Source organism: Syngnathus scovelli, chromosome 14 (assembly GCF_024217435.2).
Source record: "Syngnathus scovelli strain Florida chromosome 14, RoL_Ssco_1.2, whole genome shotgun sequence".
Classification (NCBI taxonomy): Eukaryota; Metazoa; Chordata; class Actinopteri; order Syngnathiformes; family Syngnathidae; genus Syngnathus; species Syngnathus scovelli.
Genome location: NC_090860.1, coordinates 9,732,445 through 9,872,561, shown reverse-complemented (window position 1 = coordinate 9,872,561; position 140,117 = coordinate 9,732,445). Strand labels below are relative to the sequence as shown.

Here is a 140,117-nt window from a genome sequence, read left to right as displayed (position 1 = left end):
AAAGGGGATCACGGACTGGCCCGGCCAGCGTGACCTTTCACTTTGAGGTTGGCTTGTGACAGTGACAGGTCGCTCTCGAGGCAAGTGCTTGTAGAGATACGTCAAACTGCTTTTCTGGTAAACAAACTCCTCGTTGTCTGCGCTTGATTAATAGAAAACACTATTGGACATGAATCTACTTCAGTGGCCTCGAGTCATTTCGTTTCAATGGCTTGAGTCCGCAGCTGTCAAATTGAAGCCAGAAGTGATTCATATTTATTTTTATATTGCGGGTAGCATTCATCAAATGAAAAGTTGAGACTCTAAAATTGAACAGTCTGTTCTGACAGTTGAATAGAAATTGTCCGTTCCAGGGTCAAACTATTTCCATCGTGAAAATATGTTTGACTATTCATCATTGATTTTTGTATTCTTACATTTTCTGGAGCATATTCGACCATAAAATGTAAAAACCTAGAATCACTTGACTTGACCAGAAGACTGCAGCATGAACATCACCAAATAGAAAAAAGTCTTATAATATATTAACCAATAAAAATATTTGAGTGACTACGAAAACATCTGTACGTAATGTGTGTTATTTGTGGTCGTATGCTTCATTGTGCACAGATGGCGGGAAGAAAAAAAAAACATAAACCAACAGCCTCATATTAGTAGAATCAGGCAAATAAATACACCAATACAGACTATTAGTAATTGGTCTATGTATGTTAAATTAGAAAATTGCAAGTGATCAGCCTCATGAATGCCTTGTGTTATGATGTTTTTATGACCCTTTGTCAGTATGATTCAAAACAGATTACTATTTTCATTCCCGGCATGCGAGGAAAATGAGTGTTTTGTTTTTCCCTTTCACGCAAGTCAGTTAACAAGCCTTTCTGGATAAATATTCAACAAAATGGCCTGATTGACTTCATTTATGATTTAAATCTTCTCAGCAGTGTTTGAAGTCTTGTTCTGGTTATTAATATTCACCAAAATATTGTTCCCATTTCAAACAGCAGGGGAGCCATTTTCTTTTTACACTTTGTATTGTTGTGGTTGAGAAGAATGAAAAAAGACATTTGACTCATATGCGGAAGATATAATAATGCAAATAATGACATTTACTGCACATTGACTACAGATTAAATAATCCTTACGACTGAATATGTACCCATGTGATGTAATGGGCCATATCTTCAATGCCCAAACTAATTGGTCTATTGAGTCTTTTTATTTTCCCCATCTAAAGTTCCCATTAAGTGTGCACCAAATCAACATGGCGATCGAATATATTTAAAAAGAGATGAGAAAGCTTGAGTGACATTGTAGTCTACTTTCCTCCTGCTGAGGCATGATCTGAGTGCTGACAGCAAAAGTTGTTTACTTCTCTCCATCATTTATTCTCAACAGTATTTTTCTTACCAGGCCTCTGGCTGTGTTGTCAAGGTCCTCATCTGAAACCAAACAAATTTCAGACAAAAACAGACTAGGACATGCAGTATGTCCTTCCATTTCTCTATGATTCATTATTGATATGTTGCTGGTAATAAAAAAAAAGACAAAACACAAGTTGTTCCAACACTCTTTTTAACATTCTCCACTGACCTCCATTTTTCATGCGCTTTGTGGTTCCCCTGTGACTCCTGCTCTATCGAATTCATCTGCTTCCAATACATCCTATGTGCAGAACCTATCAATCACCGGGGAGTGTGGCAAACTAATCATTTATTGATGAAACGGGGGTGGAGGGGGGTGGGGGGGGGGGGGGGGGGGCATCTATGAATTCCTAACTGCATTTGTCTTATTTTCCAAGGCAGATCAAACAATAAAAATCCAAACAAGCTTTAAGGAAGCAGACGGTGGTGTGTGTTTTCTGACTGATGTTCAGACAGCAGGGCACACATCTGAATTAAAGCTTCCCTGAAAAGGCAATTTTCTCCTCATCCTCTTTCTTGTAGGTAGAAAGGTGAGCTGCCTTGCAGAGAATGAGAAGCACACACGGACTTAATGTCTTTGCAGCCGCATCGCTCTTTACTGTCGTCCCCGTGCGGACTCGGGGGGAGGGGGGCATGGTGGGCTTGTGTGGTGTAGTGATCTCAAGCTTCCACCACACTGCACTTGTGGCAGTGAGTGTTTGCAAACTCACTAAAGCAGTCTTGGGGGGGAGGGGGGGGGAGCATTGTCACTACTCACTTGTTTGCTCTCTTTAATGTACAACGCTGTTGATATTCTTTTGAATTCCACGCAACCGCTGGTGGGCCGAGGAGCAGCGGGGGGGTGAAAACAAGGGAGTGAAGTTTGCTTGGCACGTTGACGAAAAGGATGGGTTGAAATAGAGTTCACGCTTGTATGCTCGGCTGTGTCCATAAGCAGGCGAGTTGAAAGACAAGAAGAGTAAGTGGCACTGTCACAGCGGTACAAAGTGATAATTCAATTTCATAACCTCAATTCATGAGTGGAATCAAAATCTGCCTTCACAAGCCCCCAAAAAAAAAAAAACGTTCTCCATGTTTACATTTTGCTTTGGGTCTGTTGCAACAACTACTTATGAAACTTATCTAGAACAACTACTGCTAGGTCTTCTCTTCATGGGACAGGATGAGATTACATTCCAAACGGCATCCATCAGGATGGAAACAGCAGCAACGGAGAAGTTGAGGTCATCCACATCTACTGTATGATATCCCGTGGGAGCATTGTGCATCAAGAGGCCCCAAGCATTAGGGAGAAAATGCAACACTGGAGATACTGGAGGGGTGGACTGAGTAGCAAGTAATCGCTCGTCCTTTCTAGCGTCACAGGAGAGGAGTCAACGAGCGGACACTGTGATATGATAGCCTAGAGGCCTGGAGCTGGTGTGTGTGGGTTGTCCAGACCGAGTGGGCCCAGCAGCCTCCAGCTAGCTTGCAAGCTGCGGTATCAGCACGAGCCACTCCTTGGCCTGGTGCTCCTTGGGGAGCAAATGCAATGGCAGCAGTGGGAGATGAAGTTTTCTGCAGGGCGCTACTCGTAATAGCATTGTTAAGTTAATGCTTTACCAGCTGTTGTTATACATATTCAGAAACGATTATTTTTATACATCTCGTAAGATTGTCCAACTGAATCCGATTCAATCACTCGATCATGTTTTTGATTTGCAGAATTTTAATTTGCTCATATGTTGCATTCACTTGCTGCACGGCAATAGTAAATAAAACATGTTGCCCGATTATGAAGAAATATTTGGCAAGCCACTCTTAATTCTTACAAATTATGATGCGCAATCATTCAACTTCCGCAGTAACTCGTTTTAATCAGCAAAGAGTCGCCGTTTCGCTAATGCCGCTCAGCACTTATCGCTGTTTATCAGGACCACATCATGAACTTCGCTCCTATTTCTAATTAACCTTAATGCTCAGTGACTGAATGGCAGTCCAATTCTCCACCAGACTGAAAGATGAGACTCATTTTTAACTTAAAACACACAGTGAAGTTTTTCCAGTGAGTTATGCATCTGCATTGTACGGCAATCCGTTAGATTAAGGATAAGAAATGAAGCCAAAGAGCTTTATCAAAAGATATACTTAATTTGTGCATTACAGGAAAGAACTAAGTCAGCATTGTACACTCAGCGGGAACATTGTGTGCTGGATGATGTCATCATTGCACCGAGCAGTCCCGTAACGGCTCTGCTGCAGATGTCCAATTGAGCAGCTCACATGCAGTCCCCCTCACACACGCTGCAGGCAAGGTTAAATTTTACACATCCTATGTGGGTACATTTTAAAGCATCTTTTTATAGGCATTTCCAAGCAGACTGCTTTTGCTTTGCGAGGTCAAACTGAAATTAATGATGAAGATGACCCCGTTAACGGACGATATAACAGGTGACAGATCAAAACGAGGAGGGCCGTGATCTTTTTTAGCCACCTCTGAGGGTCTTGTTAAGTGGTCACATCATGTTTACAGATATTCATAAGGGATCATTGAGGGGATTCACATGTGGCACCATCACGTCTGCTGGATGAGTTATGCTCAGGCTCGGGTTGGTGGTGGCTAACCGCAGCTATATCGTTGTCTTTGTCTTCACCTAGTGGTATTACAAGAAAGAGCAAGACTTTTATTTCTATTTGCACAAAACTAGGTAACCCTCTTTGAAATACTGTACTTAATTGCAGAATATTTTATGATATATAACATTGAGTGGTGAACTAGGCCCTCAATTATATATTGTTTCTATTTTATGTTTTGATTAATTGTATTTATTATTTCTCGGTATGACAGAAAATGATGATTGATCTAAGTCAGGGGAGTCAAACTCATTTTTATCACAGTGATACCAAAAAATGTTTAATTGTCTTGTATCAATGCATATACACAACAAATAGATGGATTACTAGTTTTGAAATCAGAGCTAATATTTTCTTCAATTATTGTTCAAATTATTCTAAAAAAGTGTAAAAACATTCTTTCAAAATCTCAACATTATTTATTGCACAGGCAAATCAAAAATGATGGTACAGATTTTAGCAAGAATCATGGGAGTTGACATGATTCGATCTCGCGGGCCATAGAGAATGATATGGTGGGCTGGATCTGGCCCCCAGGCCTTGGGTTTGACACCTATGGTCCAAGTGAAGACACTTGTATTAAGTGAAGACACCTATGTTAATTAAGTGGGCGTGTTTAATAAACAGCCCTCCTGCACGCAGTTGTAGTAGTTGCAGTGAATGGTGAGTTAACAGAGCTGATTTCTTTCTTTCTTTAATTTATTTTATTTTATTTTATTTTAAGTACCTGCTGGCTACTCTGCCAACAGTAGTTGTATATTTCTGTGTATTGGCTTGATAAAGGCATGTTTGTATGGGTTTAACCAAAATAATGAACTCAAGCAAAGCAGCCAAAATATTTTCATAATATGCATGAACTGTATTGCAAATCTGTGATTATAAAAGGTGTCAATTGATGCATGCCTCAATTTTCTCTGTTTGAGAAATTGGCATGTACCTCAGCATGGTCATCTTTCACGGTTACAAGTTAGAACCATCACACGTCAAGCGACACCCAGATCTGCTGAGTGTGCATGTTCTCGTCGCCATACAAACCTCATATGGATTCCAAATTGTCCACTGTGTACTTAATCATAATATGAATGCAATATTTAGTTTTTCACACTGAGGAGTTGTGCTATGGGTGAAATTGATCTGTGCACGAGTCCCGCCGCATTTGATCAAGTGGGCCAACGTGACTCTCGTGGGATTACCCATCAAAGTGGAACCTAACCGTAACTCAGTGCCTCCCGCAGACAGTGATGGATTGCAATTGCACTCGCCCATATGTACCACATGTGGGGAAATGTTAATCGAAATACTGGGTAGACACACTAGACACGCTTGTCACGTATCACACAAGCAAAAACGTCACGTCACGAGAAGCCAAATTATGCCTAAGTCGAGTTTGACACCCAATTCTCATGTGATAACATTCCCAACAACAAATATAACAAAATTGTCTGTTATGTCTTCTTCTTGGCATTTTTATTGTGGCGAATGATTTGGAATGTAAATCAAAACACAACTTTATGCTCTTCTTGTCCAGAAACAACGTGAACTTTAAAAGTAGTCATTGCTACTTTACCTTACGATCATGGCTCTTTTTTTTTTTGTCACAATTTATACGTTTTTAAACAGTACATATACTTATTATAAAAGTAACAGGAGATTGTACAAACAATGGCTTTTAATTAGTTTGTGTCAAACAGTTCTTGGTCAATTAAATGCATAATTCATCTTAGCATTAATTATTCATTTCTTAAGGGAGTGAAGCTGTGCTTTATTAGGACTGGATCATGCATATTCAAATTCATTTTTTTCTTAGAGGGGTCAGTAGGATACCTCAGCAGGGACATCCACGCTAAAAAAAACAGCAGCAGCGGAGATGCAAAGTAGTATGAATTATTATTAATGAGACAACTAAACAAAATATCTTTTAAAACAGGAAATTTCACACACACCAAAGCGTGTGACCTCTTGTTTTTGTCACTCTGCAATTAATACACAGTCAAATTGTTAGTATATTTAAATTCTTCATGTTGTTATTATTATTCAAAACCAAAAAGAATAAGGAAAAATAAATACTTCTTAAGCTTAAAAAGGTAAATGATATTTAGAAAACTTGGTACAATATTTTTCAATATGACTTTAATGATCACAGAGTGAATATATGTTTGTATGTTATGTAAAGGAGCAAACAATCTCATTTTATGTTTCAATATTAACAGCTAATCTTTTCTGATTTTGTCACAACATTTTGCCTTTAAATAAGAAGCAGATAATTTATTTTTACACTTGTATGAGCATGCATTTTCTGTACAGTATGTCAAGTTTTTATTATGGGGCAATTATTTCCTATGGGTAAAGAAGTATTATTAACAATGTCCTTGTGTTAACAAAATAGTTAACGACTTTATGAACCATGTTCCTCCCTTTAAGATGATAAAGGCTTTATAATGGTTTGACATTGGAATGGGTTATTTTTATTTCCTCATTTTTTTATAGGTAAAAATATCAACCATGTGTTAACCAACTACTAAATAATGAATTTATAATATCGTTCAAAGGTTTATCCGCATGAAGTGGTACCAAAAAAAAAGTTATATTTTTTGCATCATTTTAACAATGCAAGTCTTATCGTCCATTTTTTTCTAAAGGCAACTCAGATAACATCCTTGTCAAATTCACAAATAAAAAACATCGTCGGGTGGCACGCAACATCCGTCCACTCTCCAGAAGCCACCATCTCAACGCAATCCTCATCGTCATAAGCATTATTGGGTTCACCTTTTCTCCATTTACTGAAGGTGGACATGGGAGAGCGGTCCACGTAGGTGAACACTCCTTCCACGTCCAGGTCGTGAACGCCAATGTAGACTCTGCTTAGACCCGCTTCAGTGATGTAGCCCGCCAAGGCCGTGTTGGCGTTCTCATCCTTGGGCATGGCGAGATGCCCTCCCCTCATCTGGCAATAGCGTTCAGCATCCGAGTAACGTTTCTCCTCCTTCACCAGCAGATACACCTTACTGTCTGTCTCTTTTATGCCAGCGACAGCTGCGGGGGAGGGCAGTGCTGAAAAATGAGCACTTGTATTTCTATAAATTTCACATTTGACATGGCCTACATTTGTTGACTAGTGAAGTAATAAAGAAACCTTTTAGGATCAACGGTAAATACGGTGCACATACACAAAAGCACTTATACACACAAAAGTCGAGGTCAGGAAAACACAAAATCTTACCATTTTTGATGAACTTCAAGTCTGAAGATAGCTGAGCCACAACGATGTCCATTTCGCCAATCATCTTTCTTATTGGTGAGCATTCACATGGGATGCCTAATGAGCCCAATTATCATATATTATCAACATTTGGTTTTAAAATCCCAACCCTGTGGCAATTACTATTTGATACCTGGCTCTCCATCTGGGCCTTTCGGTCCTGGATCCCCCATGTCTCCCTTTATGCCTGTAAAAATATGTCAACATTATTAATTGTCTAAAGCAGTCCTTCTAAAATAATGGTGCAGGCATGGTACAATGCCAAGGGGGGGATACATGTGACCCCAGGGAATATTTTTTTTTTATGGAGGCCGCACAAGAATAAAGTGCAATTCCACATCTGCTACAGTAGCTGACAGTGGTGCTGTCATTGTCAAAGTACACACAGTGGGCTCAAGTAGAAATAGACTGTGAAGCATGAATTACTGACCTTTTACTCCACTAGGTCCCACTTTTCCGTAATGTCCCATAATACCTTTCTGTCCTTTAAGCCCGGGTTGACCTGAAATTGAGGGGTCATAGAAAAAAGTATTAGTTCATGACAAACATTTGCCCGATACACACTTCTATAGAACTAACTCATTCGGATCCCGAGTGGGCTCAAGCCTATCTCAGTACTCGGAGAAAACCTACACAGGCAAGATGTCCTAACCACTACAATATATCACATCTCTTTTTTTTTTTAGCTCTCATTCACCCCCAATGTCGATTTATACCTGGAATGGAAACAAACAAATTTTGTACGTCTGTAATGAGCTTGAGCATGGTCCACTTCTCATTAAAGCCTTCAGTAAACATGTCTACTGCTTTGGATTGTGTGGGTCATTTCTCATCCAAATGTAAACACTTGACCAGCTCTGATTAGCTTGACACACAACACATCAACAACCCGAGCAATGTGATCTTTAGCCTATTTTTGTGTGTTTGCACAAAATGACTAAGTATATATTTCCTAGAATGGCAAAATTATACCAATTTGTCCCGGTGGGCCCACTCTTCCTGGTCTCCCAGGGGCTCCCTTTGGTCCTTTCTCTCCCGGTTCTCCTGTTGAGAAAAACAACATAATAAGAAGCAAACTAAAATGTGTCGAGCCTTTTACATTTTACCTTTGAGGCCAGGGACGAGGATTTGAATAGTGCACGTCTCCTCTGGTAGCTGTTGTCCTTCTGATGTTTGTAACACCAATAAAGTCACTATATACATGGCAAGGAATGATTGTACGTGCTTCTGTCCTTTCATAATTGTACATGGACGATGTAGTTGGCTGTTAAGGTGGGAAGTATTAATTATTCAAACAAAAATGATTACATTTTTAATAGATGGAAAATAAGCTATAATGATGCACTTTAAGTCATAGAGATTGTGTACAATAAAATCTGTCTTCAAGAACATACATTATAATAATACAATGGAACATAACTATATGAATACCAGATTGTGCTGGTGTAGCTACTTTTGTGACCAGTGAACCCCAATTGTAGATCTCATCATTTTAAGATATTTTAAAAATATGCTAGAATATATCAAATATTAAAATTCTCACTACTACCATATATTATAATTGTTGAGAATTATAAAATGGCTCACCTCTAGATGTATTGTTTTCCAGTCCAAAGTAGAGCTTACAAGCAGCTTGGCAGCGTATTGGTCAGCTTAAAAAGATGTGAAGAAGTTCCTAACACTAGCGTAAAGGAATGTTGGGGTTTGGACATTCATAAACACAGATAACGTTGGGCTCTGCAGATAATTGGCTGGGAAAGTTGCCGAGTGATTGACAAGAAGAGTGTTGGGTGGGAGGTGACTATATGGTCACTGAACCTCAAAACTTAGTCAGTCCAAAAAAGTGGATTTCTCAGAATATCAAGGATTCAATAGTACTTTTAGCGATGTAACTCCCTCAGGGTCATGAGTCTGTCCACCTGATGGAGGTATTGTCCAAGTAAACATAAGTGGGTCCTGAAAAATTAAATATTGTCTTGAATTTTTCACATTATATGCTATTTAAGTAACAGTCATGTAAATTCTAATATTGCAATTTATGATTGTTTGACTTGATAAAAACATATATCAAATATAAAAAAATACCAATGTAGGAAAAAAATACATTTGAATTTGTGTGAATATTAATACTGTATTTGGAAATGCTGTTACAATACTTTTGTTCTTAAGATGTTTTACAACATTCAAAGTGGAATTTAAAACTGAAAATGGTCAAGCTAGTGCCTCCATGCTGTTGTCCAGTCACAGTAATGAGATACGGGCCAAACCTGGTGTATCACGTATCCGAATTAGATCCACAAACCCAGCGGTGGCTTTCAAAAGGTGGATTGAGTGTCTCCTTCAAAAATCCTCCTAAAGGTTTTAGGTGACATACCATTAAAGTATTTATGACTCTCAAGGCAACATTTGCCGTCTTTTCATTGCAATTGGGCTTCAATTTTGCTCCCAGTTCGTCTTTTACAGAAGAGATTATAAATTTGAAGTGTATAGGCTAAGTTACATGAGGCAAATGGGATAGTCAAGATAGTTCTATAAGAAAATGATTAAATCTTGGAATGAAAAAAATCTTATACGTAGACTAATAAAAACAATAAGGAAAATCTTATTGATATGTACATCCCTCAGTTAATATTTGAACCTCAGATAGTGAAAGCAACAACAACAAAAACCATCACACCCCCAAATAGTGACGTAAGTGAGTTTGGGCCTGAGGACTTAAGTGAAGCTAATCAACCTCTTAATAGCAATCGTATCATGTTGCAAAACAACAAATACAAATATTATATGTGTCATTAAATAAGAAAGAGGCATTTCACATGTTTGAAAATGAATATAATATTACCATACTGATGTATATTGTTTTCATTGTTTCATGTTCCTTGCACCAAGAAAAAAAAAAGTCTTTGAATCTAGAAAAAAAAAATTATGATCATTTTAAAGATAACAGATGTGGCAACAACAGTAAGGTTGCTATCAATGTCCCGGCGGAATATTTCAATTAGAGCAAAATAAAAAACACATACAGGCTCCATACAACCCAATTGAAAATATTCCGAGCTGCACTTAAACGCACCGCTATCTCTCCTCCTCTCTGCTCCACTGTCTGTTTGACATCCTTTGAGCCTTCAGGCCGGACTTGGCCAGTCCTGGAGGACCCGGCGAAAAACACTCTTTTGCAGGTGAATGAGTACATGCAACGACTTGCAATCATCAGCGCCCTGCAAACGTAATTTCCACTATTTATAGGATACCCATCGCACATTGACTCTTTGGAGCATAGTGACAGCAACAGGTAGGCTGCAGTTCTTCTAAACTCAGTCACTTTACAAATTTTCTTTATTGAAACTACCCGGATTGCATGCTTAAAAAACTAATTACCTCGATTAATTAATCTATGTTCTTAGTCTGGGATGTGACGCAAACTACTACTTTTGAACTAGGATGACGTCAGAACGACGCAGGGGTGCGGCTAAAGATTTGAGGGACTTATAAGGGGTGCCCTTAAATCTGTCACATTAAAAACAATGTTTTGAAACCCACAGATGTGCTCTAAAAGTGCCATACATTTATTTATAAAAAAAAAAATCAACAATACCTTTTTTTTAAAATATTCTGCCTTGCATGGACTCTTCTCTACTTTAAAAATGTGTACCTCACAAAAGTGCACGTCTCTTCATTCTGATTCATTTTCCATGTGTCCATGCCCAGCAAGGAACAGGAAGCAGGAGGCAGGAAACAAGAGTGTGTCTTCCTGTCATACACTATATCCAATCCCATATTTCCTACTCTTCATCACAGCACCAGACACCAATTTGCATTTACTCAAATAATCATTGGACATTTTATTTGTGAGGTTTAAAGCACCCCCTATCTCGCCTCCATTGTCTGGATTAGGGTCAGATACTAAGAGGATTTAAAGCGTGTGCGGAGTTCCGACGCATTTGGTTCAAGATGCCACTTTTAGGGATAAGGCCTTCCTTAAAGTCATAGAGTGTAGCACATTTGACGGCTTCCTTTTAATGTAGCATGTTACTATGCTTCATTTTTTCTACTTAAGAAAACCAAGTGGTGCCACTTGGTCGCTACTAGTTACACCCACATTTCACCCAAGTAATTGAGTTCAATTGCCGATGGTCACTCGACTTTATTTGCATGTTTCTTAGCATGAGCGCTGCATTATTGATTGCAACCAAGAAAAAAAATAAGTCACCGTTAGAAACTAATATGTGGTGTTATTTAAGTTATTTACACATTCCACTCCTATTTTAACATAAAAGTAACACAGCAGCATTTATTGTATAAATGAAGACAAAGGAACGACCTGCACCAAATAAACATTTTACTTTCTAATTGACTTTAGCATTTGAAGTAGAGAACTGTGGGAAATCTGAAAGACCAGCCTTGATCAAACTTGGGTTGAAAATAACATACTGGAGGGAAAAAATATGTTATCTTGTTCTGGTACATTGTTTTGTTTATGCCCTTGCTCATACTGCATGACTTTGCAGATAATGGTGTTCTGATAACACAAAGGTCATATTTATGATAAATTCCCTTCATCTAATGGTAGTCTCTGTTCCAGAGGAAATTTTGGAAGGGTCACTGACCTTCACTGTAGTTCTATTGATTCTGCTGGCATGTCACTTCTTAAGACAAATGTGAAGATCATCGAAATAATAATAATATGCATTCGGTTCGATAGTGTTATTTTGTCAATTTAAGTATTTGCATTCAACCTTTACTTTCTATCTGAATCTGCAGAAATCAGGTCTGGCTTGCAGCTACATTTTTATAAAACAAAGTTAAGCAATTAAAAATCAGTTCTGCATTTAAATTAGTTCAACTTGCAAAATATACGCCTATTAGGCATCTGATTGTTAATATAAGTTAAACAGACATAAAACTAATTGAGACAGAATTAGAAACAACTCTGGGGTGTATAGTCCATTTGTCCAGATCCAAAACCCCACAAAGGCAATCATTTTGTTTTACTGGAGAGAAGACTATTAATGGCTATAGGCAAAATGTCCAACAGAAAGGGCAAAATAAATGTGGATCGACTATAAATCAGATTGCAGTAGGTCTCCAAGAAGGAACAAAATGTTTAGGGGACATAGACTACTGCTGAATGCGCTGAGTAAGTTAAGTGACTCAATTAATTTCTGTTTGAAGGCTGTGTCAGCACTTTCTAACAGCGATCGCCTTTGACATTTGACCACAATCTCACACCTAATTGGATACTCCAGTATGTCAGGTCTAAGTACTGGTGATGTAGTTGCTTTAGGATTAACACTCGAGAGCTGTTAATGAAGTTGATGTAAAGCTTTCACACTAGCTGTACGGACGGTGAGACTTTCGACGCGTATTACCCAATTGTAGGGTCATGTGCTGTATTATTGAAATGTATTGATTGGAATACTTTGTGTCTTTGCCCTCAGTGACAAGGCCGTGCTGACTGCAGCGAAGCCATGGAGGATGGGAAGCCAGTGTGGGCCCCTCACCCCACAGACGGGTTCCAGCTGGGCACCATCATCGACATCGGAGCCGATACGCTCACTATAGAACCGTTGAGCCAGAAGGGCAAGGTGGGTCATCGCACACACAAAAAAAATAGGAATAAATGTGATGCCATTGGAAAATCAACCCATTCAGCATTGAATAATCCTAATCAAATTGTGTACATTAATTATATAGTCATGTTGTGGCAACAAAACCATGTTAATAAATGAAACACGAGCAAGAGCAAATTTTCACCGACATGAATAAGTAAAGGCGGAGGCAGCAGGTGTGTGATAGTGTTGCTTATAAAGCGAGCCGCTCATTAGACAAGAGGCCAACCTGTTACACCTGAGCCGTCACGTGTCTTGGGTGTTTACAACATTAAAAAAAAAACAGGACATTTCAATCGCAGACGGAAAAAAAAAAAAACTTGCATAATGACTCCATGAATGGCTCTGTCTCGACTGAAATTAGAAGTTTCTTTAACGAGCTGAAATGCATTGAATAAGTAAGCCATGAATGATCATCATCAGTTTATGCTTTGGTGCAAAAGTGTCAACTTTGTTCCATTCAGTTGGGGAATAAAAGGCCCATTGAGTATTTCTCTCCCCCACACTTTTTCTTTATTACAGTGCTGAGCTCATTAGTGGCTGAGCTGAGCTTGAATGCCGCTTCTTTGTCAATTTTATTGCGTAGACATCTGTCATGTGGTTTTTATTGTGGTTGATTGGAGCCGATTTATAGTTCTGTGTATTCTTCCAATCTGTTTTGTGATAATAAATTGTGCATCGGTGGACATTGTGTAAAGAGCTACGTGGAGTAACTTTCGTTTGTTGTTACTCTGCAATCACGTTGCCTTCAAGGTCCAACACGACGTTCAAAACAACCTTTCCCATTGAGATCAATTCAATTAGGATTAATCTGTTCCGGTGACTAAACTATCAGTCATTAAATGTATAAGGTACAATTTTACGACATATAAGACAGAATGCTACTCCAACTGCATAATTGTTTGGATTCCATTTTATCTTAATAATGCATCAATTTTATTGGTTCCCACTGCGTAATTGTTTGGATTCCATCTTATCTTAATAATTCAGCGGTTTTATTGGTTCCCACTGAATTAGCACAGAATGTAGTCATCATTTGCTCACTCAGTCAGTCAGTCAGGTGTTTGGATCATGTTGCACTTTGCACCAAATTATTTATGGTGGTGCCATGTCTTCCCTTGTTCCTCTCACAGCTGGCTTCTTCTATTGAGGTTGTTTTCATTAACGCTTCACAATAGAGTGAGAATATCACATGCCCGTTAACGTATTCCTCCAGATGATACTATCGTGATATTAAAGCAAGATGAATGATTCATGATTATGCATACCTGTCGTGGATTTTGACGATATTTAATTTTGATATATTTCCCAGAACTCATGAATGTTGTCATTAGCGACTCTAAGAAGGGAAGAGCAATTTTTCTTATTCATAAACCAAACAAGACAAGATGTTACAAAACTGCCTGTGTTTCAGACTAGAGATTTATTCATCCAGAAATCCCGGAATTTATTTTGGGGAATTAATCACCGTCAATTAATCGATTACGGTGGAACCTCCAAAGTTGATTACAGGTCTGACACAATTCTTCTAATTACCAAACTTTTTTTTTTTTTTGCTCCTGTAAAACACCAAAAGGAGGGACAATTGTACACAGACATAACATCATATAAATAAATAAATATCGATGGAATTCTTAACGATAAATTGATCAATTCTGATACCCGTCTCATTACAGACGTTCCTTGCGCCGATGAGCCAAGTGTTTCCAGCAGAAGACGACGTCAACAAACATGTTGAGGACAACTGTAAGATAAACTCAATACCCATTGCTCGACCTGATTTCATACAAATAGAAATAATCGTTTCTTTTTTTTTTTCAGGCTCCCTCATGTATTTGAATGAAGCCACTCTTCTCAACAACGTCAAAGTGCGATACTCTAAGGAACATATCTATGTACGTATTCCTTCCGCTTTTACACTTTCTAACATTACCGTCAGTGGAGCGTATGCAATCCTGTCACTTTAGCTTTTGCATTACAAGAGCGCATTGCCGGTTCGAAGGAAGAGCTAGGAAAACGGTTTCTATCGTTGACTAAGGAGAAAAAAAAACGTCCAAGGGGGAAAGGCCGGTTAGTAACTGTCAAACTGTCAAGAGTAACTGTCAAAGTGAGTCCCGATAAAAGTCACTCACTTAGCACTGAGGGTCAGCTCGTAAATGGGAAAGGAAAGGAAAGGCAAGAAAACAAGTCAAAGTGGCTTCTGTAATAGCGTTGTCTCTCAAAGATTCTATCAAAGATTCTAATCTGCCTTTTGTTGTTTTCTTTTACAGACTTATGTGGCCAATATATTGATAGCTGTCAATCCTTACTATGACATCCCCAAACTGTACGGCCCTGAAGCTATCAAGTTATACAAGGGGAAATCTTTGGGGACGCAGCCACCCCATGTTTATGCAATTGGTGAGAGCTCACACCTTAAAAAAAACATTTGTGTATTTGTGTAAAACTAACTTACCTTACTTATGTGTTTTTCTCACTTGCTTTAGCCGACAAAGCCTACCGAGACATGAAGGTTCTGAAAATGAGTCAGTCCATTATCGTTTCCGGTGAATCGGGTGCTGGCAAAACTGAAAACACCAAGTTTGTTCTCAGGTAAGAAGACACGGTTACCGTTCCTGCCGTGTTTTGATTTTCGTCATCTTAACTGTATCTCCATCCTGTAGATATTTGACCACAACTTATGGAAGTGGTCAAGATATTGATGAGAGAATTGTTGAAGGTAAAAAAAAAAAAAAAGTTAAAGAACTCGATGTACTGCAGAACCTCATTGTGATCAAAACGGTATTTTCTTCACCCTTTAGCAAATCCCCTTCTGGAGGCATTCGGAAACGCCAAGACAGTCCGTAATAATAACAGCAGTCGCTTTGGAAAGTTTGTTGAAATCCATTTCAATGAGAAGGTGATGAGATCTTACTCTTACTGCGTGTAGCCCGAAAATAAAATCTGCATTATTTTCCTCTCTCATTGCCAGAATGCAGTTGTAGGTGGATTTGTGTCCCATTATTTGCTGGAGAAATCGAGGATTTGCATGCAAAGTAACGATGAGAGGAACTACCACATTTTCTACAGGCTTTGTGCCGGAGCATCTGAGGACATTAAGAAGAAACTGCATCTCGACTCACCAGACAGCTTCAGAGTTAGTATATTCCCTTGTGTCACTTTATACTTCATGCCAGGTTTGGGCAGTTCTGGTCCTGGAGGGCAGCACACCTGATTTAAATGATCAGGACCATGCCCTCCAGGACCGTAATAAATGTAAAATATTTTAAAGTGATGAGCATGTATAGCTTAGATTTTATTCTGAAACCTTTTTTCCATTGTGTGGCCCTAATACTATTTATTAATGTCCTTACTGTTATTTAGCAATGGATGGTTTGCAGGGGAGTGGCAGTCAATTCTGTAAAAGCCCACTAGATGGCAGAGTGTTACATATTGTGATATGAATTGAATTGCATTATTACAGACAGAGAGATACACAATTTAATCCAAGCCTTTCCAATTTGGATCAAAATATGATTTGTAAATTAAACATGCTCATCCCTGCTGCAACATGTTCTTCTGAATGCAAAAATAACAAGAGCAACAGCAGCAAGTAGCTAATTCTCTTAGTTGAGATATTTGTCATTAAATGGAGCCCCCAAGGTGGCACAAACATCAACGGAGGCAATTACTTCACACTATTGCCCTCCAGTCAACTGTGAGAGGCAATATTAACAGACGCCTAAGGAAAATCTTTCACATGGTGACAATCAATAGGAATATCTCCCTCAGGTTCTCCCACAAGGGTGAAATGCGCTCAAGCTAAGTTGAGATTTAATTAAGCACAGATAATTGTGTTAGAATGTTTGCAATTATTTTCTTTCTACTTTGCAGTATTTGAACCGAGGCTGCACCAGATACTTTGCCAGCCCAAACTCCGATAAGCAAATCATGCAGAACCGCAAGAGTCCCGAGGTAAAGTCGATTTCTCTGCTTGAGTCTATTCACTTTTTTTTTTTTTTAAGTTTTTTTCAATGTCCACTTTCCTTTCAAAAATGTTTAACCAACAACTGTGAAAATGCCCTGAATGCTGAGAGCAAAATATCAACAGGGAAAATGTTTGCTCAGTATATATTTGATAAATGACGTACAACACAGACAGGAACACTTTTGTTGACTTAAAAGCCTGCAAGAAATGAATTTCTTGAAACAATTGAAAATGTGACACACGGTATAATGCTTCCAATTAAAAAATCCAGACGGGGCATTTTATTTCATGATACAGAGAGTTACATTATAATGGTGAGCCAAGAAATATTGCATTCCTGTCTAGTGATGAAATGTGAAATGATTCAAAACCTCATCTGCATTTTTAAAAATGGGATCATATCCATTGCTTATAAAGTTGGCTAATTTTTATTTCTTCATGCCGCATCATGTTTGTGACATAAAGGACAATAAGGTGATGTCTGTTTTTTGGATTATTATTTCATTATTGTTGTTTTTGTCAAAATTGAATAAGCGTTTGTGTTATTTTCGTGAGACATGAAGAATTGCATGCCGGGTGGTGCTTATGCAGCTTTTTCTGGTTTATATTTACATCAATTTAGGAACATGCACCTTTTGTTCCTTACAGTTACTTAACTCCAAAGAGCAGAGCTTTTTAATTGTAATTATGTGATTAAGCCTTCACATTTCACACTGCATGCTTCTTTTATTATTCTTACGTGAACTTTAACCTCAGAGCAGTATGTCCATTTAGAAGGAGTGTATTTGCTGTGCTAATTAGCTTTTGGATGCTGAAGAAAGCATTGAAATATAATAAGACCACGTTTTTAATCAGTTTCTCCTCCACTTCTGTCCGCAGCATGTGAAAGTGGGCGCGCTGAAGGACCCTCTTCTCGATGACCAAGGCGACTTTAATAGGATGTGCGTGGCCATGAAGAAGATTGGCTTGGATGACGTGGAGAAGCTGGACTTGTTCAGGGTGGTCGCTGGCGTTCTGCACCTCGGCAACATTGACTTTGAGGAAACGGGAAGTAGCTCAGGTTAGACTGATTGAGTTCTTTTTCCATTAAATGGGTTCATATATAAATATTTTTGATCAAATTATGAATTAATTAGATGATAACTGGTGTGTTTCTCCATATCATATAGGGGGCTGTGTTCTGAAGAATCAATCCAGACAGACTCTGGAATATTGTGCTGATCTGCTGGGTCTGGACCAGGATGATTTGAAGGTCAGCCTCACAACAAGGGTCATGCTTACGACAGCAGGGGGCGCTAAAGGAACAGTTATCAAGTAAGAATTGACGCAATGTGCTTGATATATGGATTTAGCAGTCAGTCCATTATAGAGCCAATAAAAGTTAGACAGAATTGTAAATTCATGAATGAAGTCAAGGAATTTGTATTTTTTTTTTCTTAAATGCTTTTAAGTACCGTCAAAAAGATCGAATCTGTTCGGTAAGTAGTACTATTTGTGAGTTTCTTACATATTAAGCGCACGAGTACTCGTAAAATATTGCACACTGCTGTAGATGTTTTGCTTGTGTTTTATCCATGTATCACTTATTCAGTGCAGAATACGTTACAGGCCATACTGGCATTGCTCCCCATGTATATGCAGTGGAAATGTGGTGTTTGAGTGATCGAACCGGGCTTGGTCGATTAATATTTGAAGAGGGCCAGATGCTGGCCTGGCCTGGAAGTGTTTCCCCCATATGAATTATGCAGCAGGTATCTGAGGAGGAAGGCAAGTGTGGCTTCAACGCCATAAAAAAAAAAAAAAAAAAAAAGGCCCCCACTGTCTGGACATTGAAGGCGGGGCCTGCCTTTGTCATAAAGGCCCCGACTGATTCACGCTGCCTTGGGGACTTTGACTGCAGTATAAAGCTGTGGATGCTGTTATTGTATCACTCATGGCTGAGTCTCTCTCCAGAGGCGATGTGAAACATTGCCATGGATAAAAACGCTTGTCAGATCTCTCTAACATCGGATGTGTTTTATAGGACCTGCAGCATTTATACCAAAATGGAGAAAGTGAACAATTGGCAGGGTGCCTATTTATTTTCTTTTTTTACCGTGGACTGAATATTTAGAATTTTTAAAAAGTGGGAAAATGTATAAACATCCATGATTGCTAAAAGGCACATATATTAATATTAAATCCACCCCAGTTCTCCCAACTGGAATATCCAAGTTGAACTTGAGGTCGCTGTGGGCATGCACTTTGTCCTCCTAGTCAACCCTGATAAATGATGAATTTTTAAAAATGTGTTAAAATGCCATTAAAAAGTCAAGAGAAGGTCAAGGTTCACGCTGCAGTTTCTATTCATCTTTGGCTAAGAAAGTTGTCTGTCACACGTGCTCCTCTAGGGTGCCTCTAAAGGTGGAACAAGCTAACAACGCCCGCGATGCCCTCGCCAAGGCCGTGTACAGCCGCCTCTTCGATCATGTGGTCAAACGAGTCAACCAATGTTTTCCTTTTAAGTCCTCCTCAAGCTTCATCGGGGTGCTGGACATCGCTGGCTTTGGTGAGTCAAATATTTCTAGCAATTTTTTACTTCAATGGAACCTCCAAATTTAAACACAGTCTGTTCGGTGACGCATGGTTGACTTCAGAGAGTTTTTAATTTTAATACAAATTTCCCACAGGAAGCATTGGTAATGTAAAGCGAATAAAAGTGTCACCTTCAGAAACTCTTCATTAACTCTCCAGGAACACTTTCAAATTCCTAACTGGTGTGAAAGCAGACAAAATGTTTCACTTCTGTATAATATCGATTAAAATAATAATTCTCATCACGGTGCCGTATTTGATATCTAATCCATTAAAGTGTCTATAGAATCCCATGAAATGCAATAAATTGCGACATGGGCGTCAACTGGAAGTTTATTTGTCCTGTGGCATTTCTTGTTTTCAGAATACTTTGAACACAACAGCTTTGAGCAGTTCTGCATCAATTACTGCAATGAGAAATTACAGCAGTTCTTCAATGAGCGCATCCTGAAAGAGGTAAATAAGCAGCATGTATTAAGTCATCCTCAGAAAAACCTCCTCTGTCAAGTCACAAAGTAGCAACTTATTTGCGGCAGGACACTGCGGATGACATCGTTCCTGTTCTGTAGTTGTCTCCTCGTGTTGCCGATGAAATTAGAATGCTAATTTCCCAAGGGATGTGATGAGACTTGTTTCTCTCTTGTGATCTCTTAATGTTATTTTCTTCTAAGGGCTCCAATTAAAGAAGTACAGTGTTTTTGAAGTTACTTCAGGCACTTTTAACATTTTCTAATATACATTTCAGATCACTTTGTAACTTTTTGTGCAGGAACAAGAACTCTATCAAAAGGAAGGATTGGGAGTGAATGAAGTGCATTATGTTGACAACCAGGACTGCATTGGTAGGTTCACTTCGGGTACAAGGGAGACAAATCCAACAAAGGATCTATCTTTAAATAATAGCTGCTGGACTGTAATAATGGTCACTGTAGTTATGTGACAGGATTTAATTTTGAAGATTATATTTTTATATATGAACTAGTCCGAATTCATCAAACTTTCAATTATGTTGCAAAACTAAAATTCGGTACAATGGATATTTAATCATTTAAAGTTCACTTCTAGTCCAGAGCGGTGCTTTTTTTTTGTTTTTTTTGTTTTTTTTAATGCCATAAATCACAGTTACAGGATTAAGTACATGACACGAACCTTTAGTAGTCTTCTGACATTAAAATAAGCCTCTCGGGCAACATTCGAGGACGCCATTAAGATGAAGGTATGCTTATGAGGCTTAAGATATGCAAAGTGCCACGCACAGACAGAAAATGTCTGGAGAGGAACTCCACATGCCGCAGATACTTAAATTATGTCATCATTTCGCCCAGGCGTGGCTCTTCTTCCTCAGGTGTTTGTCTGAGTGGCAAAAGTGTGCCTGTCTCTGCTACAAAATCAGATTTTCTTATTATCTGACAAGCCTGTGTCTGAATGGAGGCCATATAATGAATCTTTGTGGCTTTTGTGGATTCTTTAGTGACACATGAAGGCGGGGAGAAATGATACCCACTCAGTTCTTGTCCCATATGTCAAATAAATCCCCGATATATTAGGATAAAAGTAGTCATCGTATCAAGGTGAAGCATTTTGATTTGTATTTCAAAGGCTGTGATTATTCCGCTGCGAGGTTAACTGACAGCCATGAATAACATTTATGACTTGCAAATGACCATTTGGGCTAGGCATTAATTCACTCATCAGTCTTCGGGATTCATGCTCAGGTGCTTGTTCATGCAAATATTTCCGGGAGGTCCTTGGCTATTAGATTATATTCCAAACACAGTATGCCATATGAATAATTCAGCCATGGTATTGAATAAGCATCGTGATGAACACATTTTGTCCTTTGAATATTCATAATAGAGTGGACATTTCGAAGAATGGATTCATCGGATTATACCACGTTTGTGATGTCTTGATTCATTTGCAGACCTGGTTGAAGCAAAACTGGTGGGTGTGCTGGATATTCTGGACGAAGAGAATCGTCTACCTCAGCCCAGCGATCAACACTTTGCCCTGGCTGTTCATAGCAAGCATAAAGACCATTTCAGACTTACGGTTTGACATCTTAACTACTTTCACACACACACACCATCTTCCACCATCATTCTCTGCCTTTGTGTGAGCAAGCAGATCGACTCGCCATTAGTTGAATCTTTATGGTCATTTCTACTGTGCTACAACCGTTGGGTGACTGACACATACGCTTTATCCCTCTGCCTTTGTTACTCTCGTTTGCCTCAGCCATCACCTTGCAAACATGACTTTGACGTGGTATCCTTGACAACTTTTACAATCAATTTAATGAAATACTCACTTAAAAAAAGGTACCGATATTCGTGGACGGAGAATCAAAACACTATTGTACAAGATACATAAAAACCCTCTCAGAGGAATTGAAAAGTCGCACCGGGTGCCATTCAGGTTTTTTAAATGACGCTATTATGGTTGGTGGAAAGTGATATCCTTCCAGTTATTTTTATGGTCATAAAGATGACTCATCATTTTAAATAAAGGCCTTACCCTCAATAGACATTTGGGCCTTTCCTGCAGTAAATAAGCGTCCCTTCACTATAAGGCAAGATATTTCCTTCACTGCTATGATATATCATTAAAATATTTTATTTAAAATTTTTCATTATGAATTAGCTGGGTGTAATCATGCATTTCTCTACCGCATAGTTAGTCTTTAAGAGTTGATTTTTAATACCCACTTAAGTTACCAAATATGGTTCATCGCCTCGGAAATGGGCTTCACTTTTCTACTGCTTTTCTGCCTTCAAGGTACTTGAAGCACTTTTAATGTCACCTCGTTCACCCACTGAATAATGATGGTGGCATATGTTGCCATGGAGGGAACGTCTTGGGGCTCGATATCTTTTCTCGGGATTTAAAGCAACAACCTGTGGTTTGAAAGCCAGCCACAGCTAGCTGAGCCAAATGTATTCCATTTTTATAAGTACTAATTATGTATGTTCATTTATAGATGTATTGGATAATTATATACATGAATAATGCACTTCAAGTGTACCTTGCAATGCATGTGCATGATTCATGTGAGCTGCCAAGCAGTCAAATGAATACTAATTAGCCTTTTTTTTTTTTAATAATATGCTATGCAATGCACAATGAAAAGCATTTTTATCTGATTTCAGTCCAATTGAGCCACACAAGACTTCCACAAGCAATACTGTAGAAGCGTAAAGATGATTAAAAATGTTCTTCTGCGTCGACAGGAATGGATAATTCAAATCATTACATTTTTGGTTCGACAATTTTAATCCACAAAATTTGATGTCTCTCTCTCGCTGTGCCTCTCAGGTTCCTAGGAAATCCAAATTGACGGTTCATCGGAATCTCCGGGATGATGAAGGATTTATCATCAGGCACTTTGCCGGAGCTGTTTGTTATGAAACGGTAATTTGTCCCACAGTCTGTAATATATGGAGCAGTGATGTCGTCGTAAATATGCAAGGTCTGTGTTAACCAATGATGACGGTGTCAGTGAAAACTACAATGGGAAATTAACAGTGAGCGACGCAGCTCGGCGTTTTTGATGAAATATTACAGCAGGTGCTAAATGGGTGTCAAATTTGCAGCTTCTCATTTTAGCCTCGACTTTAAAAAAATCATCTGTCATCATGGCATAAATGGCTATTGTAAAAAATAAAAAAGCATGTGTTTATTTATGGGCAGCACTAAATGAAAAAAGAAAGTCAAATACCAATTGTACACGTTTGTGCCAACAGACTCGATTTGTGGAGAAGAACAACGATGCTCTTCATATGTCCTTGGAGAGCTTAGTGAGCGAATCTAAGGACAACTTTGTTCGTGAGCTGTTTGAGACCTCCGCGACTAACAAGGACTCTAAACACAAGGCGGGAAAACTCAGCTTCATCAGCGTTGGAAATAAATTCAAGGTCAGAGATGAATCAGAGTTTGCCATACAACGTTGACAAGTGTTATGTAATTAATTATATCAAAAGATTACACGTTTCTGCGGCATGTGAATGATGAAATGCTGAATGGAAAAAATGCTTTTAAAAAAATATTGATTCACAATAATTGTACTCGACATTTTTTGGCCATCACAATAGCACAAAATAACAATCCTGTACCATTGTGGGTCTCTTTAGACCATGAAATAAAATACTTTAATTTAACGGCCAATAGGCTTTACCGGATGACCCCGCCCCCCATCCAATAGTCCCTTATGTAATTAGAAAAATAAAAATCTGTCATAGAAAAATTTATATTTGACTTTAGCAGTTCCTCTTTTGTATCCTAGTCCTAGATACTTTTTGCTCATGCATCTTCAGACGAATATAATTTTTTACATCTCAGACTCTTTTGTTAGGAAGAGAATAAAGAAGTCAGCTTCAATTATTACAGAGCAGTGCTGGCAAAAACTAAAAAAACGGCTGCAAACAAACACCTGAAATGAGACACTCACAAAAGAGTGTTTATTGAACCACAAAACCAAAGCGTTCATGTCTTCTGTTTGTTTCAAGAAGAGGAAGCCCCCCCCCACCCCACACACACACACCCCACCCACCCCCTGTCAGGTACGCGCTGTGTTTTTCAACAGACTTTATCACTGCTGAGACTGCTGCAGGGCTTTCATCACTAATGCACCAGACACGGACTCTCGCACAAAGATAATGCCGTTCAATAAGGTGCTGGTGGCCAGAGAGAGTTGTGTGTGTGTGTGTGGGGGGGGGGGGTGCCCACAGCTCATGTTGCCATCTCACTTCATCTCACCCTCCTCAAACAAAAACTCTTGTCCGCTTCTGTTCACAGACGCAGCTCAACTTACTGCTGGAAAAGCTTCGCAGCACTGTGAGTTCTAATCACCACGGCATAGTAGACTCAAATCGAAATTTCTACTGGCAGATACGTTTTTTTTTTTTTTAATGGTCATCATTGTGTGCAGGGCTCCAGTTTTATCCGTTGTGTCAAACCCAACCTGAAAATGGTCAGCCACCAATTTGAAGGCGCTCTGATTCTCTCACAGCTGCAGTGCTCGGGTAACATGTTTTCAAGTCTATCTGCCGACTGCTGTGTTGAAACATAATCAGCCAGACTTAAACAAACAGCCACAATTGATTGATTCTATGAGTCATTTAATAGCCAATACGGTGCAGACAAATTGACTCGTTGGAATAAAAGACTGCAAAAATAGCAACGCTTGTCAGACTTGAGGAAAGCGTAAAAACAGCGGGAGCAATTGACAAGAATTGAACAAGCCAAATTTAAAAAAAAAGTTTTGAGTGGAAAAAATTATTGTTGCAGTTAATACTCAGACTCAAGTACTATGTAGTATATCTGAGATGTGATGATGCACATAATGATTTATGCATTTTCAAATATTTAACAGTGATCATAAAATACTACAGAATTTTGTCGTTCAAGATCATTTTTCTTCTTATTTTTTAAATTCAGGAATGGTGTCCGTGCTGGACCTGATGCAGGGCGGCTTCCCCTCCAGAGCCCCTTTCCATGAGCTTTACAACATGTATAAACAGTACATGCCTGATAAGCTAACCCGACTGAATCCGAGACTATTCTGCAAGGTGCAATAATTTTTTTCCCCCTCACTGCTGTGCTGCCCACTTGTTAACCATAAATTTGATGTTAACTCTTTTCCACATTTTATTCCGTAGGCTTTGTTTAAAGCGCTGGGACTGAATGACAATGACTTTAAATTCGGGTTAACCAGAGTATTCTTCCGACCCGGAAAGGTATCCGAAAAATCCGATGCAAAACGCAACTATGCCCTAAAATAGTCCCTTTAAAAATAACTCAATTGTCTGTCAGTTTGCTGAGTTTGACCAGATCATGAAGTCGGATCCTGACCACCTGGCAGAGCTGTTGAAGAAAGTCAACAAGTGGCTGTTGTGCAGCCATTGGAAGAAGGTCCAGTGGTGTAGCCTGTCTGTGATCAAACGTGGGTCCAGTCGACCATGCATAACAATTATATATTCACCCCCTCCCCTCAGTAAATTATTCTGCCCCTGATGGCGTTACTAAAGTCATACTTCACACCCTTGGATTTATTCGTAATATGGAAAGCAGCTTGAAGCATTTTGAAAACTGTAGCCTACTCTCATTTAGCACCACAACACTTGACGCTGTGCTCGCTTGTGGAGTCTTAACATTTAACAGCATGCATTCTACTCTTTGTTTTGGAAGCATTCAATTAAATTATGGAAGAAAATTGCCTGCTTAATGAGGCACTTCCTGCATAACAGACCATACAAGGACTGTATTGTATTTCAGTCTGCATTCATTCCAGGGTTTTCTTTTTGTATATGTAAGAAAAACAGGATTTCCCACCGGGTTGAGATTTGTTTTTAGAAGCCATGTGCTGAATCCCATTACAGCATGTTTGATGGTATCACATTTCTACGTGATAGAACATCACATTTACTTAGGTTACACATTTATTCAAAGTGTTTCTCTTTTTCTACTGTCACCAGTCAGGAACAAGATGAGCTACAGGGCTTTGGCCTGCATTAAGATTCAGAAGACGGTGCGCATGTGGTTATGTAAGCGGAAGCACAAACCGCGGTGAGTCTCTTGCTCTGGATGTTACAATCACCTTAGTTATTCGGGATACACAATGTTTATTGTTATACGATGAGCAGAAACAACACGGTTACACAGAACAGGGACATTTTTACTTGGCCAGTTCCATTCCCACTATATTTATATAAGGCAAGGCAAGGCAGATGTATTTATATAGCGCATTTCACACACAAGGCAACTCAGTGTGCTTTACATAAAAAGGATTAAAATACAAAGAACATAGAGCATAAAAAAGGGAAAAAAATACAGAATATAATGCATACAAAAAGAGGATTTAATTTAAGAATACGCTATAAAAATAAATCAAGGAAAGGGCGTATACTGGAATAATATACTGTGGCGCCACTGAGGTCCACAAAACACTCTCGTTCTTTCTGAAGAAAACAAAATCATATAATTTGCATTCAATTATAAAAAGCTAGCCATTTTAAAGGCATCCACTCAAAAAAAAAAATGTTTTATATCATTTCAGCATCGATGGTATGGTAAAGGTGAAAAACCTGAAGAAGCACATGGAACGCTTCAACGAGGTGGTCAACGGGCTGAAGGAGGGCAAACAGGAGATGGCCAAGCTGGTTCAGGAGCTGGCAATGTGTATCGATTCTCTAGCAGTCAAGATAAAGGTGAGCATCACAAACACTCTCACGCCATCCAAGGATTATTGTCCAGTTTTAAAGACTGACCTCGTTAAAGCTGCTTAAGGCTGCTGATTGAGTTTGCTTCAGGTATACTCTAAGTGTTGAACTTTATGGGCTCTATTTTGGTGTCCAGGGCAAGTCTGGCACAAGGTACGATTTAAATCTTGTGCAGGCTCGAGGAAGGTTTGGTGTTTACGCCAACCTGTATACACTTGTGCATACAAACATCTTTGCGAAGTTCCCAATCCTTGTGTTTTCTCTCACAATCGATATTTCTAATCAGCTCATATGGATGTAATGCTCTCTTCAATAATGCCCTTTAACTTGGCTTTTCCTTAAATGATCAAATTTGATTTGCAGAATCCCAGTCCGCCCCCGTGCAATAAACACATTTTTGTAGGCCAGTAAATCACCAGCCAATCTACATCCAGTGCCCACAAGTGTTTTCTTTTCTACAAACTGTTGCTCCTCATGCACCATTAGCAGCCACTATAAATGAGAGGTGATGATGCCTGAGGCATCCCGGCTGACAGTGACGCAGCGGTGATTTCCGTCCTATCCCCCGCTTCATCTCGGTCAGCCTCTCAACCTCCTTTTTCTTTTTGTTAGCCTATTAGCAGCCCTATGACAACACTCGCAAGGCTCTGAGCACTGATTGAATAATTCATGGGATGCCAATGCCTGTCATTCAGGCGACAAGACCTTGTCACCTTCCGTCTTTGTGTTCCTGTTAGTAACTCACTCTAATGAATCTTACTGACCTCTACTCTACTCATTAATAGTCTGACAAATTCAGCAGCCAGTCAGTAAATGTCTCACTTTTTTTTATCCTTTTTATTGCTGCATGACAAAATGATGGCGACAAACAAAAGGTCATACCGTCATTTAGTTATTCAAAGTTAGAGCAAACCTTTATGTTGAATAAGAAAATCAAAATTATTATTCCGATTTTATTACCACTGAAAAGGTCATGTTTTGATGGTTGGTTTTTTTTTTCATGTGCAATTCTTTGTCTCCATTGATCATTCTGCACATTTGCCACCTACACTGGTACACTGGCCAAATAAAAAAAAAAAATAGGAAATTATTGAGTACAATTGGCTGGCGACCAGTTCAGGGTGACCGATTTCCTTCCGCCAAGGTACGTAGATGTGCTGGCTCAGCAGTAGGAGTGTTGCTGGAGATGAGCCTAGCGGAGTGACAATTTACTGGCAGAAATTCAATGGAATCTTAATCTAATGTGATTCTGGTGAATTTGATAAGATCATGATAGACATATACAGCTCATATACAGATAGCGGGCTCTGCAGATACTATGTGGGATGAGCGTCAGAGATATTTCATTTATAAATATGTGAACCCGGCTCCTGTGCAGAAAAATGGAACCCATTGTGTGCACCACAGTTCAAGTAATAAAGTTCATTTGACCAAATGAACTGAACAAGCCGAGCAACCAGATTAGAATTAATTGTAATTGAGTTTAACCTAATACACCCATATATTTCATCTTGCTAACCAATCTTGTGACCTCATGTCCAACAGAGTTCCCTAATGACCCGGAAGGAGATTGACACCGAGTACCAGGTGTTGGTGAAACGTTCAGAGCAGCTGCTGTCCTCCATGCAGAAGAAGAAACAGCAAGAGGAGGAATCTGAGAGGCTGAAGCGCATTGAGGAGGAGATGGAGAAAGAAAGGAAGCGGCGGGAGATGGAAGAACAACGACGCGAGCAAGAGGAAGAGGAACGAAGACTGTATGTGAAAAATCTTTCTCGATTCTCTTTAGGGTTTGGTCTGAATCTGGATTAACTTTCTAGGAAATCAGAGATGGAGCTGAAGCGGAAGCAGGAAGAGGAGGATAGAAAAAAGAGAGAGCAAGAGGAGAAGGTCCTGCAGGTCTGGAAGCGCTCATATGTTATTTATGTTTTTTCAGATTGGTATTCAACATATTTATGTTGGCAACTGCACGTCTGAGAAAAAGCCCACAAAACTGTTTTCGAGTCAAAAAAGTTCATCTGGACTGCACTCGTCTCTTTGGAAGACCACTATCATCATTCCCTTCCAAAAAAAAAAATTTTTTGTGCTTAATAGCCACTGTAGTCGTTAGCGACTGCATCTGGATTTGAGGTTGTTGAGATTTTAGGGGAAGATATCCCCAAAACTCATCTCATGCAAGGGTTAGCCAACTCATTTGCTATCTCTCCATTTGATTCGCAACTAAAATAAAGTTGCTAATTGAATTTCCCCTTTGAGGGGTCCTGCGTATATAATCGTTTAAAATGACATTACATTAAAAGTATACCAGGGAATTCTGTCTGGCTTGAAACCAGTGCAACAAATGAACTATATTTGGTTCACTCCCATTGCTCTCATAACTTTTTATTTGGACAACGGTACTTGCTGAAGTTTACCCAGCGGACATAAACCAACTGTGCAGTACAGTAAAGATAAACACTTTGGAGAAAAAAAATCAATTTGAACACTGTATACGGAAAAGGATTGCATCTTATAGTCACATTAGAAGGCTAATAAAAATGTTTTAGCTTTTGTTCGTCAGCACAAGTTTGCTACTTCCATCCAAGAATCCAGTCCAGGTCTTCTATTTTAAATTGGTCTTCAATAGGAAGTATAATTAGTTGAGAATGAAATAATGTAATGATGTCACACTGGAGTTTTGTTTGGTTGTATCTTCCCAAATCACTTCTGAGTCACCACACAACAGTTCATAAACTCTTCAACCTCTCTCGACTCTCGACTTCAACGGCGAATCTGCCAATTATTTGTGTTGCTTAGGTATATGATGCTGAGCAGTGAGGATTAGCCCCGATGGTGGACATTTTTATTTTTGACAGTTTGAGCAGAAATATGCAAGAGTGGCTTGTTAGAGGTCAATTTGTAGGGCTCTTGAACTTTTTCTCTCACGAAGGTACTGAAGCAAGAAGCGGATAGTTGCGTTTGCAGCTAGGTTAATTTTCCCCCTTGAGAGCTCTCGACCTCTCTTGATGTTTTGACCTGTTTGCTTTGGTTTCCTCCAAGCTGTTGATAGTGTGTTAGGAGTCATAATGATTTCATATTGGCTCCAGAAACCACCCCGTGCAAAATCATTCTTTTAAAAAATTTGGGACATCCCACCTGTTGTCCGTATCATTTTCACAACATAAAATGGATTCCAAAAAAAGTTGCTTCCCGACAGTTTGATATCTCGTCATTGGAAGATTGTGTCTCTTTGATTTATGAGTTCCTGACCATGTAACATTTCCCGGCATGACCACTTGAACTGCCCTGGTCCTGACCTTGGACCAATTCCCAGAAGGCTTCCTATGTGGTCTTGATTGATGATCCAGTTCCCTGACAATTTTCCTCTAACTAAACTAGTTTAGCCCTATTGTGCTCTCTCATTTGTTATGTTATCTGCTTTCCTTTTGTGTGGTTTTCATTCAACCCATTCATTTTGTCTGTTCTATCTGACTCAAGTCTTTGTCCTATTTGTTTGTCCCATCCAACTTTCTCACCAAACTTTGCAAAGTTTCCAAGCAAAAAGTAACTTCCCTCAGATATATTTTCTGCTGCATCAAGGACTCGTCATGATATCTTGGCCCCTACAGTACTTAAATTTTTGTTTTGTGGTGTCATCAGGGAAGGACCGCAAGAGTGGCTTTGTGATTTAGCTTCGCTTTAGAAATACAAAACCCGTGGAATAGCTCTTCCGAGGGCCACGCTCGGCTTTGTTGGGAACCATAAAAACATTTCTTGTGACTCTAGAGCAGCTCAATCCTCAGATCACCCCATGTTTCACTCTGGTTGTGTGTCATTGCTACTGATCTGACCATCCGCCAGCATGAATAATACATCGCTAGCTGGGAGGTTATTCCAATTTAAAGCTCTTAAAAAGAAATGACCCTACGAGGACTTCATCAATGACTGTAGAAATGACAGAAATATTTCACAGCTCAAAATATATTTCATCCCAAACCTTTGGGTGATTTTATACCTGTGGGCCATTTTTGGCTGCACAAACCAGCAGTATATCGCTGAATAAAGATTGAAGGCAGGACATGATTGTCAAAACTCTTGATGGCAATTGGTGTCAGAGGAACTAGTCAGTCATTGAGGCTGCTGATGATGATCTATTTGGGCAGTGGGATGACTGTAGTTTACTTCAGGTATGGTGGGATAATTGAAGACCCAAAGTACACACTCCTTGAGAACCCTCCCATTGAACTCATCTAGACTAGCGAAAACTCCAACTGCATTGCTGTGATTGTCTAGACACATGACCAATAAATCTTTCTTAATAGTGGATTATTAGCCTTAATCAGGCTCAAGCAGACACCAGAATTTTTGCATAGATTCCAGCAAAGAGGAACCCATCCGTGTTAAGCCAATATGCGCTTTGTGTGTGTGTCATTTAACAGGCGGAGTTTGAAATCCAGTTTGCTCTGGAGCGTGAGGAACAGGTCCAGCGCACTGCCATGCTGGAGCAGGAGAGACGTGACAGGGAGCTAGCCATGAGGATTGCTCAGAGTGAAGCCGAGCTGATCACCGAAGATGGTCAGCTGGACCCCAGTCTACGCAGGTATTAGACGTAAAAAAATAGAGAGAGACAAAAATGCACATGGTTGCATTATTTTCACAAAGAAGCAAATGGGCACTCGCGTGTAATCTTCTGTCTGGCTGTTTTGTATGCAAGTAATGCTCTTCTTCTATTACTCTGTCCTGTCATAGTGATGAGGCTTTTGCGGATCTTCCTATCTCTGCATCCTCAGCCAGAGCCATGTAAGAACTCAGCCCAATTATAGAGTAGCATAAAAATCATCCATCATTCGTCCTCACACTTTAGTGCCATAACCCCCATTGTAGTTCCATCCATCTCTGAACTGCTTTGAGTAGATCAGCAAAGCAACGTTTCATTCCATCAAACCCACAATCACATATCGAATGCAACAATAGAGGTTTTGATTCGACACAATCACTGGATGTTCCGTGTCGAGGATATTTGTGTTTGATCAAAGGCGCACAGCAAGCTATTTGCTCTCTGTGTTTGCTCAGTTTGCCGTTTTGCACACACATTGATGTTTAGGCGTCCTCTGAAGATGCATTGGAGCTACTCAATATACAAGCCGGTTTCATTTTTTATAACAATTGATTTGCATCATAATTTCACATGAATCTGCGTTGATTGCATTCAAAGAGGACACGCTGTTCTTTTTGGATATTGCAACACAGCAACGGGAGAGCTTTTCTACAGCAAACCGGCTCCCTATTGAGGCTTTACAATTGGCAATTTTTTTTCAAGGCATCATTGCCATTACCTGAGATGTTCACGTGGGGGACAGACGGTAAGCTATTACTGCTGTCGGGCAAAGCTGCAATCGCTTTGTCGTAACGTTTGATTTACAGACATGCCATGACGCTGGCGTGTAGGTAGTCGCTTAAAACCTATAAAAAAAAATACCCACTGTGTGATAAATATTTTTTTTTCCACCCTCCTCATATATCAACCTTCCTCTGTATCATTTTGAGAAAGTTATCACCCTGTTTTGTCCTGGATTAACCCCACAAGGAGCCTCCCCTTGTCTAAATCCGATTTGAATCATCCATCATGCTGCTTTTCGCTGTCAAGCTGGCCGCTCATCAGCTGGTGGCCAAAAGCGAGCTACACCTCTGCTAACATGGCGCTAACACGAAAATATAAGATTCCAGGCCTCCTTTGAAACCAGAGTCCAACCCATGCAGGCACGGGGGGAACATGCAAACTCCACACACACACCGGAGCCGGAATCGAATCCTGCACCTCTGAACTGTGAGGCAACGTGGTAACCAACTTCCCACTGTGCCGCCCTTCAATCTTTTAGTCAGCATCAATTCTCAAATGTAATCTGCATGATTAGATCAACCATCATCCTCTCTTAGACATTAGCAGCTGTAAATAGAGGACTTAATTCCTCGGTATTATTGAATTACCTGCCGCGACTCTGCAGGAAGGCTCGAGCAGACCTGCTGTTATTAGTCTGAAGGTCTGCTCCGCCCGTTAAAATTCCTCAATTAATCTAGGGAGCTAAATGCCTGCAGATGTATGTTGTCGTCAAGCTGGTTGTAAACACACTGAAACAGTCGGCAACGAAGGTAGGGGGCAAAGTGCTGCTGACGTGCTTGTAATGTGGAGTGAAGCCAGGGAGAAGCCTCTCTCTCGTTTTTTTTTTTTTTTTTTTTTTAATGGGACCCATTATGAGGATTCTGTTGTTGCTTGGGTAAAATGTGCCCGTTAGGTAACACATGAGACATTAGCTCACACTTTACGGGAAGTCTATGTTTTCATTGACTGTAGTCACAGGGAGGCTGGTGTCCTGCAGACTTCTGGAAAGTGGCCAATGAGGAAAAAGACTGTCAGGGACTAGAAAAGGACACTTGTTTGTATTTTTTTTTAAACTGCAAACAGATAAAACGTCACGGTTTAATTAAAACCCAAATAATAAAAGCTTTAAAAATGGAGAAAACATAAACACAATTGCTTCCTATTGGCATAAGTGTTTTGTCACAATTGTTTTGTAATGATATTACTTTCCCTCTTTCCAGTGTGCTTTTGTCTAAAAATGGTGCTACCACCTAATGGCTGAATGAATCCTTAATTATACCTCTAAGTGCTTCTGCTAAAATCATTGAGGCAATGGCGTATGTGCTGTTCTTTAAGAATGGAAGGTGAAATATGATCTATGGAATCGTCTCAGCATTGGTGGACTGTGAACCTTTTGTGCAATGTCATTGTCTTCCTCTGTATGCGTCACACGCACGGCCATTATTACTTGCTCTTCACCCACAGGGGCCCTCAGGTGCAGGCAACCAAAGCCGCTGCTGGCGTTAAAAAGTATGACCTCAGCAAGTGGAAGTATGCTGAACTGCGAGATGTTATCAACACCTCCTGTGGTGAGGAAACCCAGCTCGCTTGTTTGTGTGTATCAATTACACTTTGGTGGAAAAGCTGAGTTTGCACGTGTTCGTATGCCCATCAAATTGAAAAGACGGATCAGCTCCCACAGCTGCTGACTTTTTAAGTGGCACAGAAAGGAAGTTATCACCATTATGTTAGATGATGGACCTCTGCCTTCCATCTCATTCTGTGCCAACTTCTCCTCAGATCAGATGATTTTCCACTGGCTGCCTGACTTATGTCCTTATGGCGGACAGTGTTAACTCAAGCATCTCAGATACTTCCTACGGGATGCCAAGGACATCTGGATAATCTATGAAAGCCGTTTCATGTAACGCTGCTGCTTACATGAATCTGTTTTTGAAGGCCAATTGATATTTTCTCATCCAACTTTTCGAGAGTTTAATAAAGTTAGTTTTCATTGGACTAATCCATTCAATAACTTTTATGGTACATAATAGAGTACTGTGCAAAAGTCTATTAGATGAGATGCTCCATTACATTTGCTGCTTTAGCAATTCTTTAATGACCACATCAACTTCAAATGTCACTCAGTGGACTGCAGACCCATTCACTGTTAACAAATGTCATGTTTATCTTCATTGGTCCATCTGTTTGTTAGTTGGCAGGCTCTTTTATTCTGCTAGCAAAGCGCCATCTTTTTATTTGTTGTTTAACTACTTCAAAGTGACTGTTGCGTAACAGGGTCATCAAAACAACAAAACTAGAGGCGGGCCAAAAAATTTGCACAGTAAACAATTAAGCTCCTCATATCATAATGATTACATGATTACATCACTGTCGGCAATTATCGTGACAAAGTATTAATATGATCAGTGTCTCTGCATAGATGAGTATTCAAATTCTTGTAATTAGTATCTCGTTCACTGCCGGTTAAAATGGATATTTGACGTCTATATCTGTCAATGGCAGTGAATGAGTTAAGGAATCTCAGCTCATTTTTTTATTTATTTTGTACAATGTAACGCCATGTTCTGCTTGGACAGACATCGACCTGTTGGCGGCCTGCAGAGAAGAGTTCCACCGGCGCCTCAAGGTCTATCATGCGTGGAAGTCCAAGAATAGAAAACGCAATGACGACGGAAGCGATCAGAGGGCTCCCAAATCCATCACTGACTACGGTGAGTTAGGGAAATCTTTTTCTCCGTCCTCTTTCCAATGCATTTGCATACTTTGTGGGCATGGTTTTGTTTTATTTCCTCCGCCTCTCTCCCGTCCCTCACATTCATTGGCAGGGATTAATGACCTGCCTGTAAATAAGCTGCCTGTGCTTGACAAAATTCAATTAGGCGACAAAATGTAGAGGCCTGAAATTTCAGCCGCCTCCTATGTGCTGAAAAATATTTATTCTAATTAACAAGTAAATGCCGGTCATGCTTTGTCAAATTCAGCAGACGCTAATGTGACAGCTCACTGCTTTGCTTTGTGCCACACATACGCACACACATTGATTAGATGCATGAAAGCACACTGTGATGACCTGCATCTCGGCATTTTACACACAAAAAAAAATGGATTGTGGAAGTTGATCACTAATGGAGGGGAGATGTTTGATCCTTTGATGGTTGTTGCCCATTAAAAAGACACTGATGCCAAACATGGTCAAACCAGTTATTACCTCCAACTATCATGAAACATTTACAAAGCTGGACAAAAATAGTCAATTTTCTTGGAAATTGGGCTTTTTGTTCCCTCGACAGCACAACAGAACCCTACCCCCACCATGATGGCCCAGCACCAGGAAGTGGCTATGAACCGGCAGCAGCGCTACTTCCGCATCCCTTTCATTCGGCCCGCCGACCAATATAAGGATCCGCAAAACAAGAAGAAGGGCTGGTGGTACGCCCACTTTGATGGGCCCTGGATTGCCCGACAGATGGAGCTGCACCCGGATAAACGGCCCATTGTGTTGGTGGCAGGTGAGTCCAAATATTCTTTCAAAGCATGGCTCCACCTTGAAAGTGGTGGGTCCAATCCTCGAGCCTGGTGATCATGTTATTTTCCCATTATATGCTATGTCCAGCACGAGAGTCCTCAATATCTTTCTTTTGTTCACATTCCTCCATCTTCCATTTTCACGCTTAGCTTGTTGAAGGAATGGTAATTTTCTCCATGTGGAATTGTCTCCCGTCTCAGGGAAAGATGATATGGAGATGTGTGAGCTAAGTCTAGAAGAGACCGGTCTGACCAGGAAGAGGGGTGCTGAGATCCTGCCCAGGCAGTTCGAGGAAATCTGGGAGCGCTGCGACGGGATCCATTACCTGAAGAAAGCCATCGAGAACAAGCAGGCTCGGCCCACGTACGCCACCGCCATGCTGCAGAATCTCCTCAAGTGAACTTGTGTGAGTCAACATTTGTCAGAAGGTGAGCGGGATGAGATAGATGATGCAGTCTTTCCAGTCTTCTTTAATGCTGTGTTTGTAGAAGTTGTGTTCAGAGGCCTTAAATTTGCACCTCACCAAAAAGTCCAACCTGAGACCTTAATGAGCGGTGCATTAATTATTGTTTTAATCATGCGTGTAAGCGTTGGTTCTTCGATCATCCTTTCATCTCAATCTTTAATCTTTTTTTGTATTGACGCTCATGTGATATGCAGGAGGACCTTTTTCCTTGTCACGTTTGCTGTGTTTGTTTGTTCCTTCAAAACGCTCACACATCGTCTTTCATCTTTGCGTTCTGTTTGTATTTGCCCTTCAACACTTTAGAGAATAAAATATATTATCCCTATATTTTTGATCGTACGTTTTATTCTTCATCCTGTAGCGCCCGCGCTCATCAAGGTCAAAGAATCGTGAGTCGCGCAGCAGTTACGCACGACTAAATCTTAACTGTACTTGACGTCCTAATGAGCATTGCGGCAAACGAGATTAACGTACTGATAATTTTAAACGGAGGGAAATGTGTGGCCCATGTTCATCCGAGGCTCGCACGCTCACATGGTGATCAGTTAAAGCAGATTAAAGGTTCACCGAAGGAATTGGTTCTTCAGCTTGCACGTTTAAGCGTGCTCGGACAAGATAAACACGGTAAATTATCTCATCAAAACAGTCATTTGTCTCAATTAACAAATTGCCAAATGTGTGTCGTCTGGTTATTTATCAAAGGGGAATTGTTATTTTCCTGCAGTTATATGAAGAAAGGCAGCTAAAATTGGGGGACTCAAATCCTGATGTCTTTTTTTTTTTTTTTTTTTTTATGCGTTTGTTTCAGTGGATGACAATTATTAAAGGCATGGCTGTGTTTACAAAAGTATATTTGTCCTGAAATGAAAAAAGAAGACAATTATATGAGGAAAAATATTTACCTATTTGAGGATACCCAACGATAATTTGTGGTATGACATTTTTGAGTGGATATTTTTTCCTCATTGGGAGAAAAAACAAAGGAGACATCTACATGGTGTTTTTTTATTATTTGAGGCAAGGCATCTCTCAGCACATCCCCTCATAGGAAAAAAAAAAAAGTTTATTTGAGTTGAAGCGTTTATTTCTGTGGACAACACACCCTGAAATTTATGTATGGCCTCGATTAACAGAAATGATTCTTCCGATAAGAAAAAAAAAACGTAATGGGGAAAAATTTTAGCTGCCACAAAAAAAAAGCTCTTATTGAACAAAAAAACATTTTATTGGTTATTTATTTTAATAGTAAAATGTGTACAAAAAAAGATGATCAGACAGAGAGGTGTTGAGGAACTTGTAAAACACCTAAACCTTTTTTTTTAAGATATCATTTTTTTCTCTAATTTTGGAGTCGCAACAATTGCGCATAAAAAGGACGTCTAAAGTAAAATACCACCAAGTGTGTCACTGTAAATAATAAATACCTCATTGTGAGGGAAGAATAGCCATACAGGCAATTTTCCTACCATTCATTTTATGTAATAAATATTCGATTCCACGTGAAAACAACGGCAATCCGCACACATTGGAATATCCATAGCGCTTTGTCTAACAAGACACATTCATCACTATGAACAATTCATGACCTAATACTTTACGGGGACTTTGGGGAGATCTTTTGCTCGCTATGTTGCCGTAGCAACGGTGACCCAGGGACGCGCCATCACACCATGGTGGCCTCACCGCCTTCGCCGTCTGATGTCCACAGAAGAAAACACGATCTGTATTCATTTGGCAGCCTCCACGTCTGAGAGATGTAAGAGGAGATACAATAGATAAAAAAAAAAAAGGCCACTCACTCTTCTTGAAATGTCATCATTTTAAAAGTGTTTTCACGTTTTATGTAACTGTGCACAATGCATACCCTCTGATTAACCCGAGACAAAGTTCCGCTGTTGTCGTGGGATTTTCCTGACATTTTCATTTCCAAAAGCCATCGGGTCCACGGAGAGTTTCCAAAGCATCAGAGAGATTGTATTTTTAAAAAGATATGAATCAGCAGAAAGGTACCAAGGAATTTCTAAGGTATTAGATATACCATGGAACACTGTGACGGCTTTACTAAGAACTTGACTTTTCCACAGAATTGATTAAAAGGGGTGAAAAAAACTCAACGGGGAGGCTTCGAAGAGGCTGAGAGCTGAAGGAGCAGCGAGAATTTCTGGGAGGTATTACCTGTCTTCTACTAACAGAATCAGAAGAATCGTTTTTGATCATTTTTATGGCTTTTTGCAGAACTCTGATAAAACTTATCTGCTGAAACCAAAATTTGTATCCTTATCTGCAACACTTGACTGTTTTTATGCACGATTGAAGGGTAAAGTTGAACCTTGGTTTGCCAATAAGATTTTCAGCCAATTTTGTTTTGGTTTATGAAGTGTCGTTCCGTTTTCTTTCTGGTCCACCTTTTTTAGACATCATATTCTAATTGTGGATTGTAGAAACCTGGTTAAAAAGCCTACAAAAAGTTCAACAGTATGATAAAGCAGGAATTTCTGTCAAGTACTGGCTGAGTCTTATACGTGACAACAATCGCCTATATTTTTACAAGTCCGGTTCATGGGGTGGAATGATGTCCAAATCAGACTAAAATTGCTCAAAACATCCATAAAGTGGTTCATCAAGATCAGAGATTAATCTAGCAGATTGCTAATGCACATTTAGCAATGTTGTTGTTGAACGATTGGGTCTGGCTCATAAACACATTTTCCTTTGCCTGCGTCTCAGAGCTATACAATATTTCATGCAAACGTGATAAAATATTCACAGCATACTTGAAGATGAAGTGCATATTTAACCTGAAGGGAGCAAAGCATTTTTTAATCATGAATCCATCTCATTCCCACTCCTACTCTATCCGACGAGCCACGAGTGTCATTTGACAGAGTGTGCTTTTCTCACCTCATTGTGCGGGATGCATTGATGGAAGTCCACCAGCTCCGATACTAACTTTTCGGATCTTGTGGTGTAGAGTTGTCTGGGGATCTGTGGGAAAGACACACACGCCCAAAAAGTGGACACCCACTGTGTTTACTGCACGCTTCATTAATTTCTCATGCCTGCAGTGGCGCCTAGAGAGCACGTAAGCAGATGGAGAGTAAATAAAAAGTGACGGGCGCTACAGTGCAACAAGCATTTTGACCTAAAGCTATAACTACACAGCAGATGCCATCTATGGAGGGTTTTGAACAGCAGCTTTGGAAGTTTTGGGACGTTATAGGGAGCCTCATCTGTGTTTCTTGTCGGCAGAGAAGATCCTTGCACACTTGACGCAAGCACAGTAGAACCAGTATTACTGTTTTTCCAAAATACTCAGGTTAACATTGAATTTTAATCAAAGAGTCCTTTCACATATTTGGACATTGCTTTTTTTTTTTTTTTTTTTTAGATATGTTTGATCTATAAAAGCTTGTGAATTAAAGATCTCACCATGCATTGGAATTTGATGCTATGGCAGTTCCACCTGTTGCTGGAATCCTTAACTCATAAAAACTATTTATTTATTTATTTATTTATTTATTTATTTATTTATTTATTTATTTATTTATTTATTTATTAATATGAAATGTTCAATTTATTTACTTATTTGTTTATTCATTCATTTATTTATCTAGCATTTTGCTGACCACCTGAGATATTTCTGGCCCCTCCATGGCCCCACCGCTCCAAGGAAAAAAACAACAGCCCCAAAACGCATTATTCCTATTTCCGTTCCATCCTACGGGTAAATCTATTTCAAAATCAATTGCGTGGAAGTTAGAGTTTCTGATGCCACAAATGACTGAAGAGTGTGTTAGAGCAGTGAGTCATCTACTTGAGCGGTTAGTAGCGTGATTGTTAGTCCAAGTGCTTGTACCGCTCAGCACTATGTACCTCGATACTGAGATGTATGTTTTCAACTGAGGCATACACTTCCTGCTCAGAATGATGAGAGCCAGACGAGGCCGAACTGGTGGGATACGGCAGTGTGGACACTTGGCTTAAGATGCCATCGTCATTCTCAAATACTGGGTTGACCCTCAAAGTATTTTCAAAGGGATAGGGAGCAAGGCTGTGCCTAGTGGGGGAAGGAGGGAAGACATTTTGAAAAAGCCTCACATGACAAAAATAACGCCGAAGCGTTTCCGACTTACACCAAAGTCACCGCCTTCCTCGTTGCTGTGCACTTCTTGTTAATGAACACCAGGATGCCGATGATGGCGCAAACGAGGCAGAGGCTCCCCACGAGGCAGGTTATAATTAGCGACGGGTCGAATGGTACCGAAACCACCTCGTTGCAGCGCTCCCCATGGTAGTGCCAGTATTTGCCTACAGGGCATCTAGAACATGGAAATTATCTAGGTTAGCTAGACTCCGGCGTAAATAAAACAAACTACTTTGTGAATATTTTGTAGTCATTTTAGTGAATATGTCACCCCACTGCCATGTAGTAAATGCAGAGGTTGCTTAAAACTTAAATTTTTCTTAAAAGCCGACAGTGCGCCTTATAGTTCGGTGCGCCTTATATAAGGACAAAGTTTTAAAATGGGCCATTCATTAAAGGTGCGCCTTATAGTCCGGTGCGCCTTATAGTCCGGAAAATACGGTATATTTTTTTACAGACGCAGAAACAGTCAGCAAAATGGCTCGGAATCTTGTTTTGGTTATTGGCTGTTTGAATTGTGTTGCTTGAGTTGCAAACTCATGGCTGTCAATGCTGTGCAGGAAAAGGAACAGAGCGTCAGCAGGAACTGAAAGTCAGCAAGACAGCCAAGGGAAATTGATTGTTCAACTAATCACTGGTCTGTAATATTTACTGTATAAAATATATCTCGGGAAAAAAAAGGAAAAGGGACTTTTGCTAGAATTTCCCCGTGTGGGTCAATACCTTATCTTATGTGGTGGGGCACTGTCTGCCACCTCCCCGATTACTGTTTTACCCAATAATGAGTTTCAGCAATTACGAAAACAATCATTGTGCCTTTTCTTTCCATTTTTGCAACCCTTATACAAAGATGAAGCTCAGACTTTTTTTACTGTAAAATCCAGGTCCAAAAAGTGAAAACCCTACCTCAGTTTGGTTTGAGCCTGCAGTTAAAAAAGTTTGTCTATTGTCTTTCATGAGCTGTAATTGTTCCGTGCTGTTTTCCTTGTACTATACCTGCATGTGGCTCCATGGCCAGGGATAATTTCACACAAGCCTCCATTGAGGCAGTAGTCTGGCTGCAGGTCGCATGCGCTCTGACACGGAAGGCCATTCACAGAGCTGTAGCCCGGGTCGCACAGACACTCAGCCTCGTTGTTCCAAATGTCCGCCACGCAGCGTGAAAATTCATTACAGGCCAGGAACTTGCATGGGTCCGCTTCGTCGGCTGCGGAAAAAAGCAGCCGTGTGACATTATCATGTACGCGGCGTGCGCAGTCAGCCGACCGACCGACCGACCGACCGCCATCTCCAGGTTCAAAGGAGGAATGAAAGGGCGCTTTGATTGATGAGCAGCGAAGCGCCGACTTTTAATAAGATATACAGTTGGGAACCCGTGCGTGCAAACAAGATGCATCACGTGTATGCTGCGGTGCGAGAAGGAGGGACGACTGGGGACTTTGACCTTGTGGCATGAATAAGCATACGACATGAGTCCAGAACTCAATAAACTTCATTAGAGAAGAACGAGTCAAGCTCTATAGATTTTGTATTACTATTCATGACCACGTCATCGAATGTGAAGTCAATGCAAGAATGTAATGAGAGCTGTAACTTTTCTCAGTTGAAACACCCATCACCTAATTGTTAGCACATCTATTACCGTAATGTGTCTACTAAGCATTCAATCAAGCATTAATCGAACATGTGAAAATAACATTAAAATTAATTATTTCAGCCACATGAATTGCCGTTTTGCCTAGTCGGGTCCTTTGGAAACAGAATAAATTAGCCTTACAAACCAGTTTTACAGTTTGACACAAAATTGGGTGGACTTGTGCACTATGCAATTTTGCAACTAATTCCTCATATTTCAGCATTGAGATGTCACGGATGGTTGTCAGACTTTTACTTAGAAACTACTTTTTGTGGTTGAACAATTGAAAAAACAGAGAAATAATAAAAAAAAAATTCTTTTCAAGGAGTGTCGTCGAGATTCTATCAGCAAGGACATCTCACCTTGTTCTATCTCCAGGGAGCGGCTATCAATCTCAATGTCAAGACGTTTGGCCGCGGCGCTACAGAAGTCTTCCAGAACACAATGGACCGCCTCAGTCACGTTGTACGGCACTTCTTTCTCCAGCTTCAGTCTGCTGTTCACCACCACGCTGCCATTGCGGAAGTTGAGGATTTCCAGTTCCTTGAATCCGGTCAGATTGGACTCAAGGTAGGGTAAAAGCTAAAAAGTAAGAGAGAAGCATATTCATTTTTGATAAGTTTGTCCTGACAAAAGTAGAAGCGTGATTTGATTTTCTTAGCTCTATGTGTGGTTACAAGCTTGGTTAGTATTCAAGAGAAGGTGGAAAAAGGGGCTTTTAAATCAGGGTTTGAAGGTAAGATCAGAGCAAGCAGGAATCGTGTCTTGATCCTGGGGAGATAAGACGCATTCAACATCTACATCCCCCTGAGAAGAAGACCACAGGATCTACTTTGAATCGTCTCGCTGGTGAGTTTGGCACCGCATCGTCCAATCCAGAAGCAATTCGGGTCATATTTTACTGTGCGATCTCTATGAATAGTTTGCGGTTTAATTTTTAATGCGAGCATGAAATCCCGCCATGACGGCACATGGCATAATGAGATCAAGAAGAGAAATTAGGGTTTCCGTATGTCAGAGAACGTGCTAATTGTAGTCACGAAATAGAGTGAGAGGGATCAGCCGCTTAGCAAAAGACAAGCGTAACAAGCGAGGCCTTGCTTGCAAAAGCAACAACAAGCCAACATTGCAGACCATAAACGCTGCGTTTTATTTCAAACGAAGAAGACAGAAAAAAAGACTATAGAGACGGAGCAAGAATTCAACCGGTTCAAGTAATGGCCCCGCATCAATGGGCATCGATTGCACTCCCAACCCACAGCCGCTTCATGACGTGCTGCAAACGAAGGTAAACACCAAGCGAAGGAGATTAGGCCTCAGCTGGACGGGGCTGCGAAGCGGGAGATAAGAAGGCCTTAAGGAGCTCGCCTCTGATGGGGTTACTTCACATCTCGTCCACCGACGCGTTAGTGACAGCTACTTCCCTTTGGCTAATAGTCTCTGGCAGGTTGTTATCCGCCATTCCTGACCGTTCTTCTCCAAGCGTCGATGGCAAATTATCCGTAAACAATCGATTCGAGACCAATCAGAGCCTCGGCTACCTCGCATGCGGAAGGTCAGAGTGGTGGTTTTATCGCAAAACCACACGACAGTCGCATCCCATCTAGGCAGGAGAAACTACTGCTAGTTGTATCTACTGGTTCCCAGTGAAACATCCTTTCTCTGGTGTCACAAGGCCAAACGTCACAGCGAATAGAAACCTGATTTTCAAAAGTCGCATCATTGTGAGTAATTCCAACCTCCATGTCCAGTTTTTAGTGGTTGCTTCACAAACCAGTAGGTACATTAAAGGAGGAGTTCAACAAGGGCAAGTTTCATGTATACATGTGTACACTGGGTGTGCAGCATCACTAATGGGGGTCTGGCAAAACCATTTAAATGGGCTGTTTTATGTCACATTCTTTTTTCCAAATAGCCCATTTAAAGGACTATTCTAGCGGACTATCATTGATTAAAGGTAGTAAGTAAATACTTACCATCTCAAATGTCTGACCACATTATTGTTTGTGCTTCCAGAAAGTTATAAACAAGGAATGATGAGAACTGCACAAACCTTTGTTTGGGCAACCATTAAAGATTGGAGATGGAGAGGCTTTGTTTTTTTGTTTTTTTAATCCACATTTGTTAATTAATACATTTTCATTTGATAATGTGATGTCAGACAGACAGGAAAACTTCTCTGTGGGGAAAATAAATCAACATCGTCAACAGGAACAGTTCATTCCAATGATACGTGACCTGACAGTGTATCGGGAAGTAATCAGCTCCCTGGCCTGCGGGCTCGCCTCGGGCTAAAAAACTACTTCAGTTACATGTTAGGTCTGCTCCTTTGCATTCGCACATGACAAAATGTTGAACCCGACAAACAGTGCAACCTCAATAGTCCAAAGCGCCTGAAGACGTAGTACCATTTGAGTATTAGCTGAATTTTGGATAACCTTGCCTGCAAGCTGAACTCCCACGGTAGTTGTGAAATCACAAAAACACGAAAATCCATCTCGTCCCCAAGCCCGCTGATTTCCTCCCAGCCAGAGGTTGCCACATCTCCCAATCGTCTTGAATAATTTTACTCAATCGCTTTTCCCGAGCAGATTACAATGGAGGCCCTTTGAGATTTAAACTTGATGGTAGTGCTGGTTATAGTAACTACGGTAGATACGTTCACCCACGAGAGGGACTCAACATAACCTCAACCAGTAGCAATTGTTCACTTTTATTCACATTAGAACGTACATTTCGGTTGTTTTCATATCTGAACAAGTAAGGTAGATGCTTGCAGATGCCCACACAGGGCGCAAAGCAGCTTGAAACCCTTAATAGCATGTGTGTGTATGTGTGTGAGTGTGTGTGTGTGTAGGGCAGGAACTGACCTGAATAACAGAAAGCTTCTTAGCATACACAAATGACAAACCTCCACAATGACTAAGGCAGACCAAGGTCTCATGATTCAGACTACAATGCGTGGGCCGGGTTAGCAACCCCAAACAGCAACAAACAACACACCTGTAGCACCCCAAAACAAATGAAAAATGGGACACTTCACTCCTAAGGATTATTCTAATAATCACATACTGTATAAAGTGTACAACTGCTAACATTGTTTTTACGAAAATTTAATACTCAAGCACCTTTTTTTAAAACCACCTATTCATTATAAAGACTGTTTTTCCATGTATCTATGGATTTTTTAAAAACTAATAAAAATGAATATTATGGAGAGTTTCCCTGTGGCAACACGCTTAGTTCAAATGGTCAGATATTAAGATAGGTGTGCACAAACTGGATAGCAATCCTGATCATTTGAATCAGGCGTGTTGCCGCAGGTAGACCTATAAAACACGCAGGAGGACTCCAATTGCCCATCGCTGTCTTGGAGGGACAATCACTATTTATGTGAGTAGCAATATGCAACTCCAAATGTTGGATGAGCTATAATATTTAATCATTTGAGAATGGTAATGTGGTTAGGAATTATTGCAACACAATTAGTTGTCTACTAATTACAATTTGTATGAGATTTTACTAAATTGTTGCAGGAACATAAGGCCCCAACACATCCATGTTATGTTTCACTCACAAAAAAAGACAAACTACACTGCACTGTACCATATTTATAAAATTTAGCTTTATTCCACGCAAAAGATTGTGGATTAAGAATATCAACAAAGTCCAAAATCCGCTTATTTGAGCTCACAGTTAAATGAAAACCGGGTTATCTATGTTTAGCCTAAACATATTATTTATATATCGTGTAAAAAGTAGCCTACATGTTCTTTAGGTATTCTCAGCCTGAATAACTGTTTTGATTTCGAGACCAATTCAGCATTTATTTCTTAATATTTTGTCGTACAATAACGTGTGCTGCCCCCTATAAATCTGAAATGTCCTTGTTTCACATTTTTACAGTGGTTAAAAAAAATTCACAATACAGCATGCAAATCAATGAACATTAGCGGTGATTTAAATTTCAAAACATTTTAGTAATGTTTCCCTCACAGCCAACTATATGTAACACACAGTTTAAGGCAAAAACAACCAAAGCTAAATATAAAGGCAGTTATAGTGACGTCTAAAAGTGAAAAGTGTGTTAGTTCGTCATACTGAGTTAGGAAAGATGCATTAAAAAGTAGTTAGGTAAGAAAAGTTTGCGCTCTCTCTGAGATGTCACACAAGTGAGTTCCAATATGGAAAAAAATACCGGTATGGAGGCTAAAGTCGTCTGTCTCCTAGGCCCAGATTTACTGGATGCTCCAGGATTTGGCGGCTTTCTGGGCCCAGAGTGTTGAGTCTGAGTGAAACACAATTATTGGTAGAACTTTTTCATTCCCCTTTTCGACACTTGACTATAAGTAATCGTTTGACCTTAAAATGAAAAGTCAATGTGCTGGAATGTCAGTTTGTAAGACAAAACAAAAGTGACCCAAAATTACCAAGCTAAAATATTCAAGACCATCCGGGACACAGCTGCTATTCAGCGCTAGTGTCAGTGCCAAAGTCGCTGTGTACATGTATAAACTTTGATATGTATGATGACATGATCAGAAATTTTTTATGTAAGTTTTGTTAGTGTTTAGCACATACATTCATTGGCTTGGCTTCTTTATTTTCTTTTAGCTTTGGCTCGGGTCTTTGTAAGTTAGCAGATTGTCACTAGTCATTTTACATTTCAACACAGTAGAAAAAGTAAATAAACTTAACAACTCCTGGGGCAGCCACCAAGTAAAAAGTAAAATTAAAAAGTTACTTTCTGATTATTGTGCAGTTTCTACTCCTAACTCACTGGTACAGTGCTCAATAGTTACTATTTCCTGGCAAGAGCACACTTAAATTGGAAGTTGGCTTTTGTTTATCACCATATTAAACTTCTGAACAAATATAAAAAATATATATAAGTCAAGGGAAAAAAAATGAAATCCGTTATGTTTGGCTCAATTGGCAGTTGTGAGAATAAGGCTAGCTACAAAGTGCAGCCTCACAAAGTCCATATTACGCGCCAATCACCTTGTCAAACATTTTCATCACACTGATGAAGTCATAAAAGAAAATACCCCCAAATAGCATGCATCAACATTACATCCAGCATAAAAGCTTGTGTACCTACCAGCTCCAGAAAGGTGTTCTCCAGTGATTTATATTCTGGGGAGGTCTTGTTGAACAGGTCGTCAGAAAACATCATGTTCGTCACTCTCAAGCTAAAGAAAACCACTAACTCTCTGCTCTGCTGTATCGCGGCCAGCACAGGAGTGCTGGCTTGTCTTGAGGCTGGAGCGGCTGTGGACCGCTCGTCAGCCTCGGAAGGGTATCTAACACTACTGCTGTCCTCTTCCAGAGGTTCAGTCATTTCTGTCCCACCCTGGTTTGACTCTACATCGTCCTGGACGTTAGAGTTTTCTGAAGGAAGCTCCACCAAAGCTGGGATCATTCCACTTGACTCGACTTCATGTATTTCGCTTGGGACTGGGGTAGAGGGTTCGCTTGGAGATTCCCCAGGGGTCTCACTTGGTACTTCACTGGAGACACTAAGTGCTTCCGTGGGGACTGGTTTAGGAGCTTCACTGGGGACCTCCACAGAACCTTTACTGGAGACTTCATTGGGGACTTCAGTGGGAGCAATGCTGTGGGTCTCACTGGGTGCTTCACTGAAGACTTCACTCGGAACAATGCTGGGGGTTTCACTGTGGGTCTCACGGGGTGCTTCACTGAAGACTTCACTCGGAGCAATGCTGGGGGTTTCACTGTGGCTCTCACTGGGTGCTTCACTGAAGAATTCACTCGGAACTTCATTGTGGGTCATGCTGGCAGCTTCAGTTGAGACATCGCTGGAGACTTCGACTTGGAGCCCACTTTGGGCTTCACTTGGGAGTTCACTGATGACTTCAATGGTGGGTGCACTGGGAACAAACATGGGAGCTTCAGTGGTGGATTCAATGAGGATATTGTGGTAACTGAATACTTCAGCGGGGGCGTCAGTAGAGATTTCATTGGGAAGCTCCCTGGAAGCTTCACTGGGGACATTGGTGGACACATCATTGGGGGTTTCCATTGGAGCTTCACTGGAGGTATCACTAGAAGTGTCACTTGGGTCTTGTAGAAAGTTGGTTGGGACCTCACTGGGAATTTCACTGGCTACGTCATTAGAAATTTTGATAGAGGCCTCACTGGGAATTTCTCTGGCGACATCATTAGGAATTTTGATAGATGCCTCACTGGGAATTTCACTGGCGACAACATTAGGTATTTTGATAGAGGCTTCACTGGGAACTTCATTAACTATATTTATGACGACTTCATTGAAAGAGTTTGCTACACTGGAAACATCAATGGAGGCTTTGGTGGCGGCAACGCTTGTCACTTCATTGGTGAACTCGATAGGGGCGTCATCTTTGCCCTCAGGTGACGGTATAGGCTGCAGGTCAGGCTCTGGTTCCATGCCTATGATAACATCCTCAGGTGACAACAACTCAGATTCTGTGCCAGAGAGGTGAGCGTCATCAATGATCAGCATTTCAGGATTGGAGTCTGGTGGTGACAAATCATTCTCTCTTGTGTCTGCCCCTTCAGGTTCTTGCAAAAAAAAAAAAAAAAGACTTTCAGACATGTTTACCCTAAAATAAATGATAACCTCATCGCCTCACCTCCACTGTTACCTTCCATTGTACTTGTGTCAATGACCGTCGCCTCTTGTTCCTGTTCTAGGATGGCCTCCGGTGTTGTATCTGGTATGATGATGTCACTCATCTCCCCTGAAGGATCACCTCCGGATGCATCCTCCACTGCTGCTGCCACTGTCATCTCATCAACGGTTGTGGGTTCAGAGGTGGATTCTGGGAGGATGGTCAGAAAGGAAGGCACCGATGTGTGTATTTGAGGTTGAATTGTGGTACTTTCAACTGTGATTTCTGTCGCTGCCACTGTGGGGAAGAACTTTGGTGTGATGTTCTCTTCAGTGACCTTGATGGCATCCCCGCTCCCAGTGGTGTACATGCTGAGAGCGGCATCTGGGTAAGCAGTAGTTACTGACAAGAAACACAAGAAAAATCAATCCGACTTTCTCCTCAGCAGCTCTGCTCCTGCAGCATGGAAATTGCGCTTACCAACTTCAAAGGTGAGATACTGTATGTCCAGAGGAAGTGATGGCTCCTTTTGTAAAGCTTTCACTATCATTTGTCTCAGTTTCAGAGCATCCACATTTGTGCGTCCGTCTGGAGGTTCCGGTTCATCACTCGGTTCCGTGTCTCCATTAAAGACCACAGCATAATGAAGAATGGCATCCTGTGACCTGATTCACACAACGATTCAAGTCATAAAGCTGCATGAAGGTAATGTTTATGGACTACATTGACGACTCAGCAACACTACAAAACCACAAAATAGTATTCAGGGAACAAATGTGTGCAGTTGTGTAATATTCAACAATAACAGTAAACTCACCTGAATTCCAACATGCGAATTTCTTTGAATCCTGCAATTTTTTTAAGTGCATGAAGTATCTACCGGGAAAAAAAAGAGGCATAAACTCAAATACAAAACTTAACTTCATTTCCATCACAACCATAATTTCATGAAAGTGAGCTGCGGTAAAAGAAGTTATCCTCACAGCCCTAAAATTCTCCTACCTTTCCTAAAATACCAGTCACAATATATTCTCCTCTCTAATAGCCAAAGGGACTTCCTCCGATGTTACACCCCAACACCTTTGCCATTTCGCCTCCAACCCTCTAGAACTCCATCCCAGACAACATCTGCAACTCTCAGCCACTCAACTGATTTAAAACCCAATTAAAAACACATCTGTTTAGAAATGCCGATAATCCCTACTGCCTTCCCAAATCTGAACTCCTAGGGTGGAACTATCACTACCGTGTCAGTGCTTCTAATTGATTACTTCCATTTCCATAGCAATGCTGGGCTTGCCAAGAGATGTGTGGCCTAAATACATCAATGAGTTTACAGTCCAATAGAAGTTGCTGCACTTCCAAAAGCTGAACATTTGAGTTCATAGGGGAATAAATCACGTCAGATATGGTAGCCTTCCCTAACCATTGAGAGTATGAGGTGACACTGGAGTACTTATTCACCTAATTAGTTCGGCGCCTAACCCTCTGGCTTGCGCGCTATAGGACCCCCTGTGGACATTGATTCATGACTATGTTTTGGCCAGGAGTAAAGTGGACACACTCCACCGTCCGTCCCAATGTGGCTGTAAGGGAAAAGAACCACTTGTATTCAGTCCAGGTCATAAAGTAGCTACAGTCTACAAAGAAAGGCCAACACAGCCTTAAAGAATAGGTGCCGTTTATATCGGATAGACTCAAACTGTTTGGATATTTTGATGCTTCTTTCAAGAACCCAACTTATCCAAATACTTTCATATATAGACTAAACTTCTTCAAATATGATCATGAGATCGTACTTTGTCTGTTATTTCTCCGGTGATGTCATCAGCATCAGCTGCCTGGGGGTTATGCAGTAGCTCGATGTACGACGGCTCCACAATGGTCGCGTTGAATTCTACAATGTACTCCCCGTAGTTTTCTTTTATCATATTCGGCCCTTCTTTTATCTGGCAAATACAAATGCGTTATTCAGTGCAACGATTTTCATATAAAATAAGATGCTGAAATTGTGTTTTAGTACCTCTTCAGCTTCTGTTGGAATGAGAATCACTGGGGGGGTCCAGGTGCCTGAGACCAAATGAAATATGCAAGTTAGCATGCTATTTGTCTCCTGATGTTGAACACATATGATATTGGTAGATCATCAGCTCACTTGTTTTTAAGTCACATTCCACCCTTGGTGCCGCTGTTTCCACTACGACACTGGTAATTGAGACAATCGTCATTAGAACGTGACTTCGTATATTAGGCAAAGAATCACGTTTGGTAACAAATTGGAAATCATTTGTTCATTTTTTATTCATTTCTTTGACTGTAATGTACTACAATAGTTTGGATGATAAAAAAGGATACGTACACAGACAAAAAAGCTATTGAGCTTGCACCTACCCTTGGAGTTCAGCTTGCTCGGCCACTCTCTGAAAGGCAGTTGAAATTTTAGTTAATTTTAAAAAAAATATTATTATTATTCTTACTTCAATTTGACTGTTTTGTATTACGATGACATAAATACAAGCAAATTAGCACTCACTCGGGCCACCATGTCCAGATGCTCCTGAGAACTACTGAAGTTCTGAGCCAGATCGTCCATACAGAGGTTTTCATGTTGACAGGTGTAAACCCAAGATCGGTACTCCTCAGTGTTTGGCACCCGGTCCAGGAAAATGCGAAAGGCCTCCCAAATGGCTTCCTGACAAACTAGAAAAGAAGAAGAAAATTATAGTCTGTGAAAAAAGTGACACGAAGCGTTGCTTCTTACCATTCATATTTGGTTTTTAATTGCACAGGTCTATTTTCTGATCTTTATTTACATTTAATATCAACTGTAAATGTGTACCGGTGAAATGTCTCATAGCTTACAGTTTTCTTCATAGGGGAATTGGAGCATGGAAAATGTGCAAAAATGCATACATTATTTTTGGTATGGCGGAATTAATTACTTGAAATTAATATTTCCATTTTCATAAATATTCATATATGTATCAATGTAATTATGTAAAGCCACAGCATAAACCGGATCACTTCCTAATAATGTTTGAGCATAATTCCAAATAAAGTACAATAATATAAATAAATAAAATACTAAATTTAGTTGGTCCACTTCAATAAAGGTCAACTTATTCATGTTTTTCAATCTGCCACATTTGCATATCTTTATGAATATAAATTTCCCAAACACAAAAGAGTCTTCTTGTGCCTGCAAGGTCCAAAGTGTCCAACATCATCTTTATTCTCTGACAAATTAATTTCTGCATGCAGCGATTACGTCCACAACGGCAAAGTCATCCTGCGTTCTTTTTTTTTAAATGACGCATTGGAGTCATGCACTTTATCAACTAGTGTATTGTAAGAGCGAGGTGGACATTTTAATGCACTGCTTGAATCAAACGCAATCTATTTTCTGGACAGAGAACATTTGCATATAAATGCTGGCTATCAAGGCTTCTTTGTGTCTTCACCAAAAATGATATATCCGTTTGCTGTTATCATTATTGACATGTTAATTCTTTGGATGTTTTATCTTTTTTTATTTTCAAATCATATTTAGCAGGTGTTTGTATGAGAACTGTGATAGAGGGAATAAACGGATTCAGCTGACATCTGTATTTTTCTGAAATGGAAAAGTTTTAGAAGTGTTCGGTGAAAGGTACAAGCCCATCCAGACAAAATGATTGAACTAAAAGACAAGGCTGACTTGTAAGAACACCAATCTTGGAACTAATCAAGTTCTCAGGGCAGGGACACAGCTGAGGAGAGCAATCTGCAAAATGATTAGTTGCTAAAAGTTTTCCAAAGAGCCACCAGTGAATAGATGCCCGTCATTTTTTTAGAAACAGTTTATTCTTATGTTGTGTATACTATTAAGATATATTTTTAAAAAGACATATTTCAGTGTGTGACTTAGATTCACATCAAGTTAAAAAAAAATGCATTAGCACGTTTACCTCGGAGCTTATAGTATGCTCGATGGCTGCCGATGACAGCTTTTATGGTCTCCTGGGGACATACTTTGACACCAGTGGAGAAAATGGTCGACCTCTTCCTCCGATGTCCTTCCTCGCTCACTTTGTTACTGTTGTATTTTGTCAATCTAGAAGCTTCTAGAAAGTGCCGATACTTAACATCCCGGAGTCCGGAAATACCGTGATGCTGGATGTCTGCAAGGAGGATGAACAGACATTTATATATTTTCTCATATATACGTATATATGTACCGTATTTTCCGCACTATAAGGGGCACCTAAAAACCTCCAATTTTCTCAAAAGCCGACAGTGCGCCTTATAATCAGGTGCGCCTTATATATGGGCCAATATTGAGCCACGACAGAAGCTGTGTCCAAAGTCCGGCCTGCGGGCCAAATGTATATATCTTATATAGGGACAAAGTTTTAAAATGGGCCGTTCATTGAAGGTGCGCCTCATAATCCAGTGCGCTTTATAGTGCGGAAAATACGGTATATATATGTATATATATCGTCATTGGCTAGTCTAATTGTCAATCACTAGATAAGTCACTCATTCTTCACTGGCCAGTCGACATAATGTTGAATGTCAAATGTCACCCTTTCGACAGCATAGAGCTTAGTTTGTGCAGGATTAGTGCCTAAAAAAGATTTGAAAATTCAACAAACTTGACGAATAACACGTGCGGCCATGTGTTGCGACACATTACCCAGTGCAGGAGAAACTAATTCGGGGCTGTTGCACACACCACCGCGCCACTCGTCAGTATTGCATCAGAGCTGTTTGAAAAGAAAAGCCGGCATTGTGATGCCAGGTGGCAACCCTCAGTGGGCTTCTTAAGAAAATAAGCCAGGATTTATGAGCCCTCAAACACAGACGGGAAGTCGTCAGACCCAAATAACAAACGGCCTTCCTCTGGATTATCAACAAGATTGAAGAAAACTAAAGATTTTTGGGGGTTGTTGTTCGTTGTTGTTTTTTGGGAGAGAAACAAAATGAGAGATCAATTCTGCAACGTGACTCTCTTGCAATTCTGGCAAGCGAGATGAACTCTCGCACGCCCGTGTGCAAACACTGGATAAACAACGTGTGGTACCGAGCACTCAGTTTGTGCAAACATCTGAGATGAACACTAGCGTTGTTGTTTGAATTATTTTTAATTCCTCACAAAACTTGCTTTGACTATATACTGTACACACCTCTAGGAAATTAAATGATACTATCTGGTTTAACAAATACATATATATTGTCAGGTGTATTTAAAATCCAGATAGACTGTTGTTTTTAGGTTTGAAAAATATTTTATGCTTTCATGATTAACTTGTTTTTGAATGATAGGAAAATTCCATATTCATAGCATAGCTGTAATAGAAAATGGTTATTCTGCTTAAGGTTTGTGACACGATGACGGAGTCAAGGTCGCAGTGTGACGCACAGTACTGGCTATTCCAACAGTGAAAAGGGAAGCTGATAAAAATGTTAAATGTTCAGTATGTGACTTTAAGAGAAAGGATGCAGCGTAGGTGTGTTTTCCTCCTCCTCCGTTAGCCTTGAGGATTGACGCTCCAAAGCACGTCCTTCAGAGTTCCACGTTAAAGAGCAGCGGCACAGCGTTGAGAGAGCGAATAGTGCACCTTTGACATGTCGTGCCAGAGAACAGCCGCCAATGAACAAAACTTTTAAGACACCCATTATGTCACCCATTATGTCTCTTCACTCAACCTTGCTTTTGTTCATGCTTAGCAATACACGAGCACAGTGTTTTGTACTGCATTATAAGACACCTTTGTGAAAGGGAATAGAAAAATATGATTACGTTGCCCTGCACAAACATGCACTCAGAAATCCAAATGTAAAATAGCCTTAGACTGAAAATGTGAAAGAAAAAAGAATCATTGCCAGGAGAGACAAGCAGTCACATTTTTGTGCTTGTTGTAAGGGAGTATTTGTGGGGCGGAATGTTTTGTGGCCCAAAATCAAAAATGTGATGAAAACAAAAAAATAATCATCAAAACAACAGCCTTCAATTAAAAAAAAAATCAAAATGTATGTTTTTTCATAACATTATGATATTTTTTGTTCTTCCAATTTTTCTCTAATTATGGATGGACTGATGGATGGATGAACAGATGAACGAACAGTTGGTTGGATGGATCTTTTATGACAACCGCACTTCCAAGCGAAAATTCATTTCACATTATTTTTGATAAAGAAAAACCCTAAATGAGGGTCTTTTTAGGGGTGTTGTTTTACTGTGCACATGCACAGCCACGGGGATGAGAGCAGGGAGGAGGGACGGGAGGCCCTGATGGTCGACGCAGGCGCAGGAGGCCGCCCGGCGGAGTTACGAGCCAGAAAAGATTAGCGTCCTGTGACGCCGGGAACAGAATGGCTTTTGTTTCCTTCAGCGTAATGAGCTCAAGCGGGCACATCACACCGATCAAGACACCAGACGTTATCACATTATACTATCTACGCACACACAGCCACCTGTTTTGTTCATGGCTAACACTAAGTTGTGTGTTTCAACTTTGTGGATCTAATAAAAAGTTTCTCATTACATTCCACAGTGGAGGGCTTTTAACGTCCTTGGGAATATCATAATATTAGGTAGTAGAGGTACATCTGCACGCTTTCTTCAAACAAAGCAGATCATCAATTATTCTGCCATATGCGCAGTAGAAACAAAACAAAACAAAAGCAAGCACGGGAGATGCAAACAACAGATTCAGCCTCAGCTGAAGAAAAACAAAATACTGGCCCTAATGTCACTGAGGTCACAGTGTGTGTTAAAGAGGCGGTTAACTTAACGAGAGGGTGGACACATAAAAAAATGCTCAATATGATTATGAAAATACACAATAAAAGGACTTTTCCCTCAAGGATGTTGTTATGAAAAATAAAAGCATATTATGACCACTCAACCACTTATTACAAAAATACTTCAGTTAGCAAAGCAGTGTGTAAGACAAGCTAAAATCACGCAATGACGAAAAAAAAGGAATGAAATGAAGGGAAATATTTTAAGATTGTACTGTATGATTGGCCGAGTTTTATTATTCCTCTACATTTTCGGGATGACTGAATGATTCGAAGGCACTTTTTTTTTTTTTTTAATGATATTGAAACAGAGCTATATAAGAAAAAGAGCTTTTGATTTGATGCAGTAAACATCTACGCTAATGCAAATTACAACCGCAATAAGAACCATAATACATCGCATGGTAAGAAAGAAATCAATTTGGAATTTATTCAACTGTATATCAGGACTATTTTCCTTATTTGATAAATCATAAGAGCTGAATCATAAGATTTCTTTGTCGATTTACGAATTCTGGTGCCTCACATTCAACTTGCGGTTACCAATGGTGATAAAACTGCAAAATTTAAGACGGTCTTTGCTGGAAAATTACGATCATCAATTCCATCTCGTTTGTGACTGTCCACAATCAAAACATGATAATTGTAGAAAGCACTTGTGTTGGATCTCATTAGATTGTGTAAGGTACTTACTGCCCATCTGCCAAAACAAGCTCTCTCTGATGTTTTCCTACCTTTAACTTGACTTGCTTGGAGGCCCAGCGGACACCAAATGAAGAGGAATAGTATTAATTTAAAAAGCATGATGCGTTAAATTCCAAGGTGTTGATACAAGATGTCCAGGATGCCTCTTCTTGCAGAGTACGTACAAATATCCTAATGAATGCCGTCCAAGTTGTTGTCTAAGTTCCTGGGTGCCTCGGTGGGATCCCAGTGGCCGGTAGAAACGGCTGCATGGATGGACGAGCAGAGGGAGCGAAGCGGGTGAGAAAGAGGAGGGTGGGACACTCCCGGAATCCCGGCTGGAGCTCGGGTCTCTTCCCGACAGAGCGGCAACAGTGATGAGGTTAAGACAGCAGATTCTGTTTAGGGTCTAATCCCTTTACCTTCTTCTCGCGGCTCGTAATCCGCCACGTGGATGCCCGGCTTCATCTTGTTAGCTGCCTTCTGGACACGAACGGACTCTGTCAGCTGAGCACACGTTTGGGCCGCTTCCAAACAACCTGCTCGATGGTGCCGCCCTCTCTGCTTTGGGCCGGCTTGGTTCTGGTGGGAAATAGTGGCACACAAGACCTCTATTTATGCATGTGCACAATGAGCTTTAGTCTCAATCCTTATACAAGCAAACGTGTGGATTGGAAAGCTGTGTGTGTGCCCTAAAGTGATGAATTCTGCAACCTCTGCGGGATGAGATCAATTTCAGACAGATACAAACAAATCATTCAATGCTGTGGCAACCCCTGACAGGAACAGGTCAAGAGTTAGTTCTTCTTATTGTTGGTTTCATATTGTATTGCTTTTTGTGTTCTCTTTTGAATATCACGAATAAGCTTACCGATCGTGAATGTGTGACGCAAACGTGTTGGCGTGCGGCCTCGACGGTTGCCGTCGGAACGTATCAGGGCGGGAAGTCTCCGCGTGGCAAGTCTCCGCCCTCATCTCCTCCTGTGAAGGGGATTAGCCGTTCATGTTAGTTGCTAACAAATTGCTGCTGTAAATAAGCCTCTTCAAGAGCAGCCTAATCCCTCCTGGCACTTTTCTGACACACTAATCTCAATTTGGAAGAATCCAGGGTTGCGGTGCAACACGTTATTTGGTGAAGCAATATTTAATTGGTGGTGTGTGTGGATTTGAACGTAAGAAGGAAAAAATGTGATTTTTGAAAGATTTTCTCGATCGTGAGAGAAAAGTGCGAAACACAACTAGGACTAAAATGCATTTTTATTGCATCACACAGCTGCTCAGCAGCCAAGACTTCAGTGCATCTGCTTGTTGTGGAATGCGAGTGGGGCATTTGCTTAATTGTAGCTGTCATTTTTTCTTTTTGTTTGCCCTCACCCATTGTGCACATCACATCACTCATGCTTTGTTCTATTGCTTCTGCATCAGGGAAATCTCAAAGCCACTCCGAGTGAGCACTCAGCTGCTTTTTGCTCTTGTGTCATAGATCGGACAAAGATTCTACTTGCTGTCTTGTGTGACAATAAAATTTGACGCATTTAATTCTTTCTTTATTACCTCTGAATTTTGAATAACTGCGTCTTCAAAAATTATATGCTTCAGGTCGTGATATCGTTCCAAATTGGAAATCTTTACAGCTGTAAGCTCCCGGAATATTAAGAACATTGATCTTCTGCTAGTTGGAGGGAGAATGAATGCAAATTTTTCAGTCCATTCTGCTTTGAATTGTCGAATTTCACTGTCCGCTTTTTATTCAGTGAAGTCTGAGCGTGCCATTTTAGTGCAATCTACACTCCTCCACCTGGCAAAATGTCAGCGAAAGTGGCGGTGAACTCAGTGACCCAGTAACAAGCTGTCTGCGTGCGTCTGTCGAGTCTCGATATACACGTGTCGACCCAAACAAGGCACATAGTGAAGGAAAACATTTTTCAATTTAAATGCGTCTACCACGTGGCAGGTGCCCACCACATAGACACTGACTGAAGTGGGGCTTGCTAACATATTACCACTTCGAGAGTACCCATCTCGGAAAAGGACATAGTAGTTCAGGGGCCACAAATAGGCTGCATATTGAGGGCCGCTGGTTTGGACTGGAATATAAATGACCGTATAATCAGTTTTGGAGGGTGTTGATTATTCACTAGCCCCTGATACCTGGTATCAGAAATGATACAGATTCAAGCTTTTTTTCAAGGTATAGGCAAATTGGCCGCCTCTTTAGACAGTTTTGCAATCAGGACCTAATAATTTGAAATAAGAGTAGAAAATTGCCATACGTTCAGACGATGTAAAATAGCTAAATTGGGTTATATAGGTTTTTCTGTTTCGTTTTGGACGAATGTTTGTATGTCAAAAGTACTTGTGGTATCGATTCTTGGTATCAGTGACTTGTTGAGTGCTTGGGTTAGGGTTACGGTCTGAAAAAAACTTACTTTTCATACTTTGGATGCCTTGGAATTGAATATGTTCTGAATAAAATTATTGTAATTAAATAATAAGATGCCTTTTTTGGAAGGAGGTAAAAGATAAAATTGTAAATATTGATTGTGTATTTCAGATCCACTGTGTTGATGTCCAAATTCTTGCAGAGCCAGTTTTGCTATATATTTATTCCCTGGAAGTCAGATGTCACATCATTCCCGGCTCAGCATGCATCATCTTGTTAGTGGAAAAAAGTGACCCTCATCCATCAGGATTAGGGTCCGAGTCAAGATGAAGTCAAAGATGAGGATTAACGATATCGACCCGGCCCATGGGCTTTACGTGCAAAAGTGACAGTGACGGTCTGCATCGCTGTTTGTGATTAAATCGACTGTGGATAAACGGAATCTAATTGGCGTGTATTCATGCGGATTTAAAAAAAAAAAAAAATACACACAATCACACCAGCGTCAACTGTTCCAAGTGTGATGCTTAACCACAATGTGATGGCAACAAGCCTGACCTTCTCATGCAGATGATGGCTTGAATCATAGTGCAATTACAGAGGTCATTTTAAATTATGCAGCAGGGAGTAAAGGAGCACTTGCCATCTGTTTAGAGGACTTATTTCACTGCTGCAAATGCCTCAGCGAGCTATTGTCCTCTAAGTGCTTATATCCCTCATCTGTAGCTTTGCATTTGGATTGTATTCCATTTGGTGTACTTCATTCATCCCAACAGACAAATTGTCTTTAGACTGCAATGCACGATACTTATTGCGTGCATTTCTCTACTCTGAGAATAAGCGAGACACATGGTGGGCCAAGAAGAGTGATGGTGGCGTGCCTTTGGGCACTTTGGGGGTAGTTTGTGTGATTGATTTCCTTTCATTTATTTGCTGCTGCAGTCACAATGTGGAAACATTAAACCCCGGGTTAGTTAATTGAATCTGATTTCATTTATCTTACATGCATGATGGAATCAAGCCTGCCTCATCGTTCTGAGGTTCAGGGTTCAAGACTATTCTCAGACTGTTCCTGTCCTTGCACTAGAGCAGGTAGCACATTTGGGATTATTAATATTTATGATCAATTGTGTTCCATTTTATATGTCACAGGAGTGTTGGAGTCTATCTCAGATGATTTGAGGTGAAACGTCAGAGTGTCAACATCGACACCTTGGCTGCTTTACTTTGCACGTGAGGATTGTCTTAGTCTGCCGTAATCTGTGATGAAGATCTACTCATAGGAGTAGTAGCCGTTTGATTAATCGACCCCCAAGTGGTAAGGCTCGACCTGGCCCGGCCCGGTAGCCTGTTAAGTGGATGATAAGCATCAAAAGTGGCAGAATGTATCAATGGATAACCATCAGGAAGTGGGAGGCAATTAAATCTGTGCTTCTGCTTGGCCTGCTTCTTGCCTGGAAGGCCACAAGGACGCAAAGTGGATTGAGTGACTTGCTTAAGGTTGTGTTCCAGCATGCTGTCGATCCATTTGGTTTGAAAAGAAACTATTATGCAAATATCACACCAGAGTTTTTCCATTTACAAAACTCAAGTTGAGCGGCAGCATGATTGGTGGCTCATGATTTTTTTTTTTTTTTTTTTGGACATCTTTCCAAATAGTATCCCCTTAAATTGACCTTCATATATTTCTAAACTTTTGGTTTTGGAAAAACTAGTGGACATGCACATATGAGATGTTTTATGGTAGCTACAATATTCTATCTTTAAAAGAATTGGGTAGCCCTATAATATACTTGTATTAAAGTGGATTCCATCTAATATTTTCATTAATATTTCAGAACACATGGTTCAATCTGCTCGCATAGAGATCTGACATTTTCACAAAATTCCCAATGGCCTCGTGCCCCTGGCAACCACATACCGTACGTTTCTTGTTTCAGGGCAACGTGGATCAGATTTCTCTGCTCCTCTACATAGTAGTAACCCAATCAAATCCAATTATAAAAACAAAAAAATATTTAACTAAAAAATGCTTAATGTAATAAATTGACTTAGATAAGATAGGAAAAACCTACATAAAAATAGATCATCCTTTGCACCAAGCAAAAACTGTCACAAAAGATATGAAGATTCAAATAATGATGAAAGACATCTGGCAGTCCTGTCTTTGCTATCTTTGATTGGAAGAGATTAAAGAATATTCAAATCCGGCCTAATTATCGTTACGCGTTGACAGAAATCGACCTCTGACAAGGTGCGAGTTTGAGATGACGCATGCAGTTGGGGTGGATTGCATGCTGGTACTGATCTGTTTGCCTGGCAACTACTATTAAGACAGATGGACAATGATGTCAACACGGCGTACCACGAGCGTAGAAAAACACAGCAAGCCTCTAAAAGCAAATCGAATCAAAACGGCATCAATTTGAGAGATGCTCATTGTATGTCAAGCTTCTTGGACGAATGCAAAGCAACATGCGAGCACACGTCAAGATAACTTGATAAAATACAAGCAGATAGATGAGATGAAAGATTGAAGCTGTCATTGTGGAGATGACATTAACTGTAACACAGGGGGGGAAATTTCACCTGAAGAATCTCTGATTAAGATGCTACGGTGACGAGATGTTTTATGATGAGGAAATAAGTGGCCCCGAGGCATCGCATAGGAGCCTGAAATTGGGCTCACGTGGGGAATCATATCCAGCGTCGCTTATAACACAGACCACAGGTGGATGAAATGTTCACGTCTCGGCCCTGGAGGGATTCCAGTCTTCTCTACAAAGAGGAGGAGGCGGTGGGGTGCAGGTAGTGACAAAATGGAGCCATGAATCGTGCTATCCGGTATGTAATATCCCCAGTGGGCAGAGTTCATTTCATCAAGCAAGATCGAGGGGTAGAGCAAAGCTGATGTGTGCAGCGATGATAAGAAACAAGTGAAGGACAATGAGCCAACTGAGGAAGGAAAAGTGGAGAAGCAGGACGTTTTGAAACGGAGACAGTCTCATAAACGTAAAGGGGAGGATGTAGAAAGTAATTGAGTGGAGTGAGTATGGGACGCTGACAAAGAGGTCAAAGTGAGTGGCAGCCCATAAAATTTGAAGATGATTATGTGGTGACGCTGCGCTGTGATGTACGATTTTGCTGAGGGTAATACAAAAAAAGCATGCATCCAAATCTAAATGTAAAGATTTTGTCTGTTCATCCATTTTTTTATGCCATGTATCCTTTTTGGGGTCACAGGTAAGCTGGAGACAATTTTGATGAGCGGGAAGTTGTTGACTGACAACCAACACAACAGACGCAATGATCGCATCTTTGGATCAATTCCAGAAAGAAAGTGGAGGATTAAATACAAGCAAATTGACGAGACACAATCAAGGGAGCTGATTGGTAAACATAAGGGACCCGGCTGACAAGAACAGGTGGGCACACAAATTTAACAAGGCATCATAATAAAGGGACACATGGGAAAACATGATAAAAATAAATCCAATAAAAAACAAGATTGACAAAAACACAGATCATGACCCAAAAAGAGCCAATAAAAAATACTAACCGATAATTGGATTTAAATAAAAATGTGCACAGGTACGTAAATGCAGCAATCATTTTGTTCATTTATGACGATTTCACCCTGGAATTGATTATTTCATGCTGCATCATTTCCAATGAAAAAAAAATCTTTCAAAATGAGAATAACTTCAACAGGTTGTGTTTGACCTTGGTCGACTCCACTGCGTGTAGAAAGTGGTTTGTGTCCCAATACTTTTGTCATGATGCTCACCGAGTGCTTTTCATCCGCAACAAACTTTCAGCAATTACTTTGTCACATAAAAACTTTATCATTTTTGATGCTATTAGCAGCCTTTTCGTGACTCACACACCCTGCATGCATCAATCAAATGATTTTTTCCATCGCCTCCTCCGAGTGTTGATTGCTTTGTCGCAATGTGAGCACATGTGTTTCAACGTAACCATGACAACTAGTTTTGAGAAGTGAAACAGACACGTAGCGAACCTTGAAAAAGTAACAATGAGTTGCAAAGTTGCAAAGAGAAAAAATGTTAAGCTTCCAGAGAAGGCAACATTGTTTCTTTTTCAATCAAAGGAAGGAACAAAGGACTTCGCTGAATAATCTTGACGTAGTGGATGATGCGGGTAAATATAGTTGCATCCTTGGTAAAACTCCCCCCTGAAGCTGTTCCAAATACCAAACCTGTGTCAAAGCATCTGACATCAACGGGCGGCACGGAAAATGTGCGTTGACAACAAGCTGGAGGCTTAGCAGGGCCGATGAGGAACGCACCGAATTAGGCCCGCGTCAGGCAAATTTCATGCTAATAGCCGCTGTGACATTTGCTGTTGTTATTGCATGTGAAATTGAGAAATTACAAACACGCTCGTCCACTTTCCGTCTCAATGCACCTTCTCGTACTTAATATAAAAAAGGTTAATAGATAATATGTAAATGGAGCCTTGAGGTGCAAGGAAAGTCCTCATTGATATTCCTTTAGGCTCTCCGCCGAGCCCAAGTGTTTGGTTTTGATCATCATGCACATATAGTACATACTCGGAATTAGAATGTACATTGCAGCAGGCAAATCGTTTTCTACCCTGTTCTACCTTCATTTTAACTTTCCACATCTAAATCGAACTCTATCGTGTGAAAGAGGGCAAGCCAGGCGTTTGTTCTTGACGTGCCGTCTTCCATCTTGCTTGGAGAGTCTATCCTCTGCATTTTAAAGAAGCTTAAGATGAAACTGTGAGCTTGACCCCTAAGTGGGGCTGCGTTCAGTGGAAAAAAAGAACAAGACAGCTCATTGTTTGTTTTGTCTCTAATATATTTTTCCTGTTACCTGAAGGTCCCACTGAGCTGATATTTACTCTCTGCAAAACCTTTCGGCGAAAAGAAAAGGTGAGTCCCAGGAGCATGTCAAACACACAAATGACCTTTTAAATATATTTATAAATCAACGGAATAAAAGAATGAAAAATATATTAATTCTATTTCTATCTGTTGGAAAGAAAATACCGTAATTTTCGGACTATAAGCCGTACTGGACTATAAACCGCACCAGCTAAAAGTCGTGATTCTGGGTTCAAAAATTGCAAACAAAGTCGCGGCTTATAGTCCGAAATTTATGGTAATTGTATGCAGTATCTTCATAATAAACATCTGTAGGTTACAGATTCTTGAACTAAAATTAAACTTAATTAAGAAACATTAAATTAAATGGATTTTTGTTGTTAGCAATGAAAAACAAATGTATTGATATCAAAATTATGACTCGAGTTGCGTGACCAGAGTAGCTAAGAAGGATCTGCTCCTTCCTCTCAAGATAGCGATTATGTCTCCTCACCACTAGGCCACACATCTCCAAGTAATTCTGTATCATGATGCCTTTCGGCGTCTGAGTGGTCGTTAACTTACGATGCAGCGTGAATGGTATGGAAACATCAGCAACCGCATGTCAAGTAGGTCAATAAAGCTGAGATGTTTTTTTTTTTGTTTGTTTATGACTGCAATCCTTTATGGCGAGCCACATACAGCGAGACTAATCGTGTGACTCGAACAGGCAGAGGAACATATATTGGCGACATGTAGCGCTAGCGTGAGGCGCCAAGGGCCTTTTCAAAGCACCTTTGGTGGAGCATGTGTGTGCATTGAAACGTGCACAGCATACACGTGATTAATAAGATACTGAAGTGGGCATTGTGTGTGTCATCCGTCTTACATGTTACTTTCGCACCCTGAGAGGAAGAAGAGAAAAAAGACCAAATATAATGATCTGTATAATTCTTTATTTATGATTAATTTCCCCCAGCAAAATGGTTTAATTGTGCAAATGAGTTTATCAATCATGAGAAAATGTGCGACAATTTGAGCAGACTGAACCCAGTGCAATTAAATGATGAGATAAAGTTAGTTGGACAGCTCAAAACTGTTCGTTTTGCTTACCCTCTAGGTCAGCTTTATAGGTAACCTGCTGACTTATTCCACCTCATGTCAAGGTCAATTGTTCTTACCTTGGTGGGGCAATTTATTTATAGCAGATGGGCCGGCGTGTTTTCAATTTCTCCTGATGAATGTCACCGGGCCTCGCCGCAACCACCACCGGGTGAAACGATAAAGCTGTTAACCAAAACTGTATTGAGCGGAGGACGTAGTTTATGGCTCCATTATTTACGTGTTGTGCCTCGCCGGCCGTTAACATCGGCGACGTCCTTCAGTCCATGCAAAGCAGCAAGGCGGCGCGTCGGGCTAATAGGATGAGCACATTGTAATTAATGTATTTGCTCTACAGATGCAATCGTCCCGTGTCAACAGAGGACTTGTTTGCAGCGGGGACGCAGATGACGATGCACAAACCAAAGAAGAACTTTTTTGAATACACAAAATCATATCAATCGTGTTTGTTCAATCGAAGCCAATGAAGGTGGACGGACTGCAGTACGTGAGTTGTATGTAAGAAAGGTAGGTTTCGTATTTATTTTGTATATTTTCACATATTTATTTTCAAAGCAATGAATAATTATATTGTTTTAGGTTTTATTTAGAGTTCAGCAGGGTTACTAGTGGTGGTGATTTTGCAGAAGTGAACTGTAGGCCTCTACGAGGCGCAACCTCTCCGAACCTATTCCCCCAATTTTAATACTTTCATTCATCATGCACATAAAGCTTTTATGGGGCGCTCGCAGGAAGGTTCCTGAAGGTCATGTCTGCCAATCTGGGACTGGAAAAGTGAGACCGGGCGGAAAGTACACTAATTACACGGGGTTGTGGGTCCCCTTACTTGCCAATTGTTGGTGTGCCTTGAAGCCCCGCCCGTCCGTTACGGTGTTCATGACTTCACCAGATGCAGCAGGTATTTTGGTTCCTGGTGGAGCTTCTTGGCTTCTGTGTCCTGGCATCACTGGAGATACGTAGCCCAACATATCAGAAAAGCAATGCAAGCCAAACTTCATTGCTAGTCGCTAATCCTGATTGTGTCAGATGAACTGCAAATTACATTCGTGTGCTGTGCTCGACCTGCTGAGTTAAGCAAACGCAAACATCCTCTTGTACAATTTTCAAGTGGAGATCCTGTAGGCTGAAGTGTAGATATTTTGGGAAAAACAGATGACAGCGCATGACACAGATTTTCTTTTTCATAGTTCATCATTTTTCTATACCGCTTATACTGACTCAGGCTGCTGGGGAACTAGAGGTAATAAATTTAAAGAACAGGCTTGAATATGTATGTGCATGATCGCCATTGTTTTTCTAAATCGTGCCCGACAAATGTATAGTATGAAATTGCTTGTCAGGCATTCACAGTACATTATGTCCCTACTGCATGTCCTTTATAATATCAATTTTAAACAACACCCCATGAGGCAGATGATATAATTCAAAATTGTACCTTTTATCCTTATGCCGCCGCACAAACTAGTTCATCGCATAACCTTGAAAATATATATGTCAGTATTGTTCAACAATACCCCCCGGAAATGTAAAGAACAAGGACGTGCAAAGCTTTTCATTCTGAAATTGCACACATTATGGTAAACGTATGAATTAAAGTGCCTGTCAGATCGCCCATTCATAAAGAGTCTCTATTGACTATTATATCCAATTCCTATTACAAACGCCATGCTGCAGAATCTCTGATAATACCATTAAAGTTATATAAGATTGAATGTTCACGATAATGAAATGAAATTTTTAGTTTGCTGCTTACATGTGGTCTTATCTGTGCAAAAATTAATAATCTAGGCATTAAATCTTACTATCTTTGTGTATCTTATCCAGTTTTAGAATGCATATATGAGTGATCTTTAAGGAAAAATCCCCAAATGCTGTTGCTCATTGCTCACATGCACTGTGAATGCGTGATGAGCCTTATAAAAATTCAGCAACGGTCGAATGACACTTCTGTGTTTTCCCGTGTAGGTGTGAGTGCGTCTGCATGTGTGTGTTGGCATTGTGAGTAGCTTTTCTTAACAGGGTGATGTAAGTTACCATAGCAAATGTATGCTAACTTTGCTTCCCGTAGTTGTTGTTTCTTCAATGTATTGGAGTACAAGGTTGTGCAAACCACAAGCTACTGAGATATTTAACATGCCAAGAGCATATGGCAGACGTATTGCAATGTCAAGATAAATAAAGTAAAATGCATCCTCTCTCTCTTGCGCCCCCACAGCAATTCACGAAACAGTCCAAAGAAATACTTGAAATGCTTTTCTTTATTGCACAGCATCTCTGAGAGGAAAGAGATGACACCCATTTGCGTGTGTGTGCGTACATATGTGTGTATGTGTGTGTGTGGTGTGTGTGTGCGTGTATGTGTGTGTGTGAGTGTGTAGGTCAGACATCACGTTGCAGACACACACTATAGCAGCCCACACAGCTTATCTGTGTGACATTTGAAAACATAAGAAGCATGATATCAAAAGTGATCTGAAAATACGCACACATACACATCTGATTCACAACTGTGCAAAGCTTGAGACAAGTTTACGATGAGGATACACCGCACATCGAATGCAGGGGTGGACAACCTCCTCTTAGTGGACCATTGGTGATGAGGTTTGATACAATGGTCCAACATTCTTATTCTTATATATATTATGAACATTTAAGGGTCAAATGTTTCGAGGTGTTTCATGAGAGTTCCTCTGAGGTTTTGTTTGTTTTTAGAATGACATGGCAGATTGAATGGAGAGCTTTTGCGGGCCACATATGGCCCACGAGTCACAGGTTTGCCACCCCTGATTTAATGAGCTCCAATAGAAGATAGTTAAAATTCTGCCTTTTTTTTTGGGGCTAAAATGTACATTATTGACGGATGTAATTCTAATATTTAAACTTTTTTGTGTCAATAAATTAGTTAACCAAGTGTAAGTTGAGTCCATCACACTGCATTCATTCATAAATAAATAAATAAATACAATTATTACACATAAGATGGTAATGATAAATGATAAATTTCACATGAAGGGGTTATGATGAATTAATAAATAAATAAATAAAAATGAATATAATAAATTAAAAAACAAAAAATAGATTGAGGAAAAAAATACATTTCATCCAATAATTTAAATACTGTTAAATTAACCCTAGCAAAAGTGAGCATTATTATTTTTGTTAAGGCAGATTTTTTTAATATACAGATCTATTGGATTGAGCATGTTTTTGGCCTTTTTGTCTCTTTATATGCATGAAAACAGCAGTTATCCTGCAATGATGATCACATTTTTTTTAATTATCAAATCCAGATTTCCCCTGTAGATTAGGCAATCAATGACATATTCAATACAATAAAGAATATGTGGATTTCCTCTTATAGCCCCCCTCCTCTCCTCCACATCCACACGCCATGGCTTTGAACTGTAATTTATGGCATCTGCTTATTCACATTCGTAATCATGAAAAATCATTTAAAGGATCACCCTCTGCAGCATCTGAAGCGAATCAGTTTGTGGAAAGCTTTCTTGAAGTCCTCGTTGGACATGGTGTATATGATGGGGTTGATGAGAGAGTTCATATAGCCAAGCCAGGTGAAGAAGTCAAAGAGCTCTTGGATGACGCAGGCGTCGCATGCGGCCACCACCAGCGTGTATATGAAGAAGGGCAGCCAGCAGACGATGTACGCGCCCAGAATGATGCCCAGCGTCTTGGTGGCCTTCCTCTCCCTCGCCGCTGAAATGCGCTTTTTCTCCAAAGCCGCGTCCGACAGAGTCACCTTCACCTGGTTGTCGCTGGTGGACGAGTTGGTGTCGCTGGACGGCGCGTCGTGTCTGCCGCCCTGCAGGGGGCTCGTGGATGCGTTCGAGCCGGGGGAGCCCGTGGTCAAGTACGCCGAAGTGAGCCTCTTGCCCGCCACCCTCTTTTTCTTCTTGGGGGACTGCTTGAGGATGCGTTTGCGCGCCTCCACGTAGATGCGCCCGTAGAGAACGATGAGCAGCAGGGTGGGGATGTAAAAGGCGCCGAAGGTGGAGTAAATGGTGTAGAAGATGTGGTCCGTGTTGACGCTGCAGCTGGTCAACTCGTCCGCCTTGACCTGCCTCCAGAAGAGCGGCGGTAGCGAGATGGAGATGGCGATCACCCAGGCGGTGGCCACCATACCGGCCGCGCGCCCTGGCGTGCGCTTTTTGGAGTACTCCACCGCGTCCGTGATGGCCCAGTAGCGATCCAAGGCGATGACGCACAGGTGGAGAATAGACGCCGTGCAGCAGGTGATGTCCGACGACAGCCAAATGTCGCACACCACCTGGCCTAGCGTCCACTCGTGGGTGACCGTGTAGAGGACGCACACGGGCATCACAAGGATGGACACCAGCAGGTCGGTGACTGCCAACGAGGCGATGAGGAAGTTGGCAGGTGTCTGGAGCTTCTTGGACTGGGAGATGGTGGCGATGACGAAGGCGTTGGACAGGCTGATGGCCAACGTGATGGCGGAAAGGAGCGACGCCAAGGTGATCTGGTAGGCGAGGCTGTGCGCGCTCCAAACCACCTCAGACGCATCCTCGGGCTGGCTGATGTTGGAGGCGTTCGCCGGCAGCTGGGTGGGCTCGACTTGTCCGGCGCCCTCCATCACTTCTCCAGTAACTCTTGGCTCATATTCTGTCCACCGTCCCACACTTGAGGTTAAAATTCGAGGAAAGTCGCCTCCTTAACGCCATGGCACGAATTGTTTCACTTGTAATCCACACCCTGAGGGGATAGTTCACCACTCTTCATCGTGACTGCGCACGGTAATGATGCGTTGCCCTTCCAACGCGTGAGGGACATAATCCGCATGGAAGGTGAAATGCTCTCCAGACGCGTGCCTCCGGCTCGGACCCCTGCAGAGGGTGACTGACGAGGCGAACCACGAAGTGGTGCTTTTTATACAGTCTGTGACATCAACTGATGTCTCCATGATGGTCCAGACTGTTTGCTGGGTCATAGTGCCCGTGGATCATTTGTCACTTTGGGAAGCCTATCACGCGTCGCAGGTACGCACGTTATTAAAAGCTTAAATCGAGCCATATAGTGGCATTATGAATTATTGAAAAGCATTCAAATGCTCATTATTGATGAGGGGAAAATACCTGTTGAGTTGATTTAGCTGGACGTATTGTCTACAGTGTTTTTTTTTGGGTTTTTTTGCACGTCAGACAATAAGTGATAAAGTCACATGGATGGATGGATTGATGGATGAACAGATGGACGGATGGTCCAATTGACTGATTTAGTGATTGACTGAATTTATTGGTTTGGAGATTTTGGACAAATGGATGTAAGCCTGGTAGAGTGGGCATATTTATTTATTTATTTATTTATTTATTTATTTATTTATTTATTTATTTATTTATCAGTTTTTTATTTAAAAGTAGAACTATTTAAAATGAACTTCCATGTGCGAATACGCCCAAATGAAGTGTCTATTTAGTGTGTGATACAACTCGAACTATTTCATGATATTCCTTTATTAAAACTTTGTCATTCATATCATTACCTTTGTTTGTTTTTTTTACCTGTCTCGGCAGAATCACACGATTGGTAAATGGTTCTTTGTCTTACAAAAAGGCCATGACAAAGACACAGTGAAAAGTCAGAGCTGCCATCAGCAGACAGACGGCCAAATGGCTAAGAATGAAATATATGGTAATGGAGGCGTGTTGGAAATAGGTGCTCGTGTCAAATGATGACAAGAGAGCGATGTTTGCATGTCAATGAGAAGATAAGAGTCCCAGACAGAAACGGTGAAAGCCATCTTGGTTGCAAGAGATGATTTGCATTGGACATCTACATACGAATGCGCTCCCTTGTGCATTGTTAAGTTGCAAAACAGTTTGTGCACCCTCCTGTGAGTTCATAAGTGTAGTCCTCAATTTGCCGTGAATGCGAGGCCTAACGCAGAGACACTTTCTCCGTTTTCACGCTTTTATTCCGACACCCAAAAGCATGCAATGTCCCACTGTGTCTGCCATCATCTTGCTCTAATTCCTTTATTTCCATGAAAACGCAGACTTAAAATGGTAAATTTATACAAAAGCTCTCACAATGACACTTCATTTGCATTCAAAGATGTCTTCATAACGTGTTTTTTTATGTCACTGTTCATTGGATGTGACCCAGTTCAGTAGCTGCAGCAACATTTTCTCAGACATTGTGCGCCCCTCTGTGTAATCTCACCTCATCTCTGGGCGCATTTAGGCAAACCACAGTCGCAGCCTACATATCCTATCTATCCTATCTCCCGCTGACTCTGAAAAGCCTATTTTTAGACCTGTAAACCTCCAGAACACTGAGATTTTTCTGAGCAATATTATCTTCCAGTTAACAATCTCTAACTTTTCCTCCACAGTTCAAAGTTGGACATGTTAGTCCCTCTCATTGGTATGCTCGCCTTGGTAAGGACGGTGATGAGATCAGAAAATTTTCTTAATAAGCATGCAAAATTGTGATGTCAAATTCTGGTTTGCGGGCTAGATTTGGCCCGCAGTGTAATTATATTTGGCCCTCAAAGGCAAATTTTGTGTCAACCCTAAAATCGCAAATTGTCTTCACTTTTCAAAAAATAGACATTTCCAACTATTTTTATTGACATTAATCTTTTTAAAAATTTCTGCATTTCTTACTTGTCTCTGATTTCAAAACTAGTTATTCATCCATTTACTGTGTTGCCCATATTGTACATAATATGAGACGTTCATAAATTTTTGGGGGGTTTGATAGTCACAATGGCCCTCTGAAGGACTACAATGCAGCCCGGGACAAAAATCAAAAGTCGTCCTTTTTATCTGCAACACAGGCCTGTAAATGTAAATGTGAGTGTGATTGGTCGTCCGTCGTTATGCTACCTGAGATTGAGTGGCAACCAGATCAGGCTCAAGCACGACCTTGAACAAGATAAGAAACATACAAAGCGGATGGATGAATGGAAACTAGCGCGTCTCTAACAGTGTCACTCGAAACGTCTTGTACGGGTTTACCTCATAGATTTTCTCAGGCCTGTCGAACCTTCATAAATAGTTTAACGATACCAATGATTGGGAAAGACCTTTTTGACCACCTGGCATATTTTTATTGGTTAGTCTATATGTTTTTACTCAAAGTCCTGAGCTGGCTGTTTTCCGAGCCCTATTCACATTCTGCGCAGCTGCACATTGCATCTGCTGCAAAGTGAACCTGATGAACCAAAAATAAATGAAGAGCTGATTCAGTCAGGCTGTGAATCTCTGCTGGTTCACATTACAATGAGTCTGAAATATCGCTTTTTAAGTAAGCGAGACTCAACTGGAGGACGGGAATCTCGATACATTACGATTCCATTCGATTCAGAGGGCTACAACGCATGGGCGACTACTCGCCCAGCCGCTTCTGCTGTGAGGCCAAATTCGAGCATGGATTTCATCACCACCTGTTCAGGGTGTCCCCTACGCCTGCGACCCCCATGGGGACAAGCGGTACAGGTATTGGATGGATGGATGGACTTTATCACCCTGACAACTGGGGCAGAGATAGCTGGCTGAACGAAGTGAATATATTTTACTTGCCTTCGCTACCCTGGTAAAAAAGCATTTCGAAGTCCACTTTATACACTTATTTTGTTATTTTAATCCGTCTGTGCATTTGTGTTTCTCGCCCAACACAAATAGCCCAAAACTGTGTCAACAACTTCGCTGAACAGTCTGCGCTTCTGTCTGCACCAGTGTTGCCTTCCTCTCCCCCAAGCCATCTGTTATTCCTCAAAACCCGACAATGGATTATATTTTCATGATATACCGTTGAAAAGCAAACAGTATGCTACGCCATTGTGATGTTACAGTGTTGCCAAAATTCTGAACAACTCACTCGGACACATTTTCAGAAAAAGGCAGTCTAGGAGATTCACTCAGTTCTCCAAGGAGCTTCACAAAAATATGTCCAAGTCATAACCAATAATAGAATAATTAATATATATTAGAATAGATATAATTAGAATATATTAATCGAGTAAAAAAATTGACATTTTTTTTTATTCAACTACACTAATGACAATAACACTTTCATTTTCATTGGTCAACTTTGAGTTCATGTGGTTTTCAAAGGACAGCACTGGTGACTAAGTACCAAATAGGACAAATCCAAAATGAGGGCAGATCCCCTGGTTGTCACATGCCTCCCTTTTCACCTAACCGATACCCTAAAAATCACCACAGCAGGAAACTGCTTAGCCTCATCCACACGATAATGAGATGACGCGGGGGAGGTGACCACGCTGTGCTGCGAGGTCAGCCGTGTTTGCCTTTGAACGATCTGGGAAGAAAAAAAGTGGTTATGTCGCAGAATATTGCAAGTTTTAAGCAGTTTGTCACTAACGGTTTAAGACTCGGCTAAACTTGTCAAAAAACTGAAATACTTTGACGGTGCAATGTTAAAGGCTCAACATATACCTGGCATTTTTGCAAGGACTCCACCTGCTAGCGATAAAATAAAGGGAAATTTGATCGTTTTTCAAAGCACCCATGATAATCAATCATGGTACCTGTTCCGAATCACTGGTCTAGGGTTTAAGTTTATTATATGAATTTCCATAATCAATCAGTATGTCTAGATTCATTTGTACAAAGTGCAAGTCAAAGTGCCGAACATGGATTAAAATTGATCCACCTATAAAGGTTTAGAAATAAAGTTGAATCATTTTCGGTGGTACATTTCTGTGCTGATATCACAAAAAGGTGAAGAAAAAGTGTAGCACATTTTTTTGTGGGCTTAAGACTTGCATGTGATTTATAACACACACAGATGAGCTTAGTCATTTTCAGGTTAGGTGAAAAAAATGTGCATTTAAGATGGACATGTAAAATACTTTATTTTAATAACTTGTATATGTTTATGTGAATTTAATTAGAAAGAATTAACCAATGATTTAATAAAATAAATAATGTACATTTATATTGTATTGCAATTAACCAATTATTGAATGATTTGAGCTAAAAAAAGTCAAAATTATTTTTATTCAACCAAGAAAAAACAGCTAAATCCATGAAATTATTAATTTAATTTGAATGAATTAACTAATAATTTAATAAAATAAATAAAAATATAAATTTATAGTGTACTGCAATAAATCAGTTGACCAATTACTGAATGATTTGAGCTAAAAAAAAATGTATAATTATTTTTATTTAACCAAGAAAAAAACAGCTAAATGAATAAAACAGGTAGAATTAAAAGAAGTTGGATGTGCCTCCCGGGCTATGATTTACCCACACATGCTGGTCCAGATGCTCATGAGCATAAGTCTACGTGACATAATTGCAAGTTAAGACTCGACTTTAGAGGTCCTATGGAATTCAAAGTTGTCTTTGGTTGCCATGTTATTATGTGTTTGAGTGGGAGCTCTGGAAAGCCACCACAGCAGGCACAAATGTAGGCCAAGATTTATTATGAGAGTTGGGGGTCTGATTTTCCAGATGGGATGTTGATAGAGTAGAGAGGGCTTGTGTGCCACTTTTTGAAGCAGTTCTGCCCCAATTTTCAGACGACCCTCTGTATGTAAATTGCTTTCTGTGGGCACTTGACCGATTTAATCCACCTCTTCTACCACCACCATCACATCGTAAATATAAAAACTATATCACTTGGAAATATTCAATATTTATTGGATAACATGGCACAATAATGTAAATGAATGAATGAATGAAAGTTGGTACATTTTCTAATGTTTAGGCTGGCAGAGAAGGCCTTGCTGGTCCTGCCCTAGATTAGCACTTGTTACTTTTTTCACTGCCATCCAGGAGGAAGGTCACAAGTACATCTCACAAGCTGGCCGTGATCCACAACTTCATCCTCCTTTGGGGAATACGAGACGGGAAATGAGCCGTGATGCCGTGGCAGGGCGTGTTACGGCTCATGCGGAAAGCACTGAGTCCATTTAGTAGCAGAATGGTCAGATGGGAAACCAACTGCTGATTGTTTCCACGAGCTGGAAGCCCGCCATGCTTCACGGAGAAAGAAGCAAAAGCACGGAATTGATTTATCAAAGCTGGAGCTGTGACGGTGCGCCGATATCATTGTGCCAATCAACCAGGATTGGTTGCATTTTGAGCTCTCAACATTCCCAGAAATCAACCACAGCACCACAGATGGCTTCCTTTTCATCAATTATTGGGAGATTACCCGACGGCACAAACTGCAAACATTGTAAATGACACCTCGCTATGAGGTACGAGCGAAATTAGACGCAATTATGGGAGCGACGTGACATGAGATTTGATTCGCAGCCTCCCGCAGGAATACACTGTCACATTTCGCACGTCCCCGACCGATGACATACGTGTGTGTACTTGGTGTGTGCTAGCAGTTAACGAGAGGACTGACGTCTAATGTGCAGGCGTGTGCTAATCACACATCAGTTCTGGGGAAGAAAGTGGACGTAAGGTTAACATTGGTGAACTTGTTGGTCAGCACTCAGCAAACGTTTGAAATCATCAATATCTCCAAAATGTGGCGCACATAGGAGAAAAATCCAAAAGTTTTGCCTCAATTCTGCCGTTTAGGATTAAAATCTCAATTCAGGTCTTCCTGTGAGGATTTTGGAGGATTTCCCTGAGTTTTTGTGGGTTTTCTCCTCCTGCTAAAACTGGTATTGCCCCGATGGTAAAAGTGTTCATCACCCTTGCTAGGGAATAAATAAAAATAAACTACAGTACATTTATGTTAGTGCTTAATGTTACTAAGGCTTCCTTGGAAAATGGTGTGCAGACGTCTGGAGCAGATGAGTAATTGTTTACAAGTCTTACTGCAGCAGCCAGCTGCTGCTTAGGTTGCGTTTACACTATGTTCCCGGCGGCCTCATTTTAGGCCACTATATATATAAACCTGGGTGGTTGTGAGACAACCCGGGGGGACGAGGTGGGCAAAAATGTCAGGCGGTGATGCCCGGAAAACTAAAAAAAAATGTCCAAAACAGTAAATGAAACCTTGTTGACCATAAAAAAATGTCTCGACCAAAACATAAAGCTGACATGGAACTTTGGAGATGGTCTAGCGTGAAGTTTACATTCCCTGTGATGGTCCTTTCAAGCTGTGTCATGTTCTGGGGTGTTTGCCGCAAGTTTTGCCACCTTTCTACTGACAAGTAAGCCACATATGTGGAAAAGTGCCTCGAGAAGTTTCTAAAGCTACGCCGTGTATTTAACTTAACCACTGTGGCATTTCTATTCATGCTTTTGTGAGTGTGTGGGCGGGGGCGGGGAGAGATTGCAATTCATGGCAATGAGCTTGCAATTTATAGCAATGCGATCATAGCGAGCTGTTTTGCATAGTTGGGAACAAAATGATGGATGAGTATATTAGTAAACGAATGTCATCAAGCATTTATTGAGCGACACGACGTGACCCCCGTTCCCCATCTCCCCTCAATGTTGACATCGACTCTAGAGCCTGGTCCCACATGGGAGCTTCAGTCTAGTCTGACGAGGCTAGAAACATGATCCCGTCGTCCATCAGAGGAATGTGATAAGTGATAGGACTCCATCAAAACATGACAGGCCGGAAGGGAACGTACTGGCATCCATGGCAGACTGCGAGCTCAATCGTATGTGACTTTGAGCCTTTGGGATTCCCCCTTATCCCCCTTATCCCCACAGCTTGTCAGCATGATGGACCGTGAGAAAACTTAACAAGGTTTGAATATGGAGGAAAAAAAGGTTGCCAAAATAACACAGTGCGTTTCGGGCAAAAGGGGCTGCTGTGGCCGGAAGGAATAAACGTCACTTTAAGTTGTTTCTCCTCATGAGTCACTATGAGTGAGGCGTTGCTAAAATTTGAATTGCCAGGCGAGCTTTCCACTGGTTTCTCTCTGCAGTTTACTTTCTGGGCGTTAGAATGTTGAAAATACCGCAGATGTGGTCAAACTGCAAGGAAGAGTCCTGACCTTAAACGATTGTGTTTTTGTCCTAAAACAACTTTGTCAGGATGCCCTCAGGCAGTTGATTGCTTTGAATTTTAAATGTGGCAAGTGAACTATCAGTCTCTTTAGCACCAAAAGGTCAATGGAAGGTCACTTTTTATGGCTTTTTCCGTAAGAAAGTATTCCAAAAGGAGTTACATCAATGAGGGCTGTTAAGGGAAGACATTGAAAAACAAACTAAAGCACATTTGTTGTTTCAATCGAGTATAACACTGAGATTCACATCATCGCAAAAGGTCAAATTCCTCAAACAGACATTAAAGACCTATAATATTGACATTGTATAAATACCGCAAGAAAAACAAAAACAAATCTGACATAACATATGTAGAGCATTTGCATGATGGTTTGCTATTTGTACAAAATGTTTTAAGATGTGCACTTGAATAGTTTGCAAATTTATTCGAATCTGAGAAATGCAATGACTAAGAAATCTGTTCATCTGTAAATGCACATAGCGTTGTGATGACCTTTGCAATTTTTGTTGCCATTAGTGTGAAATGATGCCGTAAATGCATCTCTCTCTCTCGCACTGATTACCGCTAAGTGTTTCTAGAGAGATAAATGGAGGTTTCCAAAGCTTGTCTAGATGTATCAGCGCAAAGAGGAAGTGCACAACAACTTTTTTTTTTGTGCACGGTATTTCACTGAGGCACGTCTCCCACTCAATAGGCTTTGGCTCCTTACCCACAAGTTACTAAAGCCTGCAGGTCTCCATGACGACAAAGCTGCCATGTGTGTCTCCAGCTTGCCTGCTGGGTAAAAAGGAGTCTCTGTGCACCGTGCATCATCTACTGACAACAACCGCATCATGTGAGCGATCCTGCCTTTGCTCCAGTCATTTCTTATGCATTGAATTCCATATGTGACAATGTCAGAAGGGTGCTCATTGAAATTGGAAGATTTATTATTGTGGTTGCCATGGTGAAGAATAACAGGGCATCATGTAGAGAGCTTTCTCATATAAGGTAAACAAACAGCTCCACTAGGTATTATTATTATTATTATGTTTCTATAAAACCATTTTGGCCTACAGTGCTTCAGTGTCTGTCGGGAGACGATCAAAAATTGATTGATGTATTTTTAAAATCAAACTCTTTGTGATTGGAACCTTCTGGATCTCCAATCTCAGTTTCATGTTTTAAAAAGAAATAATCTTAGCTTCAAAATACTTGTGAAATTCTTTACAAGAAGAAACTAAGGTGAATTATACATTGAAAGTGAGTGCACAAACAATGTTGTGGTTTGGCATTTAAAGATAAGCACATTTTCTGATATATAAATATAGAAAGGTGTTTCAGTTTATCACTCTTGCCTTTTGCTCCCAATGAGATTTGTTGGAGAATTGAAGAGCAGGCTTTCAGCGCACTGATGCATGCCAACTTGATTGCACACAAGTGTTTTCACTTGTCACTTATCGTTGTTCCGCACCTCCTGCGTGCAGTATTATATTGTCAACTTTTATTGCTTTTCATCTCGCCCTCTGACAGCTGAGCTCCCGCTCTTGTCGTTTGTTTTTCCCTGTAGTTTGTTGGCTTATTATCACACAATTCATTTGTGACTGCACAGTGTTGTCTCCTACTTCAAAATCTGAAGACAGATGGATGTGGATTCCTTTTTCCACTCTAAAAATATTTTTTTAGTCAACAGTTGATTTTGAAATACACATTTAAGCTGAAATGATATATAATCAATATTCTTTCTTCTGTTATTATATTCATACAGCCAAAGTGCATTTAACTTCTAGTTCTACTTTGAACTTTACTACAAAAGTTGTTTCCATTAAAAACTCAGTTCAACTTTGTTTATAAAGCACTTCAGAAATATAATTTTTTATATATAGTATTTAAATATGTATTGATATTTCCAGACCAATTGCATTTAAAAACACTTATAAGCTATATCATACTCACAAGCAGTATCATACCTGAATTCCATGACGTCACTGACACAATTTAAAAATGAATATAAATTATTTCACGAGCGAGTATTAAACTACACTTTGCATTAATTGATATTCAAGAATAGTGCTCTGCTTCAAAAACGTTGGCGACCCCATAACCTGAGATCCACTGATGTACATACTGATGACGTGCATGCAAAAAAAAAAAAAAAGGGGCGGGGGGGAGAGAAATCACTCATCAAAATCCATTCAAGGAACAAAATTACTTATGACCCAATGTACTCATTCAACCCACAGACGAAGGGGGAGCCCACGCCTTTTCCGATCGTCCCTTTGCGCGCCACACGCACACACAGACACATGCACAAAATGAGTCTGTCGTGGAGAATGGTCTCGGCTTGCTTCTTTTTATTGCTGCTGTTCGATATTTGGCAGCCGGGGTCGACTTTCGAATTGACGCTCCTGCACACCAACGACAACCACGCGCGCATCGAGGAGACCAGCGTAGACTCTGGGAAGTGTCAAGCCGGGGGTCGCTGCTTTGCAGGGGTGGCGCGACGCTTCAGCAAGGTGTTCCAAATCCGCAAAGAGGAGAAGAATGTCTTGCTACTGGACGCCGGAGATCAGTTCCAAGGAACCATTTGGTTTAATTTCTACAAAGGCGCAGAAGCGGCTTACTTCATGAACAAACTTGGTTATGATGTGATGGTAAATGTTGTTGTTTTTTTTAAAGTTTGCCACGTCAAATGGAAATAACTTTTTGCGCGTGTGCGTCACAGGCTTTTGGGAATCACGAGTTCGACAATGGAGTGGAGGGTCTTATCGCCCCTTTCCTGCAAAATCTAAATTGCTCAATGGTGAGTTCCAACATCAAAACGGACCAGACTCTTGCGGCCAACTTCAGCCGCTACTACCGACCTCACGCGGTCCTCAGCGTGGGTTCGGAGAAGGTGGCCGTGGTGGGCTACACCACCTCTGAGACCCCCATCTTGTCGAGGCCAGGTAAAAATGTTCTAATCTCACTTTATGTCTATTTTTAATTGTTAACAGTGAGTTGAGACAATTCATTGCCATTTAAGGTCACTCCAGTCTTTTATTTCCATATTGAGAAGAGGAAGACGCAGTTACCTCACAGACCACAGGTTGAAAACAGAACCATATTGGTCGCAACCAGCAATACTTTCAAAAAGACTAACAGAAATGAAATAATTATTGTTGATAAGATGAGCTCAGGGAATTTGGACAATTGCACATGTGTAAATACTTTTGATTTTTCTTTCTCCATTTACATGGCCCTTCATGCCGTAATTGTGAAATACTCAAATTGATTTTTTAATGGTAAAATCATTTCATTTTTCAATGGACTTATTTTTTTATTTTTACTTTTTTTCTTTTTTCTTTTTTTTTTGATAGTGTCACTGCTCCCGGGTTGTTTATCTAATCATTGTATATTCAGAGCTGCACAAACCAGTTACCAAACTTGAACTTCGTTCCTGTGTTTGCTTATTAGGACCGCACTTGAAGTTTGAGGATGAGGTAACATCCCTGCAGGCGGAAGTTAACAAACTGCTCACACTCGGCTACAACAAGATCATCGCCCTGGGTCACTCCGGCTTTGACATGGATCAAAAAATTGCTAAACAAGTCAGAGGGATCGACGTAGTTATTGGCGGACACACCAACACATTTCTTTACTCTGGTACATATTTGTACATCTTCAACCAACCATACCACTAACATTGATCTCATGATACTGATATCAATCTATATCAACATCTTTATTTGGTTTGATCCATCCATCCATCAGTAAGGAATAATGTTGATATCGCTCCTCCCTGTCTCCCTGTAGGACCTGCTCCATCTACTGAAGTGCCAGCAGGTCCGTATCCATTCATGGTGAGGTCAGATGATGGCAGAGATGTGCCAGTGGTCCAAGCATATGCTTTTGGAAAATACCTGGGCTACCTGAAGGTTACCTTTGACCAGGCAGGAAATGTTGTACAAGCAGTTGGAAACCCCATCCTGTTGGACAGTAGCATACCTCAAGGTAAACAGAAGTACTGTAATTTTCGGACTATAAGCCGCACCGGACTATAAGCCGCACCAGCTAAAATTCGTGATTCAGGATTCAAAATTTGAGAAAAAAGTAGCGGCTTATAGTCCGAAATTTACGGTAATTGACCCGGTCATTTGGGTCTACATTGAAAATGCCAAAAGATCTCATTCACACTGTTCCATCTTTTCACCCTTCAGATCCCAACATTCTTGCTGATGTCAAGAAGTGGAAGGAGCAGCTGGCTCAGTACTCGAAAAAATATGTCGGCCAGACATTAGTGTACCTCAATGGGTCCTTTGAGGAGTGTCGTTTTCGAGAATGCAACCTTGGAAACATGATTTGTGACGCTATGGTAATAGGACTTCTGTAAACTGTGAGCCTAACAAGATCATGCTTTGCACACAAGCTTTGAAACTAACCTCGGTTTCTGTTCTTTCCTTTTGTGACGTTAGGTCTACCACAATTTAAAACACTCAAATGAGTTGCAGTGGAATCATGTGGCCGCTTGCATTTTGAACAGCGGAGCCATTCGCACAGCAATAGATGAGCGTTACAAAAATGGTAAACTTAGAAGGACACAACGGTTCTTGACATGTCATTTCCCGCAGTTTGTTTTTTTAATTGTGTTGTGTTTTTTGTGTGACCCTTTACTCTCAGGTAGCATAACAATGGAGGAGATCCTCACCGTCTTACCATTTCAACAAAGTGTGGACTTGATTCAGATAAAGGGATCAACCATGAAAAAAGCTTTTGAACACTCTGTTCACAGATATGGGGGCATGCGCGGAGAATTCCTGCAAGTGTCAGGTCCTATTTTTCATCAAATATCAATGTTGAACATTGTTGGTATTAACACGGTAATCATTTTAGGGAATGCATTTGGTTAATTCTGCCAAAAAATGAAATTTTAGGGTTTGGATTTATTGTAGTTAGTTGCTGTTTGTGCAAGCTAACAAAAATATTTTACAATCCTAATGAGTGTCAATCTACTTCCGTGTTTTTTTGTTTTTTTTTACCAAGTTTCACATTTTCTTCATTTATAGGCATCCATGTGGTGTATGACCTGTCCAAGCCGGTAAACCAGCGGGTTGTATCCTTATCTGTGCTCTGCACCCGGTGCAGAGTGCCCAAGTACGAACCACTGGACCTGGAGAAGACGTACACTGTGGTCATGCCTTCCTACCTGGTAGGGGGAGGCGACGGATTCACCATGTTCAAGGAGGAGATGCTGAAGCATAATACAGGTGGACAAACCGACGACATTTTATCCTAGTTTAGTTGCAGTCATCCGTTACCATAACTTCCGCATTTTTCTTCAAACTTATTAAATGGGTGCTAGGAGCCAAACTACCTTAAGTTTGCAGCTTTTTTCCACTACGAACTACAAACAGAAATGATTTAGAGTAAGGATGACTTGTGAATCTGGAAGCTCTAAATTTTCTGGAAAATGAGCTGTTATTGGCACTGGAAAAAAGAAAATTTGCAAAGGCGCTTTTTATTCCTCAGCAGATTCGACTTAACTTAAAAGGCAAGCGCTTTAGAATGGAGAAGACATTCCATCAAACCCCGAAATTGCTTAAGATTTTTAATGAAGTTCAAATGTCCGCTAAGTTATGGTCCGTGTAAAAATGCAAGACTGTTGATAAGTCTGAAGTCATCTTGGATTAGAAATAGCACAGACGTAAATTTTGTGTGGCCAACACAGCGGGACTTAATTCAAAACGTATAATAGAATTTATTTGGATCCCGTACAAAACAAATAGTCTGCAATTAATAGGAAACTAGCATCTTTAGGAATGCTTGCAGGGGGGCGGGGGGATTACCTCATGAATTAAGCATTTCCAGCAGAGTCGTCATGTGTGTGGTACGTGCGCTCTCTCAAATATACATTACAAAACATTTATCTAATTTCCTACTGATGTAATATCCAAGATACTAGTTTTGGTAGGGGGTTAAAAAAAAACGCATTCGAAGTTTGGAGCCCCCCAAATATTGAAAGTTTAAATGTTTTGTAAAAGATAAAATTCTTATTAGTTATGAATGAAATGTTATTTGCTTCTTGCCAGGTGATATGGATGCTTCAGTTTTGTCTAAATACATCTCTGACATGAAAACCGTCTACCCAGCCGTGGAAGGTCGAATCAAGTTCAGGAAGAACTCTGCCGCATTTTTGGCCCAAAGCCTGACCCTGCTATTGTTGAGTTTAGGCCTATCGCTGACACTATGATGAGAAAATCCCTGCAGATTTGGTCTCAGAGGAGATTCAGTGACCAGCGAGAAATTCCATGTGAATATGCAAATATTCAATAAGGTAATATTATTTTAGTATACTCAAAGTAGCAGGTGTGTTTTTTGTTTGTTTGTTTTTTTGTGGAGAAAAAAATGTTTACACATCTTTAGTGCCTGCCTGATACTAATTTGCACATACATTAGCACCTTCTTAATATGTGCTGCAGAAAAGTAAAATCAAAGTTATATTAAGACAAAGGGATACTTTGTGTATTGTACTAGTCTGAATGGATTTTAACATAGCCCTGAATGTATTATTGTAGCATTCGTTCATTTAGTCTGACTTTGCTTTTGCTCTGAGCATATTTATGCACAATGTATTTTAATACTTCTAATATTTGCTGCACTGTGGTGTTTTTGTATTGCCACAATTGTCTGAAAGCAATTTTCCAAAAATGTGCAAGGCGTTGTTGCCATTGTAACCGACTATTTTATACCGTTTACCTCTCAAGTCTTCATTTCAACATCACAGTAAATAGAACGGCAAATATTGAAATGACATTTTATGAATAAACAGCAATTTGATCTTAATGTTATGTTTTTGCTTTGTTAGTTACTCTAAATATAACAATTTAGTTTCACCGTGATTATGATGACTGTGATTTATGAACATTATTTGCGTATAAATTATTAACATCAGTTGTGTCAACAAATATAACTTGCATAAGTTTCGGATTACTGGAGTTTAATTGAGTTTAATATTTAGTAGTGTATCTAACTAATCTGATACTTATACTGCCATAGTTAAAATGATTCTTTTTGGACAGAATTGTTTAAGCTTCGTCTTTTGCAAAAATGTCGTTCTAGTTCTAAGAAAATTCTAAGAAAATTATTTCTGAACTGTCATGATAAAGAGACAGCAAAAGGGAAGAACGTCAACGATAAGAAGTCTGAATAGTGTTGTTCTGCTATTTTGACAGTTTATTAAGAATATAGGACAACGTTTCTTAAACTGATGATGGTATCTCATCGTGTTCCTATTTTTTAGTTTCTCACATATCAGTTCTGCTTAACAGTGATGAATAATCACTCAACATTTATGCAATCGCCAATGCAACACTGTTATTTTATTTGACATATCAAAGTACACATAATTTACAGCATAGGAAAACCAAACAAAGGTCAGTCGACAACAAAGTGCATTAAGCGTGCATTGAGAAATTGTACTTTTTGTCAGTTGTAACAATTCACATCCAAGGAGCATTGATTGAAGACTCCTTCTGTACCTGCTGAGAAGATATGACAAAAGAAAGAAAAGTATTAACCACTTTCTGACAATTAGGTTGCAAGATTTTCAAGGACTTCTTACAGTTGCATAATTAAATGTTTATTTACTTGTGAATGAAATATCCAAAGTCGTATATGTATTTGTAGATTGAGTGGGAGGAATTTAAATTCTTCATGCCAAGGGTTAGAGCTGGATTTGGAGTTTTAAAATATTGTCAGTATACAGTGCTTAACATATTTATTGGAGACCAACCATCATAGCAAAAAAAAAAAAAAAAATCCAGAATGCAAGTAAATAACTACAAACTAGACCATAATAAAAAAAAAATTAAAAATGGGCTTATTACGAAAGTCGAATGACGGTTGTGGTGGTGTAATAAATTTGTTCAGCACTGTATGTGTGAGAATAAACGCATGGCTATGACTAGCACGTGTTTTACCTTGTTCAGCTCCGGGAAAAGTTCTTGAATCGCAATATCCAAAAGAACATAGGTCAGCTGAGGATGACAAAAATATGAGAAACATTCAACCTGATGATGACTCAATACGTTACACAACATTTACTTTTAAAAAAGAAAGCATCAAATCCTGCACAATATCATGCAGATCCAAGTACTGGAATTTCCAGTGTTGTAAACAATTCTTTCCAGAATTTGCTGACACTTTGAATACCGTTGTTTGACTTTCATATCATTTTCTAAAATTTTTGGTTGATAGTGAAGCGTTCAACGTTGGACCTCCCACTAAAATATGATTATTACGGTTTGCTCCATTACATTCAGACGTTATATTCTATTGAAACATATCCACATTGGCCTTCGACCGCACAGTATTTACCACAGCTAAGTGAAGTCCATTTTTCACCTTGACAGGACAGGCTATTAAGCGGCAGAGTAGGCGGTAGAAGAGGACGTGAGCCGTGCATGCGATGGCGTGGGCGAGTGTTGTTACCTGCTTGTTGACAACTGGCTGCTGCAGCCCATCAAAGAGGAGACATATGCCTTCGTACTTAGCCTCTTCGCCGATACATTTCCCCAGAAGGTCTGCAGATAAACGCTTTTTGAATTGGCAGCTACCCTTTTAAACGTCTTTGTGTCTTGTGAGGGGAAAACGCTGACAGGAAATTACCAGGAATGTATCTCATCATCTCTGCAAACGTCCTTTTTGCTCTCCTCTGCTTATCCTGAGCTGAGCGAGGTGGAGTGCTCTCACAAAAAACAGCATCTAGGGAAGCAAACAGATATTTTTCTGTGATTTTTTTTTTTCCCTTCTTTTGAATGTATACACACGACATCAGGGGTCAACAACCATCTTGAAACTGAGTTGTTTTTTTTTTGCCATAAAATCTTAATCCCAGAACCATGTCCTTGTATGTGCAGAACATGGATAATAATTTGCTTTAAGGCGAGATTGTTGACAAACAGTATAAGTTGTCGAATTAGCGCACCTCGTAGCAAGGTGATGAGGGAGACCAGTCGATGTTCTTCCACCACCTGGTTCAGTTTTTGTTGAAGGTAGTAATCCGTATAGGCCTCTAGTGTGTTCTTGAACAGAATTCTTCCACCCATCAACAGGTGGTGCAACCAGTCAGGAATGTGGAAGACAACCCGGCCTGCCAAACAACAGGATAGCACCCCGTAATTTGTCAAAGTGCCGTAATCTCATGGTTGAGATTTGACACTCTGACACATTTGTACTTACCGACATACATTAAATAGTCATACACCCCCTCCACTGTGAGGATTTCCATGAAGTAGTTCTGGTTGTGCCTCTTTTCGGCCATCTCGGATCGGTTGGCATTGTTTTTGAAGAGGTCGTTGAAGAGCTAAAAAAGGGAGTCGGATTTTTTTTGGTGGCTTCAACTGAACAGTCAATTAAAAATTCCTCCTACTAATGCTGATTTGCATGTTGCTGTTTTTTAGACAATGATGAGTGACACCCATGGGTAGTACGTTTGCTCACTTGAAAATTGAGAGGCATAGATAGAAACTATTGTAATTCTGTCAATATTCACCAAATGTGGATGCAAATCCCCTCAAAGTAAAGATGAAATTCTGTTTGTTTATTTTGAATGGTGGTGTTTAAAGCAAAAAAGATGAGAGTTGTATCAATGTCCCAATATTTATGGACCTGACTACGTGGCATCCTCCCTCAAAGCGTTTTGGCTCTACTTGAACTGTTAGGTAAACGAAAGACAAAAGTGTCAAACCTTTTTATCGTTTTCTGAAGTGGGGCTCAGGATGGTGAGCTCAGGGCGGCTGGGTTTAGGTTTGGGTGACTCACAAGAGTTGAAGTAGGACTGGATGAACGGCTCGAGATGCTGTCCTTTCTAATGAACACAGTAAACAGTCAAAAATTAAAGAATAATTCCTCTTACTGGTGAATATGATAAACTATGTTTTGACCGGTGCCCCGATAAAGGTTGCATTTTTATGAGCGACTAAATTCCCGGGAACAGCCGTAATCTGTTGAAGCGTCATCTTAATGATGATAAACAAGTACATAAAAAATCTTTAATGCAGGGGTGTCAAACTCATATTTTTCGCGGACCGCATTGTAGTCATAGCTTCTTTCGGAGGGCCATTATGACTGTCAACCCAAATAAATGTATGAGCACCTCATATTATATATAGTCAAAGCTACAAAACAAACTGACAAATAACTCGTTTTCAAATCAGACGAGTAAAAACTGGTCAAATATTTTTAAAAAAAAGTGAAGATAATTTGCAATTCTAGTAATGACACACGAATTTGATGCACAATCTGTCTTCGCGGGACACATAAAATGATATGGCGGGCCGTATCTGGCCCCCAGACCTTGAGTTTGACACCTATGCGCTAGCGAGTTAGGAAAGGTGTTCCATGGACCACACCTATAGGCAATTGTGTGTCAGCATACCTGTGAGCGATTCCAATCAAGGCTACTATATAAGGACAGCAGCAGTAAGACTCGGGGGGCGAAGGATTGCACTGCTTTCCACCGCTCCCCATGCGTCACAAAGCTCTTGTAGCTCATGTTTTCTAGTTAAGCTTGTATTTTCATGTGCTTATGGATTTTTGGGTGTAAACATGAACTCTTTATAAATACGGACCATGTAAAGACGTGGATTCAATGTTAAAAAGAAAAATGAAGCAAAGATGGAGTTTTAAATGCAGTGCAATAAATAATTGTCGGTTTTCCATTAGACTTGTCAGACATTAGGTGCTATTAAGTGCTTTATATACTGTATCTAATTTGGAATAACTTAATCATGAATGGGGAAAGTGCTTTTGTCGCTATTAGTCTCATCTAACTACCTCGTTCCTTAAACTCTCATGAGAACAAATTGCACACGCATACTCCTCTAGGAATGTATCACTCACCTCTTTTATCAGTTTGCTGGGAACGGACTTAATGATTTTCCCTGTAAAACATGCATAATTAATCTTAGTGATGAATGGTCATGTCTTGTCGTGATGTTTGCTACTGTCTGATTCCAAAAAGAACTTTTCCGCAAAAGCCAAGGTCAGGTCGATCAAACACTTAGCTTTCCCAACACACAGTAGTGGCCTGCTCAAATCGCATTCGGACTTTAGTCACATTCTCTTCCTGGTGTCGACACACTGTTTGAGTCATACTGTACCGAGGTTCACATCAGGCAACATCTTGTCCAGGAACTGAGATTCCATACTGTGTGGAGACAGGAAGTCGGCTAGAAGTTGGCTGTTGCTCAGCTCGGGGTGCTGGAGGAGCTTCTGCACGATAAGCATGAGAAAAATTACAAACTCTCACCAGGCCAATGTTGACGCACTTTGTGCTTGAAACACCTGGAAAAAAAAGCTCCTGATTATTAGGGAAACTTTTACTGAGTTCAACACATTGTCATGTCAGATGTCACGTGAGACACCAGGGAATACCACAACACTTCATTTTAGTGAGTGTGTTATTCCACGCTTTCCTTTTAGAGGGTTGTGTCATGCCCCCAAAGGGGTTACCAGTTACGACAAAGAGGAAATGCGTGATGATAACCAGAAACAGAACTATGACAGATTAAAAAAAAAAAAAGTCTAGCGCCTCAGTACAAAATGATGCAATACAATCCGTTATCAACTATAGATTTTTTTGTTTTTACTTTTTCTTGCTTGATTATACAGTAGTAAAATTATCTTTATACTTATCTGACGGTTTTAAACATGTTTTGTATCGTTAATGATCGTTTTAAAATGAGCCTGGATCAAATTAATACTTCACTTGACATTCATTCAGTGTTCTATCTGAACAATGGGTTTTTTTTTTTCCTCAATTGGCTAAGTGAAATCACATGGTTGTGCTGCGTGGCGTCCATTTTTACAATACTCTCAAAAATTCCTTCATCCATAATCCACAACAGAGAGTTGAAATGAGGGTACATAACATTGCATGGTTACTTGATCTCTTGATGGGAAAAAAATAAAACTGTTTGCACATCTGGTTCTATCTGGCTATAGCTGAAAGGCCATGAGATATGTTTTTCCCTTAAAAAAAGAAAATGACCACCCATTTTTCTTAATGATTATTTTAATGTGTCCTTGTTGCTTGTTATCATTTATTTTTTGCTGATAATCTATAGTTTCCATGTAGCTAAGAGAACATTCTCACTTAATAAAAATTCAAACAGTGCCACAGGTTATTGGTATTGAAGTAATGGCGTCTTCAGCGGCTCAAGAATTTCAAGATAGTACGACAACACGAGTGGAACGATTTGTACCAAATATATTTAGCTGTGTGTTGCATGGGAGTAAGTGAAATCAATACAAATGACTGTTCTACATTTGTATGTCATTGTTAGCCTGTCATGGTCAAATTGAATTGCCTCAGAGCATAGAAAATAGAATTGTGAAATAGCGTATGGCTAGACGGTGGGGCAGCAATGGATTTACGAGACGCCAATTGAATTCCAATTCAGGAGGTCTTAATCTGCTTTTTTTTTACCCCAACTGATATTCATCAGTTACCCACCTGAAGGTACTCCTGAAACTCCTCTCTCTTGGATGTGAGAAACTCATAATTCTTCGGGCCGATAATTCTCTTGGAAGGCAGCTGTGCGTCAGGAAACGAACCTGCGGGTTTAGAATTTGGAAACAAATTGGAACTTGCCTCCAAAAGGAAGTTATGTAACTCCACCAAAAACCTACCGTGGAATTCCGTTAGCTTTGACTCAAGAACGTAAAACTCCAGATATCTTCTGTATACAGACCAGTGCTCCGTTTCGTGACCCACTGTGGTAAAACACAAAAAGAGAAAACATGAGGACCTGATTTACTCAAGGATTTTATGAGCTTTCCAACTATTCTTTGGGATCTCACAGACACAGGCTATAAGATTTCAACAAGCTACAAAAATGGACAATTTGAAACTAAAAGGAATTGTCCCCCTCCCTTTGCAGCTGTAACAGCTTCCTCTTTTCTGGAATGACGTTATACAAGACAGTGGGGAATCACATGTTGGAATTGTTTGTCCAGTCATCCAGAAGATAGTATTGGTGAAGTCACTTATGTTGGAGGACCTGCTGGCGAACCAGGTCTACTTTAGCCACACTGAAATCAAGAATGCATTTTGTATCACGATGGGACATTCCTAAACTCATTCAATGCCATTGGCAACTGTATTTATCAAACTGGGAGCTCTGGTAGTGATTAGGACCTCTATCTGAGTGAACTAGTAAAAATACAAAACAAGACGGCAAATGTATGTAAGTCAACAGCACGTGGTGTTTTTCGAATATAAGTTTGTGTTGAAACAATGGCGGTACAGCAAAAAAAAAAAAAGTGGTTGACCTTATCTTACCTGCTTTCCGGTCATTCCGCTCCACATCAATGCAGAAGACTGGGATTCGCTCCCTCTTCACGTCGTCGTCGTAGAAATCGATGTAAGGGATGGTGATGCTCCAGGCAGAGAGATTCCGTGGGGTGCTGGGAGTGGAGGCTGCCTCTATCGGGGAGTCATCTTCCAGCACCATCATGGCTTCCTCTACCTAGAATGTAGACAAAAGTGTCTATTAAATTATAGCCTTCATGGTGTGAAGTAATATTAAAAAATGCATTTCATGCCGACATCTGTCAAACCCTTTGCTTCACTTTTCCTAACCTGTAATCACTGAGCTCACAGTGGGGACTTTTTGTCAACATTAATGGCAATCAGGGGAAATCACAAGAAAAACAGGATACCACCTAACAGCAGTGAAGTAAGATAAGTACAGCATTCCTGTGCTCCAGGATATAATTGTGTTTCAGAAACTGTACTACAAATATTGTTTTTCTGCATAATATAATAGTTGCCTTGACTGAGGGTGGGGAAATGCTTGAAAACAATCAATTTGAGACCTCACTCACTAGCGCCCTTGTGTGGTACATTTCAGGACAGTACAGAATCTTGCGCATCTTTTTTGCACATATACACACACTGAACAGGGATGAGTCTGAATACATTGTCTTTAATTTATTCAAAGCTATGCAAAGATTAGAGTGTTTATGTTTGCCTTTGCCTCACCAAATCATCCTCTCCCTCAACGAGCCCATAGGCTGGCAGCATGGCTCCCTCCATGGTTGTGCTCTTGAAAACACCCTTGATCTTACTGCCAATGCGGCCGATCCCAAAGGACTCGCCTCTCTTTGACGTGCTCCTGCAGGCCAAAGGGGGAAGGGGGCTTATTAGACAATGCTCAATTGAAGAGATGTGCTTGGCTTCAGAGAGAGAGAGAGAGAGAGAGAGAGAGAGAGAGGAAAAAAAAGGGGGAAAAAAGCCCAGACAGCTAAGCAAAATGACAGGGAAGGAATTGTACATAGCAAGGGAGGGAATGACCAGCACACTGCAGTGTATCATCACTGCACATCAGGGGAGAAGGGAAAGCTAAGGAAGCCAAGCCAAAAGCCAGAGCACATTCGTGGAATGAAATGTCTCAATGGGGTACCATGGGAACGAAAGCAAATAAAGCGTACAGCAATTTCATGAGCAGAGGTCTTGATACTAACTAGAAAAGGGCAGACAGGCAATAACTGATTGCTGACAGAGAGCTGACAAACATCAATAACTGTCTCAAGCATAGAAAAGACTATCATTTCAAACCAAGACACTATTACAGCATTTCTTGAAAAATCCGACTGGTAAGAGAAATGACAAGGAAATTGACCCTCAAGTAATCTTTAAATACTTCAGCTGCCATTCAAAATATGTTAGTAAGATTTCTTGCTTTGAAATGGGACAGTAATCTCAGAAAATGTCAAGAGGATTTGTTTAAAACATGATTGCGACAAGTAGCAAATGATATGACCTTTCATCGCAACTCGATTAGACACCCTGGGGGGTTGAATGAGATTTACAATGAAGTGGGATCGGGCTTTGAGATAACAAAAAGAAAACCTGACAGTTAAGATGATCAATTTATCACTCTACCCTGGAGAGGGCTCATAAAGAAAAAAGCTTTAAAAAAAAAACTTAAAAGCTGCGCCCAGTCAGGAATAAGAAACGTCCCCCCTAAAGATGTGAGATTGGATTAAATATCCTTTCAAATCACCATGCTTCTTACTTGACACAGCATAATCAATCATGAAAGTTAAAGGTTGTTTAAAATCAATAGTGTTCTTGCTTGGACAGAACAAATAATCATTAATCCAAGTTAAAAAAAACTTTGAAGGCTGTGCCCAGCAACGTGTCGGAAAGGATCGTGTCCTGAAAAATCTGAAAAAGGGTTGGATCTACTTTCAAAGTCAGTATTGTGTAAGTGTAAAATTTGGAGGACCTCAGTTGGGATTTGTGTTGACAGAACACAAAAGTTTCCCAACAGCAGGAAGTGATGTTGTTTTGGTCGGACCAATGACCAAATCGAAGCTTTCCAAAAATAATGGCCTAGGTTTTTTTTTTTTGTTTGTTTTTTTAGAAAAAAAATGCCAAACCAAATACTGATTATATTATAGTTTACTTCCTGAGGTAGAATTAATTTGATTGGTTCAGGATTTTTTTTTTTTTTGACAAAACATGACTTGGGCCATTATTTGAGGAAGGCAATGATATTCAAGAGTGAACGTTAGGGTACACAGCAATACGTCGGTAGTGATGACAAATTAAAAAAAAAGCTTGGCTGCATGCTACTGTATGGGTCAGGCTGGCGGCACAGCATGACATCACATTGGACCAGAGCTGGGGTTAAGGATGGACCCTGACTTACTTGGGTGATAAGGAGTGGCGGTATGGAAAAGTTGTTAACGTGAGCTGAGCATGGAAGGAGTTAAAAGATGCAGGTGAAGAGCTGCCAGAGACGGTGAACTGTGAGGAGGGGGACTCGGGGCTCCAGTCCCAGGAACTATAAGCAGAACAGGGTCCGCAAGGACAAAAAGGAGGGAGAGGATGGATCATAGAAAGCCAGGCAGCATGGTGTTGATAGAATCAAGATGGACACACAGAGCATGACGTAGCGTATCGAAAGGAGCCCAGACATGGAATCAATGGAATAATGAGAGTAGGTGATGATGTTAGTTCAGTCTCTTTCATGCTTTCGTGTTAAAATGCAGTGTGAGTGTCTCTTCTGCTCTAAAAACTGCCTTTGTAACAAAGTAAACAAACAAAGGCAACAAACATTTCACATTCCAGTGATACAGGATTTTTGTTTTTAAAAGTCACGAGTGAACAAAGCAAAGTTAAAAATAAGGAAAACCAACAATGGACTTGAACAATCTGAGGAAACCCATAAAGCTGCATTTAATACCTTTACTATGATTGGAGGTGGGTATTCTGTGAACCGTGCGTCCAGGAATAAATATATCGGCTCTTAATACAGCGCAAATACTAAACGACTCAAATATTTTGAGGTTTGATTAGCAAAAAAAGGTCATTATTGTACTATCCCAATAATGCAAAGTTGCTTCCCCTTGGAAGGTCAGGCAACAATGGAATTGTTATAAAGGCAGCATCGACTTGTGTAGAAGAGTCAAGCGAAAATGGCATGTCAGCCAGCCACTGTTCCAATCAGGACAGCGATGCCTTGTACTCACCGGATGTCATCCATACTGATGCTATTTCTGGAACAATATGCATAAGGAATTAGTGGCAGGGCCTGGGGCCACATTTGCATCCCACCTCGCGACAGATAAAAACCATTAAGTCACTTTGCTGAAAGAAATTCTGCTACATTGCACCTTTTCTTTTGGATGGCACACACAAATGACACCTACCTGCTCATTTTAGAATTCCTGGCAGGGGATTCAGCCCCTCTTAGAAGTTGTCGAAAATACTGCAGAAGAGCAAAAAAAAAAATTAAATAATGCATATGTAAAAATACATGTAGTGTAAAAATATAATAGTACAGTAGATATGGTTCATTTTAATGGCGTAAGAATATTTTAATATCGCCCACCCGTCAATATGCGTGTGCTTTTTGGTATGTGTGCTAACCTCATCACTGTGGCAGAACATGGGAGTGAAAACGTTCTCCAAGAGAGAGAGGACATGCTCGTACGCTTCAAATAAACATCTCATTGTTTGAAGTTTCACCACCTCCTCATATGGACCTTCGGCAACTGAGAAAGCACAGACCATAAAGCAATTGATTTATGTCCAACTGTGACTCTTATGGTGGAAATGCAAATTAGAGTATGTCACGCACTGTTGCGGATTTCCTCCACAATAAAGGGGTCAAAGCGGATCTTGTCCACACTCTCGTCTAAACAGTAGGTCTCGTAGATCTTCTTCACTTCTTCGTGAAGCATCATCTTCTCTGTGTCAGGCAGTTCGGGGCATAATATCCTGTCGTTGAACTCCTCTGGGACATTAGAGGTGAAACAGTAACCGATGACGGACTGGTTAGGTGATGGGGAAATGAAGCTTCACATTTGCTTCATGAACCAGTTATATTTTTTGACTCGTCTAGATGGCAGTGTTGGTTTAACGGCAGTGTGCTTTCTGCCCAAAGTTGAGCATAAAATTCAACTTTCCAATGATAGTTTGCAATTCAATAAATTACAAGATTACAGCGTATGTTTACAGAAGCAAACTTTGACAGGAATTGGACGCACTTACCGACTGCAAGGCAGAACTGAAGCACGTGAACGGCTCCCTCTTGCTTCAAGAAGTTCATGAAGCGGAAGAGTAGGTCTTGCTGCTCTCGGATTTCTTTTAACTCCAGCTTTAGAACCTGCCAAGTGAGAAATTTTTTTTTGCATAATGCAAATCCAAGTTGAATTGAATTGTTGAAGTGAAATTGAAAGCACTGTTCATTGTCTTTGTAATGATATACAAAGAGCTTACTGAAGGCTTTCTGCTACGGGGATCAGAGTATTTTTGAAGGAATGGAACCAGCATTGAAGTTGGCTCTGTGGCTTCTTCGGGCTTATGTAGGGAGGTACAAACAAATTAAATTATTTACAGACAAATTAGTTATAATTAATTTTAATACACTTCAACGGTTACTTACCAGAGAATTGTCGATGAAGAGCAGAAGCAAATGATTCACAGTGTCCTGAAAAGAAAACAATTGGAAAACAAATGTTACTTAGTGGGCTACGTTTTTTATTTTGCTTTTTCTATCCAGTTTTGGGTTCGAGAATCAGTCTGACTACACTCACGGGATCGGCCAAGAAGTCCATCGACGGGAGAAAGACAGAGCCAGCCAGGACTTCTCTTATCAGCAAAGTAAGAGATCTGATTGCATTTATGGACCACAAAATTAAAGAATGTTTATTTTGAAAAACTTAATGTTGTGACACTAATATATGGAACATTTGGTGGATTACCTGCAGTCTGTAGCCTTAGGTGGCAGGATGTATGGAAAAAGCATCTCAGTCAACTTCCTAAGATAGAGAAGTTCATCTCTGCGACTGCGGAGTGCGACATGAAGGTCAGGACCATACTCCTCCAGGGCAGCTTGTTGAAGGAACTCTGCATTCTTCACTAAAGAGCAGAAAAGAAACATTTAGTTTTTACATGATGAATTTGGACTAAGTGATGGTATTAAAAGTACCTCTCTGCCGAGCTTTAGCAATTATTTCAATGTGCTTCATGGAAGCTTTCAGAAGTTTTCGGGTGATGAGGGACGCCACGTCAACCTGAGACATAATTCAATCCAACCCCAAAAAAATTAAAATACATATTCTTGATGTATTTTGGATTAAATTTTTCCAGCGTGATTAGTCACCTTCTGGATCCGGCGCACCAACACGGCAGAGAAAAAACGTAAAGTCGCCCTCAGCTCATCAACAAACGCCTCGTCATCTGTGACGTCTCTGAAAATATAAGCATGGTTACAAATTACAATCCTTACAGTATTATATCATGGCAAAAGATTAATTTTATATTGTTATAAAATATAGAAGACTGGGTGTACAGCAGGCAACCACAAAAATGTCCTACCTATACCAAGGATACACAAAGTTTTCAAGAACGAGCTCCAGAATCTAGGTGAGGAGAAAAACAGAGAAATTTACAATATGTTTATAGAATATTTAGTGAATATCCAATATAGTGTAATTTTATACCTTACCTCTGAAAGAGAAGCATCAACCTTAGAGGAAACTTTCAAGTCAAGCCATGGTTGATAGTTTTCCAGTAATAAAGTAGGTCTAATATGAATGAGATAAAAGAAACAAACAAAAGCAAGATACATAGGGTCCTTAGTTTACATTAATTTGACAAATGTCATGCAATATATTTGACTCCTTTTCATTGTATATTTTTTATATTAAGTGCTAAAAAGTGCTCAGATATATGCATTTTATCGAATTAAGAATTTACTATAGTGTTTCAAGTGCAGTTTAAATTGACTAACAGTACTCTGCTGGAAAATTATGAGCGCTCCCACTACCCACTCCCAAATTTCCGCTAGAGGGCAGTATAAACTAACAAATGTGATAAAAAGCATAACAATGCTTGAAAAACACTAACAAATTATTTTGCATATTATCATGGGCACAATTATTCATTATTATTATTCATTTACAATATTGAGTGACAGTGCAACATACTGGTAACTCACCTGTGTCTTTTGCACCTGATCTTTCCACAAACAGCACAGCTGTGCCCCAGCGGAAACAACTCCTGCTGGTAGGACTGTCAAAGAATCAACACAGAAAAAAATCAATTCATGCATGAATGCATAACTGTATTCAAAACAAATGACTACAAACATTTGTTATAAACACTGAAATATTATTATTTACTCAAAATAGTGGCACACAATCACTCCTGTTACATTTCTTTTAATACATACTATAACACCTAAATAAAACCAAACAAGAGGTGCTGCGATAAGGCATCTGTTAAGCTGAGGTTTACTGTGGAGTTAACAGGAAGTACTGTTGTATGGAGCAAGGCGCATTTTGAAACTAGGACTTTGAGGACTAAGTGAACCGAGCATCTTTACAAAGGCAAATGTTTTTTGAATTAACAGTAATATTGTAACATGGTTATATTGTATACCAGTACTGGAAATCCAAGTACCTTCATTTACCTTTATCTTTGGCTTGATGTTGACCAGGATGTTTGGGAGCAAAGACTCTGGTCCCAGGGAGCAGTAGAACGTAACCACACCAGCGAGAAAGGACCAGACCACCATGATGATGTGAATGTACCTGGTTTTAAATCGGAGCGCAAATTGGGATCCACGGGAAACGGATTAACCAAGCCCACTACTCTTACCTGTTTAACAGCACCGTGGACAGTAGTAGGACCAGTAAAAGGAAGCAGAATATGGGATACTGTCGGCCCAAATCCCTGACCAGATCCAGCTTCATTTTTCGTCGTATGCGTTGCAAACAAACCCTGATGAATCCCATCGTTTATCCCTCACGCGTACAAACACTGCAAAATAAGATCGCATGCAGTAAACTGGCGATTATCATACTATCAATGTGTATTTTTAACTTACCTGTCAATCGGGTTGCTGGAGTGGCTCACGTTTCCGTGTAGTCGTTTGCAGATGTTACATCGTACACTAATGGTTTAAGCGTTAACATTAAAGTTACAATCCGATCGAGCGGTGTTGTTTAGCTACCACCATTCTGGACTGTCACTTGAGCCCGTTAAAGGGGCGTCAAACAGAGGTGGGGGGCTGCGGACGCGTCAGCGTGATGTCATCTCCGCTCTGCACGAGAAAGCGTTCGATGTACAGCACAGTTCATTGAGTACAAAGCGTAGCTTTATATAAGAATAATTCACATCCAGTACCATACTGCCACTGTCTTTGGACATTGAACCGTCGCCATTTTTATTTTATTTGTGCACAAAAAGCAGGCGATCAATCGTGTTGTTTAGCTGTCAATTCTACGTGGCAAAAAGATGGAGCAACGTTATATTGTTGGAATGGGACCTAAATAGATTTTTAGAGGCACCAATGTTTGCCACGCGACTAGTAAAATGAGTGACTTTATCCACGCCGTTGCTCTCGATATATAAAGTCGTGCAAAATCCATCGAGGGAGTTTGCATTTGTGACATCTTTAAACGTGCAAGGAATTTAGCTCTTGAATACTAACGTGCACGGTAATATATATAGAAACGTGCAATTACATATTAAGATTTGTATCATTAGCAGGCCTACAATATTTTTCAATTGCATCACTGGCAATTTGCTCATCAAATGATTTAAGACACACATAGAAATCAAAAACTTTATTACAAAAATAAGTTACACTCACCTCCATTTTACAGTATAAAACAATTTATTTGCAGGAATGCAAAAATGTTGTTGGCCACCAACAATAGTTTAAAACTGCTAACATCTTTTTTTTTCTCAAAAGGTGGTTATGATTTCATTGAGGGAGTTAACTGTATAGAAAACTGGAATTGATCAGCACAGTTTCCTTGGAGCTATACCTGGAAATAATGTATTCTCTGCAGCATCCCTTCTACCAAGATGTTATGTTGATGATCCCACACCAAAACCATGACAAGTATCTTGTACATATTCTGTTAGTCAATGGCTTAGGAGACGTTCAAGGGACCCGTCCAGCGTTAATGTTTGATGATGTTTCAATAGAAAAACAAACCCACCAGATTAACAGTGGCACAAAAGGGACACTGCAGGGCTTTTATTTTTGTTATCGGTTAAAATCAAAGGCAGTCTGATGCCCATGACATTGAAGCCTTTACAAAAGTAACATTTTATCCAAAAAAAACTATACAAACAGTAACTACATACTCTGAAGAAGCGAGGCAGCTAATTCAGTTTAAAATAGGATAAAAGCAGAGCTTGTTCTCTCTCATCTCATGAGAATGTTTTGCATGCCCAGTTTGACTGTTTGCAGTGTCAGAGCTGCAGCGAAAATGACTATATTACATTAAGTACATTGTTTGTGTGCTACAGCTCTTGTGCATATTTTCTTTTTACGAGAACAAGCCCTGTTTTCATCAATATAGTTTCCCTATTTACAGTACAGGCCGGGTAGTTTAGTCCTCTGTACTGAGGTAGTCAACCAACCCTTTAAAGACAAGTTCTGAAAAGAACCACTTTCCTGGAATGCCTGACTTATCCATGCCAGGTGGGTACACCCTAAATAAAAACCTGCAAATGTTCTCTCTCAAACATCCACGTCAAAACGATTAACATGGATATTCCAACATTAAAAAATTGCGATTAGCACAAAAATATACAATAGCATCAAGCTCCTTCGAGCCACTTCAAACCTAAGAAACTTAAAAGTGCAAATTCATTAATAATTATTTAAGAATGGCGTATTCGGGGACAGGGAATGGGGGGAGATTGTTAGGGCAATAAATGGAACCCTGCATCAGGGCCAGCTATAGAGGGGCGAAAGAGGCTTAGGCAAATACAATAATCGTGCGGTCATCTTTTTTTTTTTCTTTTTTTTTTTTAAGGTGGCAGTTTCTTCTAAGAACAAAACTTGGGGAAGGGGAGATGCTTCTTCTGTAAGGCTGGAATATCATTGGACCTTTTTTTTTGTCACACTCTTTTCATTTTTTCTGTTGTTGTTGTCGTCGTTTCATCATCCTTTGCAGCTCATGGTGTAACCCCACACATTAGGTCAGTATCCGCTGTGAGTGACAGGTCAGGACCGGCCTCGGCCCCGCTTCCCTGCTGGACCAATCAGAGACAAATTCAGTTTGCTAGCACACAATAACTTTGGCAATCTGACAGAATTCTTCCGTTATAAATTGTAAAATTCGCATAGTTTACAGTTACCTCTGCTTGTTCCAGGACCGCCCCGCTGCGAGAAGCTCAACCTGCCCCTTGGTGTGATGCCGCCACGGGCCCTGGTCTGACCGACACCGCCGCGGATACCGCCCCTTGCTCCTCGGCCTCTCCCAGAGCCCTGGAAATCGTCGTAGCTGTAGAAGGGGTCGTCATAGCCACCCCGGTAGTTGTGGTAGTCGTATCCGTAGTAATCGTAATAGTCTTCATAGCTGTAATATTCGGGAGGGTAAGAGTACCCCCCGCGCCCGCCTCTACCGCGGCCTCTCGTGGGTGGCGGCATGTGGGAAGGCGTATAGTAATAGTAATCATCATACCTGGGAAAGGAAACAAAATGTTTAAACGTGTGTTTGGGGAGCGGTGCTTCTAAAAGCAACTTTAATACCCCAAGATCTGGTTCTACTCCTCTTACATTTGTGTTTTGGCTGCCTGTCTCTGCGCTTTGCGCTCTTTCCTCTTCTGATCTGGAGGCTTGGCAAAGACGATCTCGATATGTTCTCCTTCCAGATCTTTCCCATTGAGATCAGCAAGAGCCTGTGAAAATGTTTAACAATTGGAATGAGTTCCCATAGCCCACTTGTCCCAAGGTTAGCCACTCTTATTTCCGTACCTTAACAGCACCATCTCTTTCCTCAAAGTGAACGAATGCGTAGTCTTTCAATTTCTTCACACGCTCCAATTTGCCAAACTGACTAAATGTCTTTTCAAGAATCTCCTCAGTTACAGAGCTAGCTAGGTTCCTCACAAACAACACTTTCACCTGTCAACAAAAGCAAATTTCATCATGACACAAATTGGTTAAAAGGCAGCAGAAAAAGCCTTCGAACTTTACCTTGGCCATGACCTCTGGGTCAGGGTCTTCGATGGGATCCGCCCACTCCACAGTGACCACGTTGCTCCAGACCTTAACCTTCCCGCTCATCAGACGCCGGCGGGCCTGAGCTGCCGTCTTGTGGTCTTCATACTCCAAGAAGCAAAAGCCACGGTTCTTCTTCTTGTCATCAGGTTGGTGGTACAGTATGACATCATTTAAACCCTCTGCAGATCATAAAAAGCAGGAAAAGGAAAGATTAAGATCCAACAAGGTTCAGCTTTACACGACTGAAAACCACGATTGTAGTTTTGCGAAACGGTAACAACTCACCTGTGACTTTTGCAAATTCTTCAACAATTTGTTCTTTTGTTTTACTCTTGGGGATGGAGCCAACAAACAGTCGATTATTGGCCACCGAGATGCACACGCCAATTAGTTTGCCGGGTCGGATTTCATTGTTGTTGCACTGCGGGACAACAATGACAAAAAGTGCGGTCGTGTCTTATTAGACAGACATGTTTCTCCAATGTCTTTTTTTAATACTTCATTTGTCTTCACCATTAAATCATTCGCTCTCTCACTTAACGTTCCAACGTACCAGTTTGACAGCCTGCTGTGCCGCCTCTTTGGTGCAGAAAGTGACAAAGGCGTAGCCTCTGTTCAGGCCACTAAGGGGATCCATCATCAGGCGCAAGTCCCAGATAGGGCCAGCTTTCTCAAACAAAGGAACCAGCTCATCTTCAAAGAGGTCTCTGGGGATTTTGCCAACAAATATCTGGCGGAAGGAGAAACATTAGCATGGCGAGTGTCCTTATTATAAAATGGGTTAAAGCCACGCGATTTCAATAATCTTAACTTCAGGTATCCAATCGGCTTTTAGTGGTCAACCATAATTGTAACTAACCAAGGTTACTACTGTCATCCACTGTAATCAACCTAAAATACTCTTATCATCAACATGACTTGCAGCTGCATAAATAACCTACAAATAAATCAAACAAATTTTAATACCTCTGTCCCAACAGTCGGCTGTGCCCCCGAGTGAGCTGACTCAGGTGGCGGACCGCCGTACTTCCTCTGGCCTGTAGTGACATCGAGTGTGTAGCCAGTCCTCTCCAGCAAGGCCTGACAATAGTTACAATAATGTTATAGGATAAATCAAGACTTAATCAAATGTAAATGCAATAAGTAATGTAACAAGTCTGATTCTGTTCATTTTTATTACGCTGTTACACTTTACTGCGCTTTTGAAACTTGTTCTCACTTTGATTTTGGCTTCATCTGGTCCTTTGTTAGTGTCCGACACTTTGGTCCCTTGTTTCTCTCTTTGCCTGTATGTCTTCATCACGCCACAAAGAAAGGCACTTTTGTTCTGAAAAAGAGAGGGGGGGGGAAAAAACCACGCAAAAAAAAAGAAAGTGACATTCAGTAAATGAGGCTAATGGCACCTAATGAGATGATTTTGTCATGACAAATTAACATCATCTTGATATGGTGTGAGGCAGGGATTGGGCATTTGACCAAAATTTTCTACACTGGAGAATCAATCGATTGGCCATCGAGCCATTCATTTTAAATCTCTGGACTATGTCTATATTATCTCAGGCGAAGAAATGTAAACATTATGGCTGCTGCTGCTGCTCCCTTACCTGAACATGTGAGAGGTCGCTGTCCTTGAATTGTAAAAGGACTTGAAGAGCACCTTCGTCGTTGAATTCTTTCAGAGCCTCAATTGCTCGATCATCCAAGTCACTGTGTGACACCAATCCTGCAGTAATGGTGGAGCAAACACACGCAGAGGCAAAGAGCTGAGTACCAAACTTGCACTATATTCATAGATACTGAAAAGGAGCATACAAAGTTTTTTCGTGCAGAGAATGATCAAACTTCTCTTAAGGGGTTATAAAAGGTCTACCATAAAGAGAGGTGAGCTGTGCTCATTCGCTGCACCTTATTTTCCAAATGGGATGATATTGCAGAATTATTCACAGCAGATGTGACAGTGCAACTAAGACTTCCTAATGAGTTACTGTGCATTAGGGATGATCACCTTGTCCTAGGCAGCCAAACACTCAAGACGGCTGTTGCCATTGTTTCTGCCTTAGACCAATATGGCTTAAAAAAAATTGAGAGAAAAAAAAAAAAAAAAGCTTGACTGGTACATTTGGAGAGGTAGCTGACCAAAAGGGCAACCTTTTGATTCAAACTGCTCAAATAAAGAAAGAAATTGTGGTAAAGCGAATAGGAAATTGGATAGGCTATAAAGTATCCACGGGGAGGCAATAACTCTGTTGACCTCACACCAGTCAAGCAACCATATAGGGAATGCAAATGCTGCCACAGTTTTACACTTTCACTGCTGTGATGTGTAATTTAATATTATGTAGCACTGCAGTACCCATTTTGGTAGGAACCACAAAAAGTTGCTTCAGGATCCCAATCCCCCACTCAAAGCGGTGATGAAGTGACAGTACATGCAAGAGATTTTTCGACAAAAGGATTGCATATTATTATTATCATATGCAAATGTGTTAACTGTGCCTTACCTGCTATGTAAATTTCATCTAGTTTTTCAGCAACTTTCTGTGGTAAACCAGCATCTAATAAAGTCTGGAAGTGCTCAGAATGGGTAACTGCAGCAGAGGTGTCCATTGGTTCTTCTGGACCATTCCCATTAATATGTTCTGTGGCCATGTCCCCAGAAATCTGTGTAAATGCAATGAGCCAAATTAATTCTGGTGCAATGGCATAGTTTGGGATGACTTTAGGATAGTGGTAAGTCCCAAACTTGACAGGCAGATATTTCACATTTGTCATTTCTCTGTGAAGTACATAGCGGAGGACAAGAGTGCTAAATTTATTAGGAGCGGTGTGGTCTCCAGACATCTATACTCTTTATCCAAATATATACTGTATCAAGTAACCTGCATGGGCACTGGACATGGACCGAATATTGGGCGCTAAACAGACAACTCACATACACCCAATTCTCCACGGCTATAGATAACAAGACATTGCTGCAGGTCGGTGTGAAAAAGCTTTGTCAAGTGTGGACTAAGTTAGTGTTTCTCGTGCAGAAACCTCTCCTGCTCTGGGCTCCAAATTACATGTTAGCGTATCTTATGAGTGCTGACTTCAGCACAGGCTAGATTGCTGATACACGTGTTCCATCAGCGAGTGCTCCAGTTTCCGTGATTGTCACTTATATGTGAAGATCGCATCATTTGGCGTCAGGCCCCATGCTATTCTATGAGTACTACTACATCGGTGCTATAATTAAACATATTTTTGGCTTTAGCTTGTTCTGACCGTCTAAGCTTGAGTAGGCCGACACTCAAATCACATTGCAGCACTCCGCAAGGCAAATTCTTTAAACTGCTGGGTGCACTTTTTTTTAAGATCACGTTCAACTTACACTATTTAAATGTCACCCGATGCAGACATTTGAATTGCACTGTCGAATATTTGCCTTGAAGTGATTTTCATACTGTCAGGTCTGTAAGCACGTGCTTTCAAAGAAAATGTGCTCATCCCTCCCGCGTCGATTTTCGAGTTACGAATTCTAAAGAGAGTGAAATTGTTACACACGGCTCAAAACGTTTAACTTGAATTAGTTCGAGGCGTGCTGAAGTAGTTTGATTAGGAGTGCCTCGCGCACGTTGATCAAGCTAGGGGCTAGTATTCAAGGCTAATGCTAATCTAACTAGCCGTGGCTTTACTGGACAATAACACCGCACGTTTGTGTATAGCATTTAAGATTGCATCTGTTATTCCTACTTTAAATGACAATCCGTTTCCGCAACCTACAACTATAACATTGGTAATAAATAGCCAATTAGCTTTAGTTAGCATGTAATAACAATGAGCGTGTCAATTCCATGATCTGTCAAAATAGGCTAGTTTAAGCTAGCATGCTAATTCGAACGGAATTTCAGTGAGGCCATTGTTAGATCGGCAACGGTCGGCACGGATTTCACTGGTTCGGATAATATCGAAGTACATTTGAATTGTATTGTTAGAAGCGTGCTGGGCTAAAGATTTAGCTTGCTAGTTGCATGCTCTGCCAACGTGCCGCCACATAGGAAGAGTCCATTTTCAAAAAGCCGGTCCAGAGAACTCGTCCCCAGCCACCACCAGTTTCCACATTGTTTGAAACAGCAGCGCACTAGTCGGACTTTTCACACACAAACCCGGCAACGATAACGCAATCGAAGAGTAGCAATGGCCCTACCTGCCGCTGGATCACCACCGTATACGGTGTAGGGTAATTTGGAAGATATAGGTTATGTTTGAAAGACGGAAAAAGTGGAAAACTCCCGGCACGGGTCCGGCCTCAGTCATTCACTCTTGATGATGTAAAATGGCTGCCACGTTCACGCCTCGAGTTTTGTCTCGTCGATGGGGTTTCTTGTAGAGTTGTGCACGGGCTCTGCCTTGTAAGCGTTTGTACAGTAGACTAGTGCTAGACCAACAGAGGCTCTCTCCTGGCCGTCGTCAAATGTGGCAAACGTCAAGAATACTAACTAGCACACTACTCATGTGCTTGTTCTTTTATCTTAAACCTACCACTTACTGTAATAGCGCTGTGGTTGTAAGTGGTAATAACACATTAATAAATAATAATAAGGATCAACTGAACAGTTTATACTTTATATTTTTATTTCACCTAGTTTGGTTGATAGAAACAAATCTAACATTGTTTTAGGATATCTCTGCGTTTTTTTTTGTGTTTTTTTTACTAAGTTATCAATTTATTAAAGCAGAAGTGGGTTTGCTGTAGTGAAGGCCTTTTGTGATTACTGAAGGTTCCCCTTTCACCCACACTGTGTCACTCTTCTCATCGCTTTCACGCAAATCAACATGGACAAAAGAAAAAGGGTGCATATGCCAAGGAAAGAAATTGGATTATTTGAGCAGATGCAATCTGTTTGCACTACTACTTAGTGCATATGGTGGTGGATGGTTCCAATTGGGTATTGTGGTTCACTCTGGTTGTTTTCCCCTCAAGAGAAAAACAAAATGGTTGTTCATTGAAGCTTGTGTTTTGTTAATAGAAGTACAGAAAAAACACTTCATATTCACTAAAGGAGTTATCATCAAAGCTTTTTTTACTGTTGATGATGCCTCTCAAAGTTTCTTGGGTTCAAAGTGTGTGGTCGCCATCCTTCATGCAACTAGTTATGAAAGGGCAAACCCTTCTATGCATTTTATCTCTCCCTTTAATTTAAACCATGTAATGGTCAAGGATTTAAAAAAAAATGTATGGATTATTATAAGCATGTAAGTACTTGGGGTTTAAGAGCAGCAGCAATCAGACAAATATCAAACGTGCGGTTCCGAAGAGCTGTGTACAAATTTTGTAAATAAATCCATTTGTATCAACATGAGTCCTCCTCCTCATCCTCGTCAATTGAATTAAAAGCCATGGGATTTATCACCCCAACAACCAAGCGTGTGGGATGAGGGCACTTTAGGAACAAGAAAAAAAAATACATTTATATTAATCCTTGACATTTCAGATACCGGAGGGGCGGGCAGATTTTGGGCCTCTTAATGACTATCAGGTTTCTTTCTGTTTATTAACAACTTTCTCCAGCTTACCATGCACCACATTTTAAACACTGAAACACTGCCAAAAAGCACAGCAATTTGTGAATTGTGATAACTAAATCTATTCAAAATACATATATATTGTGAAACTAAAATAACATTGGTACAGTAGTTCTGTACTTTTGAGTGCATATGTGATATCAATAATCAGACATAACTTGCCAAACATTGTTTCCAGATTTCCAGCTTTAATTTAGTTGTTTGCACAAAGATAAGTGTTTTTTTTATGTTTGCTTTCAAACACCAGCACAGTGGATTTGAAATCGTTCAAGGTGTACAAGGTCGACATGGTATTTAGTACTGTCGCATTCCTCTTGCTGTCTTCATGTTTCTATTCATTAAGTAAAACTAGCTTGAAATCATAAAAATTACTTGGCCATGGCAGAGCATTCCATTTTCTTACCTTCAAAAAGCCAACAAAAGTAGATACTAAATGCTTTGCCTGGTTCCCCTTCACATCATCTGTAGCTGTCCTTCATTCCCAGACAGGTGCTTTGCTTATATTTGCAGACTGGATCAATAACACCATGTTCAGTCTAAGACACCCTTGGAAAAAGTAGCAAACATGTAAAGATTGAAATGTTAATAATGAAAGAATAATAGTTACATAAAGAATGTTTACCTTTGAGCTGACTTTCAGTAAAGCAGGGCTTCAGAGAGGACCATCTAAGAATTTCTTTAATTGATTCTATGTGACATCGTCTTCAAAGGAGATCATTACTGATGTCTTGTTTTTTTAGGTATTGTTTTTTTTTAAATAAAATACAAATGCTTTCTCATTTACAACCGCAGTGAGCCTTTTAGAATTTACCTGAGTATTGAAAATAATCTCATTCAGTTCACTTCCTACTTCTCATGACATGACAATTAATTAAAAACACCCATTAGTAACTAGGTAACAAAGCAATTAATTCCAATGACCATCATGGAAGAAAGAAACGGTTTGACGTTTCATGGTTGCTTTTATCTTTGTCTTCTTCCAAGGGATTATTATAGAGGTCATCATGCACAGTGAAGAGAGATGATAGATAGGGTTGTCAGGTTTCCCTTACTCCAGGAAGTGATGGAAAACAGGCACACAGGTATAAAGCTGCTTTCGAGGGACGGCTCTTTATCGGAAAGTCATCCTGAGCAGAGACACTTCACAGGGAAAACGTCAACAACAAAAAGGTAGGATAATTGCAGTATCTACACTGTGATCCTGAGCAAGACAGAAACTAGAAATGGTCTGGATATATTCAACGTATTTGTCTTTGTGCAATTAGGAAGCCACTGCAACCATAATGGGATCGGCGAAATCAGTTGGACCACTTATTTTCTTATTGGCGACTCTTCTCTATATTACCAATTCTTATCCTGACTTGGACTTTTCACACAGTAAGTTGGAACTTGTTTCTTTCAACAACAACAACAACAAAAAAAAGAGACAAAGATTGTGCTTGATATTATTGGATTTATTGCAAAAAGAAACCTTCTGACATGGCTTACCTTCCTATACAGTAGGATGTGAGGAGTGCACGCTGAAAAAGAGCAAAGTTTTCTCACGGGACCAGCCAATCTTTCAGTGTCAGGGTTGCTGCTTCTCGAGGGCTTACCCGACACCTCTCCGGGTCAAGAAATTTATGATGAACCCGAAGAATATCACTTCAGAGGCAGCGTGTTGCACAGCGAGCAGCAGCCATGAGGTAATAAACTGTGCAAGATGGGAGTTATCGTATCGTATCAGTTTAATTGGAAAGATATTTATCGTTTAAAGTAGAAAGATTTCTTACTCGATTAGCACGAGACAAGTTAAATCCTACATTGGTCATCAAGCAATCAACCCTCAGATTGACTTCATTTTTTAAATTTGTTTACAGGTAAAAGTGAAAAACTTTGTGGTGAGAAACCACACAGGCTGCTATTGCGGCACCTGCATATATCACAAGATCTGATTGATGGAAAACGGAGATGGGTGGACCGGTTTTGCTCTACGGCGGCGTGTTTCATGTTCGGTGCGCACGTTTTACTCTATTTAGGAAGGCATGCTCCCGTGCTGCTTGCCAAGTCATATTTTGCTCCTTCGTCTGTGATGTGTCATGTACTCCAACAATGTGAACTCACAATTTATGTTGTCATCGGTGTATGTAATATTGTTGTTTATGTAACATTGAGAAATAATGTTTGGTGAGCTTTTGTGTTATGTGCAGTGATTCTGTTTGGCAGATAAATGTGAAAAAATAAATAAATGAAATGTGGACTAGCAAAACAAAGTGATTTTTTTTTCAAAATGGTTATTAAACTAAGATAAATCTTAGAAATATAAACACCTGATCCTGAAATAAACTCCACTGGTCGATATACGTTTTGACAGGTTATAGATTAAAAAATATTTTCGCAGTAATTGAAATTGTAAATTGATTATGATTCTGTTATTGGATTGTTGCTTAAAAATTTCAACGCAATGGTGTTTGCAAATGTTATCTTATTGAAATTAATACGCTTTTATGAAGGACTACATACGATTTAAACGTGTGTGCAATCATTGCATGATGTTTTTTTCGCCCTTAAATGCACGAGGGCGTATTGAATGAAAGGGGCTTCACCACCTCTGCTCTTAAAAGGTCGCGAACGCTTTGTTTACATTCTAGTGCGTGTGTGCGTCCATGTGAGACGCGCATATTTACCCCCCCCCCCCCACACACACACACACACACACTCTCTCCACCAATTGATACAGACTCTGACCCACCCACTAGCGACCCCTCCCCCCTCCTCCCCCCACCTCCCTCCCCCATCCTTACGTGCACGTGCGTGTGCCATTCTGGCAGCGTAACATCTGTGCGTGCGTACGCGCTACGCGGTCGTGATTGTTGTGAAGATGGCGGAGGGGGAGACGGAGAGGGAATATGACACACGGAAAGCGAACGACGATCTCCGCGGCCGCTTCCACGGCTTGACCGCGGCCCTGAGGGAGAGCACAAAGTCGCCGCTGGAAGCCTCGCTGATTTTCTGCCAGGAGTTTTGCCAGGTTAGCCCGATCATCCCCCAGCTAGCTCCGTTCGCTCTGCGTCCCTTCTGTTCCTTCCTGGCCGAGGATGCCCGTCTACAACAATGTAGCTAAAGGCGCTAGCCGCACTGTTAGCCTGCTGCTACCCCCGAGATGGGGACCAAGAGTGGGAGGCCTGCGTGCTTTTCCGCCCTTTCTCCGGGAATGTTTCACTCCGATAATTCTGCATGAAGACCAGCCATTTTGGTGGCTGAAAGTCGCGCTCATGTGCGCCGACTGTGATCGCGTTTTTCCAGGCCAGATTGCTAGCAGGAGATCAATGCTGCTAGCTGGTATGCAGGGTCCCACTATCCTGTGCAGTGGTCATGCTGTGGAAAAAAAATGGATAGCTACGTTAGCGAGAGCTTCGTTATAGCTTATTACATTTGTAACAGATGTGTAATCGAGCCGTCATAAACACAGCACCTCGCGCACTGTCGCTTGCGTGAGCATTTTGATCGCTTGGGGGGATGTGGGCTACTTTTGTGAGGCAGGAAAAATCAATTATGTGTTGCCAAGGTGTTAGCTTAGGCCCTATGCATTCATTTTTACCCAGCTAATCACACCAAATGAAATACTCATTGAAAGTAGGCAGATTAGCAAGAGATTTGACTGCAGCTAAAAGGTATTTTACGTAGCAAATGTGCGGCTGTGGTCAGTCGACTCCATTACTCTCCCACCCTTCTTATATTTATTTGCCACGACCACATAAATATCGTCTGCTCGTGTGTTCGATAGCCTTGCCGTTCGATCGATATCTGATTATTGCAAGGTATCCAACAAAGACGAGGCTCCCATTGAGGTTTTCCTGCAACTTACAACAAAGTTCTTTGTGTGAAAGGGCGAGTGCAGCTCGGCCTGTGTGTACCTAATGGCAAGGAGTTGTTTCCAAACAGTGGGGGAAAAAAATAAAAGAATGAAAGAGTCGTTTTACGTCAAAATGAAGTAGACGGTTCTATCGGGCCTTGTGCTACTTTCGCGTGCACATAAATGTGCATAACGTTGATGATTTTTGTAACATTGAAATGGGGTGGGTTGAAAAGTGCATGCAATCTGATTTATTTATGTTCAATTCCATTTCGGATGTATCGCATTCTATGCTCTTTTAGATAAACTACACTTAACCAATTCCTAACTAATTAAAAATACAGCTACCATTGATAGTGAACTGCAAGCATATTGTTAAACGGTAGCTTTTTTGTGATCCTGTTATTACAATGTCTGTATATTTCTTTTGCATTATATCAACTGATAATTAAAGAGTAGAATCAATTTCAATCACTCTTAAATATTCTTATTCTTGCAGATAAATGTACTAATCACAAATTAAAATTAATGAATATGGTTCTTTATGAAAGGGTTAATCCTTTCAGTCATGGCATTTGTAAGATTGCTTCTTATCAACAAATGTTAAAACAGAAAGGTTTTGCATAAACATAGCATGTTATTTTTTTTATATTGTCTCAAATTCTTCTGAGGGGGAAAACAGTCAAAAATGTGATTGTTACACCGCAAATACTCATTTTCCAGTTACTAAGGGGGATACATTGTGGTTGTCTCTGACCATATGTTTCTACTCTACACCGTTTTAGAATGCAAATGTAAAGGAAAGGATACAATGAGGTTTCAAATTTTCGTATCACTGAAATTATTCTGTTGCAATTTTCTTTCAAACGCTAGAAAAAACACACACAATTGTTTTGTTGAACAACTCTTATGGCACAAAAATGTCTGTATGTATTATTGTACAGAACCACAATTTATCCAACAATTTCTTACTGTTATTCATTATATGGCACTATAATACGGATCTTGTTTTTTCGTAATATTTTCCATCCACAAAGTAAGTGTGATAAGAAATGCACAAAATATAGTTTAAAGGAAAACTAGGCACCTCAACAGTGATGAATCATCTACAAAGATAAACATGACTTTATACGTACTTTCTTTTCCGCTGGAGATGGCTAGCTTTGTACTGACTGTCTTGTGTTTTTCCCGGTCAGGCCCTGGTGGATTATGCCGGCCGTTGGAAAACCGACGAGGATCCACTGCCTTTGCTGGAGGTTTACACAGTGGCCATCCTCAGCTTCGCCAACGCCGCCTCCTGTCTCTCCTCCGAATGTGAAAATGTGCCACTCCTACTTGAAAAGTTAACATTGTACGTATGAGCCGTGGAAACGCTCTTCATTGATTTTATCACACTAACATGCACACATTCACTATCCAGTGAAATCCAATACAAGAGCCGTATCAATAACGGGGCCTTTGCAATGGTGCTGTTTTGAAATTATTGACACTTTTGCAGTAGTAGTGATAGTCAAATATTTTGACTTCGCAATGGGGTTAAATAAGGTAACCAAAATATTAGAACACGTATGTTGGACAGTGGATTATTATTCAAAAAGAGCTTAACGAACGACATGTTTGACGAAGACCTTTTCGTGGATGCACTTAAATAAACGTGCCAAAATCCACATGAAAATGTTAGCAGGGAGCGTGAAATAATATGCAAAGTAGCACTGAATTTATACACTCTTGCAGACAACAGATGACAACATACACACTCGCCACAGGCCTAGTTTGCACGTTGCAAGTTGATGAGACCTGTTCTTTATTCATGAATACATTTTTTGTGATTGTTTTCAGCAATGTAGACATGCACTGCGAGTTTAAATGTGTAACTAACACATAGAGGATAAAGTGTGTATCGCCAATACACACACGTGCTGATTCATGTTATCACTCCATATTTTCCGTTTACCCTTCGTAATGGATGGCTGTCCTTGTAACCGTTATTTGTTTTCTGAATGTTTGAATTCGCAGGAGCTGTGCGGAGCTGGTGCTCTTACTGCCCCAGCACATCCCAGGTGCCTTATGGGAGGAGTTTAAGTCCTCCATGAAGGTCAGTATACCCAGCCTTAGTGAGCCTCTTGGATATTTTGTGTTGAAATTACTTATTGAGTTGACAGACTACACATGGATAGATATCTTCTTTTTGTGAAAATGTGTGAGCAGCCAAAAAGTAAATTACACGTTCATTTGCCTTCTGTTACAGTTGGCACACAGCCTTTTGCAAGAAAGTGGGAGTGCACAGCTTCGGCCACTTTTTGCTCTGGCACAGCAAGATGGCATCTGGTCCAACACCACACTCAGCAGCATCTTGTCCAACACCACCCCTCAAACTGAGCAAGGTTCTTGCCCTCACCACACTCATTAAGTCTTATATGTTTTCCATATGTCATAACTCACCTTTCTTCTTTCCTATTGTTTAGTTCACGAGTATCTCGAGTTGGAGGGCCCCACACTTCTCAGCATGCGCATAAAGCACCTTATCAAAGTGGAGAGTGTTGATAAAGCCGCTGCCCTTGCAAAGATGTGCTCGGAGTACCCAGGATATGAAGGAAAAGGGAACTTCAAACAAACTTACTTGCTCTGTATTTGCATGAGCAAAAGTCAGGAGCAGCTCATGGAAGAGGTAAGAAGCACGTCAACTACTATTTTGTGTTTTGATTAGTCTGCAGTTCCCATCATCAACAATACACTTTTTTTACTGCGGTTGGGTTTTCATATCATTTGATACAAAAAAAAAAATCCAGGAGGGGCCTGAGGAAAATAATTCATTATATTAGTGTGTTGCTAATTGATCCCACCTAAAATGGTGTTTTCTCTGCGCTCTATAGATATCATCAATAGACTGCAAAGATGCTCTGGAAATGATCTGTAACTTGGAGTCTGAAGGAGACGAGAAAGGAGCGCAGTGCTTATGTTCTGCCTTTCTCAAGCGACAACTTCTTCAAGGAGACGTTTATTGTGCCTGGTAAGCGTGGCTGTTTGTTTGGAAAGTAAAGTACTTGTTTAGAATTTGTTTAGAATTCACTTGAGGGAGATTTTTTTCAGAGAACCTGAAAGAATGCGTATAAACACTGTCAGTAGCAGATCCAGATATTTTCTATTAGTTGATCAAATATTGACTGTCAATTTTTCACATTGTATGCGTACCTTTAGAGGACACCAGTGTGTGTCTGTCCATGTTTTGCTTCCACTAGATTGTCTTGCTTGACAACATCATTGGTGATCTTTTTTTTTTGCAGGGAACTGACGCTGTTCTGGAGTAAGCTACTCATGCGTTTGGAGTCTTCGGCCGACTCCTTCCTTAGCCACAGTAAAGAGATGGCTCTTCTCTGCAGAAGTGTCTGTCACATTTTATTCCTTATCAAAGTCATCCAGAACGAGGTAACAGAAAGTAAAATCCAGTCGAGCAAGTGAACTGATGTCAACGAGCCTCAACAATTATTTTTTTCTCTGGTTTGTGTCCAGGTTGGAGAAGTGGGGCTTCCAGTTTGTGTGGAAATGTGCATTCAGGCTCTAAAAATGACCTCAAGTGACCATACGGATAGCAAATCCACAATCTGCAAGACTATTTCCTGCATCTTGCCGACTGATCTCGAAGTGAAGCGTGCATGTCAGCTGACTGAATTCCTCCTCCAACCTACTGTTGACTCCTACTACGCTGTAGAGTCACTGTACAACGAACCGGATCAAAAGCCCGAGGAGGACGGGAGTCTGCCGGTGCCCAATTCCTTACGCTGTGAATTACTGCTGGCCTTGAAGACACAGTGGCCTTTTGATCCAGAGTTCTGGGACTGGAAAACATTGAAATGCAATTGCTTGGCATTGATGGGCGAGGAAGCGGCTATCGTGTCATCCATTGACACGCTCAATGACACGGACGAACAAGAGGTGGAAAGTACACAAGCAAAACTCCCGGAGTATAGAGACCTGGAGGACTTCCTGTTAACCACTACAAACGAACTCAATGAAATCACAGACGAAAAAGAAAAAAACCGAGAAGCCAAGAAACTCCGCGAGCAAGGATTCGTATCGGCTCGCTTTCGAAATTGGCGAGCCTACATGCAGTATTGTGTTCTGTGTGACAAGGAGTTCTTGGGTCACAGAATAGTTCGGCACGCTCAGAAGCATTTTAAAGACGGGGTGTATCTATGTCCTATTTGTGCAGACAGCTTTGAAAGTAAAGAAGTTCTAGAGCCACATGTAGCGTCACACGTCAAGCAGTCGTGTAAAGAGCGGCTTGCTGCAATGAAAACGGTTAGAAAGGGGATAAAACTACCGCAGTCTCCTAAAAGTCCATCAAAAACTTTCAGATGCGTTCCTACAACGATGAACAGTCCCGTCAGTAGCGACTCACAAACCAGTATCCAACCAGTGAAGGTAGACCAAATGACGCCCGTCACGCAAATAAGTCAAGATTGCTTCTGTCCTGTTAAAAATTGTTCGAAAGCGTTCAAGTTTTTCCGCAACCTCATGGCTCATGTTAGGTCGCACAAAGACGACGAAGAGGCCACTAGGTTTTTGGAAATACAGAAACAAAAAGTGGTGTGCCAGTATTGCAGGCGGCAGTTTGTTAATGTTCAACATCTTAATGATCATTTGCAGATGCATTGTGGTAGCAAACCATACATATGCATACAATTGGGTTGCAAGGCCAACTTTAACTCCAATTCAGAACTTCTCATGCATAGGAAAACACACTCAGAATTTAAGGCCCAGTGTATGTTTCCAAACTGTGGGCAGATTTTTAGCGAGGCCTACCTTTTGTACGATCACGAAGCTCAGCATTATCTCACCTACACCTGCCCCACAGATGACTGCGGCAAAATATTCTACTCGCAGGGTCAGTTCTTATCTCACCAACAGATTCACAACACCAACAACGCGGTCAACAACGTGGTAGTCGTAAACGAGAGCACTCCTGTCTTTTCCAAAGTTGAACTGCCACAGGAGAATATTCCATGTCAGGCAGACATGCAATCTGCTGCTGTTTGCCTTGACACCAATAATTCCGACGCATTTATGACAGAAGCATCAAAGGCAAACGCGTCTCCATGCAGTTCCCCAGAAGTTTCTAAAGACCTCATTCCTGTTCGAGTGAAACATTCGATTGAAAACATGTTGAATTCTGTGGCACATGTTGAACTGAAAGACCCAGACAAATGCTACACTCCACTAACAAACCCCAGCTCAGCGCCAGCTGACTTGAAAGCAGCACTGGAGGCTCAGCAGGCACACCAGGCAATGGCAGAGCAAGCGAAAATTATCCCACCCCCTGTCCCGAGCGCTACTAATGTCCTGGCGAGTCAACAAACGGCCGAGCAAAATAACATCCAAGCCGATGACTTTCACAAAGCGATACCAGAAATGATTTCTCTGAACCAAATTAAGACAGAAATCCCTTCCTCACTGCAGGGATATCCCTCAGGAAATTCCGCTGTATCCAGCAACGAGGAAGGTCTACATAGCTGCCCGCAAAACGAGTGCACAAGGGCTTACAGTACAAACAAAAGTTTGTCGAGACACGTGAAGAAGCAACATCCTGAAATATTTGAGAACTGGAAGTTGGCCAAGAAGTACAACAAAGTGGCCAGGATCACAGCAAAAAAGGCACCAGCTGGAGTCGCTGTGCGCAGGCAGTTTCCCAACGGTAACAACCAGCCGCCAAATCAACCACCAAATCCGCCCGGACCTCTATGCAACAAACCCGGGATGGAGCAAATCGATTACACGGCAGGATGTTCAACCTCACCTGCTCAGTGTTATCCCACCTCAATGGACCCTGTGCCCATCACTCCAATGGTGAATCCTACACTGTACCCATCCTGGGGGAGCTCCAACAACACCGAGGAAATCAGTCAGCCCGACATGCCCCAGTCGTGGTCTTCACCTCAACTCAACAGCTGTTACCCAGATGCCTTCAATGTGAACGAGTGCCCCTCCCGCAACTATATGCATTGGCAGCCTGATCCTTATCCAACCACGGCTTCACTCCCAGCTGAGCGAGAGCACTTGATGGCAGCTTTGCATGGAGCCCCTGGGTCCAACGTTCCTTCAGATTCAAGTTTGATGTCTCAATACTTATCCAGTTCATTAATGCTCGACAACGGAGGGCAGATGCACAATGGCGTCAATCAGTTTGGGCTAATGCCTTCCGATGGACGGGGGGTTCCAATGGATGGAAAGAAAACCAGCGTGGCAGGACAGTCGGATAACGGGGACAGCATGTCGACAATTCACAGTCTACCCGAAGGAAGTTACCACACTCCGTTTGCTCCGAGCGATAACTCAATGACTCAGAGTTCACCAGTCGATGTTTCTATGAAATGTCTGAGCCCAGAAGCCCAAGAGACATCAAAAGCTGCAGTGAAATTAATTAAAACAGAAAATATGGCAGCTTCTGGATATGAACATGTTGATAATGCTGTGGACGGCATGCTTAGCCCACACAGTACCGCCCAGACTGACTTTCATTTCGAAGCAGACTGTACTAATACGGAATGTGAAGCTACTGATGAGAAAGAGGATACTGATGGCCAAAAAGGAAAACGCAGTAAGATAAGCAAGCGGACCAAGTGGCCAGCTATTATTAAGGACGGCAAGGTCATTTGCCGGAGGTGCTTCAGAGAGTTCACAAGCACAAAGTCCCTCGGTGGTCATCTGTCCAAACGCTCGCAGTGTAGGCCATTAGATGAAATTGACCTGACTGCCGATCTGCCGACATCCTTTCTTGATTTTCTCAATGACCCGCATGTTCCGGAAACTAACGGAGCCATTTTTAACTTGTCAAATGGTGATTTCCAGCAGGAACCAAGTAGTTTGACCCCTTTGAACTCTTCCATGGCACTGAAAAAAGAACCTCAAAATACAAATATAACCGACTTCTCAAACATCTCTGCTGCTGCTCCTGCCCCTGGAAGTCAACAAGAGAAAGCAGCCGGGCCGGCTTACACTGCCCCTGCTCCACCTCATCAGGAGGATCACTTGATGGAAATCTCCAATGCCTTTCAAAGGTTGGATTTAATTGAAGCTGCCCAAGAGAAGATGCGGGGTAATCTGTCCCTCGAGCCAAGTCTTGCCCATTGTGATACAACCTCTGAACTGAAAAAAAGCAAACCCGCACCAAGCAAGAAAGATGACAAGGTTTTAGCAAAAGTAGCCAAACCTTTTAAATGTGTCAGAGAAGATTGCGAATACTCGTTCATGACGAAGGAGGCGTTATTCAGACATTTAAATAAAATGCACGATTACTCTAACGGTATGATTGAAGAACTGAAACGATGCCCCGCCAAACTGTCTCCGTACACTTGCCAGATTTGCTCCAAAACTTTTACAAGAACGACAGGCTTGAGAATTCACTATGAGAAGGTCCATCGATTGTCAAAGGCGGAAGCGCTAAAGTATAAGATAAGTGCTCGAACTAGACCGCAATTAGTCCAATCGAACTCTTTGCCTTCGAGTGAGGCTGACGCTGACACCAGTGGTGTCACAAAATCCACAACTAGCTTTCCGTATATCAAACAAGAACCCCTTGACATTGAAATTCAACCTCAAACTGACAATGCAAACAATCCAGAGGCTCCTCAGATTGTTTCACCAGGAAATCTTGTAAATGATGGCTTCCCACAAGCCGCATCAACTGTCACGTGTTTGCCCCCGGCTGAAAGCTCCTTAGATGACAGGCCATTGGTTGAGGGCATGCAGGCTGATCCCGAAAGGTCCCAAGCGCAGCTGACAGTGGCGGCTACATGCCCAGATGTCCAACGCAATTTTGGTTTAAATGAGAAATGTGGTCTCATGAAACCAAAAGAGCTTCACACAATCAGCAAAATTCGGGAACCAAAATTCAACCTTCCTCCTGGTTCTGCTTCATCGTCCCCAGAAAAACCAAGCAGCTCCAAAAACACACCCATCCAAGATGAAATCCACAAAAAGCTTCAAAAAAGAACCGGGCTCAAAATGTGCGACGCCGACAACGCTTTCAATCCCTACAGACCGTATCGCTGTGTTCATGAAGGCTGCACTGCTGCTTTTACCATCCAGCACAATTTGATCCTCCACTATCGGGCCATGCATCAAGCGTCCCTGCCTCCAAGCAAAGAAGAATGCAGCCCGGAGAAGAGCAGCGTCCCAAATGGCCAAGAGAGCTATGAGATGATCACAGGCAAAGGTCACGAAGTCAGGTGTCAAGTGAAAAACTGCTCACGGGTGTTCATGGGAGTGACGAGGTTAGTGCAACACTACCTTTTGCTTCACAAATTCACCCGTGACAAAGCCACGTCAATGATGGCCTGCATGGCCATAGGAACTTTCACCTGCGATCGGCCCGAATGCGAGCTCCCCTTCAGTTCAGTGGATAAGTACATTGAACACATCAAGAGTTTCCACAAAGAAATCGCCGTTTCGGAGAGCGGCTCAGTCGACACCACCTTCAAGTGCGAGTACGAAGGGTGCGAGCGCTTTTATTCCACAAAGTCCAATCTTCTTCGCCACCTGATAAAAAAGCACGACTACGTTTATGAGCCGAGATCAACTGACGGAAGAAGGAATAGGTCGATAGGACTGTTCACGACGATCAACAATGGAAAAGAAAATGTGGAAAACAAATTCAAAATGAAGAAGAAAAATGTCAAGAAAAAAGACGGAAAGACCATTGAACATTGGACCAATTTTGGGAAGCCTACGCTTAAAACCCACGACGAAGCAACGGCCATGTGCACCAAGAAGTGGCCATTGCAGTACCCGTGCATGCTAATAGGCTGTGACACAATCGAGGAAGCGGAAAAAAGTATTTTCAAGCATTACGTGACTCACGGCCTCACAGAGAGATACATCGAAGACCAGAGGAGCCAGTTCATTTTCTGCAAAAAGTACCGATTCAAAGACGCGGACAAATCAGAAGGCACGTCATGCACGTCCTCAGATGAGACCGAGTCGGAGGAAAACGATAAATCCATTGAACAGAACGCAGACGAGATAGTCGAAAGAATGAGCCGAGACGACGGCAAGCTCTCCAACGACGAAAGTGGAGATTCTCAAGCGTCAACCGGGACGGACGGCGGAGTGAAACGAGGGCGTCCCAGAAAACCTGTTAATCCTACACCAGCTTGTCCCCAGAGGATACAAACCCTTCGCAATCGTATGACTGTTAGCAGCTCAAGGGAAAACTCCAATCCTGGCACCCCTGTAGCCCAGGACCCAGAAGACGACGTGAACGCCATGGCGGGGTCTTTCAAACCGTTGGGACTGGAGGACTCTTTCCTAAAATTCTTGGAAACCTCCGAGTCGACCCACACCTGCAAACGCAAACTGAACGATAAGCCTTCCGGCGAGCTGCCGTCCAAAAGACGACAGACACACAAACAGAGGACTGCTCTGAGAACTAAAACCAGTGATCACTTCCGATGGTGTGAGAAACTCGTAGACTTTAGAAATCCACATAATCTCAAATCGGTGAGCAATGTGAAGATAGTCATGGATAAAACGTTTTCAAACGGTGCTGATCTTTTGCTTAAGCAGCTACAAGACATGAAGCCCTTGGTCATGATAAAAAAGTGGCTTTACAGCGGATCATAGCCCCATGTTTTATTTCCAACTCCGTCTCACTCAGGATTTGAGAAGTATGCTGCAGAATGGTTTGACAATGCATCAAATTTCCAACTTTTAACAGTAATGGTCACAGCTAATGATGAAATGGCCTATTTTCTACACCATGAATTTAAATGTCTTGGATGATTTTAAGTATGTATGTTAGTCCTAATAACCAGGTAATCCATAGGGCATAGATTTTAGATTCATGTTTGTATTTATGCTTAGTACTGAAGATGTTTTTTTTGCTAAATGGATACTTTTAAAGAAACAAATGTTTTTATATATCCCTATGGGATTTAATGTTTCGTTTGTATTTATTTCATCCTTTTTCAACACTAGTAGACCTATCTGTAATATTTACATGTCTTCCACAAAGTGTTCAATAAAATGTTACTGTTCTTTTTGTAAAAGATTGTCTTTGTACATTAGGTTGTCATAGGCATATTGTTGATATTCTTTAGTTATTTATTACTGATATTTTTTATTATTCCTAACTTTGATGACTGATTTACAACATAAATTAAACTAATCATGGCTCAGCTTGTGAAAATCACATTCCCAAACCCAAAAAATAGTTTAGCCGTGATACATTTATTCTTAAAGGTATTATTAGTATATGAAAAATAATGAAATCATCAAAATAATTATAGACAAATTAATAGCAACAACAAGGGGCATGGGCATTGCCGTCACACAGGCATTCAAACACATGCACACACTTCTGTTTTGCGGCCTGATATGCGGTTGCAAAAGAAGGGGACGGGTGTGGCTAAGAGTAGAATATATAATTTTTTTGTGACATTTTCAAACAAAATAAGTCTCATTAAATGTTCGGAATGGACACGTTTGCAGACTTCGCATAGTAACTGGAAGTAACTGCGCGAAGGTATGTTCAAAATCGCAAATGTGTAATGAAGTATTATTATTATTATTACTTATATTTTAGATGGGTGTTACTTAAAATTGTTGTTAACTCAATGCCTGATTTATTTTTTGCCACTTTAATTAATGATTAAGACGGGTATGAATAACGGGTTCTTGTTTTATTTTGTAGGAGGAGCCTTTAACACAACTTTTTCCGGTAACGTCACGCTGGCGGGAAGTAGCAGACGTGTGGCACTTTCACTACGGTAGTTCATTGATAAAACAACTTGCTCAAAAACACAAATACTAATATGTCCACGTCGTCAGTATCAACGGTAATATTTCGTGTTTACCTAAACGTTCGTATTTTAATTTGTTTTTGTCTGCGTAGTTTCTGACACGAATTCCACTTGTTTCTAGGGTTGTTTTGTTTTCAAGCCAAGCACGAAGAAGAAGAAAACCAAATCCCTCGGTTTAGGTAAAATAAGATTTCTCTTTGCACTTTTGAGATTTAGTACTAAGCCTAACAATTGTATCTCTTGAAATTGTGTTTCCCCACTACAGACGAGTATTTCTCTCTTGGCTGCGAAGGCGCTGACACCAATAATGTACGATTCGGACTTTTTCATGCTCTATGGAACAAGATTCAAACGGAAACGGAGGTATAGTATTTAAAAAGTGGTACCCTTAAGAATTTGACATGATATCATGGGCTTGTCTAGAGCTGACATTTGTTCTTTTCCATTGCATGTTTAAAAATGAGAAATGTAGGCTCCCTAGTTCCATTAGCCTGAATGATATTAAGTGCATGAGAAAACCCATCCACACACGAGAACATGCACAAACAGGATGGCCAGAACTGAGAAGGTCATATGAGTCATAAAATGACGTTCATTCAATATCGGAGTTGTGCATTAGGAGCACTCATAAGAGCAGAAGCTTTGTATAAAATGTGTAATACATGTTTGTGTTTACTGTCAGCTTTTGCAGGATGAACTCAACAAGCAAGTCCTGGACAGCTTGCTGGACTTCATCAGCAAGTCCTCTTCTACTCGTCAACGCAGCAACTGGGCATCTCAAATGAGGGCCAGCGAGATTCCCACGGCAGCGCTCATGCTTGGTATGATCATGGCAATGAATGCCACGCACCTTCACTCGCATACCTCTCCTTGCCTGTCTACATTTATGTGAGGTCATTCTCTGTGTGATGTCTAACACAAATTACTGTATATACAACAAAGTGTAAATTGAATTTCTACTTTATGTGATCTCCTCATGTTGTCACTAGGAGTGAACATGCCAGACCATGACATGACATTCCAGAGCTTGTCTGAGCTCCTCCAGCAGTCCGTCACTCCTCATGTGGCATCTGTCCAGGCCAAAGAATGTGCAAGTAAGTGGAGAAAGTTAAAAAATAAAATACAAATACAGAGAAAATACCACAGTTATGAAAAGCTGGTTGGTTTTATTTGGAAACAAGGTTCTTGGACTTTTTTTTTTTTTTATTTCTAAAGTGTCTAAATAATATGCTCCTGTTTCAGCTTTGAAGCACTTAATGAAGAGGGTCTTGGAGAGGTTGATGGATACAGTGGTGGCTGAAGAGGATGACGAAGAAGAGGAGGAAGAGGAGAGGAGGATTCCTGTCCACAAGGGCTGGCATTGTTCCCTGAGTATGCTCTGTGAATGGTACAACACACAAACAAAGGTAAGATCTCAGTGCATTGTGATTTTTTTTTCCTGTGCTGTCTTCAAGAAATAACCTCATCAATATATTATTTCCAGCACAAATCCAGCACTCCTGGAAAAAAGCGGAGTTCTCCAAGTAAAGACCAGCATCCCCCCATTGTGATTATTTTTAAAGATTTAGAGGCCTTCAACCCAAAAGTTCTTCAGGACTTCATTCTCATCTGCAGGTAACATGGAGCTCTCTTGTAGAGTTGCCACAGTACAGGTTTGAAAGACTCATATGTTGCAAAGGTGTATTGTCACTATTTGAAGGTTTTAGTTCAGCTTTTGATTTTGAAACCTGTACAAAAGATTTTTTTTCAGCCTCTGCCCTTTCTCCCTTTTCAACAATTTTTAATAGCTTAGTAAATCACAAGTCATTTTCTGCAGCGGAAAATTTTGTCTGTGTCGCAGTCGATACATCGAGCGTCTTCCCCTCATCTTCATCTTCGGCATCGCCACATCTCCGAGCACCATCCAGCACATGTTGCCCCACTCAGTGTCGTCGCTGCTATGTATCGAGCTCTTCCAGTCGCTGTCATGCACTCAACACTTGACCACCGTCATTGACAAGGTGCACATTTTCACTTTGCTCAAAGATGACTTCAGAATTTACATTTGATTCTAATTTTGACAAAATTGTGTATTGGTTTTGCTGCATTTTATTTTGTAGTTAATCCTCACATCCAAGTTCCCTTTTAAGATGACTGGCAAAGTCATGCAAGTGCTGATCGGCCTCTTCCTCTTCCATGACTTCTCTGTGCGAAATTTCATCAAGGGTGTGCAGGTACCAAATGACAACCTTGCTGATAAGAAAATCACACTAGACTGGCATTAACATTGTTTTGCGGGATCTCTGCGTAAAAACAGCCACCAACTAACGTGAGTGATCTACTTTGTACTCAAGCTGGCCCTGCTGGAGCACTTCCACTCGCAGCCTCTCAGCGTGCTGTGCTGCAAGAAGAAGCAAGCACTTAGGAACGTAACACAGCTCAGCCACGAGGACCTGGAGAAGATTAGGCAGCTGCCTTCATTCACCAGGTACATGGCTCACTGGTCAAAGTTTAAAACTCCATGTAGACAAAAGTATTGGGGCACGTGGTTGTTCAACCATACAAATAATGTTCTTCTGGGAAGCTGTTTCACAAAATGTTTAGATCTCTTCAGGGGCTATCAAGGTGTCTAGACTAATTCCTGGAGTGTTTATTTTATATTGGAACCTTTCTCAAATGATGGAAATAATCCATTCCAGGGTCCAACTCTTGAGGTCTCGTACATGAGTGCAGCAATTCTTTTCTCCCTGTTTTTTTTTCTTCTTCAAATTCCAATTTGTACTACTTTAGATTATCTGTAACTCTTTACGTGGGGTGTTACTGTAGCACCAATGGACTATATGCTCATCATATGTTTCTTCTTCAGCTATGTTAACAAGCAGGAATCTCAAGAGCAAGTTCAACTGTTAAAAGATGATGCTCACTTAAAGGTACACTGTTCTTTTAGTTTCAATACAACATGACACATTGCTGACATCAACACTCGAGTGAGACATTTAATTTTTTTTAGAAAATTTGCCGCAAGCTGATAAAGGACCTTCATAAATACCACAAGAACTATTATCCCACACTGAGGTGTCTTCACGCTTTGACCTCATCGCTGCCTCGCTACCCCCTTGGAAAACAGGCAAGAAGTCCTTTTATCCCAACAAAGCATCCTTTTCTTTCCCCCCTAAACTGTCATTGATGCGCCTGTGTAACACTGGATTACCCGCAGATCCGGGAACTCCATTTAATTTGCCTGGAGAAGTGTGTTTGGGAGACGGAGGATTACCAGTCAGCTATGAAGCTGCTTAAGTAAGCCTGGATAATTAATCTTGCTTGTCTTGGTCTATTTAAATGGCTAAAATGTAAGCACTGGCTGTATTGTAATTGAGAATATACACTCACTGACCGCAACATGAGGTACACACACGTGGACATTACCAATTTCATCTGTGTACACGAAAAGCAAAAATATGTCATAAAAAGTTTTGCGGGGAAAAAAAAAGTAGCTTCCAGAAGGTCACAATTTTATTGGGAGTGTCAAAATTCCCTCACTCTCTAGAAACCTGCCTTGTATTTGTAAAACAATATCAGTAAACACCAATATGCTTAATGAATTTAATGCTCATGCAAATTACATTTTAAAAAGAAGACCACAATGATAATACCTATGATTACAACTAAAACTGAAACGTTACTTAGAGATGTAAATCCAGGATGTCCTCAATTTACGACAGGGATGTCTCACGAATTTTAACTCTAACTGAATGACCTCCTCATTAGATTACGTTTAAATCATGGCCATAAATTGTTGATATTGCGCCCCCAGGTGGCCAACCGCATGATTTCTTATTTATTTAAACAGACTTTTTGTGAGCCTCCTATGGTTTCTCCTCCAGAATGATGGCCAAGGACGAGCTGATCGCTTTGCTCCAAAGATGCACAGAAACACTGCAGCCCAGCAACTCAAAGATGATGAAGAGCGCCCTTGTCGAGTTGGAAGACATGCTCAGCAAATTTAGGCAGTTGGATGGTGAGTTGTAACACGCCCGCTTTGTGGAAGTCCTTTTAGGATGATTTCTACCTCAATAGTAAGGACCCCTTCCTTTCTTCTACATGCAGAAGCCAGTGAGGTGGTCCAATATGACAACGAGAGCGCTCCTGTGAAGAGCCTTCAGAAAAAGACGGACCTGTACCAGCTGCAGCAGGTCAGCAACTCGCCACTATGGCAAGCTAGGTACAAAATTTTGTTGTTCTAGCCTGAAGCTATATTTCACCTGCTCTCAACAGGCTCTTCTGGAGATGAACAAGTCTAGAAGGTCCAAGAGAGAGAGTCCCTACGGGATCCTGCGAAGTCAAGTCCTTGAGTTTATCGACAACCTCGTAAAGTGAGACAAATCTTGATCGTCTTGATTGTCAGCTTCCCGTTTGTCAATGCTTCTTTTTTTTGCTTAGGAATCACCTGCCCCCTCCAGAGTCTCAGACGCTGAATGAAGTGTGCTACTACAGTTCCTCGTCCAATGTGAGACGCCACCTCAACGCCACACCTCGCACATCGATTCAAGCTGCACTCAGCAGCCCTTACTACTATCTTCTGGTACGTCAGTCACATTTAAGCTCTTTAAGTCATATTTAATTTGTTTTTGATGATATTGGGGTGGGGGGGGGGGGAACAGCTGAAGTCTTATTTGATTTGTTGGTCATCTCATGTGACTTTTATGATGATGGACCGATCATGAATGCCTTCTTTCAAAATAATTGTTTCAGAATGAGAGCCTAAAAACAGACGATGGGAGCGTCTCCAATGCGGCGCCTGACATCTGCATCGTGTACAAGCTGCACCTGGAGTGCGGCCGCCTCATAAACCTCTATGACTGGCTGCAAGTGAGTTGACTTGTCTTTATGCCTCATCACCTTTGAACTTTGCCCTGATAACCTCATCGTTTATGGTGTTTTTCTCTGGATCGATGTTATTGATTCAAGGATTTGACAGTAGATAAGCTGACGATGCGATGGTGTTTATGTTTTTAGGCATACTCAACTGTGGTGTCTGCAGCGGAGGGGCACGATCCAGAGTCAGACAACTTTGGAAAAGTGGATGACCTCAAACAGTATCTTTTTCTAACAGGTAAAATGTAATGTTCTTAGATTAACAAAATAACGTTTCAAAGTAATCTTTGTACGGGATACTGGAAAGACTTCCTTAACAGTTCTCCAGCGCTCGGTTCATCAGGGCAGTTTCGGAGCTGGAATTTTTGGGCTTCATCAAGTCCACCAAGCAGAAGACGGACCACGTGGCCAGACTGACTTGGGGTGGTTGTTGAGCCATTGGTCCAAAAACAAAAGAAATTCATTTGGAATCTAATCAAATGATTTGTAGTTGTCTCATCAATTAAAGTTTTTTAGTGCCTGACATTTTAGATTATGTGCTAACCTCTTAAAATATTGAAGGAATAACTCCACAGTTGCAAAATATACCAAAACTATTATATTTGAGCTTATTGTGCTTTTTGTAGGGAAACAATAAAGTCCATATGCTTTAAAATTAAAAGTCCTTTATTGTTTTCAGATTAAGTATAATGGATTCAAAGTTATACAAGTAAAACAAAGGGAAATAAATAAAACACTTGGTCAGGGAAGGGAAGAAAATAATCTATTTTGCCTAGTTAATTATAAAAATGAATAAATGGAGGGGCGACTTTAAGCTTCCTTTTGACAGCATACCCAGTGCTGTTCCAACATATTTACATGTAACAAACCAAAGAGTGAACAAGCTGGTAAAAGCTGGAAATTGTCACAAAAAGTGTGAGAATTGTCAGCGCACACACAGCTGTGACCAACCACACAGGTGAGAAGGTTAAGGGGAGGGGGTTGCGCTTACATCGGGAAGCACCGGGTTGTTTACAACCATTTGCCCAACCACAGAAATATGGCACAGTAAGAAAGTTTGATTTAAACTAAACCGAATCTCGTAACAACAATGAGTGTTTTTTTTTGTGTGTGTGAATTTGTTTTTCCTTGCTGGAGTTGTCACACGATCCGTATGCAACGAAAGACGGACGCCATGTGAGCTCAGGAAACATCTGGAGAAGAAAGGCAGATGAACTCAAAAGTCAGAAAGCAGATGTGTGACTGCAGGACAGAAATGTGGGAACGACGCGTGGCGCACACTTACAGCTTGCAGGTTGTTCCCCGAATCGCATGAGCTGGTCGTGCGTGAACTTCACAAAGGTGTCGTATTGTTCTGCAGAGGCAAAACGATTCAAATGTTTTAAAGACTGTTTTGAATTACTGATGGAATTTGTCTACAAGTGTGACTCTTTGTACACAACAAAGCACAACATAGTGACAAAGTAATTGCTTGTGAAGGCTGAGATAAAAGAAGAAAAAAAATATTACAATACAGAGTAATAAATCGCGCTCATGTCTGATTATGAACATTTATTTTTTCCATACAGACCTGCCAGTTTGGACGTCATGGTCTCCTCATACTCCTCCCGCACCTTTTCTTCCCTTTCTTTCAGAAGACGTTCACAGATCATCCCAACTTGTCTGAGGGTAAATAGAGGTTGCTCCTTCCTAGACGGGGAAGCGCCTCCAGAAGACGTCACTGCAAAAACCAAACAAGCATCTTCACAGTGTGTCGATCGCCAGTGTATAAAAAGCAGCAACTAGAGAAGCTTAACAATCTGCAGTTTAGGCATTGTTTTAGTCAAACGACTGTGGGAACCAACCTGACATTGCGGACTGGGATGGAGGAGGAGATTCTGGAGAGCAGCAGCACTCTGATGGCTGGTAGCCCCCAGCCTCTAGATGCTTCCTCTTTTGTATGCGTTTGTACTCCTGCTTGATGCTGTGGAGGATTTGTTCTGGGGGAGGAAGGACATTTAGCACAAAATATTCGTCTTGACGAGCCTGAACAACAGGTTGCAAAGGCCCGTGGTCCTCAACTTTGCTAGGAAGATTACCTGCGCTCAGTCTGGATGACGACTCCCCGAATGGCGAGGGCTGCAAGCTTAGATACTTCCTGGGGGAGGACGACGATTGAGACACGGGAATGCATCTTCGTCTTTTAGGGGAAGCTGGATTCATGAGTGGATCGAAATCCATGGTCCTCTTCAAGGTAGCTCCGCACGCCATTGCTTTAAACTAATAAAAAATAAGGAAGAGGTGTCAAAATAAGCCCCAAACGAAGAGTTGACATCCTCAGACGTTTACAGTCGTAATGTTATGGATTTGTCATCGCAGGTTGATATTGTCATCGTGAAATTATTGCTTGAAACATTGCGCCGCTTATCAAGCACATGACAATCATGTTGCGCAGCTGAGCCTTTAAACTGGTGCTAACGCGCTAACATTAGCTCCTGGGGATAGCTACTAATAATAAAAAACAAAGCAAACGGTGGCGTTAGCTGCCCGGATTTAGATTAAATGTCACATCTTACCTTTTAAAAGAGCGTGTCTTGTACAGTAGTTGAAGTGTCTTTCAAAAGTTGGTTGTTGGAAAAAAGTTGAGGGAGCTCGCAGCCCAGCACCGGGCTGACTGCCGTTAAAGATAGCGGAGCTAGCTTTAGCAAGACGCGGCTCGGCTGCTCGCTTGTTTTCGTTACGAGGATATCGGCTTCCCCCTGGATAGTGACGTCACCGTGACCTCACTGCAAGGCATGCTGGGGCTTATAGTAAAGACAGCTCAAAGGCGAATGACAGACGCCCTGATGAGAGTTGACGTGAACAGTTCGTGTGTTTCTCGATGGTTTTACTTATAGCCTAAATGGCTTTAAAGTCCCCTGCTAGACGGACCACGTTGATAGGAAAATAAAAATAAACCGTGTTTGTTTCCACAAGAGGTCAGTATCGCACTACTAAAATGCATTCATTAAAAATGCTGTGATGTCATGTAACAATTGAATTCATGAATAAAATAACGGGTTTAGTCATATTTCCCACTGAGTGTCATTTTGAAAATTAATTTTACTGCATTTATATATGAATTATTGGCTGTTCTATTCAAAAGATAGTTATTTTGTCCGAAGAAACAAAATTGTTCCAACTCAATAGTTTGCAAACTTTTAATGCCACTGGCCTTTACCATTATATGTCCCAAATGAAGTTTCAAGATTTGCATAATGTTTTTTAAATGGCTAAATCATTTTTTGAGTTTACGCTTCAAATTCCGCAGGATATTGAGCTTCTAATCGCTATTTCCACCTGTGGCCGGAAAAATACAATTGCACACCTTTCTTTGCTTGCACTTGGTTTTCCCATCTTTTGGCCTTCCTCGAAGAAATGGTGGGTGCTAATCTGTTATTTATAAAACGTGTGTCATAAATAGTTGAATTAAAAACCTATTTTAAATATGTTTTGATTGCAAAATCCTCCACAATGCATCTTTGACTTACTTGTGCATATTGTCATTTCACAGGGCACTGAATTGATTGCAGAGCAGTCTTTGTTGGTATGAAAACCCCAACTATTTATTCTCGTTAGAGGCATGCCAAGCTCTCGCAACCACTTTGCATTCACACAACAGCAGAGAGACAGCATAAAAGGTATTTCAGAGGTATGTATGAATTTGTGAGTGTCAGAATAACTGCATGCCTTTACCAAAGCTTATTATGAATGCATAAAAACAATAGTGGAAGTGATCATTAGTAGCATGTAAATTGTGCAACTCACATGGTTGTGATATTGAAGCTGTGCATATCTTTATTTGTTATGCCGGTGTATTTCAATATTAAATATTTCACCACCATTTGCTCTGTCATTGGGTTCTATCTGTGGCAGAATTGAGTAATTGTGAATTTCATACATTCTAAAGGATGGGTGGTCTTGAATTATTTGTAAATTTGATCCACTACTTGTTTGATGGCATTTCAAGGTTTTATTATGAACATATCACATATTATTGTGACAATTTTATGATCAGAAAAATAAGCATTTACTAAAGACAGAATGGCACTATGGATGCTTGACATGAATATGGCAGTGTCAATTTGTCACACAATGTTTTACAAGCACACTGAACATTCCTGTAATAGCTGCAAATATTTTCTACTATCAAAAAAAGCCAAACATTTTTCACATTTTTTGCTTAGCAAAACACACACGATACAGGAATTCTACAGTAAACAACTGAGAAGAGGTGAAATGCCAAACATCACAACATCTTACATAACCACCCACGGCTGCTTTCAAGATGCTACTTTCCAATAAAGAGGTTTAGTAGTATACTTTTCCACTGAATATTATGAAAGTATTACCACCACACCACTTTTGCTATTGCTATGCTATGTTGTGGTGGGTGAACCTATGGCCCATAAAACATTACAGCACTGATAATGCATGCCACCCAGTTCTAAAAACATTTAGGATACCAATGCTGATAATATTGAATGCATAAATAAATAAATAAATAAATAAATAAATAAATAAATAAATAAATAAATAATGTGCTTTTGCCTGAAGTAAGCTGGCATAGTGTCCAAACTCCCCTTGACCCTGAACAGAATAAGCGTTATAGAAAATGCATGGAAGGATAAATAAAACATTTTTTCATCAATTTAGTATGACTTTTGGAGGACTTCATAAAAAACTTAATGGCTTTCTGACAAGAAAATGCTTTCCCCACGCCTGTGATATGCAGTAGTAGCGATAAAGATGGCCTAAAATGTTTACGATTGAAACGTGTACAACAAAGCACATTTCATGATTTATATGGAACACCCGCACAACCTCAAGAAATCCAGTACAATTAATTGACCAATTTTCAGAACAAGTGCTAAATTATTGCAACCAATTCTACAAGACTCTTTCAGAAGCTTTCAAGGTTGGATTGAGGAATGGAAAATTTGCCCCCATGTTTTTTTTTTTTTAGATACTGCAGGTGTACCTAGGGAGGCAGCTGCAGAGTTCATCTTCAAATGTCTGAATCACAAGGTCCTCCTTTGGCACGCTCCACAGTCAAAATGAAGTGCACGAGGAAGTTCAGCCTATTTACAATATTTACAAGACACAGTCAGAAGACATTCACACTGAATCTGCACCAGAAGTTGGATCCGTCGCACCAGAAATAAAAACTCTGGCCACTTTGACTCGGCTGTCAGCACCACTGCCTCCTCCGCTATCTTTGGCCCTGACACTCCTGCTATTCCAGTCGCTCTCCCCGCTGTTATCCATAGGCGTGCTTCGCCGACACAGGTGGCAGATGTTGGCGAAAGCCCTTCGCAGGTCCTTGCTCCTCATGGCGTAGATGACTGGGTTGACGGTGGAGTTAAGCAGGCACAGCATGCTGCAGAAGGCGAACACGGTCTTGATGAAGTCGTCTACTTTTCCCAGGAGATCGTAAACCATGATGGCGAGTAGCGGCCCCCAGCAGATTATGAGGGCCACCAAGATGAGCACGAGGGTCTTGGCCAGGCGGAGGTCCATGCGGGCCTGCTCGGGTCTCACTGTCTGAACCCTGGTGCCCTCGGCTGTGTAGACGATGATGCTTCTCTGGGAGGTGCGGCTCAGCATGCGCACAGCGTGGTGGTGCGATTTCCACAAGATGAAGATGTAGGCGTAGATGATGAAGAGCAGCAGGATGCTCGTCATCCCGATCCAGAACATCAAGTACCTCTGATCGATGAGGGGGAAAATGTCAGAGCAGACTGAGTTGAGGCGCTTGCAGTTCCAGCCCAGCAGGGGCAGCAGTGAGAACACTATGGACACGCTCCACATGAGGCTGAAGGCCACCACCGCTTTGGTTTTGGTCACGATGCGCTTGTACGCCACGGGCCTGTGGATGGAGATGTAGCGGTCGATGGCGGTGAGGAAGAGGCTCCCCACGGAGGCGGTGAAGGAGGCGATGACGCCGGCCAACTTGAAGAGAAATACTTCGGGGCTGTCCTTCCTGTGGAGGACGTGAAAGTCCAGGAAGCTGTAGACAAAAATGATGCTCCCGATAAGATCCGCCACGGCCAGGCTTCCTATGAAGTGGTAGGATGGTCGGGATCGTAGAGTTTGCGAGTGCAATATGACGCACAGCACCACCAGGTTCTCTAACACTGTGAACGTACCTAATGTGAGGGCCAAAATGGCAATGGCCAGTTGCTGGCCAGGAGTCAGGATCATAAAGCACTCCATGTTGTCCTCAAAGTTCTCCCCGCACTGCACCGCCATTCCATCAGTCTCATTCGTCAGAAGAGATTCTGACATGTTGATGGGGAAAATTGGCGCGATGGTGCTGTAAATGACCTTGTTTGTGTTACTAATGGACGCAGAGTGCATTTTTTCCAAGCGGAATCCATACTTGGAGGAAGTGTCTTCATAGATGGCGTCGTTTGAGCCCAGGTACGGCACCATTGTCGTCAGCGCACTCATGGTGGCACCCGACAACCGGGGCAGCTTCATGACTGATAGGTGGCGCTAGAGAGGCTCAGTGGACTGGTGTGCAGAAAGTCTAAAAAGGCAATATGGACAATATGGTTGTTTATTTTAAAGTTAAATACAACTGAACTATACTTAGCAAATGTACTGCACACAATAAAATATATATATAACATAAACAGCACATTGAGGTTTTTTTTAAGTATCACACCGAGAGTCAAAGCATTTCAGCATCAAGTTTTATTGGTGTAAGACCCAATACGGTGACTATATGAATGTAAAACAAGGCCACAATTATTTCAAAACTTAATAAAATTAAAAACAAAAATATATTTAAAAAAATAACCATTGACAGCCTAAATCTTACTTTTTTTTCTTTTTTGCAGAACTGGTTAAACTTCATGGTAGTGTTCATTGTGAGTGGCATTGTCTGAGAGGGATTCTAGACTTCTATCAAGAGTGTTTTCATCACTTTTTCCTCAGGGGTTTAGGCAAAAACCGTGAAATTTGGTGCTCTTTCCAATTAGTGTCAATGTGAGAGTGCAGCTATTGTTTGATTGGACAAAGGCTGAGATGTGCTCCTAATATAATACATTATTTTATTGACTCATGTGAAAGTGTCAAAATATTAAAAATAGCTCACTTTAATGCGGTGTGGTAATCATAAACATAATTCAATGGATACCTCTTAAATTGCCAAATGGCCTTAGTCCATCTTTTGTTTTGACGTCACTCGAGTGTGTCGCTGTAATGAAGAGCTTGTGACTGAGTCCTCGTGAATGCAAATGTGGCAGTCAAAGCAATGTGCTTAAGTGTTCAAAGATGCATGATGATGATGTCATTGTGTTTCCTTGGGGTGAATCGGTGCATCGGCAAGCTGACAGCCGAGCAGACAATAGTGAGAAAGTGAACAGTTGATGGCAAGGTTGCGCGGCCTCGGGGGAAATCACCGCATTAAGTATGTAGGACAGTCAAGGCTTGCTTATCAATTAAAGACAGGTCATTCAACATTTGGCTTTTTAATTCGATTAATCATTGGTTTAATGACGTGTCAAAATGTCCACACAGCCATTTGGATTTTGAAAAATTTCAATTAGTAGCAGTCATGTTTTACATAAAAACATTGCATAGTTGCTGTATTAACTTGTAATTGTGCATGGAACTTTACTTTTTATTTCTGCCCCGCTACACAATTTTTTTTTTTGTTAATAATATAATTAGATAAAAAAAAAAATCCCCTTGTGGGTTGAAGTTAACTTTAAAGACTTATTTTTCTTTCCTATATTACTATTATTCTGCAAAGGTAATCATGTTTTAAATTGCAGCAGCATTGATTACATTTTTATGTTTTGATGTTTAAGGACTTTTTAAAAGCCTAATTGCACAAGAGTACTTAACACTTCAATAGTCATCCATTTAAAACAATCAAAATGTAAACGTGAACAGAAACAACATGCACCCACATACCTTGACTTGGCTCTTGTCCATGACTCAACATTGATGTAAAGCATCTGACTTATACAAGCATCTTCATCTCATTTTGTTGCAGAAACTTCCAAAAAAATAAGTAAATAAAATAGATACTTCCCGTTTTATAATATTTTTTGTGTTAAAATCGCAAAATAATGGCGATGAGGATGTCGGTAGGAATAAAAGCAAGCAGCCGGTGGGGTTGTGTGGGTGTGTGCGAGTGTGGGTGTCTTTTTTCATGTTTTTTTTTTTTTTTTTTTTTTTGCATGCGTGCGCCTGGTCACGTGGTTTCACGCGCACGCGAGGTGAATGCGCGCGCATATCCCCACTCGGCTCACGACCTAAACCACCTCGTTATTAATAAATGAAGAGGGAGGCTTCTGCACGCACACATACACTAACAATTAATGCTATTAATAAAAAATGATGGTAGACTATTTACGTTTTATTGTGAATTATCTGTAAGTATTTAGTGTATGTAACTCCTTCCATAAAAAAATCTGGCCTTTTTTGCATTGCACCATCATTCATAAATATTTTTTTATTTTTCAACTCATACATGACAGATGAGATGGATTTGTAATAGCTAGAAATATTATGCAGTGTGATGTGCGATGGTATAACCTTTAAGGTGGGATAATGATGATCTGATACATGTGCAATTTGTTTTTTGGAATTTGTACTGCTTAATTAGGATCATAATCATCGACCCTAACCTTCATCGACAAGCCAATATGTCAACATTTATTTGATTGTCCATACATACAATATCATGATAGCTCTTGGAAGAAAAGGTTAGTGAATGCTGTTAACATAAAGAGCTACTTTTCCTTTTCTGTCGTTTGCAGCTGGGCAATTATTTCCACCATTTTCTCCCAGCAGAGTACAGCTCAAATTACACGGTTCTCGTTGCAGAAAGTACATGCTATTTGGCCACATAACAATATGGCTTAACAATTAATGCCCTCATACGTGCACCTACAGAATTGCCCGCCACTTGCGGCACTGTGTTACATAAAATAATTAATAATAGTCAGAGTGAAGCATTGTGTTAATTCAGACTATGTGTAGACAAATCAGGATGCTGCAAATCAACATAATCACAGCGACCAGACAGCCATCATAGTAATTAGCATTGTTATTTAAGTCAGGGGAAAAATATTTCCAACACAATGCTGTCTGGGAAATGACAAAAGACTTAAATTGTGATGCTCTTACATTGACTACCATGAGATTTTTTTGTTTTAGTTTCCCTCTGCCCATGAATGCTCCAAGCAGCTTAGCGCAATTGATTTTGCAGACTTGCCTTTGCAACTGCAGGCTAACACATCTGATTTGATATTGATCCCTTGTTTGAGTGCTTTCATACATTGTCAGATTTTTAGGACATGGAAACAAATAAAAAAAACAACATAGATTTTTGCTGTTATTTCAATATTTCCCCAAGCTATGCTACAACTACAATATCATTCTTGCAGATGGGTGATTATGAAATAATTGCTGGAAATACAGAGTTTCCACTCTCAGTGTTACAAGAAGGCACTCTAAGGTAGGTTGTCTCTGATGTGTGCGTGACGAGGGGATGGATTGAGAGAAGGAGTGTGAGGAGGAAAAAGATGCTGTCACGCTGACCTGCTGCCTCCCCACTTACAAAGAAAGTTGCATTTAAAAGCTGAAATTTGGCCTTCACCAAAATCATTATTAGGCACATTGAGTGCAGTAAAAAAAAATAATAATTTAGAGAAAAAAAGAATAACATTTTTGTCCATTTTTATAAATCTTATCTTATGAGGCAAGTTATCATTCTGCATATTTTATGAATGCATCTTATTTTGTACTGTATTTACAATACTGAAATGCATTTTAAATAAATCCAACCATCTATCTGCAAGCAGTATGGTGGATTTTGTCACATGGCAGAGTGGCCAGTGGGAACGAAGAATCCCCTTCATGCACTATTTAGTCACATTAAGATCTAGTAACTAGATTCTAGTTTATCTACACGGGTGATCGCAAAGACTTAACATGCGGTTCAGTCGATGCTCTCTCGCGGAAACACTATGCAAATGAGCTCTGCAGGCATCCCCTCACGTATTTAGCACCAGGAGTCCCGCCCTCAAGTTCCACATAACAATCCCCGTGTTTGCCTGTAAGGAAAACCTGAACTTTCAACTCATGTGATGATGATGAAAGTCAGCACAAGTGGGGACGTGGGCTTGCACACCCCGATGGCCTCGACCGGTCGCCGTTCCAGAGTCACAGTGTAATTCATTTGGCCTGGACGCAGGTGTAGAGCTTCCCAGACTGACAAGAAACCCAAATGGGTCTGACTCCAGTCACGCAACCGTGGCTTTACCTGGAAATACTCTTTTCTTTTCATCAGCTAGACAACAATGTGAAATGGATTCAACTCCCCAGACTTTCTTCAAACCATTGTTTAGCAATGTGTGCAACTTTGTGATTGAACAAACATTGACTCATAAGAAATGATTGTGTTAAATTATTTACGTCATATTAAATGTCTCAGGGAGCCAAATTGTGGCAGGATTTTTTTTTAACCAGCTTCACAGCGAAAGTAGATAATTGGCCCAGCCACTATTTGTGGATTTAATCATGCTTAGAAAGAAAATTTAAGTATTCTCCTTTTGTTTTCCTTTTGAAAACACATCCATCATTGTCAACTTGATTTGTTTTCAATTGCTTTGCTCAAATTGTGTTAATATGACCCAGCAATGTCTTTAAAATTGCTTTGGGATTGTGGTTCTTGGTGTTTGCCTGGTAATTGCTAAAGAGGAAGAGTAGTATTGACAAAGCTTTTTGAGCAACAGCGGTAAGCTTACAACTCAGGAGAGACAAGAAATGTTTTGTTGCTGCAGATGCGAACTGTTGTTTATGTTGTTTATACTGCTGGCCCACTCTGATGTCCAAAACATGACCACTGATTTACGTGTGCAACCTAAATTCCAAATATTCTTCCATGAAATAACTATTCTAAATTTATTGCCAACAATTTATTCTTTTTGTAACATTTCTCTTGGCTGAACCGCTTCATAGCCTGTTTTGACGTCTGCTCAATTTATCATTTTTCCTCCACTCGCACATTTTAAAAAATGTTGAAAATCTGGGATTATTCCCTCGGCTACATAACAAGAACAAAAGTTGGAAGGAGAGAAGTTAATTGAGCCAGACTCATTACACAGTTGAGACACAGCTGGGTACAACATGAGGGCAAACAAAGCGGCACAATATTTGAGGGCTGAGAAATTAGTTTTTGGATGCTAGTCATTTCCCGGAAGCACATTCCAATATTCTGTACGCAAGAATAACAAACACAATATACATCCTCAAACATAAACCACCTTATTTTCCATATACAACATTCAAAATGATGTCTGTATATGGAAATCACACTCAGATTTCATTGTAATACTTGTCAGGTAGGACTCAAACGTGGCGCTCCAAAAAGCAATCACAGCCATCTGTGCTGGAAACTACATCGATGGCTGCATCTCTATAGGCCGCGGGCTGCCAGCCATCGAGAGAAAATTGGCAAAGTGTGTGGATTCCTTTACCCCCTCCTCGTTTCATCACATCCACACACTTCTTATCACTTCTCAGCTTGGGGCATGACTGACGACAGGCCGTCTCGTACGTGCCCTAAACTTCAATCGGTAGATATTATCCCTTGTGGCCTCAGCCCCGTATTACAGCTCATCACTACACAACGCGAGGGAACGACTTCTTATCTTCACTCCTCACATTCCAGCCTGACACTATTATGAATATTTTTCTGCTTTATTCATTGAGAACGCACAGTATGCGTCCGTGTGTGCCTGTCTGGAAACTCTGCAGACAAGACATTCTATCAACTTCTTTTTTTTAATGAATGGGCTTTGAAACGTAGCTCAAGCCATAAAATGTAAATTTGAATAATTGTTTTGTTGTTGTACTCCAAATCATATTGCGTATTCCTGTGTCATGCAGACGTCATCGCTGTGCAACACGGCGTGTTTGCAGGTTAGACATCAGCTCATTAGTGTGCCTCAGCTTTGTCTTTGCACAGGTTCAAACCACCCCCCCTCCCGCTGTCAGATTGTCATCAGGTCAAAGGGCCATGACCAGCAGAGTTAGAAGTGCATTGTTAAGTCCTGATTGATTAATGGCATGTCACGCTGCAACACCTGTTCTCTTGAAAATCACAATGCAGTATGTATTTGTTCTCAGATTATTCTCGACTCTCTGACTCCCCGAAGCGTTGCGGTAGGAATCTCGCTTTGATTCAATGCGAGCAAGGAGCATGAATGTGGAAGTGAGGCTGTTTCTGCTACTTTTGTGATGTTTATGAGCTTTGGGAGTCTGGGTTTAGATTTTTGGATATCGTCATTAAAATGCAGTGGAGCCTTCCAAGTCAGACACGATCTGTTCTCTGGTGCTAGTTGACCTCTTTGAACCGATCCAAAGACCACAAATGAACGTGTTTGGCAGAGAACTGCTAGCCACTTGTGCTTTAAATGAACACGTCTCAATTTGTCCCCCAACATAGCAACCCATTAAAAGACAATAAGCACCACAACCGCCTTCATTCCAACCGAGTGGCTCTTGTAATCGTTCCCATCAGTCGTAGCTGGGAAGGAATACTGAACATGTTCGTCATTATTCATTCGGGAGGAGCTGTGAATTTGTGGCAATCACATTAGCAGATAAACAGTGAGGCCCAAGGGAGACACCCACGAGTTCCTGCTCCCAATTAACACCCCTGGCTTTCTTCCTGTCAGTGTGGAAGACCCAGCGACACTGATTCATCCTCGTGTCAATTTTTTTTTTATTATCATTAGGAAACACAGTCAACATGCAATTCAATTTGCATTGACGTTTTAATGAGTGTTATTGTTTACAAGATTCACTCCATGTTTTATCTGATGGTAATGACATTTGATTGAGGTGATTTTCTTGCGAGAATTAATCACTGTCATTTGTACACGATTGGTAAGGAATCACTGATAATGTTTGTTGTGGGTGATGTTGGTCCTTACGTGCGAATGAAAAATTATTCAAAAGGTTTCTCAGTGGATTTGTACACTGCAAACTACAAGCACATTTCCAAGAGTGCATTTTCTCTCTGAGGTAAACGTCAACTCTGCTTACCACACTTGGCTCTCCTCCTCCTTCTCACGCTCGCATGATAAGGTTGATGTTATTGGAGCAGACAGCATCCTTGCCACGGCTGTCAAACAAAGGAAGGGTTCATCTCCTGTAAGGCTGCTCTGCTACTCGAGGTTTTCTTATTTTAGAGACAATTGCTGCTTTCCAACAATGTGAGCTTGAGCTGCATGGTGATTGTCCTTAACCAAATCTACAAGTCCAGACAATGCCACTCTTGCTCTTTCACTCCATTGTAATGACTTTAACCACACAGGGCATCATGATTTTGTTTTGCAAATTACTAAGTCATCCAAGACCGAAAGAAACAATGCTGAATGGGGACGGGTGGAGCTTTTCCGAATCTGTTGCAGCCATATCAAATCATTTCATTCAGTTTAGACTGAAATGCTTTAATAGAAAAATATTCATGCAGTACGACACCCCCCTCCCAAACTTCATCCCCTGAAGATGTAGAACGAGGTGTTAATATATTCTAGCTCGAAAAACACAAGCATGCACTGATGTGATGCCAAAGACAGCAATGGCACACATGCACATGAATACACGTTCATATACCTCGGGGTGCAAATGGAAATGCATTTTTGTAGGGTGCCCCTTCCAAGCATGAGATGCTGACAGGAGGCTCAAACTGACACAGTGTCAGCTTCCTTCAGCAAGGCAGAACCATCATGTTTAAAATCACTCAACACCTTGTCAACTTTCTGTCTTTAGGAACAAACTGGAGGGTAACTGTTTCTTGAAAAAAAAATATATATATATATGTAAAATTAAAAAATATATATAAATAAATTATATTAAATTCATTAATAAAATATATAAATATATTATTATATTATATTATATTATATTATATTATATTATATTATATTATATTATATGTGTGTGTGTGTGTGTGTGTGTATATGAGTATCTTTGTCAATCCCTGACAAATGATTCATCTGTAATCAAGCTCATTTTCCCACTGGGCAAACCTTCTGCTAAAACAATGGGGTGACTCATGGTTTTCCCCCCACCCCACCTCACCCCATCCCCTCACTCCCATTCCCTTTCCGTGTCATTTAATTAATGCACAATAGAGAGTGACGGACATAGTCAGTGGTGCGTAAAACCTCGCTGACGGACAGGTCACGTCAAGCGGCCGACTCACTGAGTGCTGTTCAACATGTCCCCCCCCTTGTGAATGACAGCCGCTCCCAATTAACCCCCTGCACACACACAAACTGTGCAAGTGCACTTGCTCACTCCCACGCACCGGGTTGTGTCTTTATTAATTCCATTGACCTCGTTCCAGATCAGCAACTCATTTGCATGTTCCATTTGCAGCACGACGTATATATGCATGCATACAGATCCACGTTCTCTGCCATTTCACAGAGGAGGTCTGGGTCCCTCTAGCGTGCTTCCAGAGTGACGGCCAGTGGGCCGGATCGATCCTGGCTTGCATGCCATGCATTCTCATCATGTCCAATCACGTGTGCGACCTCCCTCTGACCTTTTTAAAACAATGGCGGCGCATTGCTTCCTACATCAGCATGGAAACAATAGCAGTTGTCCTGTTAGGTGGACATCAGTCATTAATAACTATCGTGGTGAATTTGGTTTTTGGATTGTTTCCAAATTATGTTTCATTAAGGATGAAATTGGGAGATAAATTGTTTAATATTTCATAGGTACAGTGCTTATAATGAGAAAGCTTACGCAGTACACCAGCAGATGGGGCCACATGCTTCAGAGAACCAGACAACGTTTTATTTACTGAGGGATGGGCAACTTAAATGATAAATGAATAAAAATAAAAATAAATAAATAAATATAAACAAATGTAAATAAATATAAATAAATAAATACGTGGATGATAATCATGATTTTCAAAATTATAAACCAATTAAAGTTGTAATGATATTTTATACTAGAACTTCCAAAGGTAGTGTGTTATAGGGCCACCATTTCTCAATGCCTTCTATCGTTACCAAAAATCAAAGTGGGAATATGTTTGCGTCCAAGAATACATTTGGATTCTTTGCTTGTATAATGTTTTACCCCTGCAGGAAATCATGTAAATTGATTTAATCCATTACAAGGTTCAACTGTAGCCATATATGACAGTTTTTCCATTTTAGCATTCGTAGCTTTAATTTCTTCAAACGTGTTAAACAAAACACATCTGTGCATGCACCACCAGCTAGATCGGAATTGTCAGTTATCACCTCGGCCAAGGTCTGCCTCTGCTTGTTTTCTACTTTTGTGCTTTTGGAAGGAGCCACCAATTTCCACA

General features: G+C 40.7%; 12 protein-coding genes across 28 annotated transcripts; 5 read left to right on the top strand and 7 right to left on the bottom strand.

The window, feature by feature from the left end:
* Positions 1-6,599: 6,599 nt before the first annotated feature.
* On the bottom strand, positions 6,600-8,711 carry colec11 (collectin sub-family member 11). 2 transcript variants are annotated; one of them, XM_049740071.1, is made up of 6 exons: positions 8,403-8,711; positions 8,269-8,340; positions 7,727-7,798; positions 7,430-7,483; positions 7,258-7,353; positions 6,600-7,088 (listed from the first exon to the last, which is right to left on the bottom strand). In XM_049740071.1, exons 1-6 carry the CDS (start codon positions 8,533-8,535, stop codon positions 6,679-6,681), a joined length of 837 nt encoding a protein of 278 aa, XP_049596028.1. In that variant the 5' UTR covers positions 8,536-8,711; the 3' UTR covers positions 6,600-6,678. The 2 variants fall into 2 exon arrangements, with proteins under 2 accessions (XP_049596028.1, XP_049596029.1); XM_049740072.1 differs by having other exon boundaries at positions 6,600-7,070.
* Positions 8,712-10,377: 1,666 nt separating this feature from the next.
* myo6b (myosin VIb) lies at positions 10,378-36,341 on the top strand. Of its 4 annotated transcripts, XM_049740195.2 has the most exons (34): positions 10,397-10,475; positions 10,543-10,588; positions 12,735-12,881; positions 14,582-14,651; positions 14,727-14,800; positions 15,176-15,305; positions 15,392-15,497; positions 15,569-15,624; positions 15,707-15,804; positions 15,877-16,041; positions 16,779-16,859; positions 17,752-17,932; positions 18,042-18,186; positions 19,263-19,420; positions 19,811-19,902; positions 20,216-20,288; positions 21,371-21,498; positions 22,762-22,857; positions 23,190-23,360; positions 24,241-24,279; positions 24,374-24,467; positions 24,883-25,013; positions 25,104-25,181; positions 25,258-25,387; positions 25,920-26,010; positions 26,501-26,651; positions 28,209-28,417; positions 28,481-28,559; positions 31,079-31,239; positions 31,389-31,439; positions 33,484-33,587; positions 34,599-34,733; positions 35,313-35,531; positions 35,749-36,341. In XM_049740195.2, the coding sequence occupies exons 3-34, from the start codon at positions 12,765-12,767 to the stop codon at positions 35,946-35,948; spliced, it is 3,813 nt and encodes a 1,270-aa protein (XP_049596152.1). In that variant the 5' UTR covers positions 10,397-10,475; positions 10,543-10,588; positions 12,735-12,764; the 3' UTR covers positions 35,949-36,341. The 4 variants fall into 4 exon arrangements, with proteins under 4 accessions (XP_049596153.1, XP_049596152.1, XP_049596151.1 ...); XM_049740196.2 differs by lacking the exon at positions 10,543-10,588 and having other exon boundaries at positions 10,378-10,475; XM_049740194.2 differs by having other exon boundaries at positions 10,440-10,588.
* Positions 36,342-37,000: 659 nt separating this feature from the next.
* impg1b (interphotoreceptor matrix proteoglycan 1b) lies at positions 37,001-56,408 on the bottom strand. 5 transcript variants are annotated; one of them, XM_049740190.1, is made up of 18 exons: positions 55,929-56,408; positions 52,356-52,568; positions 50,942-51,108; positions 50,800-50,828; positions 50,564-50,613; positions 50,432-50,478; positions 50,208-50,357; positions 49,226-49,284; positions 48,889-49,073; positions 48,442-48,810; positions 46,896-48,358; positions 45,993-46,082; positions 42,157-42,376; positions 41,155-41,365; positions 40,148-40,333; positions 39,888-40,071; positions 38,916-38,999; positions 37,001-37,761 (listed from the first exon to the last, which is right to left on the bottom strand). In XM_049740190.1, exons 1-18 carry the CDS (start codon positions 55,996-55,998, stop codon positions 37,678-37,680), a joined length of 3,861 nt encoding a protein of 1,286 aa, XP_049596147.1. In that variant the 5' UTR covers positions 55,999-56,408; the 3' UTR covers positions 37,001-37,677. The 5 variants fall into 5 exon arrangements, with proteins under 5 accessions (XP_049596147.1, XP_049596146.1, XP_049596149.1 ...); XM_049740189.2 differs by having other exon boundaries at positions 48,430-48,810; positions 55,929-56,407; XM_049740192.1 differs by lacking the exon at positions 39,888-40,071 and having other exon boundaries at positions 48,430-48,810; positions 55,929-56,407.
* Positions 56,409-66,472: 10,064 nt separating this feature from the next.
* Positions 66,473-69,104, bottom strand: htr1b (5-hydroxytryptamine (serotonin) receptor 1B). The gene has a single exon (XM_049740188.1). It carries the CDS (start codon positions 68,839-68,841, stop codon positions 67,693-67,695), a length of 1,149 nt encoding a protein of 382 aa, XP_049596145.1. The 5' UTR covers positions 68,842-69,104; the 3' UTR covers positions 66,473-67,692.
* Positions 69,105-78,360: 9,256 nt separating this feature from the next.
* nt5e (5'-nucleotidase, ecto (CD73)) lies at positions 78,361-82,973 on the top strand. The gene is made up of 9 exons (XM_049739779.2): positions 78,361-78,805; positions 78,877-79,099; positions 79,608-79,796; positions 79,947-80,144; positions 80,351-80,505; positions 80,606-80,714; positions 80,811-80,960; positions 81,197-81,397; positions 82,220-82,973. Exons 1-9 carry the CDS (start codon positions 78,374-78,376, stop codon positions 82,378-82,380), a joined length of 1,818 nt encoding a protein of 605 aa, XP_049595736.1. The 5' UTR covers positions 78,361-78,373; the 3' UTR covers positions 82,381-82,973.
* Positions 82,974-83,489: 516 nt separating this feature from the next.
* Positions 83,490-97,117, bottom strand: snx14 (sorting nexin 14). 6 transcript variants are annotated; one of them, XM_049739772.2, is made up of 31 exons: positions 96,542-97,117; positions 96,313-96,474; positions 96,125-96,245; positions 95,651-95,724; positions 95,159-95,237; positions 95,029-95,072; positions 94,814-94,901; positions 94,640-94,724; positions 94,413-94,569; positions 94,245-94,320; positions 94,094-94,138; positions 93,928-94,008; positions 93,700-93,814; positions 93,287-93,442; positions 93,076-93,200; positions 92,856-92,914; positions 92,676-92,702; positions 91,853-91,987; positions 90,178-90,310; positions 89,476-89,662; positions 88,824-88,907; positions 88,648-88,748; positions 87,293-87,404; positions 87,033-87,073; positions 85,879-85,998; positions 85,371-85,494; positions 85,117-85,281; positions 84,798-84,893; positions 84,621-84,712; positions 84,110-84,166; positions 83,490-83,671 (listed from the first exon to the last, which is right to left on the bottom strand). In XM_049739772.2, exons 2-31 carry the CDS (start codon positions 96,447-96,449, stop codon positions 83,630-83,632), a joined length of 2,958 nt encoding a protein of 985 aa, XP_049595729.1. In that variant the 5' UTR covers positions 96,450-96,474; positions 96,542-97,117; the 3' UTR covers positions 83,490-83,629. The 6 variants fall into 6 exon arrangements, with proteins under 6 accessions (XP_049595729.1, XP_049595730.1, XP_049595731.1 ...); XM_049739773.2 differs by having other exon boundaries at positions 83,490-83,668; XM_049739774.2 differs by lacking the exon at positions 91,853-91,987.
* A 151-nt stretch (positions 97,118-97,268) lies between these two features.
* Positions 97,269-104,036, bottom strand: LOC125980533 (heterogeneous nuclear ribonucleoprotein Q). 3 transcript variants are annotated; one of them, XM_049739780.1, is made up of 12 exons: positions 103,869-104,036; positions 102,184-102,343; positions 101,287-101,405; positions 100,902-101,009; positions 100,649-100,762; positions 100,236-100,412; positions 99,968-100,103; positions 99,656-99,861; positions 99,434-99,583; positions 99,236-99,357; positions 98,815-99,140; positions 97,269-98,709 (listed from the first exon to the last, which is right to left on the bottom strand). In XM_049739780.1, exons 2-12 carry the CDS (start codon positions 102,329-102,331, stop codon positions 98,681-98,683), a joined length of 1,635 nt encoding a protein of 544 aa, XP_049595737.1. In that variant the 5' UTR covers positions 102,332-102,343; positions 103,869-104,036; the 3' UTR covers positions 97,269-98,680. The 3 variants fall into 3 exon arrangements, with proteins under 3 accessions (XP_049595737.1, XP_049595739.1, XP_049595740.1); XM_049739782.1 differs by having other exon boundaries at positions 97,269-98,706; XM_049739783.2 differs by lacking the exon at positions 102,184-102,343 and having other exon boundaries at positions 103,869-104,025.
* A 2,344-nt stretch (positions 104,037-106,380) lies between these two features.
* Positions 106,381-107,499, top strand: cga (glycoprotein hormones, alpha polypeptide). Its single transcript, XM_049739784.2, has 4 exons — positions 106,381-106,417; positions 106,513-106,624; positions 106,748-106,932; positions 107,107-107,499. Exons 2-4 carry the CDS (start codon positions 106,531-106,533, stop codon positions 107,179-107,181), a joined length of 354 nt encoding a protein of 117 aa, XP_049595741.1. The 5' UTR covers positions 106,381-106,417; positions 106,513-106,530; the 3' UTR covers positions 107,182-107,499.
* A 516-nt stretch (positions 107,500-108,015) lies between these two features.
* znf292a (zinc finger protein 292a) lies at positions 108,016-119,125 on the top strand. Its single transcript, XM_049739383.2, has 8 exons — positions 108,016-108,257; positions 110,279-110,433; positions 111,099-111,177; positions 111,331-111,466; positions 111,548-111,750; positions 111,956-112,092; positions 112,367-112,508; positions 112,593-119,125. The coding sequence occupies exons 1-8, from the start codon at positions 108,108-108,110 to the stop codon at positions 118,698-118,700; spliced, it is 7,110 nt and encodes a 2,369-aa protein (XP_049595340.1). The 5' UTR covers positions 108,016-108,107; the 3' UTR covers positions 118,701-119,125.
* A 631-nt stretch (positions 119,126-119,756) lies between these two features.
* orc3 (origin recognition complex, subunit 3) lies at positions 119,757-125,262 on the top strand. The gene is made up of 20 exons (XM_049739386.1): positions 119,757-119,914; positions 120,000-120,057; positions 120,144-120,241; positions 120,561-120,699; positions 120,868-120,972; positions 121,121-121,284; positions 121,362-121,492; positions 121,719-121,878; positions 121,978-122,091; positions 122,212-122,345; positions 122,724-122,787; positions 122,868-122,984; positions 123,075-123,154; positions 123,742-123,875; positions 123,965-124,050; positions 124,133-124,230; positions 124,298-124,439; positions 124,610-124,726; positions 124,874-124,953; positions 125,061-125,262. The coding sequence occupies exons 1-20, from the start codon at positions 119,891-119,893 to the stop codon at positions 125,164-125,166; spliced, it is 2,151 nt and encodes a 716-aa protein (XP_049595343.1). The 5' UTR covers positions 119,757-119,890; the 3' UTR covers positions 125,167-125,262.
* Positions 125,263-125,380: 118 nt separating this feature from the next.
* On the bottom strand, positions 125,381-127,455 carry LOC125980382 (akirin-2). Of its 2 annotated transcripts, XM_049739393.1 has the most exons (6): positions 127,288-127,452; positions 126,811-126,991; positions 126,577-126,711; positions 126,303-126,452; positions 126,018-126,086; positions 125,381-125,925 (listed from the first exon to the last, which is right to left on the bottom strand). In XM_049739393.1, exons 2-6 carry the CDS (start codon positions 126,980-126,982, stop codon positions 125,915-125,917), a joined length of 537 nt encoding a protein of 178 aa, XP_049595350.1. In that variant the 5' UTR covers positions 126,983-126,991; positions 127,288-127,452; the 3' UTR covers positions 125,381-125,914. The 2 variants fall into 2 exon arrangements, with proteins under 2 accessions (XP_049595350.1, XP_049595348.1); XM_049739391.1 differs by having other exon boundaries at positions 126,577-126,991; positions 127,288-127,455.
* Positions 127,456-129,868: 2,413 nt separating this feature from the next.
* Positions 129,869-131,233, bottom strand: LOC125980380 (cannabinoid receptor type 1B-like). The gene has a single exon (XM_049739388.1). It carries the CDS (start codon positions 131,231-131,233, stop codon positions 129,869-129,871), a length of 1,365 nt encoding a protein of 454 aa, XP_049595345.1.
* Positions 131,234-140,117: the final 8,884 nt, after the last annotated feature.

What these genes read in the sequence shown, in the direction of transcription:
- colec11 (XM_049740071.1), bottom strand. Translation starts at nt 8,535, where the DNA reads ATGAAAGGACAGAAGCACGTACAATCATTCCTTGCCATGTATATAGTG. An exon ending in CCTCGTCCCTGGCCTCAAAG is followed by an intron (nt 8,341 to 8,402) that starts GTAAAATGTAAA and finishes TTTTCTCAACAG; the next exon opens with GAGAACCGGGAGAGAAAGGA. An exon ending in AGGCCCAGATGGAGAGCCAG is followed by an intron (nt 7,354 to 7,429) that starts GTATCAAATAGT and finishes TGGGCTCATTAG; the next exon opens with GCATCCCATGTGAATGCTCA.
- myo6b (XM_049740196.2), top strand. Translation starts at nt 12,765, where the DNA reads ATGGAGGATGGGAAGCCAGTGTGGGCCCCTCACCCCACAGACGGGTTC. An exon ending in AGAACCGCAAGAGTCCCGAG is followed by an intron (nt 16,860 to 17,751) that starts GTAAAGTCGATT and finishes TTCTGTCCGCAG; the next exon opens with CATGTGAAAGTGGGCGCGCT. An exon ending in TGGAAAAGCTTCGCAGCACT is followed by an intron (nt 24,280 to 24,373) that starts GTGAGTTCTAAT and finishes CATTGTGTGCAG; the next exon opens with GGCTCCAGTTTTATCCGTTG.
- impg1b (XM_049740189.2), bottom strand. Translation starts at nt 55,998, where the DNA reads ATGCTTTTTAAATTAATACTATTCCTCTTCATTTGGTGTCCGCTGGGC. An exon ending in GGAATGTGACTTAAAAACAA is followed by an intron (nt 50,479 to 50,563) that starts GTGAGCTGATGA and finishes ATTTGGTCTCAG; the next exon opens with GCACCTGGACCCCCCCAGTG. An exon ending in GTATCTCACCTTTGAAGTTG is followed by an intron (nt 48,811 to 48,888) that starts GTAAGCGCAATT and finishes GTTTCTTGTCAG; the next exon opens with TAACTACTGCTTACCCAGAT.
- htr1b (XM_049740188.1), bottom strand. Translation starts at nt 68,841, where the DNA reads ATGGAGGGCGCCGGACAAGTCGAGCCCACCCAGCTGCCGGCGAACGCC.
- nt5e (XM_049739779.2), top strand. Translation starts at nt 78,374, where the DNA reads ATGTACTCATTCAACCCACAGACGAAGGGGGAGCCCACGCCTTTTCCG. An exon ending in GGACAGTAGCATACCTCAAG is followed by an intron (nt 80,145 to 80,350) that starts GTAAACAGAAGT and finishes TTCACCCTTCAG; the next exon opens with ATCCCAACATTCTTGCTGAT. An exon ending in AGAATTCCTGCAAGTGTCAG is followed by an intron (nt 80,961 to 81,196) that starts GTCCTATTTTTC and finishes CTTCATTTATAG; the next exon opens with GCATCCATGTGGTGTATGAC.
- snx14 (XM_049739772.2), bottom strand. Translation starts at nt 96,449, where the DNA reads ATGGGATTCATCAGGGTTTGTTTGCAACGCATACGACGAAAAATGAAG. An exon ending in TTGATGCTTCTCTTTCAGAG is followed by an intron (nt 95,073 to 95,158) that starts GTAAGGTATAAA and finishes CTCCTCACCTAG; the next exon opens with ATTCTGGAGCTCGTTCTTGA. An exon ending in CTTCAGAAAACGATAAAAAG is followed by an intron (nt 85,495 to 85,878) that starts GTTTGACACTTT and finishes TCCCTTTTTTAG; the next exon opens with CTCTTCAACGACCTCTTCAA.
- LOC125980533 (XM_049739780.1), bottom strand. Translation starts at nt 102,331, where the DNA reads ATGGCCACAGAACATATTAATGGGAATGGTCCAGAAGAACCAATGGAC. An exon ending in AGATGAAATTTACATAGCAG is followed by an intron (nt 101,406 to 102,183) that starts GTAAGGCACAGT and finishes CCATTACTGCAG; the next exon opens with GATTGGTGTCACACAGTGAC. An exon ending in CAGATGAAGCCAAAATCAAA is followed by an intron (nt 100,763 to 100,901) that starts GTGAGAACAAGT and finishes AACTATTGTCAG; the next exon opens with GCCTTGCTGGAGAGGACTGG.
- cga (XM_049739784.2), top strand. Translation starts at nt 106,531, where the DNA reads ATGGGATCGGCGAAATCAGTTGGACCACTTATTTTCTTATTGGCGACT. An exon ending in TGACTTGGACTTTTCACACA is followed by an intron (nt 106,625 to 106,747) that starts GTAAGTTGGAAC and finishes CTTCCTATACAG; the next exon opens with TAGGATGTGAGGAGTGCACG. An exon ending in CAGCGAGCAGCAGCCATGAG is followed by an intron (nt 106,933 to 107,106) that starts GTAATAAACTGT and finishes ATTTGTTTACAG; the next exon opens with GTAAAAGTGAAAAACTTTGT.
- znf292a (XM_049739383.2), top strand. Translation starts at nt 108,108, where the DNA reads ATGGCGGAGGGGGAGACGGAGAGGGAATATGACACACGGAAAGCGAAC. An exon ending in CTACTTGAAAAGTTAACATT is followed by an intron (nt 110,434 to 111,098) that starts GTACGTATGAGC and finishes TTGAATTCGCAG; the next exon opens with GAGCTGTGCGGAGCTGGTGC. An exon ending in AGTTTAAGTCCTCCATGAAG is followed by an intron (nt 111,178 to 111,330) that starts GTCAGTATACCC and finishes CTTCTGTTACAG; the next exon opens with TTGGCACACAGCCTTTTGCA.
- orc3 (XM_049739386.1), top strand. Translation starts at nt 119,891, where the DNA reads ATGTCCACGTCGTCAGTATCAACG. An exon ending in CCAGGCCAAAGAATGTGCAA is followed by an intron (nt 120,973 to 121,120) that starts GTAAGTGGAGAA and finishes CTCCTGTTTCAG; the next exon opens with CTTTGAAGCACTTAATGAAG. An exon ending in GACTTCATTCTCATCTGCAG is followed by an intron (nt 121,493 to 121,718) that starts GTAACATGGAGC and finishes TCTGTGTCGCAG; the next exon opens with TCGATACATCGAGCGTCTTC.
- LOC125980382 (XM_049739391.1), bottom strand. Translation starts at nt 126,982, where the DNA reads ATGGCGTGCGGAGCTACCTTGAAGAGGACCATGGATTTCGATCCACTC. An exon ending in ATCCCAGTCCGCAATGTCAG is followed by an intron (nt 126,453 to 126,576) that starts GTTGGTTCCCAC and finishes TGGTTTTTGCAG; the next exon opens with TGACGTCTTCTGGAGGCGCT. An exon ending in CATGACGTCCAAACTGGCAG is followed by an intron (nt 126,087 to 126,302) that starts GTCTGTATGGAA and finishes TTGCCTCTGCAG; the next exon opens with AACAATACGACACCTTTGTG.
- LOC125980380 (XM_049739388.1), bottom strand. Translation starts at nt 131,233, where the DNA reads ATGAAGCTGCCCCGGTTGTCGGGTGCCACCATGAGTGCGCTGACGACA.